The sequence below is a fragment of the Cololabis saira genome, chromosome 16 (genome assembly GCF_033807715.1).
Source record: "Cololabis saira isolate AMF1-May2022 chromosome 16, fColSai1.1, whole genome shotgun sequence".
Lineage (NCBI taxonomy): Eukaryota > Metazoa > Chordata > Actinopteri > Beloniformes > Belonidae > Cololabis > Cololabis saira.
In genome coordinates, this window is record NC_084602.1 from 34243486 (window position 1) to 34387664 (window position 144179).

The 144179-nt window shown below is 41.2% G+C and overlaps 4 protein-coding genes across 7 annotated transcripts; 2 read left to right on the forward strand and 2 right to left on the reverse strand.

Moving 5' to 3' along the window:
• Positions 1-20551: 20551 nt before the first annotated feature.
• wdr43 (WD repeat domain 43) lies at positions 20552-47650 on the reverse strand. The gene is made up of 18 exons (XM_061743386.1): positions 47403-47650; positions 44980-45114; positions 41688-41809; positions 39750-39870; positions 38993-39111; positions 33328-33430; positions 32310-32374; positions 31575-31734; positions 30787-30873; positions 30537-30665; positions 29361-29507; positions 29106-29192; positions 28948-28979; positions 28704-28767; positions 27577-27690; positions 26351-26420; positions 22864-22922; positions 20552-21561 (listed from the first exon to the last, which is right to left on the reverse strand). The coding sequence occupies exons 1-18, from the start codon at positions 47607-47609 to the stop codon at positions 21418-21420; spliced, it is 1965 nt and encodes a 654-aa protein (XP_061599370.1). The 5' UTR covers positions 47610-47650; the 3' UTR covers positions 20552-21417.
• Positions 47651-51228: 3578 nt separating this feature from the next.
• trmt61b (tRNA methyltransferase 61B) lies at positions 51229-58644 on the forward strand. 2 transcript variants are annotated; one of them, XR_009784247.1, is made up of 8 exons: positions 51229-51325; positions 51410-52354; positions 53545-53647; positions 55123-55313; positions 57141-57232; positions 57468-57658; positions 58321-58432; positions 58510-58644. XR_009784247.1 is itself a non-coding variant. In XM_061743450.1 (8 exons), the coding sequence occupies exons 2-8, from the start codon at positions 51491-51493 to the stop codon at positions 58557-58559; spliced, it is 1581 nt and encodes a 526-aa protein (XP_061599434.1). In that variant the 5' UTR covers positions 51229-51325; positions 51410-51490; the 3' UTR covers positions 58560-58644. The 2 variants fall into 2 exon arrangements, 1 of the variants encoding a protein (XP_061599434.1); XM_061743450.1 differs by having other exon boundaries at positions 58343-58432.
• A 422-nt stretch (positions 58645-59066) lies between these two features.
• spdya (speedy/RINGO cell cycle regulator family member A) lies at positions 59067-64123 on the reverse strand. Its single transcript, XM_061743907.1, has 6 exons — positions 63881-64123; positions 63111-63169; positions 62935-63020; positions 62627-62798; positions 61555-61894; positions 59067-59204 (listed from the first exon to the last, which is right to left on the reverse strand). Exons 1-6 carry the CDS (start codon positions 64101-64103, stop codon positions 59143-59145), a joined length of 942 nt encoding a protein of 313 aa, XP_061599891.1. The 5' UTR covers positions 64104-64123; the 3' UTR covers positions 59067-59142.
• A 5577-nt stretch (positions 64124-69700) lies between these two features.
• On the forward strand, positions 69701-83297 carry pcare1 (photoreceptor cilium actin regulator 1). Of its 3 annotated transcripts, none has more exons than XR_009784275.1 (3): positions 69701-73298; positions 78732-79002; positions 83183-83297. XR_009784275.1 is itself a non-coding variant. In XM_061744105.1 (2 exons), the coding sequence occupies exons 1-2, from the start codon at positions 69976-69978 to the stop codon at positions 78853-78855; spliced, it is 3447 nt and encodes a 1148-aa protein (XP_061600089.1). In that variant the 5' UTR covers positions 69701-69975; the 3' UTR covers positions 78856-79626. The 3 variants fall into 3 exon arrangements, 1 of the variants encoding a protein (XP_061600089.1); XR_009784274.1 differs by lacking the exon at positions 83183-83297 and adding an exon at positions 79658-80030; XM_061744105.1 differs by lacking the exon at positions 83183-83297 and having other exon boundaries at positions 78732-79626.
• Positions 83298-144179: the final 60882 nt, after the last annotated feature.

The following is a 144179-nucleotide window of genomic DNA, read 5'->3' on the forward strand; positions in this document are numbered from 1 at the left end:
ATGCTACAGTATGTGCTGTCATGACGGCTTGAGCTTGAACACATGGGAGCCCAGAAACACTGCTGACAGCTTCACAGAAAGTTTTTCTCTAAATGATTCTGTGATATTAATCTATTATGAAAAAAAAAAGGAGATAAAAATGAATCCGACAGGATGGTCTCGAGTGCAAACTTAAAAGTAGTGTTTATCTACAGGGATTTCTATCAGAAAATTCCCACCTGCCAGCGCTCTGTGATGTAAATAATAAGTGGATGTTGAGATGTCAGACTGAGTAAACAATGTCAAGCCTTTCCTATTTACGACTCTTGATTTTGTGCTGACTGAAATTACCTGGGACTTGTAATGAAATATGTAAGATACTTGTCAACATGTCCTCGAGCACTCGATGAGATACATTTCTCATGCAGAAGGCTCTCACTCCTCGCATAATTCTCTGCGGATGGAGTGTGATGCCGGTTAGCTGCAGCCACTTGTCAAGACACTCAAGTACCTAGTTGTTATTCCAGGTTTGTAAAAAGGGCTGACATCCCGATTGGCTGTTGAAGCACATTCAGCGATGCCCTCCACCCTGTCATATCCTGTGGTTTTCTCAGTTCAAATGGAAGGGGGGCTAACAGTGGCTCATAGATATTCCCAGTGGAACTTGGAAAAAAAACCTGAAAATGTAATAAAATTTGCCCTTAACTCAATCGAAAAATGTAATAAAATCCAATAATGTAATAACTTCACCAATAATGTAATAAAATATCCTGACTGATATTGTAATAACATTTTTACCGATAATGTAATACCTTATTACATTAATTGGGAATTTATTACATGGTACTTAAAGTCTGCAATTTAACCCAATAGTAATTCTGGTGTTTCAAATCCAGCGTATATAACATTCTTGGATACTTAAAACATAAAAATGTAGAACTCTGGACTGAAAATGAACATATATATTACATTATTTGTCAAGTATTACATTATCAGTTTTGAAAAAAAAAGACCCACCTATAAATGTAATAAATTTCCAATAATATAATAAGGTATTACATTATCTGTAAAAATGTTATTACAATATCAGTCAGGATATTTTATTACATTATTGGTGAAGTTATTACATTATTGGGTTTTATTACATTTTCAATTGAGTTAAGTGCAAATTTTATTACATTTTCAGGCGTTATTACATTTTCAGGAAATTATTACATTATAGGGTGCTACAATGACCAAATCCAGTGGTGAAAGACGTGCCATTTATTGAGGGACTTTGATCACCTCTGGAGGCTGAAACATCACGTTTTTACATAAATGTACTCATGAAATACAAGCCAGTGAGTTTAAATGTGTTTGTGCCTTCACTGTAAACACGGACAGAAAATGAAGATAATGAAGAAAAACATTGTTTAAAACATATCAAACCACTTTCACTTCCAGAAACTATTGTATTTATTTCTGCCTTAGGCAAAAGCATATTATGAGTATAATAAATACAAATCAATGAGCGTGAATATGCTGTTCTGGAAATAACCGATTTAAATGGACAACTGGGAATATGAAAAGCAAATTAGTTTAAATTTTGATTCACAATTGCATCCAGAGGATCATGAATCATCAAAGTTTTCCTTTCATTAAGCTCTCTGTGTCTTGGCATTTATATCCAGCCCCCATAAACCTTTAGACTCTGAATGCTAATTTAGACAACAGTCCCTAGAAGCTTGGCCTTGAACTCATGACTCTTCACATCAGCTGTTTGAGAGATGGAGGAAAGAAAACATCATAAAATAAACAAAAAGAAGCACGGCAACCACACAGCTGCATTTATTGATTTATGTTTGAATGAATGAAACACTATGATTGGGCAGTGGTGGACATATGGCATACCCACCCCAGAGTTAACATGAGGTTTCCCTTCATCACGTGAGCCCTCTTCTTTAATTTGTAGCATCCATTTGTCTCTTGGAACTCAGTTACAGGTGGTAGTGTTTGTAATATTTCCCCAGAAACCAGAAAATAACACACCCTTTCCCGAAACCAACATGTTATCAATTGTCCCTGATTCCCTAGAAGTTACAATAAATATGCATGAGCATGCATTGTTGTGAACTTTCATTCTCACACCAAAACTAGCATTTTTTTCTTTTTAACTCAATGCAACTGCACCCACAGTTGGGAGTCAATGAAATCCTGTCATGTCGCCGGTAGTAGTGTTTATTCTGAGTACATTGTGAGTTAAACGTGAACTCACAGACACATAGTTACATCAGATAATAGCAATTTTGTCCCAGTTGAAAACCCGATAAGCTGCTAACAACATGCAGGGGCAACATTCGGCTTCAAATCAGCATTTTTTTTTACACGGTTTTGTATACTCCAGTTCATAAGAGTGTAGATATCAATAGATTCAGTCTCTCCTATTCCACTGCATATGGCGTAATTTCAGAGTAAACACCTGCTTTGTGGTAGCAAGCTAGGCTTGGGAAACCAGATCAGGCTATTTCTTTGGAAAAACAAACTTCATTTGTTTGATTGTGTAGTGAAATTGAAGTTGACGGTTTGGGGTTCAAGCATTGAGCCATACATAAACAATAAGCTTCCTTTTTATGAGGATTTTCAAATGTTATATGCAGTACTCGAGTTGTAAAAAAAGATCAGGGGGGATGGTGGATTTTATCATATGGGGACAGATAATTTGTGCTGATTACAAATAATATAATATATTACAAATAATAGCACTGACCAAAACACCTGCAGAAATACTGCAGGAATGACATAGCAGCAGTTAAATGCAGCCTTCTGTAAGCTTTAAATATCCACTGGGCTTACATCAAATACATCAAAACACAACAATAAAAAACAGTTTCTGAACTTATCAATATGCCTCTGTCCTTCACAGGATAAGTAAAATGGATCACTGCAAAAACTCAAAATCTTAACAAGAATATTTGTCTTATTTCTAGTTAAAATGTCTCATTTTAGTAAAAGAAAATCTCATTACACTTAAAACAAGACTCATCACTGGAAAAAACAACAATTTTCACCTGTTTCAAGTAGATTTTCACTTAAAACAAGTAGAAAAATCTGCATGTGGAACAAGACTTTTTTGCTTGTACGGTAATAAGAAGATAAATGTTGTCCCACTGGTAGATTTTTCTACTTATTTCAAGTGAAAATTTACTTGAAACAGGTGAAAATTGTCAAATAAGTTATTTTTCTGGTGTTATTTTTCTGGTGATGACTCTAAATGTTGAAATAGCAGTAAAACCACATTCATTGATGAAATGACATAAGGGATGGAAAGGGGGGGATGATTTTGACCGTTTTTTTTTCAGGGGGGATGCCATCCCCCCCTCATCCCCCCTCAACTCCAGTACTGTATATATGCAAATGTGGCGTTACTGAGAAAGTAACGTTCAACAAACGTTTAAGTGTAACCGGATCACAGCGGCGGTGCAGCTGCTAGGGTACTCTGTTATTGTCTGCAGAACACCTGGATCCTCCAATGCCGCTAACATTCAGTGGAACGTAAATTGTGTCTATCCAATCACTCCATCCAGCAGTTAAACCTAGAATGACAAAGGCTACCGGGGCTATCATAGACACTTTTATGATACTTTCATTCGGTGCTGAAAATAAGTTTACATCCAGCATTAACAGTTGGTGCAGCAGTTTTATGACATCAGCTCAAGGTGAGCAGCTGCTCCCTGCAGTAGAACTAATGTTAATTCTTCACTCCATCATTTTTAATGCCGAGACTCCCATTAGGCTTGAGAGGTAAAACCACACGAAATGTAGCTGCAGGTCTAAATTAGAGGTACACACATATGTTGCACTGGCTTTGATTACTTTTTTTTTTATACGTAGAAAAGAAATGCATGAAGGGATGTTCTCAACAAATAGCCTAAATTGACTGCACTTATGGCACTTTTCCACTAGTACCTACTCGGCTCTACTTATCTCATCTCAGCTCGACTCAACTTGGCCTGGTTTCTTTTCCACTACAATTTATAACCTGGAGCAGAAGTAGGAGGTTGGAGAGAAGCTGCTGTGACGTATTTGATTGTGTGACGGAGAATACAACAACACTAAAGATGTAGAACCTGGAGGAGATGATATATATGTGCTAGTGGGTCTGTGACTTGTGTTCGATATCAAGTTAAAAAATGAGAGTTAGAGAAGCTTCAAGCAGCGACGCTTTTTAACCCTTGTACTGTCTTCGGGTCAAAATGACCTAATTCTCCTTCCTTCTTCCCTTCTTCTTTTCTCCCTTCCTTCCTTCCTTCCTTCCATCCTTCTTTCCTTCCTTCCTTCCGTCCTTCCTTCCATCCTTCTTTTCTCCCTTCTTTCTTTCCTCCCTTCCTTCCTTTCTCCCTCCCTTCCTCCCTTCCTTCCATCCTTCCTTCCTTCCTTCCTTCCTTCCTTCCTTCCTTCCTTCCTTCCTTCCTTCCTTCCTTCCTTCCTTCCTTCCTTCCTTCTTTTCTCCCTTCCGTCTTTTCTCCCTTCTTTCTTTCCTCCCTTCCTTCTTTTCTCCGTTCCTTCCTTCCATCCTTCCTTCCTTCCTTCTTTTCTCCCTCCCTTCCTTCCTTCCTTCCTTCCTTCCTTCCTTCCTTCCTTCCTTCCTTCCTTCCTTCCTTCCTTCCTTCCTTCCTTCCTTCCTTCCTTCCTTCCTTCCTTTCTTCCTTTCTTCCTTCCTTCCGTCCTTCCTTCCATCCTTCTTTTCTCCCTTCCTTTTCCCTTCCTTCCTTCCTTCCACCCTGCTTTTCTCCCTTCCTTCCTTCTTTCTTTCCTTCTTTTCATTCTTCTTTCCTCCCTTCTCCTCTTCCTCCTTCCTTGACCCGAAGACAGCACATGGGTTAAGTTGTTTTGGTTGTTTGTCTCGGCGCTGCTGAAAAGTCAGCTGGAGCCGTGAGCAGCTATGAAGAGACAGAGCTCCTGGTAGATCTGGTCGTTCCTTATCTCCGTCTACATCCCTTTTTAATTCTCTCCTCAGCCACCAGGTTTATGAACATCTGCACCTCAGAGTTGGATCACCAAACAGACTTTTGCTGCCATTGCCTGTCGAATAAACTGAACAAGAAGCCGTCAGAGTCGCTCTTTCACTGATGTCACATCCTGACTCAGACGTCTGACTCCAACCCCCCGACCAATCGGTGGCCTGTAGTGTGACGATGTCAGATACAGCCGACTCAGCCGCTTAAAACCTCGGCAGAGTAGTTACAGAAAAAGTATCTATTCGGCACGTTAGACCCATAGTAGGAAAGAACCAACACGAGTGGAGGGGAGTCGAGCTGAGTCGGTGCTAGTGGAAAAGTGCACTTAGACTTTTCAAGTATGGTCACCCTTCCGAGTGCTTTACAGTACACTTATTAAAACACACATTTGGCACATTTAAATATAAACATCCTTATCATTCACACTCACATCGTGTTGTGGTGTAAAATAAAGACTTTTAGCTACGGACACTTGCACGTATGCAATAGAATTGCATGTCCTGGGTTTTCTGGACAACCTGTTATGTCCTACCCTCCACTCCCACCCCTCTTTCTGTTCCAGACATCTTTAGAAGATTTAAAAGCACCCGACATCTGAAGATCTGTGGTTGATTCTCTCTTTCATTTAATCCCAGACAGATTCAACGTTGTTGAGATCAGAGCTCTATGAGGACCATTACACCCTTTATTCTTTATCATGCTTAAGTCCTTATCTCTTTCTTCTGCTGGAGCCAAATATTTCCGATTTTGACTCATTGCTCCGGGGCATCTGCTGCCATTTTCCTGCACCCCCGTTTCTATGTTTTCATGCATAATTGAGAGTGGATCTTGCTTCTGCAGCAGAGGTGGGGTTGATTTCTGGTTGTTCTGGCCCTGATGGCTGCTGAGCATCATCTGATTGCTATATATATCCTTCCATCTGGTCCCCCTGGCCGACCACTGCATGTACATCCCGTATACCCTTTGCTCCGTGCTTCTTCAGAAGGGCTTGAGCGGCTCATCCTGACACCCCCATCTGCTCGGAAGTCTTTTCCTGGGAGAGACCTTACCGGTGTCTAAAGTGCCTTTTGTCCTTTTGCTGTGTTCAGTCTTGCCGTGGCGTATGACCTACGGCATGAAACCCTCTTCCACAACTTCACCTTCGTGACAGTTTAGCCGTTCCTCTTGTACTCTCACACCAGCCACGAACACAGCTGCTTCTTTTTAATGAACTGTGTTTTCTGACCTCCCTTCCTGTAGCTGCTACACGTCACGTAAGAGAAAATAAGACAACAAAACTTTTTTTCTTCTCCATTCTTAAGTGTTGCTGCATTGTGTAAAAAGTTGGAACTCATGTAGCTGGGAATTATGAATTATGCATCCCCTTCATTATTTATGAGCGCTCATAAATATATTATTCAGTGTGCAGAGAGGCGGGTGTTCATTCACACAATTAAAGCTTCTCTGGAAGGATGACATTTAGTTTATGAACGGTTAACCGCCTTTACTAGTGGGTAACCAGCCGTTACTAATCATTTGGAATAGCACCATTTTCTATTTTCATCTTTTCCTCTTAAGTGCAGTTCAATCAGAAGTCATCTTTTGATGAGTCACATCATCCCTGAAATATCTACACTCTTATGAACTGGTGTCAAATTATATAGCCAAAAGAAAGTTCTGTTGGAAGCTTAAATGACGGGACTGGATAGCTCTTCCGTATCTTTAAGAGACTCTGAGGGCAAAGGACAGAGACAGTGAACCCACTGGCTGGAACGTTTTATTCCAAATGAATCTAATGCGGATTTGCATTTGCAAGATGGAATTATTTATTTTTGCAACGTTTGAATAGGGTCAGTGAAGGGTTAACAAGTAGGTGGACTGTTACTTGAATGGGTTTATGCTGAATCTGTTTATGCTTTTATCTGACTCTTATAAATTTGGTGCATCTGTCGGTTCCACCGACTTTTGTTATTCACTTCCAACACTGGGACAAGAAAAGAGAAATTATAAAAACAGTCACACTGAACAGTGTGCATAAGAGCTTAAATGTCTCACACCCTGCAGCTTTTGCACCAGTTTTCTAACAGAAGTGATTAATTTACTTTCATTCTGAAATATAAAAAAGTGGCCAAACTAACTGAGAACCACATCCAGAATAAGTGTATGAGGCTATCGTTGGCTTCCGGCCATCACAGAAAGCCATCAATAGAAAAAAAAACTCCACACACAAGACACGAAGTACAGTACATACGTCATGTAAAAACAAACAAAAGAAAGATGCTAGAGGGGAAGAATTTATGGCCTCTGATTTGCTGAAAGTTTTCATTTCAATAGATAATATTTTCTCCAAACACTATGAGGCTACCTATGGAGTACCACAAGGCTCAATTTTAGGACCATTGCGTTTTAATGTATACATGTTACCCCTGGGCAATGTCATCAGGAGACACGGCATCTCTTTCCACAGTTATGCTGATGACACACAGCTCTATGTGGCCGATTGACTCACTTTTTAACTGTATTTTAGATATTAAGGCCTGGATGTCACAGAATTGTTCACAGCTAAACCAGGACAAGACTGAAGTACTGATCGTCGGTTCAAAAGCCCAGAGAGAGAAACTGGCCTCTAAACTAAATATATATGGAGTAAACCCGAGCAAAGAGGCAATAAATCTAGGAGTCATATTTGACTCTGATTTTAATTTCGTCACCCGCGATGCACCACCGAGAGGCATCGCAGGTCCTTCCTCCCACTGCCATCAGACTCCATAACCAGGACTGCTCTCAGTAGCTAACGGACAATAACGGACAATAATAATAACATGTGCAATAACTACAGTAGATGTGCAATATCCATGCAATACCTGTCTACCTCACACTCATCCTACCTGCTTTTTTGCTGTTTTTGCTGTTTTTCTTTCCTTTGCATTATTTTTTTATCTTATATTTTTTATCTTTTTATCTCCACCGCAATGTATATATTGTCCATATTTTGTAATTATATATATCTTTTACTTTTTTTACCTTTTTACCCCCATTCCCCGCATGTGTGTGTGTGTGTGTATGTTAAGTGTACTGCTGCTAACACGTGAGTTTCCCCATTGAGGGAGTAATAAAGGACTATCTTATCTTATCTTATCTTATCTTATCTTTTATTTCAAATCACATGTACGTGTTGATTTTAAAGTTCTTTTATTAGTTTATAAAGCGCTACATGGGTTTGCACCAGAGTATATTTCAGAGATGTTTTTATTCTATGAACCAGGAAGGAACTCAGATCCTATGGCTCTTCCTTTCTAGCTGTTCCACAGAGTAGAACTAAAACATTTGGTGATGCTGCTTTTATCCATGATGCTCCAAAACTGTGGAACACCCGGAGGATCTGAGAGGAGCTGGAAATGTGGACATTTTTAAACATAGACTAAAAACTCATCTCTTTGGTCTGGCTTTTATGTAGCATCACATTTTATAGTTTTATTCTTTTATTCTGTTTAACATTTTTTAGAGGTATTTGTTTTATTTATTTATCTATTTCTTGTAATGTTTTTATTATTATTATTACATTTTATTGTTGTGGACTGATTATTTTTTAGCCTTAATTCTTGAACTTTTATCATTATTTCATTTTAATTAACTATATTGTATGTCAGTGTGCATTGGTCTCCCAGTTTTTATTTTTGTTTTTATTACGCTTATTTTTCAGTCAAAATGTCAAAGCACTTCGTATTTCATGCACCTGGATGAAAGTTGCTATACAAATAAAATTTGATTGATTGATTGATTGACTTATCTATTTATGACAAAATAGGCAAACGTTAGAAGCAGGGGCCATGGAAACTCTTCAAATGCGTATATTCATCAATGACAAATGGACTTGACAGAGATGCCTGTACAAATAGTCCTGTGGATATGTAACTTTGTCCACATATAAAATGATGCAACTATTCTAGTAGCACTATGGAAAGCCTCCATAGACCAAGACACTCCTTAAACTGCTTTGATTCATGACTTTTTAGTCCCGAATGAAAGTTTACACTCCTTGTCATCTCATAATATAGCTAGGGTCGTTTTAACACCAGAATATTCCTTTAAAGAAACAAAACTGAAGGAAATGTATAAAGGAGGCAGCTCAGTGCAGGGTATTTCTCTATAGCCGCCGCTACTTTAATTGTAAACCATAAACAATACTAACATCCTCTTCATAGTACAGTGATGGAATCAAATGTCCTTCAAGTTCACTACAATGCTGACCGCTAAAAGAAAAGATCACCGTCCACAGCTGTAATATTCTATAATGACTCTTATAGGACTTTATAACACTGACTGACTCCCTTTATAAGGCAACTATATAATATCTTTTTGGGGATTAATACAGATTTATTGAGGGGAAGTGAATGGAATGAAACTTGACAATTTAATTTAATTTAATTTAATTTAATTTAATTTAAATGAAATGCAGGCAGTTTTAGGTCGTGGGTTGAGCCACTAATACAGTCCATTCTCCATTTGCTCCCTCACCCGCTGCTACTGTACGTCAGGAATCATGAACGCTGATTTCAGTTAACTACTCGTGATTTCCTCCTGTAGATGTGTCTTTTGTGGTAATCTAACGCTTTTATCATGTATAACTGCATCCTATATTGGCTTCATTGTTGTTTCCAGGCGGCTCCATCCATGAGCGAGAGCTCCGGTGTGTCAGTGACACATCACACAACATGAATAATGCTGTGGTTGTAATACATGACCCTGTTAACTGCTCTGTCTGCTCCTGTTTCCATCAATATTACAGTAATGAATAGATTAATAGTATGAAAAGCAATACAATGATACAGAAAGTAGATATATAATCCCAGTATGAATATTTAGAAAAGTGATTACAGCAAATGTAATTAATTTAAAAGGACTTTTTTAATGTTTTAGTGTTTTTTTTTAATGTTTCTTTAATGTCTTTTTAAAATTAATGAAATGCTACTTAGGTGGGAGCACTGGGTGATAAAATGGAGAAAAAATCGTGATAAAAATATAAAAAAAGAAAAAATTAATGTTAAGTTTATTAAGTAATTAAGTCTCTGTTGCGGTATTGACATTAAAAAGTTACCAGAGAATATAAAATAAATGTGGAACTGAAACAACTTGTCCCATTTGGTCAAAACATAAAACAAAATGTTACAATTATTTTCTTAGTGCAATCCAGTTGTCATTCAGATGTTTAGATTCTGATGTATAAATTCTGATGTTTAGATTCTGATGTTCAGATTCTGATGTTCAGATTTTAATGTTCAGATTCTGATTTTAATGTTCAGATTCAGATTTTAATGTTCAGATTCTGATGTCATAAAATTGACATAAACTTGGCTGCACTTGCAGAGAACTTTATGGTTTGGTTCCAAAATGATCAAGAATGGGACCCGAAAAAATGACCAACCCTCCACAGATATGACCCAGAGCAGAGACTTTCTATCTCTGCTACACTTATTATCAAATTCTTCTTATCTTTAATTACAATTACAAGTAGTCAGTGGGATTTTTTTCTGTATAAAGTTGTCTTGGCCATCTTCCTGTCTGATACCAACCCAACAGCCTCCAGTATCAGTCCCCCAAGATAAACTAGTCGCTTGCTTCATGTCAAGAATTTGTTCTTAAATTGCTTGCCTGGGCAAATAAAGGAATCAAAATAAATAAATAAATGTCAAATCTCCTACACAGTTTGACCCTGTAGGTGGTTTGAGCAGCAGTGGTGGGAGACATGCAACTGATGAGGCGCCTGCAACAATTCCTTTTAAATTTTAGAGAAAAAAAAAGAAAAAAAACGTGTTTGGTACACTGTCAAGTTTGAAAAGTGATGGTTTTATTTTAAAATAGAGGCCAGCCAGCAGTTTCCAGTGGTTTTGTCAACTCAACGGTTGACCCCGACCTCCTCCGGCACAAACAGACCTCAATTCATATTCATTTATACTCACTTAAGGCCAATTCATCTTATATGTAGCCTCCTGCCAGGACCATCAAGGACGCCAGTCGCCACACGAGAACAAGATGAAGTCATCCTTCTTTGAAAAGACCAAGCCGAGAGGGACTTCGCCAGACAGTCAGTGTCCCGTATAGGCCTAAATCAAAGTGGTGTTGCGTCCCTCCATTTCCAAGTTAAACTCTGAGATCTTTCACCAGCACTAACAGGACGATTAAATGTGAGAGCAGCTCTGAAACAAATGCAAAACCAAATCTAAATTCTACATATGTTCTGTTTGAGCATTTTAAAACTTAACCTTTGACTCACCTGTGTCTGCATGTTCTCCCCGCGCTTGCTTGGGTTCCCTCCGGTTACTCTGGCTTCCTCCCACAGTCCAAAACAATGAATAGTAGGTAAATTCATGATTCTAAATTGCCTGTAGATGTCAGCGTGAATGTGCATGGTTGTCTGTCTGTGTAAGTGGCCCTGCGATGGACTGGCGACCTGTCCAGGGTGTACATTTCATTAATGTTAGGATTTTATGAAATTGTTTAAAGGTTTGAAGGGTTTTTCTATAAGATTCTCCACTGGTGGTTCCTCTCAACGCAGAAACACATCCTGGTTTGTGTGACTAGATTGTTTAGCTGAGTTCTTCTTTAGATGAAGACAAAGAGAAACAGATGTTTTAGAACAGATAGGTTCCATCCTGTTTTTGTTCAAGTTTTAGTGATCTTAGGTATTTGCTGAGTTGAAATCTCAAGTAAGAAACAATCAGCAGGATATATGGCTGAAAGTGTGACATGTTTAGGTTTCTTTCCCCACAGATGTCTCCACTATGGAAGAGTATTAGGGCCAGGCAGGAGAAAAATAAAAATACGATTTTAGAGGAGGAAGATTTTTTTTTCATTATGCACTTCGAGAAAAAAGTCGAAAAGTCGAGGTTAATGTTGAAGTAGAATTTCGAGAAAAAAGTCGAAATGTTGAGAAACAAGTCGAAATGTGGAGAAAAAAGTCAATATTTCGTGAATAAAGTCGAAATGTTGAGAAAAAAGTCGAAATGTGGAGAAAAAAGTCGAAAAGTCGAGATTAATGTTAAGGAACAATTTCGAGAAAAAAGTCGAAATGTTGAGAAAAAAGTCTAAATTTCGTGAATAAAGTTGAAATGTGGAGAAAAAAGGCGAATTTTCGACTTTATTCACGAAATTTCGACTTTTTTCTTGAAATTGTATTTCGACATTAATCTCGACATTTCGACTTTTTTCTCAAAGTGCACACTAAAAAAAATCCGTACTCCACAGATAAGGTTCAACATCCGCACCGATAATAAGTTTTATGTTTGTTTAACGTTTTATGTAAAGCACTTTATACATTTCATGCATTTTATACATGCATGAAAAGCACTATATACACAAAGTTTGATTTGATTTGATTTGATTTGATTTGATGCCCCTGCCTCTCACCTGTAATGAACTGGGATAGGCTCCAGCAGACCCCATGTCCTTGCAAAGGATACAGCGGGTATGGATGGATGGATGGATGGATGGATGGATGGATGGATGGATGGATGGATGGATGGATGGATGGATGGATGGATGGATGGATGGATGGATGGATGGATGGATGGATGGATGGATGCATGGATGGATGGATGGATGGATGGATGGATGGATGGATGGATGCACCTGTATGTAAGGTCACACAGCTTCCTTCATCATGAAAGTTGTCATCCCAGTTGTGTTTGAACAGTTCATATGAAGTGGATCTGTTCTACTCAAACCACACAAAAGGTTTTATTGTGAGCCAGTTCAGTATTAGACAGCGGCCCAAAGCCCGGCCTTTGTCAAGCTTCAATCCAGCCTCCAAATTCGCTGGTGTTTTCAGCGGTGGTCTGCGTGCTAAGCCTCAGGGCTTCTTTCATAGTGCTTAGCTTGCCGCGGAGAGTAAAGGAAGGCGAGCCCACTTAGGTGAGCTATGCCTTGTACAAAGCAATCTGGCTTGTTGTGGCAGAGCTGTAACTGTGACATGTTGCCCAGATTTCCTTCATCTGCTCTTCATACTTCAATTAAAAGGCTCCTTTTGTTGCTGCCTGAGGATAGGAAACAGTTATTTTCTCCTGCTGTACTTCTCATAAAAGGAGATTCAATTTCAAACAGCCATGGGTTGCAACGCTGACCTTATGCTGCTGTCACAAACTGATTTGTGCAAGATGGCTTTTATATTTGATGGTATATCTTCGCAAGCTGGGTTAAATTTGTTTTATGGGAAAAAATTATTAAAGCACACAAAACGTGTTAGTTTTAAAGTGTCTCCCCACTTAGCTCCTATCAATACATTTGCAGGAAGAGGGCAGGAAGATGTGATGATACATCAGCAAACATAAAACCACCTATTGTGTCGGTTCCCCTCATCCCATCCTAACAACTGTGACTCGTCAAGTCACAAGACTTAAGGAGTCCAGTGGTATCAGACACCCAGAACAAACGAAACAAAAGGCATTACAGACTAATAAAAAATGGATTCACAGTCAGCTATAGGAGACGCGGGCTCAGACCCGACTCAGGGCAAAGCTACAGAGCCATGAGTCGTGATAATAATGCCATTTCAACTCAGATTAACAAAGTCCATGTCAGTTGTTGCAGGACCAGGACACAGATATGTGAAATGGGCTACTAGAACCTGACAAACATGGACTAGAGAAGGTCCTATCTGTACTATATCTATACCAGGGGTCGGCAACCCAAAATGTTGAAAGAGCCATATTGGACCAAAAACACAAAAAACAAATATGTCTGGAGCCGCAAAAAATGAAAAGTCTTGTATAAGCCTTAGAATGAAGACAACACATGCTGCATGTATCTATATTAGTTAGAACTGGGGGAAAAACATTTTTTTTATTATGGACTTCGAGAAAAAAGTGGAAATGTCGAGAAAAAAGTAAAAATTTCGAGAAAAGTCGAAATGTTGAGGAAAAAAGTCGAAATGTCGAGGAAATAGTCAAAATTTCATGAAAAAAGTCTAAATGTAAAGAAAAAAGTTGAAATGTCGAGAAAGAAGTTAAAATTTCAAGAAAAAAGTCAAAATTTCGAGAAAAAAGTCGAAATGTCAAGATTAAAAAGGAAAGGAAATGGGAAGAAAAAAAGAGGAAAAAAGGAAAAAAAAGAAGAAAAAAGAAAAAAAAAGAAGAAAGGAAAAAAAGGTCAAACATTTTTGAAAAAGCTCCAGGAGCTCCACGCCCACTCCCCCGTGCCACCAGTGCCTTCTTCTTCTCCTCCCTCCCTCGGTGAATCACTCCCCCTACAGGCCCCTGCTGTCACTACATCCCTTGCCGTCTGTGAATCGCTCCTCCTACAGGCCCCTACAGTCATTACACCCCCTGCTGTCGGTCGCCCAATTGATACCATTATAACTGTCAGACCCCTCCGTTTCCATGTGACTTTCAAAGAGCCACGCCCCCCTCCCCATAGTGTACTCTCTCCCCTGCCCAAAGCAGCTGCATATACACCACTCACCTGTCTCAAACTCTGTCTTCTCAATATCAGATCACTAACCAATAAGGCCCTTCTCATCTCTGATCTCATCACCGACAAAACTCTGGACATTCTCTGCCTCACAGAAACGTGGCAACAGCCGAATGATTTCACCCAGTTAAATGCAACCACCCCACCTGCCTTTTCCTTTTTTAGTAAACCCCGCGCCACTGGAAGGGGGGGGGGCCTGGCTCTCATCTACCATAAAAACACAAAAGTCACTGCTCTCACTGTCCCCCAACACTCCTCCTTTGAATGCCTAGCCGTAAAACTCTCTGGACCCAAACCCATCATCATTGTCACCATCTACAGACCACCAAAACCCTCCGCTGTTTTCCTTACTGAATTCTCATCACTGTTAACATCTGTATGCACAATGTCCCCTACTGTTATCCTCCATGGCGACTTCAACATTCATATTGATGACCCATCCTGCACCCTGGCAAACGACTTCACATCACTCCTGAACTGCCTTGGTATCACACAACACGTCAACCTACAAACACATAACAAAGGTCACATTCTCGATTTAATCTGCTGCACAGACATAACTCCCGCCAACCTCACTATCATGGACTTCCCCATCTCGGACCACAAAGCCATACTTTATGACATCCATACCCAACTGCACAAAATCAAAGAACAACGGATCATCTCCTTCAGGAACATCAAACACATCAACCCCACAGATCTCTCTACCCTTATCAGCTCCTTCCCCAATCCCCCCTCATCCTCCTCCCCTGCTGACCTGGTAAACCACTACAACAACTGTCTCTCCTCCTCCCTCACTGCCCTGGCTCCACTGAAAACCCGCTCAGTTTCATTTACCCACTCTGCCCCCTGGTTCACCCCGACCTCCACCAGCTCAAAACCACAGGCCGTCGACTGGAGCGACTCTACAAAAAGACCGGACTCACTGTGCACAAACAAATGTACTCTGACCACCTCCACCACTACAAAAATGCACTTAATACTGCCAAATCATCATATTACTCCAACCTCATTAACTCTGCCACAGGAAACAATAGAGTCCTTTTCTCAACTGTCAACCACTTACTTCAGCCTCCAAAAACCCTCCCTCCAGACATCTCCACAGACCAGTGCACCGCCTTCCTGGACTTCTTCAGCTCCAAAATAAACATCATTCACCATCAACTGGCCTCAACACGCACTCCCACAAATGACCCACCCTGGATAACTACCACCAACCAACCTCTCTCCAGCTCTCTCACCAATTTCACTCTGGTATCAGAACACACCATCTCAGAACTCATTCGTAAAGCCAAAACCACCACCTGTCAGCTTGATCCCCTCCCCACCCTGCTTGTCAAAGCATGTCTGCCATCCATTTCCCCCATGATTACTGAAATAATTAACTCTTCCCTCACCACTGGAACTGTTCCCCCAATCCTCAAACTAGCTGCCATCACACCCACCCTAAAAAAACCCGGTGCAGACCCATCCGACCTCAATCATTACAGGCCCATCTCCAACCTTCCCTTCATCTCCAAAACTCTGGAAAGGGTGGTTGCAGCACAACTACAGTCCCACCTCAGTTCAAATAATCTCCACGAACCCTTCCAATCCGGTTTCCGCCCCAATCACAGCACTGAAACAGCCCTGGTTAAAATCACCAACGACCTCCTCCGTGCAGCTGACTCCGGCCTACTCACCATCCTCATCCTCCTGGACCTCAGCGCAGCTTTCGACACCATTTCTCACCCAATACTCCTGGACCGCCTGGCTGGCATTGGGATCACTGGTGTTGCACTCTCCTGGCTTTCATCATACCTCACTGACCGTCAACAGTTTGTCCAACTACGGAACCATAAATCTGGGTGCACGGGTGTCACATTGGGTGTCCCCCAGGGGTCAGTATTGGGTCCACTTCTCTTCACCATCTACCTCCTACCCCTAGGTTCAATTCTCCGTCACCATAGGGTCCATTTTCACACTTACGCCGATGACACTCAGATATATATCTCCTCCAACCCCACCGCTGCCATTCCTCCCACTTCCCTCACCACCTGCCTACACGACATCAATACCTGGATGAGCAATAACTTTTTAAAACTCAACGGCAATAAAACTGAGGCTCTTCTCATCGGCTCCAAATCCACCCTCACCAAGTCACAACCCTCTCCCGCCCTTCCCATAATCATCGACGGCTTTCCGGTACCCTTTTCCCCCCACGTCAAGAGCCTCGGCGTCATTTTGGACAGCACACTTTCATTTGCACCTCACATTTACAACATCACCCGGACTGCATTCTTTCACCTCCGCAACATCTCCAGACTCCGTCCAGCACTGTCCCAATCCAGCACCGAAATTCTGGTCCACTCATTCGTCACATCCCGTATTGATTACTGCAACGCCCTCCTCACTGGCCTCCCAACCAAACTCACCGACAAACTGCAACTCATACAGAACTCGGCCGCCCGGATCATCACCCGCACCAAGTCATCTGATCACATCACCCCCGTCCTCATCCAACTCCACTGGCTCCCAGTCCAATACCGTATCATTTACAAAAACCTCCTCCTCACCCACAAAGCCCTTCACAACCTAGCCCCCACTTACCTCTGTGACCTATTGCAAGATTACACCCCCTCCCGCACCCTCCGCTCAACCTCTGCTGGACTCCTTTACACTCCCACCTCACACCTTAGCACCATGGGTGCCCGAGCTTTCAGCTGCTCGGCACCCAGACTCTGGAACTCCCTCCCCCCACACATAAAACAAATACACTCCATCACCACATTCAAAACACAACTCAAAACCCACCTGTTCAAACTTGCCCATTCACTATAACCGGACATCACGCACTACTTCCCACCAGTTTGTTTGTCTACTGTTATATTATTTGTCTTGTTGCTTGTATGGATGTTTATTGTATTTTTAATTGTATTTCTTGTGTTTTTATTCTGTAAGGTGACCTTGGGTGTCGTGAAAGGCGCCTCCAAATAAAATGAATTATTATTATTAAAGAGCCACATGCGGCTCTAGAACCGCGGGTTGCCGACCCCTGATCTATACTATTGGAAGGCTGCATTGCAACCCTGGTCAGAGAAGAAGCCTGTAGAGGATGTGGGACCTTTTGGATAGTGTGGTTAAAAAATATCTAATACCTCTGTATAAAAATATTTTAAATATCTGAGGAGGACTGAAATAATAACTTGGCAGTATGGCTCCAATTCAAAAATTATTCAGTTATCTTTTGCATACAAAATGGTCAAAAAAAGTACATCTTAAATTTCAGTGCAGGAGTGACACAGAGATAGGTAAAGGTAAAGAGTTATGACATTACTCAGAAACGAGGAAAACAACTTTTAGTTGAAAAGTAAATACCTGTCAGAGTCTAACTACTTTAATGGGGTGCTAAAGGCGCCTGGCGGAGGAAACACGACCCCCAGAAGAGAGCTGTCAGCCCACATGAATGTTTTATTAAACCTCAATCTGCTTTGCCTAAATTTGGAGCAGTAAAATGTAAAGGTTGTAAAATGGTAACATAAAGGTAAACCAAGAAATATGGGTCGATTAAAAGCAAAAGGCCTTGGAAAATAGAAAATGCAAAAACAAATGGGTAGAAAAGCATGAATGCCCAAACAGAAGAGAACATGGTTAGAGCTGCAGCCTCGGACTGTGGATGATGGGATGGAAGCAATATAAACTGACCACCAACATCTCTGCAAATAGGGGATGGTGGAACTTTGTAAAAACATATATGTTACTTTCAGGAAGAAAATAAGCACATTTCCACATAATATCGGGAGGTTTGCCGAGGATGCACCTAAACATTACTATTAAAATTTTTTCTCTTTTTTAGCATTTGAGGGTCGACTTTCTGGAGATTCTTTGCGATCTTTCCCAGGAAAAAGGTGCATCTGGCCACAGAACCATGTAATTTGAATTAAAATGACATTGGAAAGAAAAGAAAAGTCAAGAGATGAAGTCAAGGCTCCATATTACAAGGCTCATCTGATAGCTACTCTACAAAAATGTGGAGCCAGACTGTTGAAGAATATCATTTGTTTTCAGCATATTGGTGCATATCAATGTGCATATTGATTTGGCGAAGGCTTTGCCTCGTACCGCCTCACTGACACAAGCCTCCCATCTATTTTGGAGCAACGGAGCCGTTTGGTGTCCAGCGCCGGAGATCTAACAAGATTACCAATTGAGATGATTTAATTGCCTTTTTCTGAAAATGGAGTGATGCCATAAGTTTCTCTTTACTCAGAGAAAATGCAATTAATTACAAAAGTTTCATAAAACCAAAATTGTTTTTTAAAATCAGAATGTTCAGCTTTGAGAATTTGGTGGTAAGAATATCCTCTAGTCTAAACTCTGAAAATCAGACTTTCACCAAAACCCACTGATGTTCAAATGAACTGACAAGGAAATTTGAAAGTTAAGTGGGAAAAAAAATCAGATTTTTAAAAGAAACTAAATTGGACTTCTGCAGCGTGGCAGGCTTGATTGTGCTGTTGAAGCTGCTGCTGTCAGAGGGCTGGAGGGGGTTTTAAACAACGTTAAGGTGTTAACTTTAACTTAAGAACCATCCAAATAAAAGTTAGGTTGTTTTTTTTCCTTCAGTCGGTTGTGGATTGAGGGTCAGTGAGGGAGCAGATCACCGGGAGGCTGATATGCTGCTTTAGTCCAGGCAGCAAAATACCGTATTTTCTGGACTATAAGCCGCAGCTGCTCTATTTAAAAAAAAAATATTATAAAAAAGATATACAAGCCTCGCCTGCATACAAGCTGCATCCGCTCTAGTTAAAAAAAAAAAATATATATATATGCATGCCGCAGATATTTATGTCGTTATATTAGATATACACATGTACAGAAGGATTTTGAACTGTAAATGATGTACATGTTTGTACCTAAATAGATCCTTTCCTAACAGTGTCTTTTAACACGGCAGCAACTTTGCTGATTAAAACGGGACAGAACCAAGAGAAAATAACCGCTATTTATTTATCTATTTATCTGTTGGAAATCTGCTTCTACCTACTATCTGCTAAAGAAGAAGTAACGTATTCTTTGCATTTATTTTGTCTTAGTTATGATTCTAATTCCGGTTAGAGCGCCCCGAGCGGTGGAAGAAAATTCCACAGAATAGCCGCACCTTTGAATAAGCCGCATGGTTCAAAACCTGTGAAAAAAGTAGCGGTTTATAGTCCAGAAAATACGGTACAATACAATGAAAACTACTGAAGTAAAAAAACCAAACTAAACAACTCATTTGTGCTTTGAATGAAAAAAAAAGCATCAGTTAAAGAGATAGGTGAACAAAACTTTATAGTAGCCGTGTTTTGCAAATATCTTTTTATTTTCCAATGGCCTCTCAGCATGACGGCGTCATTGTAGACCAGTCACTGCAGAGCACAGCACGACTTTCTGCCAACTCTCCTCCAGATGAACACGGCAGCATCACATTCCCACACGGGACGTAGACAATCCAGATTATTCAAACCAATAACTTTTCTGAGGCTTGCTCCAGTCCTCCTCCTCATGGTGTCCACTGTGGATGCTCTAATTAGTGGACAGGACTGCTAACGGGGAGGTCGTCTACAAGCAGCTTCCTATCCACCAGCGAACAACAATTTGGCCTTAGCACTTCCTATTTTTTAGAAACTGCTGTTGCTGGCTGAGCTATCCAGGAATAAAGAGTTCACATGAGCCATTACCTTCCTTATGGCTTTGTAAGTGTAGCAACCCGTGGCTAATGTTGGTAGTGCGCTTGAATCACCACCCCCCCAGATGTCATTTCATGTGTCAAAGTACTCCAAAAAGAAACATAAAATAAGTTAAAAAGGCACTATACAAGTGGTAATCATTAAGGGATTTTAGCACGCGTCATCTTTATTCCTGTAAATTCCCTCATCATATTGGATCAATGCAGAAAGGCTTTCAAGTCATTTAATTTTCCAGTAAGTGGAAAATAAATCTGGGTGTAGTCGATGCTTTAGCCATTCTAGTCATGTTTCTGTAAAAACTGACTATATTCACAACGCAACACTAAATAAGAGACGGCATGTTAAATAACATCCTCCCTTTTACTCCAACACTAACTTGTACCTCTTGTAAAAATGTGTTATGACCCAAAATACAGTAAATTATTTTGGAAGCCCATTTATTCACCTATTAGAGCAAAAGTTCACAGTTTCTTCTCCTCGGTTGCTCCTGTGAACACAGGGTTAAAGGCAGCAAACATAAGTAAAGGCAGGAAAAAACTCCAAGCATTTAAAGGAACGGTTAAAACAAGACGTGCTACAAATCTGAGAACGTAAAAGAAAAAAAAACAAAAACCAAACATTCAGGACTTTACAGGAATTCATTTAATCCCAAGAAGGTCTGGGGGGGTTGGTTGTAGAGGGAAGAGCTCATACAAACACTTCACTGTACATACAGATTTACATAGTCGGAACCTGATGTAAGGTACGGCCTCAGCCTCGGCTCCACCTCCGGTATTCTGTACAACAAACAGCTGAGGGACGGGGGGGGAGTATCTGCGTCCCAGCTCCACTCCGGCAGCGTTTGCACTGCGCGCTCCAGTGATCCAGATGGCCCAGAGTTGAATTAAAACAAACCAATCACAGAGTGGTGTAATGCCTACTGCTAAGCTGGACGAACAATATGCTCTAGTACTATTTTTTGTTAACATTATATAAAATTTGGAATGCAGAAGTCAAGTGTGGGCAAACTAAATATCACTACGTGAGCTTTGCTGTCATTTCCAAAGCAAACTCGTCGGGATTGTGGAACTGGGACGCAGACTGGCGGAGGGCAGAGCCGGAGCGTCGGCCCGCTCGGCGTCAGACCGGGTGGAGTTGTGGCAAGACGAGGCGGCTCCTTCCGGCCGCCTTTAAGTCTCTTGATTCTGTAAAACCTTTATGATAAAATCAAAAGCATGAAAATAAAATGACAGTATATATAACTCTTTCAGGTCCTTTTTATGAGTAACTGATTTTTTTCTTTGTTTTCATTCTTCTTCACTTTCGTTCTCGTGTTCCATGTCCTCCTCTCCGTTTGCTTTGGGTTCTCTTCTACTGTCGGGATCCTCATCGTCGTCATCGTCGTCCGCTTTCTCCCCCGTCTCCTCCATCATCTCCTCCTCTTCCCAGTTCTTGGAAAGAAAACAAATGTCTTATTACTCGGCGCTGAAGTGGACAGCTCAACTGTGAGAAGGCACACTTCTTCTACAGGACGAGTAATGGCGCTTTTCCACTAGTAGCTACTCAGCCCGACTCGCCGCTTTTCCACTAGGGGTCTAACGTGCCGAGTAGATACTTTTCTGTATCTATTCTGCCGAGGTTCTAAGTGGCTGAGTCGGGTTGTATCTGACATCATCACACTACAGGCCACCGATTGGTCGGTGGTTGGAGTCAGACGTTTGAGTCGGGATGTGACATCAGAGAAAGAGCGACTGTCAGCGGCTTCTTGTTCATTTTATTCAACCAGCAACGGCAGCAAAAGTCTGTTTCATGATCCAACTCTGAGGTGCAGATGTTCATAAACCTGGTGGCTGAGGAGAGAATTAAAAAGGAATCTAGACGGGGGTTAAGGAACGACCAGATCTACCAGGAGCTCTGTCACTTCATAGCTGCTCGTGGCTCCAGCGGACTTTAACAGCGCCGAGACAAAAACAAAAAAGCATTGCTTGAAGCTTCTCACTCTCATTTTTTAACTTGATATCAAACACAAGCCACAGACCCAGCAGCACATTTATCATCTCCTCCAGGTTCTACATCTTTAGTGTTTTCTTCCTTTAGATCAGTGATTCCCAACCTGTGGGCCGCGGCCCCCTGGTGGGCCACAAAGGTATTGCAAGTGGGCGACAAATTTCCAAAAAAGTATGATTTTTGTGGGGGGAGTATAATTATATAAAAATATACAGAATAGTGTTTTAAATGTTAAAACTCAGGTATGTTTAAAATGATATTAAAAATGTTTAAATATTATTTTGTTTTGTTTTCCTTCAAGTATTAGACATGTGACAAGCAAATGAGCGATAGGAACTTTTGTTGTTATCGGTCGGACCACTTTCCAGCGGGACTGCATTGCACTTGACTTATTTACGTTTGATGCTGATACCTGAAACTGGAGTATAAAGATGGATAGCTGGCTAGCAACAGGGAGAATTAAAAAGTTCGGAGGTGGGCCGCAAACATTTTTGAGACATAAAAGTGGGCCCTGAGTTGGAAAAGGTTGGGAACCACTGCTTTAGATCACACAATCAAATGTTTCACAGCAGCTTCGCTCCAATCTCCTACTTCTGCTCCAGGTGCTGAATTGTTATGGAAAAGAAACCAGGCCGAGTTGAGTTGAGTAGAGCCGAGTAGGTACTAGTGGAAAAGCGCTGTAAGACTAATCTATTCCTCAGAAGATTCTCAAAGACTGAGACGGTGCCTCTTTTTGTCTAACTTACATCTGAGCCGTCGTCGGGAAGAGCTTCATCATCAGACGCCTCATCTTCGTCAGATGATTCTGAAAAGGGCAAACAAAAGGAAAACCAATCCATCAGCTGCAAATGCAAAACTGTTTCCATTCCATCAGACCAGACGCAGACCCTCCCAGGAACAAATGAAAGAGAGAAAAAAGGGACAAATCTTACATTCCCCACTGCTGTTTACATTTTATACAGAGGTAAAGGCGGTATTTGCATTTCAATGAAGCTGCGCCACTTGATTATGACGGTGTGTGTGCGGTGTGGGAGGGGAGGAATGTCGGTGTGATTAGGTGAGAATATCTCAGGAGGTTTAACTCTGTTACACTGACCAGGCACTTGTAAAAAACACACTGTACAACAAAACATGAGAAGTAATTGGCATGAAAATAAGGGTTTGGAGAATGACAGAGGAAATGTAGTCAAACGGTTGGGGAATTAACCACCTTTCATTCTCCTGGCGGGCGGTTTGGGCCACCAGACCACAACAACATGACACAGGAAACGCATTAACGAGGGGAATGCGAAGCTGCAGATGAGTCGGAGAAAATGGGCCTTTTTTAAATGCATAACACCTTCCAGATGCTCATTAAATGCACGATGCATCTCGCAGGTGTTTCACTGTCTGCTTCCATCACTTTCGTCGCAGAAAATTCAGTCAGACAAAATTTCTTTTGGAGACAATAGTTCTGTTTACTCAGCTCCTTCTCGCACATTTTTTGCATTTAATTTCCATTATGTTCTTAATTATCACCAAAAAAAAAAAGGTAATGCTTAATGGCTTTCCCCTCCTTTGTGAGGCTGATCCACCTCACCAGCCTGTGCTGCTGAAAACAGACTTCACACATGGAAAATAATTCATGCACGGCTAATATTCAAAATACCTGATTCATTGTTTCAGATAAAAACGGAGCGAAAACATACAACATCTAGCAGGAAACGTAAGTGAGATGCTTTACACACGTTCTGTATAAACCAGTAGTGGGACTTGATTAAAAAAATTAATCTAATTCATTAATCTCAAATCAATATTTGACACGAGAAGCAACATTTTTCAATTTAAATGGGTTTTGGTATATGACTGAATCATTGAATTGACACAAATGAGCTTAAACAACAAAATTTTAAGCTCATATGTTTATTTTGATAACTGAGTGTTAACATAATGTGCAATATGAATACCGGTAATAGGAATATGATTGCATTGTCCACAAGGCACAAACCTAAATTCAAGTTAGCTATATTCAAGCTTTTTCAGGATTTTTTGTAAACTATCTATTAAACACATTTGTTTTTGTTTAGTAAAATTAAAAAACAGCACTTTCAAGTACATTCCAGAAAAGTGGAAACTAAACATAGCAAAATAGTTAAAATATCCTGTGCATAAAATAAACAGACCAACAGTTAAACGTAAAGTGCCCTTTCTACTATAAATGACTTTTTTGACTTTGATCGGTTTCCGTTGTTGTTTCTCGTGTTGAATTCTGTGCATCAGCATTACGGGAAACTTATACCTGGAACTCGTGCAATGAGAAACGTTCCGCACTGTTTGGAGTGCAAAAGTAAATTGCGATTAAATGCGTTATTTTTCTTTGTTGCGTTATTTTTCTGTAATTAATGCGATAAAGTCCCAGCCCTAGTATAAAAATTTCTACAGTTAAGGAAAAAGAGGATTAAATTGACTAAAAAGGCATTAAGTTAAACAATATACGTCTTTAAAGATGTACAGGACTGTCTCAGAAAATTAGAATATTGTGATAACGTTCTTTATTTTCTGTAATGCAATTTAAAAAAAACTAAAATGTGTGTCTTTATGCTTAAGAAAACTCAAATATCCTATCTCAAAAAAATTTGAGTATTCTGGGAATCTTAATCTTAAATTGTAAGCCATAATCAGCAATATTAAAATAATAAAAGGCTTGCAATATTTCAGTTGATTTGTAATGAATCCAGAATGTATGACATTTTTGTTTTTGTAATTGCATTACAGAAAATCACAATATTCTAATTTTCTGAGACAGTCCTGTAAGATGACTTTTTGATGTCAATCTTTTGTAGTTTAAAATGAACCGAAGCCAGCTTGCCTGGTCCCCAAGAGGAGTCTCCTGACACACGACTGCCACAAAGGTTTCATTCTACTCACTTTCATGGATACAGAAATCTTCTTTTCTACTTGAGCTTTTATTCTTCCAACAGAATGTAATGTTTTCCTCTGGAATCCCCTGACATTTAGCCGAATACATTTTTTACATAAGCATAATTACGGTACATGATCTTTTAGCTGCAAAACTCTAAATCCCTATGTGGAGCAACATCTCCTTTCACTGAGCAAACCGCCACTCAAAAACTAAAACCAGACAAGCTCCAGCCTTCCTGTCAGATTCCCGTTAGGCCAGTGAAAGGCATCATGCTCACAGGAATCAACATTTCCTCTCCACACTCACCAGCTTCTGTTATTAGCCTTTTTTTTTCCCCCTTTAATTAATCACCTTCCTTTCCTCTTCACATCCTGGACTATTGACGAGGGGATTGGAACTCAGCGCAGGTTAATTATTTCATGAAAAGCCAATTTTCTATGTGGCTCAACAAAGTGTTTTATACACTACAGTAATGAGGAACGAGAAGGAACGGAACAAGGCCTCGTTGCTCCGGTCAAAGAAGAGAATCTGCACAGTGCCGGTCAGGTTGCCAGGCAACAGAAGTCATGTTTGCGTGTGGTGCATTGCCAAGAGCGGCTGCATGACGGACAACGCGGTCTTCATGAAACTTAACCAGCTCAACGCAGCCCTCGCTAACAATCCCCAAATTGTTAAAGGGAAATAGAACACATTTGAGAAGATTTGTGGCTCTTTTATGCAATTTCTGGAGGGGAGGGGGGGATTTTATTGCAGCTTTGTACTACATACTACTGTTGTACTACATATTTTTATATATGCAACTTCTTGTTTATTTCTAATAAGGTCACTGATCACATTTTGGATGGTGGGAGCGTTCTATAAGTACACAATCTGTGTATGTACATGTTGGTCACTCATTATCCTTTTCTTTTCCCTAAACGCCATGATGAGAATCAGTCAGTTACCACAACAGTAAAATATACCACTTAAATCTCTACATTTGGAATATCTTCAAGTGCCTATTTGTAGGTATTAATGTGCTTTGTCCTGTTTTGTACTGTAATTGAAAAAGTCAATAAAAATATTTGTCAAAAATCCCCAAATCCTCAAATTAAGGTTAACTGAGAAGACAGTAAACGCTGGTGAAGATTATGGGAAATGGCCAGAGAACCTGTTGCAAAACAGAGCATGAGCAAATAAAGGCTGTTATTTGAATTCCGTCAGCTTCCCACACTCTGCTCAATCACTCGCGTCGCTGGCCACGGCACGTGAAGACTGAATGTTTATAAATGACATCGGTTCCCAGGTGTGTTGAGAGACTGAATGTGTCTAGAGAAAGAAGCAACACTTACCCTCTTCATACACCAGCTTGGCTGTGTGGTCGACATCTGAAACCGTGTTGCTGCTGTCGCTTGCTGCCACCTGGTGGTGAAATGGACGATATTACAGATTTGATTTCACTTGTTTTTTGTTGGATTTTTTTTTTTTTTTTTTTTTTCTTTTTAAGTACAGATTCAAAAATGGTTCATCCATCTACCCATTTCCCTCATCAGCTTTTTCCTGTTCAGGTTCATGAGGATAAATAATAAAGCTAGATTCAAAAATTAAATTAAGAAAAGCAGCACTTAGCAAGGAAGTCAGTTTTAGTTACTTGGTTTATTCTGAAATTCTTGGTTTATTCTGAAATTCTGAGTGTAAGATGGAATATATTTTTTTTTTGTTTGGTTCTGGCTGGTTTCAACAATTTAAGGGTTGAATTCCATTACATCTCAGACAATTTTTGTTTAGATTTAGTTATGGCTTTAAACCAGAAAAACTTTATTTATCCCCGAGGGGCAATTGGAAGAACAACTAAGCAGCAGACGTTGAAAGTATCGAATAGAATAATAAAATAAAAGCAGATAAATAAGGCATGTCTCGTATGTACAAAGAATATATAAAATATAAAAATATAAAAAAATGTAAAATAAAGTGACTGTAGTGGTATTAATTGTAAGGATTGTATTTTATTGTTTTATGTGTGCAATGTTGGACCCCAGGAAGAATAGTCTTCACTGCAGTGAGGACTAATGGGATCCCTAATAAATAAATACCTAAAGGTTACACCAAGTATCCTTGGGGGAAATGCAAAGTGCCCCCTGGACGGGTCACCAGTCCATCACAAGATCATAAAGACTCATAAAAACAACTAACTAAGCCTCTTCACTGTCACACGGTTTTTTCCCCCTTTCACAAACAGCGAACTGCAAAACTCAGAGAAGCCTTGAAAGTTCTAGCTGCAGTGACGCTTGGGTTCATTTCTGCTGTGAAAGGGAGGAAGCGTGTCAGACCGCAGCTGTGTGGCACACTTTAAAGTGAGTGATAAACTCCTTCTGAATAAGTTTAGAAAAGAACACCCCCCCCCCTTACCGGGCCACTTTTTTGGAAGACATTAAATGAAACATTACCATTAAGATCTCATCTTACAAATTCCTCACAGGAGCGGGACGGTGTTATTACACATTAGCGGGGCGGCCAGGCGTCCCACATCCTGGGGGATGATACGCTTTAAGATACTTGTAGCAATGGTGTCACGTACCTGCGTCGTTAAGAGATACAGCTTTCCGTGCAGTTTAGTCAGCTTGTGGAACATCTTGACTCTGCTCTCGATCATGTGATACAGGACTCCCAACTGGCTGACCAAGTCTGGCAGCTGGAGGACAGACGGCACAGGAATCATGATTAATGACTATGTAATAACACTGAATAATAAACAGTGACTACGTTTACATGCTGTCAAGATTCGGGTTACGGTCAATATTCCGGTTACTGAAACATTCAGAATAATCCGTTTACATGCGTGAGCAAACAGAGTTATCCCTGTATACATGGTAATTAATCATTTGGGATATCTGGATCAAACCAGCGACGCACAGAGACTGTCATGACGCAATTCCCGTCATTTCCGCTTCTTCTTCCCGTATCCAAATCCAAAACAACACAAACAGCAGCACGGCAGATAATCGGACCCGCTGGTACCGTTTTGTTTCTCTGCCCTGTAGTTCGCCCTTTTCAGAGTCTTCCAGCGGAGCTGGATCTGGTCTGGCGTTTGTACAAATCCTGCTTCGCGCAACTTTTTGTAAATCTCGCTATCGCGGTACTTTCTACCATCTACAATTGCCAGAATGTTCATATCTTTCATTACGTTTATGAAGTGATTAGTCTCCTCCTGGTCTTGCGTTTCTCCGTGTTTATAAGAACTTCCTGGACTCAAAAGACCAAGATTCCTTGCAAAAAGAAAATGCGCAAAAATCAAATTCATGTTCCTTTTAACGGGAAAATCCCGTTAGGCGTTTACATGACCAAATATTCGGGTTAGAAAAGGAGTACCGGTAACCCAGGGGTCATATTTGGGTTTTTAAAAACCAGAATATGAGCAAATCCTGGTTATTCAAAGGGGTTATTGGTGTTTACATGGCCGTGCGCAACCGGGTTATTGCTAATATTCTGGTTAGAAAAGGGTTATTGATGCATGTAAATGTAGTCATTGAAACAAAGGTTAATCGAAAGCTGCGCCAACAGTTAGCGACATGGGAAAATCACAGAGCGTCCTTACAACACAGAGTACAGTGAACTATACTGCTCAGTTCTCAGTTGTGTCCCGGCCTCTATATCTTTATTATAAACAAGAGTTTGACATTAGAACTGAGGGCACAGAGCACTCACCGATGCCAGGTATGACGTGTGGTGCATGAGGACGGCCTTCAGCCATCGTACCATCAGAAAAGCCCTGGAGGAACAAACAAGCACACGCTGTCAGGAAACTGCTTTTTTAATTCAATACAAATTCAAAAATACTTTATTAAGGGAAGGGGAATTAATTTTACAATGTAAAATAAAATGTAGTTGTTCAAATAAACTAAACTTCAAAATGAAATCCTTCACAATGGTTTGTGAAGGTTGCACTTACGATGCAGGATGTCCTTGAAGCCTCTTTGTTAGCTACGGGAGAAAAAAGATTAATTAATAAAAACTTCAACCAAGACAACATGGAAAATCTGTGCCGGTCAGTGTAGCTGTGGAAAAAAACAACATTGGAATTTCAAGAAAAGGGGAAAACTAACGAACCTCTTCCACCAAAGGTAGAACAGCAGGGAGGGGTAACCGAGCAACCGTCTTCTTTATTATAAACTCCTTACGAGTCTGTAAAACTTTCTGTAGATCACAAAAGTATGGAAACATAACATAATATTCATTAGATGTTTTTAATGTTTTTTTTTTTCATTTTAATGTAATAAAACTGTTTCACAACTAGGTTTTGACTTGTACAACGTGAACGTTGCCGTCCAGTGGTGCAGCTCAGGCCCTGCAGAGAGAACTTACATTTAGGATGCTGTTGTCTTTGCTCTCCAGCCCCTGAACCAGAAGAACTACGAAGTTGTCCGTCTGTAATGAAGCTGCCACTTTGGTTCCTCCCTCCCCCGAGATCGCAGACAAATCTATTTCACCGAGTCGCTCAGCGATTGACATCTGCAGAAGAACGGAGCCAACATGTTCATCGTCATCATTATGAGTGTTTGTTTTCTTTTCTGTATATTGTTGATACTGATATATTCATTTATAAATGGGTATATTTATATAGGTGTGAGGATGTGTGATGGATATTCATATAACTTTTGTGTGTGTGTATATATTAGGGCTGGGCGGTATGGACTAAAACATTTATCACGATAATTTCTGGCATTTATCCCCATAACGATAAAAATTACGATACAAAAATACCAATTCAACTCCACCTTTCAACGGGAATTTATCATTTTTACCGTGAGATGACAAATTCTTACCGTGGGGAATTTTTTTGACGGTTTATCGTGAACGGTAAAATATCACCCATTCCTAGTGTGTGTATGTATATATATATATATATATACACATATATATATATATATATACATATATATATATATATATATATCTTGTTTTTTGTATAAAAATTAAATTAACTTTGATTATAATGAAAGAGTTTAGGGGGTAGGATTTAATATGTTTTTACTTCTTCCTACTCCTTTTCAAGCATGTTAATTATGATGGCTGCATGTTTTTATTTATATGTCTTTTTTTTTCTTATTTACATTTATTTATTATGGATTGTTTTGTTTTCACTACTGTTTCATGTTCGAAATAAAATTTCAATTAAATTGTTCTGGTTTGAAACTGCCTCGTAGCGATGTGATAATTCACACTATGAACTAAATGTACAGCATTTTTCCAGTGAGGACTGTAGGTTTTGTCCCCTCATTAACCAAACAAAATGCACTTATCTATAGTTATATAGTCTGAGTTCTGAGCAGACAAATACTAATGAGGATGTGTCAGTTTAACAGTGTCCTTCTGATGACAAACGGCCCATTAAAAACCTCTCCTGACTGATTAGGAGCGCTGCACTACTAATGGCTCAACTACTGGAAAAACATTTTCTCAGCAACGTTTTCAGCAGTTGCACTAACAAGCCGTCAGGCCGCGGAGAGGGACGCTGTGATCTGGTGATTATGAACTCACCTCTTTGGCGCCTGTGTCTTTTTTCCTCTTCTCTGATCCCTGCGGGGGTCGACCCTTGGCCGGAGCTTGGTGACCTGGAAGTCCAGGGACCAATACTTTGCTCTTGGCATTGACAACCGGAGTTTTCACCTGCAAGCGACAGCCACAAGAGAAGTGAAGAGCGTTTCTAATAATGCGCATGGATTAGCAAACAGACCACCATCACAGTTCAGCTTTGCAGCCGATGGCAAGGAGGATGGAGCCTTGTTACCTTGGAGACGGTGCTCTCCATGGTTAGGGCCATGCTGGTCTGAACATCTCGAGTTAAGCAAACATGTCTCTCTGCCGTGTTGATCTCCTGTGGAAGTAGAAATGAACCCTGGGTAAATCAGCTTTTAAGGAAATCAGGACAGTGTTGCTACATTTCTATCCAGACAATCTGAACTCCTAGAGAGCTGAATGTGAAATAAAATCTCAGGTGGAGACAAGTATTGGTACAAATGGGTGATGCACATGGATGTTGTAAAAGAAGACCTTTTATGTTAACATATTATGAACATTTTCTTTCTTTCCTTTAACAAGTACTACAACATGCACCTCATTATTATTATTTCTTTGTCACCTATTTATCAGATATCAAGGTAAATTCTCAATGTGCTCAAGAGTAATATGGACCAAGGAGGATATGGACTGAATTCAAATCACACTTGGGACCCGATTGAAGCTCCTGTCACCTTTAAGTAACCCAGAAAACAAGAAATGAACACAGAAAAGAACTGTGTTGTGCCGACCCTGGTGTCCTATCTGTTCGTATGTTCATCAGCATGTACATCTGTTATATTTGTGTTACTGTAAGAACTAAAATACAAAAATAAAGTTAAAAAAAGAAAGAAAAAATCTTAGGTGGAAAAATTGGCACCTTTAGTTTTGAAAAAAATTGGGGAAAAAAAACAAACTCATTCAAAACCCCACAGTTCTAACAGTTATCAGCGGGTCTTAAGTTCGCCACCCCCATAGAAAGGAAGAGGGAAACAGCATGTATTTCATCCCGTGACTCACGGCTCTCTCGATGACGGGGTGGAGGTGGCTGCCGTACGCCAGCAGCACCGACTGAGCCTCGACTCCCAGTGTAGCCGCCAGCAGCGGGATCGGCATCGGGGATTCCTTCGTGTCTGACAGCTGCACCGAACATGATGGTGACAAGGGCTTCTTACAAGGCCTGGATGGACACACAGTTTCAAAAATGATTACTTTTGAAACTCGAGATCATTTAAGCTACTGCGTGCGTAAAGCAGGCGTACATGTTTTCCAGCATCAACCAACTGGCTTCTTATTCTCACTCAGTGTTGTGACGCCTCGTACTGACAAACTGGGCTGTATGTATGCATGTGTAGCTTGTGGTGTGAAATTGAAAATAGTTCAACTTTTAATGGCGCACTAAAGGTGCCAACTAATCAGATCATATATAATATATAATCAAGAATCTGATCTTTTCTGTTGCTACAATTCCAATCCTTACGCCACACTATGATCAGACATTAGGCGTTTGCATACGGCCATTCTGCAACGTCAAAGTGTGCCACCAATTTTACTGCAATAAATACTGCATTACTCAGCATTTCCAGTTACATTTCAGTTGTTACATTAATAGTATTTCCCACGTTTGAAGCTATGATGGATCTGGTTGGTAATGTTGGACATCACTGTGAAATTTAAATTCATCTAGCATTGAAGTTGTACTGTTTTACAGCACTATTTTGTCACATACAAGTATATGCTGATTGAAGAACTTACCCATTTAAGAAGTGCTCGAACAGATGCAGCTGGCTGTCCTTGCACACCACCGCCAGCCTCACTGCCTGCGTATGCAAAATAAATAAATAAATGACATTTGCACATGGAAAACAGGTCACATGAGACTGTTACGGTACAATCCTGGAATGGGAGATTTGAGCAAATATCTAATTCTTTGCCATTTTAAAATAGTAAAAAAGAAAAATATTTTTTTTTTGTAGTTTAAACTTATTTTAAATAATCAGAGCACACTGAATTGACCATTTGTCAAGCCCTGCCGCCGTTGCTAGGTAAGGCAAAACTGTCATCTCTCCCGTCCACTTCCATTTTAAAAACGAGGTTTTACATCACTTTATTTCTAATTATTGTACCAAAGAAAATCAACAGTAGCTAGATGTAAATAAAAAAGGAACAGCTTTTTGACAAAAACAAGATATTTTGATTAGTTTAGCTGATAGCACAGTAGAATGGTTGAACTGCAAGTGTTGCCGTCCACATAGCTTTATCCAAAGCAGACATTTTTCATAATTTATTGTTGGTTTTGGGATAAAAGGTATTCCTGTGCTCCTCTCTGGGTAGCAGGTGTCCCTTTTACAAGTGCCCCAAACACACTGCTTAACCATTTTAAGATAAATAAAACGCTTCCGTGGTTGTAGCTATGGGTTGTAGCCTCATGCCGAGCAGACTGTTTTGGAAGTATGGATCGGGTTTCTGCCAGTTTGGGGATAAAAAATACGTTGCTCCATCACTGCACTGTGTGGAGTGTGTTCTGAAGTTTGAAAATAATAATCCAGTGGTTTAAATTTCAATACAAGGCCAGTAAAAACTAGGCCTTTTCTATTAATGTGAGCGAGAGAGACAGCTGTTTAGTCCAACCAGATATTCTGCCCCGGATGTAGCAACGGAGAATGATTATTCTGGTTGGTCAGTCAGGGACCAATCACACAGCTGACGAAGGGTCAATTCACCAGGTTCATACATACAGTCAAGGAAATGTGAAGAAAGTAACTCCACTCACCTCTTCCTTGCCGTTTGATGCAACAACGTCGATGTGCTGCGGTTCATCCGTCAGCGTGAACGACACCACAGAGTTCTTGTCCTTCCCATCTTCTCGTACTTGCCTACAGGCAGAAACAGTTTAACAAATCTCAACTGAAACAAAGAGCAAACATTCACATCAGATTCATAAATACATCCTATAATCAACAACAATGCTGATCATGTTGGATTAAGGGCCAATCCCAATTCTCCTTCACTTGCCCTTCTTTTCTCCACTCGCACTTCTTTTCTTCCCTAACCCCTAAAAAAGAAGGGGGAGATTTTAGGGCACTTGAAATCTAGGGCACTTGGCCCAGGTGCCTGTCCCATTTCTCCTACTCCCCCTCGTTTTCATCCCTAACTTTGATCAGGAAGCAGAGAGCCAAAAGCTGTTTTAATTTCAGCTGTAGCGCTGTTAATATGGCACTTTATTAAGTTTTAATATTTTTTCAGGCATAAAGGTAACCTTAAGATCCGCAACCGGGGCTCAGTTTATCCAAATAACGCCTGTTAAGAAATTTGACCCGATGTTTTCGGAGATGAGAAGAGCCGCCGCCCCCGGGGAGCAGCCTCAGCTCACAGCCCGAGAAGAGACGTGTCCGCCGGGTCAAGCTGCTGCGTCAGCCCCGGGAGAGACACTCTCTCCCGGGGCGCAGCTCTGTTGAGAATTACGCCGGCTGAAATAAATCATTTAGGAAGATGTTGGTTTAATAGATGAAATCTAACAGTTGTAGCTACGCCTGTTAAGAAATTTGCTCCGAAATTTAGAGATTTCTGTCTGCCGGCTCCGGAGTTTGGGTCCGCGTTAAAATCGACGCAGAGCTACGGCGTAGGGTACGGCGTACGGCGCGAGTCGCCGCGTACATCAACGCAGACCTTACGGCGTAGGTTGCGTAACCTCCGCCGTAGGCTCTGCGTTGGTGTAACGCGGAACCATAAATCCCTTTATTCTGCCGTGATGATCGGCAACTTTATCTGAAAGTGTGTAAATTACCCACATAACAGCTGGATTACTTTGTGGTTTCTGAAGACTATTATATCAGAAACATCCAAAACAAATCTGACGAGTCACAGGATTATTTCTCTTTATTTCTCTGAGACGAATCTGCCTGTTTGCCTTCGGTCGGCGAGTCAAATCGACGCAGAGCCTACGGCAAAAGCATTCTGGGAAATTTTCATACCCCCTCGCTCGCGAAGTCAGCATCTGAAATCCCTCGATGTGAAGGGGCTATTCTCAGCCCCTAGCCCTCGTTATGCCCCCTCCCCCTAGGTGAAAAGAGGAATTGGGACACCACTACCTTCACGGGAACGCGCAAAAGTTAGGGTTAGGGAAGAAAACGAGGGCGAGGGGGAGTATTGGGACGCAGCCTAAATGTGACAAAAGTTGCCGGGCTGCTTCTTTGGCCATGTTTTGCATGTTTAGCGTGAGACTCGTATCTGCTGAACCAGATCAGCCGGCTGTACCGTACCTCACTCATGGTAAACCTTTGATTAAAATCTGTGTCTGCAACTTTGAACAAACGTGCCATCAACGAGAAAAAAACAGATAAACCTAGAGGGGGGCATTCACATCCGAGTTAAAAACAAAGATTTAGGGAGTGCATCTCAAATGTTTCAATGTCTCTTTTTTAAGGGTGGAAATGCTGTGCATTTGTGGGTCGTCTTCAGCTTTACCAGGTTAACGATAAACACCTGAGCCCATCCATTCATCAGCTTATCCATGCTCTGATCACAGGGACAGAGCTGCAGGCTCCCCAGCCACTTCCTCTAGCTCCTCCGGGGGAAACAACGCTTTCTCAGGGAGATATAATCCCTTCAGCGTGTCCGTGGCAGACCCAGGATGCAACTGACTCGACCATTATAAAATGTTTTTCTTATTCAACTTCACAGCTTCTGCATTAGTTTAGCGGTTTTTGGCTCATTGTCACACTTGGTGAAATCCTAACAGGCATTTGTTGATTGTATAGCTCAGAATTCAGCTGGTGTCAATTACATTTTATTTATATAGCGCCTATTACAACAGAAGTAGGATCTTTCCCAGAACCCAGATACCCAGAACATGACCCCCGAGCAATTATTACATAAACAATGGCAGGTAAAAACTCCCCTTATGTCATCTTCTGCTCCATCGATAAACATTAAGCCATCATATCCATACCCCCAAAACAGCCTCAACACTTGACAAATGTTACTTTTTCCTTCTTGTTCTTTTACAGAATAATCTGCATCTCATCCCTCAAGGAAACGCTACTGAACCTTTTCTGGTAAAGTCTAATCAGGGTTTTATCTGCTTGCGAGGATGATGAATGACTTGGACCCTGTGATGTCTGTTTTCTAAAACAGTCTCGTCTTTATGGCAGGGATGCCCAATAATTGAAATTTAAGCCAAAAATCAATAATCGACTGCTCCTGGAAGACAGATACCTATACAATTTATTCAGTTTAAATGATTATATATTATATGATCTTGTATTTACACCGTAGGGGGGGGGAATACAGTGACAAAAAAAAAAAAAAAAAGTATACTTGAGTGGCTCTGAACCAACTATAATAGACAAGAGTATTGGACCTTCAAATTATCTTTTGTCCAAGTGTGACACCATTATACTTCCTAAACAACTTTAGGATAAACTTGGGATGTTTCATAAAACAAAATCTACTGTGACGGAACATTTAACTTTCATCCTTCAAGAAAGGGGTTAATTATGTTTGATTTATGTGCAAATAAGAAAAATCCACATTCAAGTATTTCATAAATAAAAAACATCTTAGTGCGAAGACAGTGTTTATAAAGTTTAAGTCCAATGTATAATAAATGCACTGACACATGTGAACCCAAACTACTAAACAAAAAGAGTTAATCCACAACCAACTCAAAAGCCTGCTGAAGGGAAACACTGATGCGCCGCGGTATTGTTTTAACCTTGCTGCTTATTTATACTCTTAAATGCAGCTTTACCACAATGCTGACTTCTCAGGTGAGACAGACTGGTTGTGTTTAAAGTCTTCTTTCCTCATCTCACAATCCTTTGTTCTGCGAACAGCAGTGGCGTAGTCATCCACTAGTAGCGATACAAGTTTTCCTCTGACATCCAAGCCATTTTGTTGGCAAGGTAACCAATGCATTATACTTGATTTTCCACAACTTTTTTTTGTATACTGCCATCTCTCAAAAAATCAGTTTTGAAAATGTAGGGGGGTTTCCATTACTGGAGGCCCTGAGTAAAACTTAGGAACGGGAATTGCAACAGAGACGATCACCTCTTCTGTCCTTTCAGCCGTGTGTCGCCTTGACAGGCACAGACGAAAACTAAACCCCCCCCGACGACGGCCCCTCTTCGGGGTTTTCACAATCAGCCACAACGCGCTTCCTTACCAGGTGCATCGCAGTCGTGCTGCCCTGGAAGGCACGTTCTGCCCTGCACACTTTCTCTTTTGTTTTCTTAAAAATGATCCCACACTTGAGCTCTGTTGCCAGGTAGCCATGATACCAGAGACTGTCTGGTATCACTTCTGGTAGTCGGGGTCACGGCTGACCCAGATTACCGCTACTGTGTCAAGGACAGAACGACAGTAGAAGGTGCCGCAGCAGTTTTGAGAGAAAAACCAAAAACAACGCACCTATTAAATTGGTCGTCGACGTAATCGCGACTAGTCGACTAGACATAGCAGCGCTAGTTTCATTACAAGCCTGTCCAATTAAGTTGAATTTATATAAAGCAAAAACATTCCATGACATCTCCTGATGTGGTGCAAAACTATATACCATATCCAAGATTTGAAGTGAATTAAAACCACCTGCATGTTATGAAAGAATTTTAAACTATGTCAATTCTTGTGTTTGGAAAACATTGTTAAAATGTTTTGATCCACTTCAGTTGATGATGACAGTATGTCGTTAAAACCAAACGGCTGGAGGTGCTTCAGAAAAGGTAAATAAAAGAAAGAAAATAGTGTTTTGTAACTTCTATTACAATAAATAACTTCTATTATAGACCCTCCAGAAAAACGTGGGCAAAAATCCTTGATTTTGCGGGCTAAAATCCTTGATTTTGCGGGCTAAAATCCTTGATTCTGCGGGCTAAAATCATTGATTATGCGATTAAATGTGCAGGTTTTTTATGTGCTTTTATGCGGTGAAATTGCAGAATATGCTGGAAGTTGCGGAATATGCGGAAAGTTGCAAATTATGCGAAATATGCAGGAAGTTGCTGATTCGGCACTGAGCTCTTCCCTCTTAAATTCAGCGGGTCGTCTGATCTGAGGTCGAAGGAGAAAAAAAAAAGGAGAGCGCGGGTGGAGAGGAGAGGAGAGGGGCGGCCCGGGGGCCGGCCGCCTCTCTCCCTCCAGCCCGCGGCTCGGTGCTCTGGTGATTGCCGGGCGCACCGGCGCGACGAGACAGCTCCGTCACCCCACGCGTCCGCCGCCACTATCCCCCAAGTGGATGGGAGCTCCGCCTCCGCCGGCCCTCGCAGGCGCAGTGGTACGCGGTCAGCGCGGAGACCTGAGTCCCCCGGCAGCCGCGCCCCCCGCGCAAGCAGGCTCTCTTTTTCCTCTCACCCCCGCGGGTGAGAGCTGCTGTTTGGGGGGTGGCGGTTTCTGTGAGGGGTGCGCAGGTTCCCGGGTGGGTCCCGCACGTCGCAACCGGGCGTCCCGACATGTCACTGACAACACTCCCCCCTTTTTCCAAACTTTATGCGAAAATGTCGGCGATGATGCGGTGAAATCAAGCGAGCCCCGCATAATTCGCATATTCAGCGCGGACATATGCAATATTAACCCCAGTAAAAGTGATTTTTCTGCACCACACATTGAAATCCACGGAAGGTCTGTAAATCCACGGACAGCCGTGAAATCCGCGAAAAATTCCGCGACCACGGAATCGCGGATTCCTGGAGGGTCTATCTATTACAATAAATACATTGTGGAGCTTTGATTTGTAAAATAAAAAAAGGATAATATGGGTTCTTCTGGAAAATTGGAACCAGCAAAATGAGGTCACACAAACAAATACATTTGATAATCAGAATCAGCCAAGAAAACTGCAATCGGTGCATTTCTACCAACCGTGCTCGACACAGAAACTACCCTGGACCCCCTCTGTTGGAAACCCACCCTTTAACAGTGTGTTTCTCGTGTACAGACAGCACCAACGACGCAGTTCCCAACAGGTTTGAAAAGGAAAACTCTACACTTCAAATCAATTTGGGAATATTTACCCGTTTCAGTGAAGATTTAAAAAAAAAAAATCCTGAAAACAGACTGCACTGCTCTGTAACGTAGTGGACTCCATTATCCAAAAACACTTTATCCAAGAAAGCAGGCTCAAGATAAAGCTCTGCAATTCCTAAATGAATTATGTCAAACTAAAGCTGGGCTGTAAATCAATATTCATGACATTGCTAAAGCAAATATACGTTACTGAACATCTGACAAGACGTGTAGAGTCCAGATATTCCTGGATTACGTCGGTGTCATCATTTGGCAATTTAATCAGTCTTTTAGGACCTCATTACTTTCAGATTAATATTTACTCTCTTTTTTAGAACTGCTAACATCTGATATTTTCTCAAACATTTTTCACTTATTCGACATTCGTTAATCTCAAATATGAAAGCATCAATTAACAGTTGGGGTCAACTCACCACACGCTGAGCAGTCGGTCGTGTGACGCCCCGGAGAGGAAGTACAGGCCGTTGCTGTCCGGTGGTCTCGTGGTGGCAAATCGCAGGGTTGTCACAGCTGTTGAGTGACCTGTGAATTTCTGCAGAGAAAACTCAACATCAAAGGCTGTTCTTGTATTTATAAAAAAACACAAAAACATACACAAGAACTTTAAATGGTTTATTAACTTCACCATTTCTCACACAACTTATTAGCATTGCAAACTTTTCCAACAGCATAGGAGCGTAGGCAGCTATGGCCTCCAATACAGGACTGTCTCAGAAAATTAGAATATTGTGATTAAGTCCTTTATTTTCTGTAATGCAAAAATGTCATACATTCTGGAATAATTACAAATCAGCTGAAATATTTCAAATCCTTATTATTTTAATATTGCTGATAGTGGCTTACAGCTTAAGAAAACTCAAATATCTTATCTAAAAAAATAGAATATTCTGGGAATCTTAATCTTAAACTGTAAGCCATAATCAGCAATATTAAAATAATAAAAGGCTTGCAATACTTCAGTTGATTTGTAATGAATCCAGAATGTATGACTTTTTTTTTTTTGTAATTGCATTACAGAAAATAAAGAACTTTATCACAATATTCTAATATTCTGAGACAGTCCTGTATACTGAATTGAAACGAACCATCGTGCAGTGATAGAGCAGTGATAAATAAAAATGAGCTGGATTCAAATAACAAATAATTGAAAGAAAAAAAAAAAACACGTACTCTATAAACCTCCTTGGTGTCCAAGTCCCACATCTTGATCGTGTTTCCAGCTGAAAGCAGCAGCTTTCCATCAGGACTCACACACAAACTGGTCACTGCTGCGCGGTCTGCCTTCCACTTACTGCAACGAAACAGAGCCAACATTCAAACCACACATCATGCACCGGGAAATAAAGAAAAAACAAAAAAACATTTTTCATAGCCTTAAATTCCCACTATTTTCTGTCAAAACATTTCCCCTTTCCTGTTTGCAGCTATAAAACTTCCTGCCCAATATCCAGTCAACGGCTTATTACTCCCTTTAGCAAACACTCTTCAAACCGTTCTAATAACCACGCATTTCCTTTATTGCACTTCCAGCGGGGAGTCGTGGCGACATGAGCATCCATGACTATCCGCCGTTACAGAGCACTTGTGTTTGTGTCGAACTGAAGTTATTTTTAGATAAGCACAGAGCAATTCACAAAACCATCAAGTGACAGTTTCTACTTTTCGGCTGCTCATGAAAATTGCTTCGGGAACCATAAAAAAGACAAACGTCGCCAGCAGCGGCAACACTGTGCTTTATTGATCACCTCTGTGCCAATACTAGCCGAAATGAAGGGGGGAGAGGGAAAAAAGGAGGAAAAAGCATTTAAGGAAAGGGCTGAAAACTGAAAGTTATTAAAAACACACAACACGAGTAACTGTGTATGCAAGAATACACAATATTGAGAACAGGGAACTAGGCCCGCGTTGGGGGGGGGGGGGGGGGGAGGGAATGGATTTTCCGATTATAAATCGCTTCTCATTAATTCCTAAAAATCCCTTTGTATGTCTAAAGATCTTTTTTTCTTTTTATTATTACATTTTCGTCCAGTCAACTTTATTCCCAGTAGTCACGTCATTCAATTCATGCATTCATTGCATGTAAGTTATGTTTACATCGTCACTGGCTGAGAATGTATTTTCCATATTAAACTTACCATAAAAGTGCATTTGTATTCAACGATAACAGTTTTGGGTGAACTTTTAATGTCATTTTTTATAATGTCCTAATAGCACCTCTGGCGTCTTGTTTGCTGCCCAGGATGTGGTTGGTAATTCTGACCCACACAATGTTTCTGAAAGCAGTTCTATCAGCATTCTGGGAGGTGATTGGTCCTTACAGCATCATTAGCTGCCAATACTTGCTGTTGAATCTCAATATAATACTAGTATTCATATGCTGCATAACTACGGTCATGTAATTCAGCTCAAACTTTTTTTAATAACACTAACCCAAATCGTGATACTCAATTCTGAATCTTAAAAATCGAAATTGAATCGATTCTTGACATTTGAATTGATCCTCAGCCCTACAAGGAACAGGTGACTGCTTACAAGATACAACTCTATTTGAGAGGTGCTGAACTAAATCCAATTTCAGGAACTGTTTTGTGCATAGTAACTGTTGCTAACTGTCAATCAATCCACAATGTCCTTGCCAGACTAAAGTCAGGTAAATGTGGCTTTTATTCTGACCAACACAAATCCTTCCAGATTATCCTAAATGAGAGCTCTGTGACTGGTCTACTGCAGACAGACATACACCACATAACCCACCTGTGAATGAATTAATTCAATCACCGTCTATTCTTTTTTAGCTCTGATCTACAATCGGCAGCTCTGGACAGTTCTCAAGGTGACATTTATGCAATGACATCAAAATACCAGAGATGTTCAAATACTGATTTCAGAAATACTTGCTGATACGGCTGAAAATAAGGGTATCACTGAGTATTTCAATCTGTGCACCGTACGAATACACTCATATTACCGTAGCTGATTCGGATCAGTGTTGGAATTTTTCAGAAAGCAAAGGTATCAGAATATTGAGAACATGGCATTACGTGGACAGAAGCCACTCCCAAAATCTATAAACTTTACATAATGTTAAAAATCAAAGTTAATCCTAACCTCCGTGTCTTGCCCGTCTGCAGGTCCCACTCTACAATGTATGTGTCATCTGAGCCACTGTATAATAAACTGTCTTCAGGATGCCAGTGGACACAATTCACTCCTCCACTGTGACCTCCATCCTAGGAGAGAAAATAGTTGTTAGTAACAATAAAGCATATTTACATGATGTCAAAAAAGTGAACTTCTACATTCATTCATTCTTAAAATGTCTATTCAGCTACAGTAGACCCGTGTGCAGTTCAGACTTGTATTTCCCAGTTACAACCCAAATAGAGTGACACAAAACTACCAGATTAAACATCCATCCAGTCACTCATTTTCTATACCTGCTTAATTCTGTATGAGGGTTTACTGGAGCATATCGGAGCTCATTACAGGCAGAAAGGAGGGCTAACCCTGGACAGGTCGCCAGTCTGTCGCAGGATCAAAACCAATTACATCAAAACCAATGTCACCATTAACTCCGTCACTGGGCTTGCAAGAATATCACACCAGAGTAGGTGCCATTTCAAGCAGCTCGTTTACAGTCTGAAAGAGGAATATACTCCCATCTCAATTATATGGCCGGTTAAAACATTTGCATCTTTTAATGGATGAATAGCCACTGGTTCTGCCGAATTCACTTAATTCCAGGCAGAAAGTAATACATTTATGCAACTATTTGTCACATTTATCTAGTCGATGATCAACACCATTGGAAGAGCTGGGTGTCGGAGATGCAGCAGGTGTCAGAATCCCTGCTGAACAAATATGGGATTTTTCAGAGTGCACATTATGGTTCCTGGAATATGCTGATTTCTGACATCCTCTGTTCTGAAGATGAGGAGTTGTGGACCTCCCGGTCTTGTTACCACAAATCCCACGTCATCGTGTTTAAATCAGACCTGACGGGTGATTAAGTATACTGTATTTTCCACACTATAAGGCGCACTTAAAATCCTCAATTTTTCTACGAAATCAACAGCATGCCCTATAATCAGGTACACCTTTTGTTTGAATTTTGTCGTGTTTACTGACCTTGAACCAGTTTTATGTGGTACCCTGCGCTCAAAAATCAGTGCGACTTTGGTAGCGACGTAGCCGCTCCACTTTATTGATGTTCAGACCATTCAGCTGAACTCTGTATAATAATCCAGTTATAATCAAATGTAGGCCTGTGCTGAAAAAATTGATTTCCCAATTCCAAATCGATTCTCACATTAATTCCTAAAAATCGATTCATATGTCTAAAGATCGATTTTTTTTCTTTTATTTATTTATGTATTTTTCTTTTTTCATCATTACATTACAACTTTTGGTTATTTTTTTGTTTATCCCCAAAAAAGGAATGTTTTGTTGGACACGAGAATAACTGGTGCCATGTTTTGGCCTTTAAATATGTTTAAAGGTATGAAAACATTAAAGTGTTTGGTTATAATTGCATAAATTGTCTATATTTCATTACTTTATATACTGTCTTGGGGTTACATTTGCAAAAAATGCTAAAAACCAAATGCTCAAAAATTAAAAACCAAAATAGACAGAAAATGGAACAAATAAAAACGGAATGTGGGAAAAAATAAAACCGATTTCATCCGTCTCTGTTTCCTCCCTGGATCTGTTTGGTAATTCTGACCCACATGATGTTTCTAAAAGCAGTTCTATCAGCATTCTGGGAGCTGATTGGTCCTTACAGCATCATTAGCTGCCAATACTTGCTGTTTAATCTCAATATAATACTAGTAGTAATATTTTGCACAACTACAGTCATATAATTCATGCAACAGCTCAAAAAACAGTTTTAATAACACTAACCCAAATCAATATCGGAATCGAATCGAATCAAATCTTGATAATCGATTCTGAATCTTAAGAATCGAATCGATTCTTGACATTTGAATCGATCCCTAGCCCTAATCAAATGTTGGAATACAACATTGTTCCAACCACACTAACTTCAGGCGTCCGCTATAGCTGGCAACGATGAACCAATCAGAGAACAGTAGGTATTACGATATTTTCCTCCTCCACTTTCTATTTGTGGAAAACGAATTATTAAAAATACAAGTTTATTTTTCTGTATTAGTTACAACTGAACAATATTCTGAGAATTGAATAAAGTTTAACTTGACAGATTGTTTTGTTTCGCTTTATATAATCACACAGGACTGTCTCAGAAAATTACAATATTGTGATTAAGTTCTATATTTTCTGTAATGCAATTTAAAAAAACAAAAATGTCATACATTCTGGATTCATTACAAATCAACTGAAATATTGCAAGCCTTTTATTATTTTAATATTGATGATTATGGCTTACAGCTTAAGATTAAGATTCCCAGAATATTCTAATTTTTTGAGATAGGATATTTGAGTTTTCTTAAGCTGTAAGCCATGATCAGCTATATTAAAATAATAAAAGGCTTGCAATATTTCAGTTGATTTGTAATGAATCCAGAATGTATGACATTTTTGTTTTTGTAATTAAATTAGAGAAAATCACAATATTCTAATTTTCTGAGACAGTCCTGTATGTTTTATCATGCGCCTTATAACCCGGTGTGCCTTATGTATCAAAATAGACCAAAATACGACACCTTTAGAGGAGAGTTATGAGCGAGGCCAACGTGACACCAGACCCTGTGCCAGTTAATGTAAAAAGGACAGGCAACGTGCCAAATTGGGGTGATAAACAGAGGTTATCGAGCAATATAAAAAGGTGCAATACTGTGCTTGGTGAATGAGTATTAAAAAAAAAAAACACAGGAGAGGACTGGAAATAGAAAATGAGGTGGTGGGGCCCCACACTGATGTAGCCGTCCCTAAAGTGAACATCAGACGGCCATTTCCAGTCATTGTCTGATCTAGGTGACTCCAACAATAGAACTGCTTCCATCAGAGCCCCAAAAGATCTGTAATTATTTCAGAGAAATACATTAGAGTATTTGAAATCCTTATAAGAGGAAATTATGTTGTGTGAAACGTCTTACTGGTTGAATTGCTATGAGCTTTCAGTGAAGAGCAAGGGTACCGTACAAACATACACGGCTCCTGTTGGTGGTCAGGAATGAAACACAGAGCTCTGTGCTACGATAAATCAAACTTTGAGGGGTTACAATTCCAACAAGGGCCCCAATCTGACTCAGGCTGTCCATCACCCAGAGGAACCTCAACATTAAAGCGTCCATGTTTGGATAGGCTGCAAATGCAATCCAGCCAAAGCAGGAAAAGTTTTTGTTGTGAATACATGTCCCTGTTGGAGAAAGAGGTTGAATATGGTAAACATGTCGTGCTTTAGTGTCCCACTCACGAGGGTGCAGTGCAGGGCTCCCTTGGCTGTACTGTAGATCAGCACACTGCCGGCCGCCGTGCCCATCGCCAACAGGTCAGCCTTCTCCTCCACATGCACCGCCTCCGATTTCCTCTTCTTCCTTTGGGGCCCTTCCTGCAAAGCACATTTTTAAATCATAATAATGAAGTGTTTGAAACACTTGAACATGAATAGTTCAGGGTGATATACACAAATATTACCAAATCAGTTTTACCATAGATTGCACTACTTTGCATTACACTGGCAATCAGTGTGTATTACTAGTTAAGCAGATTTCATCTAGAAATAAAACCACAGGGATGTCAAAACTTTAACCATTTACCCTAACTTCCATGAAAGTCACAGAGGGCCACTTGATGGACTTATCAAGGGTTTTGGGCTAAGTTGCCAGTAAAAGAAGAGAAAATGTTCCCTATGAAGCTCCCAGACCCCTGAGGTTCATCTGGATCTGGTTTGTTGTGGTTCCCAAGAACCAGAACCAGCAAGGTGAGGCAGCGTTCAGTTATTCTGCTCCTCACCGGTGGAACAAACTTCCTGTAGACCTGAGGTCTGCTCCAACTGTCAGCTCCTTTAAATCAGGGTTAAAAACATTACTGTTTACTGAAGCTACTCTAAAATTAAATACATACCTGCTGTACTCTACTGCCCTTACTTTTTAACAACTTGTAATTTTCATTATGATGGATAAGCCCTGAATGCAGGCTTTGTGACATAGAATTGTCAAATTGGTCTGATTCCCCGCACGAATCGGCACAGATTACTTTTGTAATACTGTATTTGACCCGGTCTTTGTACGTTTTGACTGTATAGAAACGTAATTCTCGTCAGTTGTGTGAAATAAGACCTGGAAACAGGCATTGTGACGTAGAATTGTCAAATTGTTTTGATTCACCGCACGAATCGGCACAGATTACTTTTGTAATACTGTATTTGACCCGGTCTTTGTACGTTTTGACCGTATAGAAATGTAATTCTTGCCATTTTAAGAATGAAATGGGTACCTGCTGTACTCTACTGCCCTTACTTTTTAACAGCTTGTGCTTTTTATTATTTTACCTCTTTTATCATCATTTTATTTTATTTATTTGGCATTTAAGCTTACTCTTAAATTAAATACTTTCTGAAAACCGTGAATGAGATGTGTTTCTCGTACGCGGACTGTTTTTGGGGAAAGAGCCTTCAAAGCATTTGCACCCTCGTCCTGGTATAAATTACAGAGTCCTCTTAAATTGGATCATCTCCCAAGTTTGCTAGATTTTAAAGCTAGGATCAAGGTCTATTTGACTACTGAATGCACATGTTATTTTATCAAACATTGAGTGATTATACTGTAGTGATGTGATTGCCAAACTGTTTTAGCTGTTTTTTATGTCTCTTTTGTTGATGTTGTTCAATGTGTAACTGATGTGGACCTATTGTGCTGCCTTCTTGGCCAGGACCCCCTTGCGAAAGAGATTTTAATCTCAATGGGATTATTCCTGGATAAATAAAGGTTAAATTAAAAAAAATAAATTAAAAAAAAGTACCTGCTGTACTCTACTGCCCTTAGGTTTCAGCAACTTGTGTTTTTTATTATTTTACCTTCTTTTCTGATAATTGTATTTCATTTTATTTGTTATTCACTGTTTAATTGCGTCTTGCCGCTTTTAATATTGAATTGTGCTATACAAATAAACTTGCAATCAGTATGTATTACTAGTTAAACAGATTTAATCTAGAAATAAAACCACAGGGATGTCAGAATTTTAACCATTTACCTTAACTTCCATGAAACAGTCACAGGGGGCCACTTGTGGACTCTTATCAAGTTTCAAGCAGAACTCTGACTGTCATGGTGGTACACGTTTCTGAAGCTACTGCTAATAAAATAAGGCAAGGCAAGTTTATTTATACAGCACAATTCAATTCAAAATGCTTTACATCATCATTAAAAGCGGCAAAACATAATTAGACAGTAAATAACAAATAAAATGAAATAAAATGATGAGAAAAGAAGGTAAAATAATAAAAGGCACACGTTGCTGAAAACTAAGGGGAGTATATTAAAAAAATAACACATTTATGTGCAGCTATTCCGGTTTGAAAACAAGTCCAATGACAAAAACGGACTTTTTTCATTTCTGAAACAGGTTTTGGGGCAAGTTGTGAGTAAAAGAAGCCGTAATTCGTGTTTTCGTCCGGCACCATGTGCAGCCACATGTGCGTCCAGCAGCTACTCAGCTAGCTAGCTGCCAGTGCTGCTGCCATGCTCAACTCTGTCACAGGAACAAAGCGCTTTAAATACACACTTTGCGCTGTGTAAAAACATTTAACTGTGAGTAATTTCCCCCTGTTTTAAACGTGCTTTAAACCTGAACCAGGGCGTCCCGGGCAGAGCTAGTTAGGCCCGGCTGTTCCATTACCTTCACACTCCGGCATGGTCCCCAGCAGATGCACGTACAGGTGGCGCTCAGGTGGGCTGAAGGCACGTACTCCTGCTGGAGCGTTTTACTGTCCGTGTTCCAGATGCGGAGTCTGCCGTCCTGGGCGCACAGAGCTAAGTACTGTCGTGATTTGGGTGAAAAAACACATGGTAAGTGCAGCGAAGAGCCGCCGCCGTCCGCCGCCATTTCTGTAGCTTCGGCTGTGGGGTCTGCGTGCGTACACAATCCACGTGCAGCGCTGCCCGCGCATGCGCGCTGCGCCTTCCACCCGAGAAGCAAGGGTGGAGTCGCCTTCAGGGTCCCCGAAATTTGTCGTAAAAACCACACTTCACAAATGGTGCTTGAATTTACATACAGGAGGCTGCTCACAATAGGGATGGGCGGTATGGACAAAAAAATGTATCACGATAATTTCTGGCATTTATCCCGATAACGATAAAAATGACGATAAAAAAATACCAATTCAACTCCACCTTTTTAACTATAAATCTATCACCACATTCAGTCTTTGGAGCTCCCAAAACACTGCTCTAAAAGAATACTAAATGCTACTAAACTACACCAATTAAATTGAATTGATAAAAGATCCCCGTTCCACCATGTTTGTTACAAAAAAAACGTATCAACGGGAATTCATCCTTCTTTCTTTCTTTCTTTCTTTCTTTCTTTCTTTCTTTCTTTCTTTCTTTCTTTCTTTCTTTCTTTCTTTCTTTCTTTCTTTCTTTCTTTCTTTCTTTCTTTCTTTCTTTCAGGCTAATTTCCTCAATTTATCGTTTTTACCGTGAGATGACAAATTCTTAACGTGGGGAATCTTTTTGACGGTGTATCGTGAACGGTAAAATATCGCCCATTCCTTCTACGTGACAACTTTGATATATAATCTATAGATAATGATAAATACATTATGTAGGTTTATTTTTACTACAACACTAACTATAACCGCTCGAGTTGTAAGTTTGGGGTTTTAACAGAAATTGAATTAACGTTAACAAAGATATACAGCAGCTACCTTAAATGGCCAATTTCACCCAAAGCAAAAGAAATTCAGTTTAAAATAATAAACAATATTTATCCTGCCGCTGAAACCCTAAGGAGAAGGTTCAATTTTGACGTAGATCCTTGTATATTTTGTAAAACAGAACACAAAACAATTGAACACTTATTCTTTTCTTGTTCGGTCACAAAGCTTTTTTGGCAAGATGTTTATCAGTGGTTAAAGATTGGGATCAACAACTGTATGTTCAGCAAGTTTCAGGTCATAATTTATATGGATGGTCTGCCAAAGAAGGTATCCAAGATGGTGAACATAATTCTAATTTTGGGTAAATATCATATACATAAAAATAAATGGAAAAACAGCAAACTCCACAGCTCTGTTCTTCAGGACTTTATCACCTGGTGCGAGGGTGCTTGTCTCCAGCTGAACTCAACTAAGACCAAAGAGCTGATTATAACATTCTCCAGCAAGCAGAGACAACTGGCAGAGGCCGTCACTACCATCATCCGGGGGGAGCCGGTGGAGGTGGTGGAGGAGTACAGATACTTGGGCACAATCTTCGATGGCCTCCTGAAGTTTTCCTCTAACATTGAGGAGATCATTAGGAAGTGTCATCAGAGACAATATCTGCTCAGGAAATTGACATCATTTGGTGTGAACAAAGACATTCTCCTGACCTTCTACCACGCATTCATTGAGAGTATCCTAATATTCTCATTCATCTCCTGGTTTCACTCCATCACCCTGCAAGATCGGTCACGCCTACTCAGCATCACGAAAGTCTGCTCTAAAATCATTGGACACCCTGTTAGAGCTTTGTCTGCTTTTTGCGACCAACAAACCTTCCGCTCTGCTCACAGGATCCTGCACGACCCCGCACATGCACTTCACTCAATGTTCGAGTGGCTCCCATCAGGTCGCAGGCTGCGATGTCCACGCTGCAGAACACAGAGGAGGAGGGCCACCTTTGTCCCCAGAGCAGTCAAGCTCTTAAACGACGACCCCTCCCTGTCTCAACGGCGACTGATTTAATCCACATAGCACTTTTAACAGTAAGCACAAAGCACTTTACTGGCAGTAGCTTGGATATTTTTAACTGCACACCCTATGTATGTATGTATGTTGTCTTTTAATGCTGCTCCTTATGCCTTTTAAATTGCCCCTCGGGGACAAATAAAGTGTTTTGAATTGAATTGAATTGAATTGAACCCTCCATAGTATGTTTTAAAAACGAAATAAAAAGTTATATAACATCTATTAAGGTACTTTCAAAAGAAAATCAGTCTATAAATGATTTATGTGAAACCATGTTAGAGTCTCTTGCTCTTTAAGATACAATCTTGCTACGCTTATACATTTTTGTTGAAATGTCAACCCCTGTGATTATTTTATTTTGTGATTATTTAAATTTATTTTATTTATTTTCTTTTTATTTAAATGTAGAAGTTTATCTTGAAAAAAATGTATAGTTACATATTCACTTGTGTGTTGTGAACTTATGTTTCAGTTGCAAACTAATGTTTCCTCAAAGGAATTTTGTAATTTTGAAAATGTTGAATAAAGTTTGTTAAAAAAAAAAAGTTTGGGGTCTTAGTTTAATAACAGTTTTTTCCACAACCCATGAACGCATCACTAACAATTTCTTTTTTCATTTGTGCAAAACTGCAGTGCAGAATAACAGCTATAGTTGTAAACGATTTTTGATGCCATAAAACTTCATTATTGCTTTTGTGATTTTTAAATTGAATTTATTGTTTCAGTTTGTAAATTAACTATGGTGTGTGTGTGTGTGTGTGTGTGTGTGTGTGTGTGTGTGTGTGTGTGTGTGTGTGTGTGTGTGTGTGTGTGTGTGTGTGTGTGTGTGTGTGTGTTTGTGTGTTTCTTTGTTATATTCGCCACAAGTTCAAGCTGACCTGATAAACCTACTCCATGAACTCTTGACTGATTTTATTTATCACCAAGAATATTATTTATCATTTAACTGTCACCTGGTATTTCTGAAGAGAGAAATACCAAAACATTTTGTTTGATGATCACTTTATGAATCTGGTTTAAATCTCTCAAATCGTATCTGACACACCCTGATTAAGAAATAGAAAAATAGAATAGAAAGCCTTTATTATCAATGTACATGTACCTCGGAATTAGGCAGCAGCTCCGTCAAAGTGCACACATGCAAAGACTATGTAAGCAAGGAAGCATAAATGTATATATATGTACACACACTATAAACAAGAGTGAATGGGAGGATAAAAAATGTACATGGATGGGTGGGGGGATATTGCACTTAAATGAATGGAAGAATAATATTGCCCTTGAAGGGATGGGAGTATTGCACATAGATAGTAGAATATTGGGACATTATGGGACATTGTGGGACATTGTGAGACATTGTGATTAATCCCACAGTCCAAATAAAAAAGAGAAAGCTCAAAGATACTGCATTGACTTCCTCCCTTTAGGCATTAGGCTACAACATCATGGCATGTCAGTGATGTGAACCCTTAAAATTAAATTAATTTGTGCTGAACCCAATAGTTTTTGTAAAAATAAAACAACACCTGCCTAAATGCATGTTTTCAGCAAATGATTAACGTTGACTTTCACACATCTGTGTTTGATAATGTTGTATACTTTCAGAAATACTCATGGGCTTTCAGTCAAATTATTGTTTTTGATTGAAATCAACAGGAAACTGCTGAAATTCAGACTTCCTGTGAATCAGACACTAACGTTGCAGCCGCCCCCTGCTGGCGGAGTTTGGTACAGCAGTCGCTCAGTTATGACGCTTGCGCGCATGCGCCTCAGTGGGGGTTTGTCTTCAGCGCACCAAACACTCAGCAGTCACCTTAAAACACGTGTTAGGACGAAAAACCATTTCTGCGTTACTGCAGTACAAACTAAAGTAAGTAAAAACAAATCTATTGAAGTTTATTTATATGTTTCTGTTTTTTGATTGTTTATTGCACATGTCTGTTTATATTTGCAGCTCGACTTAACTGATGGGACCATTATGGGACAGAGCAATCCGACTTAGTTTAAATAATAAAGTATGTTGTAACTTAAAGTAATGGCTGTGTGCGTGTCCTTCAGATTCCTGTCCCTGCACAGACTGCTGTCAGTTTCCTACAAACATAGAGACATACTTGTACAACTCTGTCAGAGAGGGAGGACTGCACGTTTTTCCACTGCTTTTCTGAGGTGTAAGGAGAATGAAGGAGACAGTTCTGATGCTTCCCAAGTGAGCAGCAAGCTGAGACGGAGGAGACCCCTGTCCCCGCTGGAGAGGCTCAGCAGGCTGCTGCCGCAGGAGGATCTGAGCCCAGAGCTGCTGCAGCTGAGGGATCAGAACCAGCAACCTCAGGATGCAGACACCCAGATACCAGCCTCACCCTTCACACCTGCAGCCGCTGATGCAAAAACCCAGATACCAGCCTCCCCCTGCACACCTGCAACCCACGATGCAGACGCCCAGATACCAGCCTCCCCCTGCACATCTGCAACCCATGATGCAGAAACCCAGATACCAGCCTCCCCCTGCACACCTGCAACCCACGATGCAGACGCCCAGATACCAGCCTCGCCCTGCACACCTGCAGCCGCTGCTGCAGGGCCGGAGCTGGAGGAGTCCCCCCACCCAGAGGAAGGGCAGATCTCTCCCACCCTCCCCGGGGAGAGCCTTCTCACCTTCGGGGAGTTGCTCATCGCTGAGTATCGAAAGAACCGGCGTGTGGAGTTCAGGAAGATGTTCCTGCTGGAGAGAGGGAAGCGTCTGCAGAGCAGCTGGGGCATCATCCTGCACGATGACATCCATGAAAAGCCTGCAGGCTGCTTCCTGAAAACCAGCAGGTGGATTCCCCTCTTCATCCGGAGAGCGTCTCTGGAGGATTATGTTCTGTACATGAAGAGGGGGCCGGCCATCTCCTACCCAAAGGTACGGCACGAGTCCCTTATGGTTCCTGGTCCCAGTAACTCTGTGTAACTCACCTTTGGTGTAATTATACCCAGTACTGGAGATGAGGGGGGATGAGGGGGGAGGGAATCCCCCCCTGAAATAAAAATGGTCCAAATCATCCCCCCTGTAAAACTGCCATCCCCCCTTTCCATCCCTTATGTCATTTCATCAATGAATGTGGTTTTACTGCTATTTCAACATTAAGTCATCACCAGAAAAATAACACCAGAAAAATGTGACAATTTTCACCAGTTTCAGGTAAATTTTCACTTGAAATAAGTAGGAAAATCTTCCAGTGGGAAAAGATTTATCTTCTCATTACAAGCAAAAAAATCTCGTTCCACTGGAAGATTTTCCTACTTATTTCAAGTGAAAATCTACTTGAACCAGGTGAAAATTGTTGTTTTTTCCAGTGATGAGTCTTGTTTTAAATGTAATGAGATTTTTTTTTACTAAAATGAGACATTTTAACTAGAAATAGGACAAATATTCTTGTTAAGATTTGGAGTTTTTGCAGTGATCCATTTTACTTATCCTGTGAAGGACAGAGTCATATTGATAAGTTCAGAAAACTGTTTTTCATTGTTGTGTTTTGATGTATTTGATGTAAGCCCAGTGGATATTTAAAGCTTACAGAAGGCTGCATTTAACTGCTGCTATGTCATTCCTGCAGTATTTCTGCAGGTGTTTTTGGTCAGTGCTATTATTTGTAATATATTATATTATTTGTAATCAGCCCAAATGATCTGTATATGATAAAATCCACCATCCCCCCTGATTTTTTTTTTACAACACGAGTACTGATTATACCACCGCCAAGCTAAAGAAGTTGCAGGTAGCATATAATAATGCGTTCAGGATCCTCCTCAAGCTTCCAAGATGAACAAGTGCAAGCACTTTATTTGTTAATTGTTATGTCCCCACCTTCCATGCTCTGCTGAGGAATTTTATGTTTAAATGTATGTGTCGACTGCATGAGTCAGAAAATTGTCTAATAACTCCACTCGCTAAGATCAAACGGAGTGATACAAGGTTCACACATCTGGACTATGGAAACATTGGAACAGATGTTTGCATGTATTTTAATGTGTGCCCTGTAATTTGTATGTATTTTATATGGAACCTTTTGAGTCTGTAATAAAGTATTAATTCATTGATTCTGTGGTCAGGATGCTGCTGCGATGCTGCTGATGATGGACGTGACGGCGGGAGACTGCGTGCTGGAGTCGGGGTCGGGGTCAGGGGCCATGTCTCTGTTCCTGTCCAGAGCAGGTCTGAGCTTTTATTCTAGCAGCTTTTATCCGTATTGTCTTGTTTTTAACGTATTTCTACTTTTTTTTTTTTTTTCCGATGGATTTGATTTATTTTGTACGTGTAAAAAGACAACATTTAAAAGAGAAGATAAGAAAACGAAATAAAAAATACAAAGAATTTCATCCTTTAACACTTAATATCTTAATTTACGTGTGCAAAAAGGAGTAGGAAGAAGTGTAAACTTATTTAATCCTTCCCCCATTCACTAATCGTTTATTAACAAGTATTTATAGTAACTAACTATACTTAATTATACTCACACACATACCTATACATACATACATACATACATACATACAAATAGTTGAATTTTTGTATATATTTGTACACACATGCCTATAAATATTTTTATAAATATACTTATTTACACCATACTATCTCTATATTAACTCCATCTGCTCTATATCTATATATATATACATACACACACATACATATATATATATATATATATATATATATATATATATATATATACACACATGCATAGCTGCCCATTTTCATTCATTCATTTTCATTTATTCTTTATTTCATTCAAAAAATAAAACAATTCAATACAAATACAAATGTTCTTAAATTGTGATGAAAAGGGAGCAGAAAGAAGAAGAATCTTATCTGATCTGCCCCTTTTTCCAAGAAATAACTTCACAAATTTTCACATTGTTTTGTACATTTCTGTACATAAATATAAACAAATCTACCCAATAGTGTTATCTACAGGCCCCTAAAGGCCGCTAAACTACTTTGATTGTAGTGTTTTATTAGTGTTATTATGGATGTTGGCCTATTTTTTGTGAAGCCCCTTGTGACATTCCGTTGTCTGTGAAAGGTGCTATATAAATAAAATGTACTTACCGGTACTGAATTTACTTACTTACACTCATCTCAATGTCTCTGTGCAACTTTACCTTGCTTATGAAAGAAATCAGTTTAGATGCACCGATCATCAGTAATATTTTCATAAATTTTTTATTTTCATTCACATTCTTCAATCATTGAGAGTGTTTCCCTCTCAAGAGCAGACTACTTTATCTTCATTAAAAAAAAAAACACAAACGTGATTTTAATGCTGCATTCAAAACACAGAGCTGCTAGTGATTGGAATCATCTGCAAACACTTAAACATTCATCCCATTCTCCTTCAAAAATACACTCCCAACATTCATCTGTGATCATTGCATATGTTTTTAACTCTTCCAGACCAGCGCTAGCACTTTTTACTCATATTGTTCTAAGTGTTGTGTGTTTTTTATATATTGTGTGTTGTTTCACTGTGATTGTATGTGTTTGACTCTTTGTGCTGCCTCTTGCCAGGTCGTCGTTGTAAATGAGAAACTGTTCTCAATTGACTTACCTGGTTAAATGAAGGTTAAATAAATAAAATGAAAGCTGCAACAGTTCACTTTTGAGCAGCTAGTTTGTGTTTCTCCCAGTGGGCTCCAAGGGCAGCGTCCTGAGCGTGGAGGTCAGGGAGGATCACCACCGCAGAGCTGTGCTGAACTACGAGCGCTGGAGGAAGTCGTGGAGTCTGCGCCGAGGCCAAGACTGGCCCGACAACGTTCAGTTCCACATATCCGACCTCCGGGCTGCATCGTCGCTCCTCAGCGGCCGGGGATTCAATGCAGTCAGTGGACCTCATTCCTATTTCTTACTCCTTAGTGAAGTCGAGTTTCTTTTCCATTTATTTACAAAGCCCTGATTCACAATAAAAATAATCTTCACAGTTGCAGTAAGTTCAATATAAATCCAGTAAAATGCAGAACAAACCAGGACGGCCCAGCTGATAACGATTGTAGTCACACTGTGTGACGGCGGTTTGTAAAACCACAAGCTTTACCGTACTAAGAAGGAACGTTTTGAGATTAACCTGAAAAGCAGGGGCGGGGGATTTCTGCCCCCTGAACCCAATCTGAGAGCCAGTTCCTCATGAGAGGAGCCTGATAATCAGTACTCGAGTTGTTTTCTGAACTTATCAATATGACTCTGTCCTTCACAGAATAAGTAAAATGGATCACTGCAAAAACTCCAAATCTTAACAAGAATATTTGTCTTATTTCTAGTTAAAATGTCTAATTTTAGTTAAAAAAAAATCTCATTACACTTAAAACAAGACTCATCACTGGAAAAAACAACAATTTTCACCCGTTTCAAGTAGATTTTCACTTAAAATAAGTAAAAAAAAATCTGCCACTGGAAGATTTTTTTGCTTTTAATGAGAAGATAAATCTTGTCCCACTGGCAGATTTTTCCTACTTATTTCAAGTGAAAATCTACTTTAAACGGGTGAAAATTGTCAAATAAGTTATTTTTCTGGTGATGACTAAAACCACATTCATTGATGAAATGACATAAGGGATGGAAAGGAGGGATGGCAGTTTTACTGGGGGGATGATTTGGACCGTTTTTATTTCAGGGGGGATGCCATCCCCCCTCAACTCGAGTACTGCTGATAACTGATGGCTTTTGGAAACTCTAGAAACCACAAGTAAACCACAAGCGTGAGTGCAAAGCACTTGTTTGTGAAAACGTGGAGTAAATAAGTCTGGTTCATCACAAGCTTTGCATGTGAGAACTTAATCTCTCCTCTGAATTCAACAGGGAGCTAGTCAAGATAAGCTAAAAGTTAAGATATTCTATCTCATTGCTAGTGTTTTTGATTCGCTGGAGGCTTTTCAGACGATCAATAACAAGCTTCAATGCAAATAGGTGGTTGGATGACTTGAATCTATTCGTCAATAGATTTGATCAGATGCCCCCCCCCTTCTCTGCTCCCACAGCAAGTTATTCCAGCCGTACCTCTGCACGCTCATCAACAACACTACATACAAACCACGCAATACAAAACTACCCACAATGCAATACTCAGTTTGTATGATTGTGTATATATTTATATTGTCAATGGATATCTTTGCTGCTGTAACGTGGACATTCCTCCACAGAGACGGATAAAGGTTTATCTTTTATGTTAGACATACAGGACTGTCTCAGAAAATTAGAATACTGTGATTTTCTGTAATGCAAGTACAAAAACAAAAATGTCATACATTCTGGATTCATTACAAATCAACTGAAATATTGCAAGCCTTTTATTATTTTAATATTACTGATCATGGCTTACAGCTTAAGAAAACTCAAATATCCTATCTCAAAACATTACAATATTCTGGGAATCTTAATCTTAAACTGTAAGCCATAACCAGCAACATTAAAATAATAAAAGGCTTGCAATATTTTAGTTGATTTGTAATGAATCCAGAATGTAAGACGTTTTTTTTTTTTTATTGCATTACAGGAAATAAAGAACTTTATCACAATATTCTAATTTTCTGAGACAGTTCTGTAAGTTTGAATCTGAGCAACAGCATGTTCCACCTGAACGGATGAACGAAGACTCAGTGGGTTAAATGTCATGACACCTGCTCATCGACCAAACTGATCATCTGTGTTCCAGGCAGCTCTGGACATGATAAACCCCCACCTGGCTTTACCCGCCGTGCTGCCGCACCTGCACCCTGGAGCCGTGTGCGTCGTCTACCTCGCCAAGTACGTAACAACTCTTTCATTGCTGTATTTTTAATGACGAGAGTCTCACATGTTTGGAAAAACCTCTGACACCAACATTTTTAAGTAAACCACCTAATTTTACAGATTTAAGTTTTAAAGAGGATGACAAAGCATGAGGAATATTTCAATTAACTTTTCTGGGGAAAAAAAACAAACCAAACACTGTGAAGCGTTAAAAGTGGAATATGTGCTGCTTGGTGTTTCTCCCTGCCAGTGTGACCCAGGTCATCGACCTGCTGGAGGGTCTGCGCTGCTCCTCGCTCCCATTCCTGTGCGAGCGCGTCGTGGAGGTTCCGGTCCGGGACTGGATGGTGGTGCCGGCCCTGCAGAAAGATGGCCGGTACTGGACCAGAAAGGCTGGAACCCTGGATGAGGACCTAACGGAGGACGATGAGGCCGATAAAGGTGTGTAGCACCCTATAATGTAATAATTTCCTGAAAATGTAATAACGCCTGAAAATGTAATAAAATTTGCACTTGACTCAATCAAAAATGTAATAAAATCCAATAATGTAATAACTTCACCAATAATGTAATAAAATATCCTGACTGATATTGTAATAACATTTTTACAGATAATATAATACCTTATTACATTGGGAATTTATTACATTTTCAGGTGGGTGTTTTTTTTTTCTCCAAAACTGATAATGTAATACTTGACAAATAATGTAATATATATGTTCATTTTCAGTCCAGAGTTCTACATTTGGTGTTTTAAGTATCTAAGAATGTTATATACACTGGATTTGAAACACCAGAATGACTATTGGGTTAAATTGCAGACTTTCAGTACCATGTAATAAATTCCCAATAATGTAATAAGGTATTACATTATCGGTAAAAATGTTATGACAATATCAGTCAGGATATTTTATTACATTGGTGAAGTTATTACATTATTGGGTTTTATTACATTTTCGATTGAGTTAAGTGCAAATTTTATTAGATTTTCAGGCGTTATTACATTTTCAGGAAATTATTACATTATAGGGTGCTACAAGGTGCTCGACAGTGAAAAACCCTCACTACTCTTTACGCTGGTATTTTGCGCCTCCATCCCTCAGATTTGAAATGTTTTAATTCCAGAGGAGTTCAGCGGAGATAAAGGCCGTGCTCCAGCCTTCGGGAGCGTCCCCTACATTGCCAGACCTCATCCTGAACAGATGAGCCACACAGGTCGGGTCTGGCACACTTGTAGTTACTCTATGAAGTTGAATGAAATGCTCATTAAATGCTTTTTGTTGTTTTTTCAGCATTCCTGGTGAAGCTGAGGAAGTGTGTGCATCACCTACCGCCTCTGTGAGGAATCTTGAACAGAGTTTTATTTACAAGTCAAATACTGTTGGGTACAATTTAAAATAAATAAATAAATGACTGAGATCAAAACATTCATTTCGGTGTATTTTGGTTTATAAATCCAGATGAAGTTGTGTAAAGCAAAAAAATACAAAGAGACAAACTGAGGTTTGAGTTTGTATTCCAAAATCATGAAGCAGCACTGAATTATCGGACAGATTTGGCAACAACACCTGAAAAAACCAGCACCCACTGAGCTCATATGTAACAGTTAAGGGTGTGTATCCTAAGATCCTCGCTCTCTGAAGAATAGTTTCAACAATTGTGGTAACAGGATGAAAACAATATAAATACATAAATAAGTTACATAAATAATGGAACCATCTTTGCAGCATGTGTCTGTTGCTACATGAACAGCAAACTCTTTGCATATTAATTATAAAAATAACGAATGGTATTAGAAGAAACTATACAAACTGGGAGATTAACACATCTGCTTCAAAAGTAAAGCTTCTCTCCAGGAAGTGAAGTTTTAATGCCCTGAACTGCTCAGCTGGAACGGAGAGGAACGTGCTCGACCTCCAGCGCTTTTACATCTCATTCATCCAGTCCATTAAGGCGTCACACGAGGATTTACCGGAAGATGTATCCCCTAATAAAAAACAAACATGACAAATTATTTCAGTGATGACTACAAACGTTCTAAAAAATTATATACACTGTCATTGTCTCATTGTTTTTGTTAGAAATTAAAATGCCAGAATAAAGCCTATTCCTTACCATAATGTACAAATGTGTCAGATAAATTAAATCTAGCAACTTTTTTGTTTTTCTTCAGCAGGCTTTAGTTATTTTCATTAGTTGGCAACAGTGCTACCAGCTCCTTGAGTGATTTTACTTTTACTTACATTCCCTCTGGACCATAGATCAAAAGTAAAGACCTAATACACTAATTTTATCTTCCATCATGTGATTTTCTTCCACACTGAGACCCGGTCCATAATCAGCTTTGTTTTCTCTGGTGGAAGAGCAGCTGCCGCGGCTGCTACTGGATTACATTAGATCTTTATTAGTTATATAACAACCAAATTAAAAGTTCCATCAGTCAGTGCTAAAAAACTAACAGATAAATACTATAGTACATAAAACACTTTCACACAAGACAAAATAAAAACAAATAACTGATTAAAACCAATAAATAATAAAAAAATGGACTACAAATGTCTACGATTGTAAAATGAAGGGAATTTTTCAAAGTTAGAAACTTTTCATCGGAATGAAGTGAACAACAAAGTTCTGGGTCTCTGGAAAGAGCCTTGAGACAACTTGTGTTGTGATACACGCTATATAAATAAAACTATATTTATATAAATTAAACAATGTAGATGAGCCAAATAAGGAACTTCAATGTCTTTGGGATGGAAGAGAAAAAAGCTAAACAAAACATAATTTTTCATGATCAAATCAATCAGATTTAACAGAAATTAAATTGAGTTTCAATTTTTGAATTTATGGAATCCCGCTCTGAACTCGGACTACAGAGGCCAAACGATTTAAATCAAAGTTCTGTATTACTATATCCAGTTAAGTTGAGTTTGCTGATATTACTAGAGTAATAGTTTCCTTTCTTAAGCAGTTTTCTGTTAGTTTCATTCAGCGTCCTGACTGATGAGCACGTGTCTCTTTCCTTTAGCCTTCTTTATGTTATTTTAAGCCCCTCTGAATAGTCCGATTGTCTTGCTTACAACAGAGAATTGTTTCAATAGTTGCAAAGAAATTTAGATGTACTGCTAGAAAATGTAAATTTTGTTTTGCAGGTACGTCTAGCTACCATTAAATATGCTCAAAAGTCACGGGGAGCCAATCAAATCACTCTATTCTTGGCGTGAGTGTCTCTGGGCGGGCTTAACAAGATGACAACAGAATCTGAATGTAAACAGTGTAGATAGCAGCTGAGGATTTATGGCTGTTTGAATAAACTTTGGCAACGACAGTTGAAAATTCAGACTTTTTCTTTGAAAATGTAACAGTAAATGGTACTCAAATCATTCCTTTGCAAGGTAGATGTATTTGCAGTTTTGCAGCAAATACATGACTGGATGACTGGGTGGAGCGGCACCTATGGGTTGTTTTCAGACCCTACATCTTTCTAGATGTCGGCCTGAACAATCAGGCTATTTCAATAATGTTTTTAGGATCCTTTTTACTACCTAATTTTACAGAAAAACACCTTTATCATTTGATTTAAAACTAATATTTCCAGTTCAACTACTCATACACTTTCTTTTCAAAATTTGCAAGAAAATGTCCACCACTTTGCAACCACAGTGGTGTTTTAAGAGCATTTCCTCAAACATGGATTTGTTTTACATTAGCTAAAAAACTGTTAAAATGGATCAGAAGCCATGCAGATTTTACTTCTGAGGGAAAGTCAGAAAAAATCCTTAATTAGCAATTTAATTCATTTTTAAAATTAAAATTTTCCTTAAAACAACCTTAAATTTGGATTTCTTTTTACATTTCAGGCTTATCCCTTTTCAAACGACTGTGATTTGAGTCTCTGAGGGGAACCAGGTCGTACTAAAGCAAACGTCCAACACTTAAAGGCTGAGTTATGGTTCTGCGTCAATGTGATTGGTTCGCTTGGTAGCAACGCATTTCCGGTTTCCGGTTTGAAGCAGTCGTGAACTTTCAGGGCTCTTTTCTTCGTGTATGTGTGATTTTTTTTGTTTTTTTGCGCAATAGTTGTCCTTATCTCTTTGATTCACTGTGACCGGAAAAAGTCGGATAAACCATTCAGGAAAAGATCGCGAATTAGCGGTCACGGGGGGTACTGCACCACGGAGAAATGGAGTGACGGAGAAGTCCGAAGGGTTCACGACGGCGTCACGGCGACGGCGTGTGCACAACGTCGATTTTACGCAGAACCATAATTCAGGCTTAACAGTTGCATGATGAAAGTACAATGCTCAGACTGTTACAGCAGTACGAGTGACACCTACTGAGAAAGCTTCCAGGGCCGTCCGGGCTTTGACTCTCCGCTGTCCAGCTGAAGTACATGGCGGCCCTAGGAGGGGTTAATTCCAGACTAAAGGCAGAGGGTAATGGGGCGTTACAGGTTTTATCCCGGGTCTTTGCAGATGAGCTCATGGCGGCAGAGAAGGAGACATTACTACGATGTCGGCTGCTGCCACAGTTGCACAGGGAACAAGCTTTCCGGGAGGCCGAGGGTCCGCGAGGACGACAGGCAGGGCCTTGATCCGTGTACCGTCGCTGGGCACCACTGTGGTGATCGAAACGCTGCCTCTGCCAAGCAGCGTGGGACGCCGCAATTGCCATGACCTGCGGGCAAGAATACGGCAGGAGGAATTAACACATTTCCAACACGGTTAAAACACACAGTAGATGGATTTTGGACAGCTCGATGAAATTGGACCCGTGTAGCAAAAAGGCCAACAACATTTTTCTAATTTTTCTAAGAGATCCCATTGATTAGTCTCTGACAGGCCTGGGTATCGATTCAAATGTCAAGAATCAATTTGATTCCGATTAAGATTCAGAATAGATTATCAGGATTTGATTCGATCCGATATTGATTTGGGTTGGTGTTATTTAAAATGTTTTTTGAGCTGTTGCCTGAATTATATGACTGTAAAATAACTAGTGAAATAATAATTTCACAATAATTATTGGGAAATAACTAAGAAATAAATAACTCAAACAGGCCTTTCAATATCCATTTAAAGTGCAAAAAAAAGAAAGAAATTGCAACAGTTCATGCAGTAAACAAATCATTTTAGCTTGTCTAATTTATTCTGTCACCACACACACATATTGCCATGAAGCACCTGGCATTTTTCAGAAGTGTCATGACAAACTGTGTGTCCAACTACTAGGATTAAAGTTCACCGGGCGAAAATGTAATGATGAAAAAAAATTAATAAAAAAAAAAAAAAATCGATCTTTAGACAAACAAATCAATTTTTAGGAATTAATATGAGAATCGATTTAGAAATGGAAAATTGTTTTTTTTCAACACAGGCCTAGTCTCAGAATTGTTGTACTTGTGTGCACCTTCTCACAGCAGCGGCTACTGACTACCGCTCTGTACTGGATGCGAGTCCACAGTCCGTCTCGCTGCTGGAGGAATCGGGGAAACATCCTCAACCAGTTCTTGCCCAGAGCCCACGGAAAAATTTCATACTTGCTCTCCTCTTCTTCCTCCTCCATAGTGTTAGCGAGATACCTTCAGAGGAAAAACAGAGCACAAGTCTTAGTTTTAGGATGTACTGTGGTTTTTATGAACAATAAAAACCAACAGTGGTGGCACTGAAAGTAATAATAATGATAATACAAAAATATATTCTAATATCTGAACTTACAATGCGATAAAGAAGTTCTTTCTGGTGTATTCGGCAATAGTGAACGAGGCCCGTTTGAAGTACACAAATGTCATGGCTAACAGGTACTGGTGAATTCAAGACAAAAGAAGATGTTAGTACAGAGTTATGAAGATGGGAAGAGGACTTTAAAGGCTTGTTGCTCATCACTGCTTTACCTTGTCTGTTACTTTATAGCAAGAGTCCATCATCAGAAAGTCCCGAATCACTTCATCGTCTGAAATGAGACATAAGTTGAGCATCGTTTACCAAAATTCAAATAGACTTTTATTTTATTCAGATTCAGATTCAGATGACTTTATTATTCCCTTTGGGAGGTTCCCTCGGGGAAATTGACATCTCCATCTCACACACACAGCACTGTCATTTTCAAATCAAACCCCCCAAAAGCCAAACACCCATACACAGGACTGTCTCAGAAAATTTGAATATTGTGATAAAGTCCTTTATTTTCTGTAATGCAAAAATGTCATACATTCTGGATTCATTAAAAATCAATTGAAATATTGCAAGCCTTTTATTATTTTAATATTGCTGATCATGGCTTACAGCTTAAGAAAACTCAAATATCCTATCTCAAAAAATTAGAATATTCTGGGAATCTTAATCTTAAACTATAAGCCATAATCAGCAATATTAAAATAATAAAAGGCTTGCAATATTTCAGTTGATTTGTAATGAATCCAGAATGTATGACATTTTTGTTTTTCTAATTGAATTACAGAAAATAAAAGGACTTTATCACAATATTCTAATTTTCTGAGACAGTCCTGTAAAGATAAAACAATTAAAAATAAAGATAAAAATATAAAAAAAGGTAAAAACTAAAATAAAAATAAAAAGTGCAGTGCCATAAAAAGAATTATATGGATAGAAAAAGTGTTGTGTAATATTGCACAATTTATTGCACTAGTAGTTTAAAATTCACCCAAAAGTTGTAAGTAAGTTTCCATCTCCTTCCGCTGGATGACGGTCGCCGGAGGCGTAATTTTGACGAAACACATGGTGTCGTGTTTGTTGGGCTGGATCTTCCACAGCTGGGCCTTGGAGCCTCGACCGTTGGCTCCACCTGGGTAGCGATGTCTCCTGATCTGACGCACACTTTTGCGTTTGACTTGCAGAGATGCAGAAGAAGGAGGCGTCTTCATCATGCTGCAGCTTCTGTCCTCAAGGTTTGTCTTCAGGGATGGAGGACAAGTGAAAACATTAGTCTTCATCTTAATAGAATATGCACAATTTGGTAAATCACAAAATATAGATATTATATATGTATATTCGCAACTGCACAGACTTACCCACCTTCAAATCGCATCTCAAAACTCACCTCTTCAGAAAAGCTTTTAATGCGTGATTTGTTTCTTATCCTTTATCTTATCTTATCTTTTTTTATCCTGTGGTTTTTAATTTTTAATTTTCTTGATCTCGATGTTTTATCTTTGTCTGTGAAGCGTCTTTGAGATCTTTTAAAAGCGCTCTATAAATAAAATTGATTATTATTATTATTATTATTATTATTTTTATTATTATTATACAGGTCTACTGTCCAGAGCCGGATTAAATAAATGGACTACACTAGGCAGACTGTGATTTTTGGGCCCCCCTCCATCGATGTTATTTATGAAATCTTAAACTTACCAAAGTTACTAATAAAACTTAATTCACATTTTACATAGCAAAGTCATAGTCAAGTTGGTTCTTTGTATTCCAAAATACAGGTAAGTCATGTGTTGTATATTAAACAGTCTATCAGACTATTTTTAGATTTTTATTATTTATACGTTATTACAATGCTCTATTAAATGCTATTAAATTATCCTTATCTTATCGATTGTGAGCATTTTGCAGAAAATCTTAATTAAATGTGTTGATTAAATTGAATAGTTAAATAAGAAGTCAAATCTACAAAGGCCAATACAATTTGCAGTAAGACAAAGTGTGCTGTAGTATGTATGTATGTATGTGTATATGTATGTATGTGTATGCGTATGCAGAGTCGTTTGGGAGATTTGCGAGGCCCTGTGTGAAATGGCCAAAGTTTTTGGGTTTTTCGGGTCGGATCGGGTGTCTATATGCGCAATTTTAACTCTCCAATTAGCAAAATACTGGATACCTTCCCCTGCCTCATCATCATCTGGGCTTACCTTGACGTGGGGCCCCACGGCTGCTTGAGACCCGGGTGGGTCGGTGATTTTTGTAACAAATTTATCAAACGTGCCTTTCAGAGAGGCATTAAACTCTTCCATTTTCTTTTGTTTTTTTCTTTTTTCATCCCCTGATGGAAATTTCCTGAATCTGTCTCGTTCTCTCGACATTGTGTGACAGTTTGTTCCAACTCCACCCGTCTGGATCAGACTAGCTTGTGTCTGCGCTTGGTCTGATCAGTTGTATTGAACAACAGACACGCGTCATCATTGCACATATATTTATTGATATGCACAGACTAGTACACATTTAGGTCTGTAATGGAACGTGACTGTTGATATTTATAAGGAAAAAAAAAAAAAAATTGGGGAAAAAAAAAACGGCCCATAGCGCCAGGCCCCTTGGGGCGCCAGGCCCCGTGCGGTCGCACGGTTCGCACATCCCTTGCGGCGGCCCTGTGCGTATGTATGCGTATATATACTGTATATGTATGTATACTAAATATAGTAATAATGCACATATATATATGCCTTAGGTTTTTATCGGCATGTTATCAACCATTAATATGTGTGCAGACAAAAAAAAAAAAAAAAAAAAATAATTATTATTTTTTTTTTTTTTTTTGTCCCTCTGTCTGGGCCCCCCCCCTGTCGGGCCCTAGGCACGTGCCTAGTCTGCCTTTGCGTTAATCCGGCTCTGCTACTGTCTACTGACAGGTATACTGTCTCCGAAAATTAGAATATTGTGATACGGTTCTTTATTTTCTGTAATGCAATTAAAAAAACAAAAATGTCATACATTCTGGATTCATTACAAATCAACTGAAATATAAACCCAGGTGGAGCCAACGGTCGAGGCTCCAAGGCCCAGCTGTGGAAGATCCAGCCCAACAAACACGACACGATGTGTTTTGTCAAAATTACGCCTCCGGCGACCGTCATCCAGCGGAAGGAGATGGAAACTTACTTACAACTTTTGGGTGAATTTTAAACTACTAGTGCAATAACTTGTGCAATATTACACAACACTTTTTCTATCCATATAATTCTTTTTATGGCACTGCACCTTTTATTTTTACCTTTTTTTCTATTTTTATCTTTATTTTTAATTGTTTTATCTTTACAAGACTGTATCAGAAAATTAGAATATTGTGATAAAGTTCTTTATTTTCTGTAATGCAATTAAAAAAACAAAAATGTCATACATTCTGGATTCATTACAAATCAACTGAAATTTTGCAAGCCTTTTGTTATTTTAATATTGCTGATTATGGTTTACAGTTTAAGATTAAGATTCCCAGAATATTCTAATTTTTTGAGATAGGATATTTGAGTTTCAGCAATATTAAAATATAAGGCTTGCAATATTTCAGTTGATTTGTAATGAATCCAGAATGTATGACATTTTTGTTTTTGTAATTGCATTACAGAAAATCACAATATTCTAATTTTCTGAGACAGTCGTGTAAATGTATTTGCATCACTAAATCAGTCACAAAGCCCAATCTAAAACATGAATTGAATGGATTTATCTTCATCTGTTTCATAGTTTAAAAAATATAGTATTTTGTCCTCTCTATTTTCACTTAATGAACATTTAAACTCTTCTTGTTAGATAATTTATCCTTAAATACGACATAAGCGTTCAAGTCTGATTGAAGAAGCTAGGTTTAAAAAATAGTTCACACTTTAATTAAACTTAATACCATCCGCCAGCATCTCTGACATAAGTTCAAAGGGACGGCATCAAAATGCGAATTTTACTTTTTGTTTTTAATTTTGGAAAAGGAGCCCAAACGATGATTTAATTCGTTTGAAAGGGAGAAGTGTTATCGATCACCTACCAGATCGTTAGCCGCTACGGGAGGTGCTACTGCGCATGCGCGGCCCGCGGCCTGCGGGAGCGCGCCTCCTCTCTCTCCTCTGGGCCTCGTTTTTCCTGCAATAATGGTTTACCTGTCCTGGAGGATTCTTTAGTGACTGTAAACAGACTTATTTTTGACCACTTTGACGAAAGTAAAGATGATAAATTATTAATTTAACAAAGAATAAAAACTAAATCAGAATCAGAATTAGGTTTATTTGACCAAGTCAGGTCAAACAAGACGGGGGTGATGAGAAATTACACAGAGTTACTACACCGCATTTACCCTAATACACCAGATACTTGTGTGAAGTGTGGTATACAGAAAGGTAGCTTGTTTCACTGCCCCTGGGAATGTACCCTCATTAAAGACTTTTATTAATTATATTAATTATTATTAATTATATCTCTGTTCATCAAAAAGCAACTTCCTTTGTCCCAAGCTTTGTATTTTCGGTTGTTTCCCTGCAAGCTGTACTTTGAACGATTGCAGGAAGAAGATGGTGGTATTTTGTCTTCTAGAAGCTAAACATAAAATTGCACTGTCATGGAAATCTGTTCACAGTACAAATAGTTGGGTTGAGGGATTACTGCAATGCCTTGCTTTAAATAAACTTATATATGCTGTTAAAGGGAAATATAACAGATTTGAGAAGATTTGGGGCTCTTTTATGCAATTTATTGAGGATTTTATTGCAGCTTTGTAGTCTACTGTTGTATTATATATTTTTTTTTATTCTTATTTTTATATATACAACTTCCTGTTTATTTCTAATAAGGTCACTGATCACATTTTGGATGGTAGGAGTGTTCTAGAAGTACACAATGCGTTTCCATCTGTGTATGTACATGTTGGTCACTGATTATCCTTTTCTTTTCCCTAAACGCCATAATGAGAATCAGTCAGTTACCACAACAGTAAAATATATCACTTAAATATCTGCATTTAGAATGTCTTCAAGTGCCTATTTTTACATATTAATGTGCCTTGTTCTGTTTTGTTCTGTTTTGTGCCTTTGTACTGTAAATGAAAAAGTCAATAAAAATATTGGTTTAGGCTATTTACACCCGGGTGCAAGTACTGATTCATATGCTATTTACACCCTGCTACCAATATCAATGTTTGCTATTGTAGGTTAAATACCCCATGTAATGCCACATGGAATGGCTTCAAACCTACAAGCAGCTCACCAGTGATTGACAGGTATTCACACCACTTTTGATAAACTTCATTTAATGTCTTCGAAATATTTTACAATGACATAAGAGCAAAAATTGTTCATACAAAAGTGTGAGAGCAGACGTTTGCCTGGCTCTATTGTTTGACATGGTTCCAATTTTAGAGTGGTGCACATGCGCATGGGCAAGTGACATTTTTTTCCCCATATTTTCGGTCTATTTCGGTTTTTAATTCTTGAGGATTTGGTTTTTGGCATTTTATTCAAATGTAACCCCAAGACAGTATATAAAGTAATGAAATATAGAAAATGTATGCAATTATAACTGAAAACTTTAATGTTTTCATACCTTTAAACATATTTAAAGGCAAAAACATGGCACCAGTTATACTCGTGTCCAACAAAACATTCCTTTTTTTGGCATAAACAAAAAAATACCAAAAGTTGTAATGTAATAATGAAGAAAAAAAAAAATCGATCAGACATACCAATCGATTTTTAGGAATGGGAATCCACTATGAGAATCAATTTAGAATCGGAAAATCGTTTTTTTTTTCAACACAGGCCTAGTTAAATCTGCCTTATTTTAAGCATGAGAGCTTTTTTTTATTTATTTATTTTTATTTATTTATTTGCACAGTGATAACAATCTTTTTTTTTTTTTATCATACAAGGACAAATAATTTGTGCAGGAGAGGAAAAGAAGCCCGAAGGGCTTATAAAAAATCCTCCCCTCAATACAAAATTACCAAAACAAATCAGTCAATAGCTTGAACCTTTGTTCTCAAGCTTAGCTGTCGTACATAGTTCCCTCAAACCTCTGCCTTCAAACATAAAAGATCTTCACTTTAGTGCTTCACATCAAAAGGTCATGTCTGCACTCAGATAGTCTTGAAGTGTCTCCAGTGTGTAGCTCTGCAGATGCTGACAGCAGTGTTATCCATCAAATCACAGTTTTACAACATCTTCTGAAATTATTTATCTTATTTATTTCTTCTTTGGGATGTTTTTATCCCATTGTGTTGTGATGACAGATTTGTGGCTTGTGAGAGGGAAGATTGCTATAATATTGTGTCTGCTCCAGAGAGGAAAAGGCAGCTCAAGTTCTTTTTAAACCTGCTTTCCTTGTTCAGCTGTTGCTGGATATAAATTACCAAAAATCAGTAAATCCAAAGGCAATTTAGGGCCTTTTTTTGATATAATAGCCAACGAAAACATACCAGTAGTGCTGTTTAACACATGGTTGCATCATAATTATTTTTAAAAAAGCTATAAAAAGTACTGATGGAACAAAACCAACTGTGTTTATATTTTTAATGCAGCCAAAAAAAAGGATAATTTATACTTAGCCAACTGAGAAATTTTCCTTGTGTCTGCCTTGCTATCCAGTGAGATATTGTTTTGCAGTCTATAAAAAGCCACCTGAGGCCGGCCCTCATTACGCAAATGAGCTTATGGTCTTACTAGGTGAGTTTTATTTGCTTTAACGTGACATATGCGCAGGCAGAGCAGTTCGGTGAAAGCCCCACTAATCCTCTCAGCTGCTTGTCCTTTGTATGATACAGAAGAACGCAGGAGGATGTACTATAGAGCATGCTACTGGGAAATAAACAGTCTGTGGATTTATTTTTGCCTTTATTTTGTAAGAAGAAAAAGCAATTTGTGACATGGATCTATCTGTACTTTTTTCTGGCATCTTCCTTGAGGAAAAGGATATTATCAAACTGAACGACATCAGCCATCTGAAAATTACAGATACAGCGGCTGGATAAAGACTTTGCCTGTTTTTTTGTCACTCTTTTACCTCTTTGCTCGGCTGAAGGATTAAAAAACATCAAAAATGGGCTGCTCACCATCCAAAGGTAACAATTTTGGCACTCTGGCCAGCTTGAGGAAAGGGAGAATGCTTCCCCCAGTACCTGTTGAAGGCGCTGGTGTTTCCCAGTTACAAAATGAAGACAGTCGTAATTTAACTGAGTCTACAAATGTGGATACCAAGGAGAAGAAGACAGCTGCACACATCAAAGTAGCACAGAAAGAAGCACAAATGACACCACAGAAAAAGAAACATGTTGTTGAACAAGTGAACATGGAAACAGGGATCAAAGATAAATTGGAGAATAGCATGCCATTACAGCGAAGAGAGAAAATTGTTGACAAGCAGGATTTAGTTGATAAAAAGCCCGTCAAGAAAACGAGGAAAAATCCCAAAAGTGCAAAGGCTCCTAAAAAGAAAGACAAGGACAAAGACAACCTATGTACAGATCAAAAAGTGGATTTTCCAGAGCCTTTAGTAATAGCTCATCAAGCGGCCTACACCTTTTTGAATCCAAGCATACAAAAGTACGATGTTTTACTAGGACTTTTGGAACAAGCCACACAAACTCAGATTTCTGTGCAGCCGATGGTGGCTTTCATGGCTTCACGCTACAAGGAAATGATTCAGGCACTTGAAGACATAGCAGACGAGGGAGAAAAGGTTTTAAAAGAAAATGGAGGACATCTTGCTTGGCCAGTCCAAACCAAACCCCCCACATCTTCTGCTCCTTTGAAGTCCGGCTCAGCTAAAACGGAGCCCCCGCCTGATTTGTTGCAGCAGCTGCTTCAGTATACGACACAAAGAATGAGAAACGTGAGTCGGACCATCGGTGGAATTGGGGATACTGCTTTGGAGGAGGCGGTGGAGTACTTCGCTTCAGTCTCTGAACTTTTAGAGGAGAAACTGAAGGTCAAACATGCGGTGGAGGCTAGATTGATGCAACTCTTAACCCGTATTGAAATGGCATCCCTACGCAAACCTGGACCTGAGGATTCTGCTCTGTTTAGCGAGGACAGTGGTATCGGAGCAGAGAATGAATCCCTTGCTGGTTCTGAGAAACGCTATAGACGGGAAAGCTGTGGGTCGACTGGGACGACTAGAACAAATATCAGTCATACGGAGTACACTTCCATGAACAGTGCAGCGCTGTCAAGGCAAAAGTGCCGGACTCAAATAAGTCCAAGCGTTTCCCTCACCTCACTTAACTCACTTGGTTCTACATGTACCATAATGCCAAATGACCTAAGAGATTCATTGCTGGGATCCGTCTCCTTAGACGAAGGAGATGATGACATTGATGAAGAAGATGTGGATAAGGGTGTTGGAAATATGAAAGTAGTTTTCAGAAAGCAATCCAACGCATCGCCTGTCAACAGTGAAAAACATCCACACCGCCTTCCCCCAAAGCGCATAGAGAATCCTCAAAATGTAGAAATGACTCTCAAAATGAAAAATGCTATAAGTGGTAGGATAAACTTTGTTCCAACACAAAACGTTAGTGCTAAACCAAAGGCCGCGGACAGCCCAAAGGTCACTAGACGCGAGTGGACGGGCGATGAGGTAAAATCTCCCAGGAGACCTCAAACAGCCGCTCCAGTTCGGAGGGCGTTAGTGAAAAAGGCTGCAGTGAATAGAGAGCAACGTTCCCGCTCAGCCGAATCCCTGCGGAGTAAAGGTGAAGATCCTACACGGCTCGAGCTGGAAAGGACCCAGAAGGATTTACACCAAAGGTTACAGAAGATGAATAAAAGTAAGGGGGGAGGAAACTCCAGGACGGGTTCATTTAAACAGAATGAAGGGAAGTCACCAGCTCAATCTCCGGCAATGAATCACAAAATTCCACCATTAGATAAGAGCAGTAATCCCCAGCCGATTAAACATAAAGAGGGCTTTCAAATCTACCACGGTAAAAAACCGACGCAAACTGGGGAATTGGACGAAGATGAACAGAAAGAGAAGAAAACATCCAAGGGTCCTGTGAAAGCCACCCCGCCCCCAAGCCCCCCAGCATCCCCACGGCCGTCTTCCAGGCTCCAAAGAGGCAGAAACTCAGTCAAAAAACTGATTGATACCTTCAGCCAAGGAATAGAGGAACTAGACGGCCCTAAAGTTCTTGGGCCTCTGAAAGGTGTGCGGAGGTGTGGTGTTCCAATCTTGCCTGGTTTAGGAAATGTCGAAGCTGTGCTCAGCTCTGGGATAACCAGCTGCCGGCCTGAGGCGAAAACGTCAGAGAAAGGCGATTATCTAGATCTGGACAGTCTCCCTCCACCTCCACTGGAAGTATTAATGGACACATCCTTTGAAAGTCATCCAAGTGGATCGAATGCAGCGGGAGATGGGGCTACGAAAGTAGGAAGGTCCCCTGTGCTAAAAAGAGCTGCCGTACCACAACGACTGAGGGCCTCGGTTCAGTCTGGTACCGTCCTGCCAAGCAAAAGAGGCCTGCCACAATCTTCCAAGTTTGTTTCTCAGTCCAAACTAGATCAACAGGACACAACTGCCTCACCAAAGGTTAGCCAGTCAGATGTTCAGTCAGGTAAAAGACCAGAAATGGAAACAGATTCCTTAAGCCAAGAGGCCAGAATGATTGCGCACCAGTGGAAATCGTCAGACTGTAATTCGGACAACTCATCTACAAGTCAAGGGCAGTTAAAAGACAAACAATGTGGCAACCTGTCAGTGCCTGGACCAATTACCACAGACTCTACAGTGCCTTATTCTACAGTCATCACTAACCAGCCACCAGCCACCCCACCTGTGTCAAGAGTAAGGATGTTACCTGCAACTCCTTCTACACCAAGCAGCTTTCATCAAAGACTCTGCAGTCCCAACAGTTTAAGAAAACCACCTACGCCACCCTCATCAGCTTCCCCCACTGTTGGTAGAACCCTTCCTACACCGCCAGCTGTTCAGAGGAGACTCCCAAGCTCGCCACTTACAAAGCAAAAGGATTTAATCTCTAAATCTCCCTCTCCACATTCCTTCAAAGCCCCATCTCCACCAGCATCACCAAAAGTACAAAGGTGGTCCAGGGAGAACAGCGGTGAAGACTCACCTAGCTCTCGGATGTTCAGTAACGCACGTTCAGTCTTCTGCCCTATGTCTGCATCGATGTTCGAGGCCCAGCCTTGTTCACCAGCTCAAGCATGGGCTTCTACCAGAGTCACTATTGTCTCTAGCAGCTCGGGAAGTCGGGGGAGGATTTCTGCATCTATCCAAGGACCTCGGCCCTTCGTCCGACGTACCCAGTCCGACCGAAGGCGAAGCCTGTGTCTGCCACCAAGACCTCAAGGCTGCTCAGTGGCTGAGACATGTGGGAGTGAACCTGCAATATATTCAAAAGGGTGAGACTTTACCTCCTTTTTAAAAGTGTATCCTACATCCTTGTGTATAACTATCTTTTGGAAATGTTTATTTTATGGGTGCATTAATTACGGCCCGAGCACCTAGGATGCAAGAAACTACGGAAGAGTATTAGGGCCAGGCAGGAGAAAAATAAAAATAATATTTTAGAGGAGGAAGATTTTTTTTTCATTATGCACTTCAAGAAAAAAGTCGAAATGTCGAGAAAAAAGTCGAAATGTTGAGAAAAAAGTCGAAAAGTCGAGATTAATGTTGAAGTACAATTTCAAGAAAAAAGTCGAAATGTTGAGACAGAAGTAAAAATTTCGTAAATAAAGTTGAAATGTTGAGAAAAAAGGCAAAATTTAATTCTTGAAATTGATTCTTGAAATTGTGTTTCAACATTATTGTCAACATTTCAACTTTTTTCTCGAAATTGTATTTCAACATTAATCTCGACATTTCAACTTTTTTCTCAACATTTCGACTTTTTTCTCGAAGTGCACAATAAAAAAAAAATCTTCCCTTCTCAAATATTTTTTCTCCTGCATGGCCCTAATACTCTTCTACCTTATTGTTTTCAAAAGTGTATTATTATTATTATTATTATCATCCGAAATGAATCCCCTTTTTGGGGCCTTAATATAATATCAGTTACATAGAGTTACTTGTTTTATGGGCATGGGTGTAGAAAATTGGGCTCGATAACCACCTGATTCATGTTTCTCGATGAGCCCCACAATATACTTTTGTATTTGGTCATTTCGTGGGATCTTACTTTAACAAACACCTACCAGAGTTTTGGTCAGATTAATGCAAAACACATCCAGACACATGGCAGACGCTAAATTGTGAAACTCAAAACTTTTTAAACGAACTTACTGCAGTGATGCGGTGACATTTGATGTACCTTTCAGAAAATCGTAGTTCAAAGAGAAATGGTCTGTAGCTCAGCCATACATTGTTCAATCGGGTCCAAAATTGATGTGTATGATTATAGACATGAGTGCACATAGCTGGCACACATAGCTGGCACTCAAAGGCAAGTCTACCGCTTCAGAGGTTTTCCTGTTCTAACACACCTGATTTCAATTAAGGGTCATCAACAGCATGTCATCAAGGTCTGCACATGTCAGTTAATGACACAGCCATGTGAAAGAATACGCGTTCGTTTGTCTGGAGAACCAAGAAAGACTAGTGGAATAAATTCACAGGTTAATACAACTTTTAATCATGTCAAGCACAAGGTTTTTTCCGGCCGGAGGAGACTTCTCTCAGACCACTTAGGTACAAGAGAAAATCACGCGGTCTTCATCGATCCCATCTGTTTTATACTGAAAAAAGGGGGATGTTCTTTGCAAATGATTTTCATTGGTGGAGGGAACGGGAAAAAACCCTGAAACGTGTCACTTCTATCTTCCTTTACTGTCTCCCATCTGAGGTGTCAAACAGACCGCAGACCAGACCCCCCAATGTTAAACATCTGTTTCTCTCCATTTGTCTTATCTTCAACAAATTGTATGTGTATTGCTAATTAATTTAATTGGAAGAGCCAGCTTCAAGGAAAGTCACCTTAAGGTGTCGCCCTTTCCCCAGTCTCTTCTCCAACAATATGTGTATTGTATTTTAACTTCATTAGTAGAGCCAGATGAAGGGGAAATCACCTTAAGGTGTCACCTTTCCCCCGTTTCCTCTTCAACAATGTGTATTTGTATTTAACTTCTAATCTAATCTCTGTCTACTCTTTGCTCTTAATCAGAATGAGATTAGCCTACTTTGAAGAGAGAGCCCAGACAGTTTTGGGCTTCAATAATTTCATAAAATCCTAACACATGTTTATCAGGCAGTACTCGAGTTGTAAAAAAAAATCAGGGGGGATGGTGGATTTTATTATATGGGGACAAATCATTTGTGCTGAATACAAATAATATAATATATTACAAATAATAGCACTGACCAAAACAGCTGCAGAAATACTGCAGGAATGACATACCAGCAGTTAAATGCAGCCTTCTGTAAGCTTTAAATATCCACTGGGCTTACATCAAATACATCAAAACACAACAATAAAAAACAGTTTCTGAACTTATCAATATGACTCTGTCCTTCACAGGATAAGTAAAATGAATCACTGCGAAAGAATATCTTAAGAATATTTGTCTTATTTCTAGTTAAAATGTCTAATTTTAGTAAAAAAATCTCATTACTCTTAAAACAAGACTCATCACTGGAAAAAACAACAATTTTCACCTGTTTCAAGTGGATTTTCACTTAAAATAAGTTGAAAATCTGCCAGTGGAATGAGATTTCTTTTGCTGGTAATGAGAAGATAAATCTTGTCCCACTGGCAGATTTTCCTACTTATTTCAAGTGAAAATTTACTTGAAAGTTATTTTTCTGGTGTTATTTTTCTGGTGATGACTCTAAATGTTGAAATAGCAGTAAAACCACATTCATTGATGAAATGACATAAGGGATGGAAAGGGGGGATGGCAGTTTTACAGGGGGGATGATTTGGACCGTTTTTATTTCAGGAGGGATGCCATCCCCCCTCATCCCCCCTCAACTCCAGAACGGCTATCAGGGTGTGTTGAAGCAGGGAAACATCCAACAGTGAAAACTAACTTTTCTACCAGAGGGCGTTGCCGTGAAAGTGCGGCAAAGTTTGATGTCTTGCCATGAACTGAAAAGTTGTACTAACTTGCACTTGCAATGTCCAATCTGACAAAATTCACATGTTTGATGAGACTTCCACCCTGAACAAGTGGATTTGACAACCTTGGATGAACTTTAAGCTTCTGGTTAAAGGAACACGATTTTTGTGTTGTTATGTTCTGTGTGTGTTTCACCAGATTAGCCTGAGATTCTCACAAAATGGATAGAATGTCATAGATGGATGTCTAATGCATCTTGCACTGTGAATAAGGATGTGGAAGGTTTTGCAGACACCTAGGACCAAATCAGATTCTCTGCATGTGATCAGAGAATTAAAGCTTGCAGTGTTAACTCTAACTTATTTCTGCAAAAAACTTACAGGAATGAGGGTTGGGGAAGCTGGTAATCACCGATTTTTTAATAGAAAGCCTAAAATAGGTTTTGATGATTATAGAGAACAATTATCATCAACATCCACCTGTAAATTGTTATTAATTTGTCACACAATCTATTCTGTTCAATTACGCTTTTATGACAAGAGTGTGGTTAAATTATACCAGATGATGCTGAAATGAGCAATTGCACCAAGACTTAAAACATGTTACAAAATTTGAAGATAAATTATATATGTACACTGTTCCCCATAAAGTTACAATGACACATTTTTTAGGTTTTGTCATGAAATAATTTCTGAAAAAATTAAAAGTAAAAGAGGCATAAAAAAAGCATCTATGTATGGAGAGAGAGAAAGAGAGAGAGAGAGAGAGAGAGAGAGAGAGAGAGAGAGAGAGAGAGAGAGAGAGAGAGAGAGAGAGAGAAATGTTACATTTTGTATTTATTCACCTTAACAACACTAATTAAAGCGACACTACGTAACTTTTCCACCTTAATATCATATTTCCAGAGTCATTGTGATGGTACATCAACTTCCAACAGGTTTAATGACACCTCTGTCATGGTCTGAGGGAGTCTGTATCACCTTCACTGGCACTATGTAACTTTGAGGAGCATGGTAGGAACCCTGCCACACTAAAAAACTACAAATTTTACGGCTTTGACTGCTTTATGGCACATACGTCACTTCCCCCTCCTTCCCGATTCGTAGTCGAGACGAAAATGGGCGGGGCTTGGAGCGCAGCTCCACAGAAGCTGGTAACCCGTGCTGCGTTCTGGCTGCAGCAGCTCCACATAACAGACCAGGGAAAAGATCCTAATGGTTTAACTTTTCAACGGTTTCCTGCTCGGAGGCAGAACCACGCAGGCCAAGTATCTGATATAACAAAGTAAAAGAGTCGTCGGCTCGCTGGATCGCGGCTGTAACGACCAAACACACAGTAAAGCCTGAATTATGGTTCTGCGTTAAATCGACGCAGAACTACGGCGTAGGGTACGTGGCGACGCGCAACGTACGGTGCGTGTCGCCGCGTACCCTACGCCGTAGGTTCTGCGTCGATTTAACGCAGGACCATAAACAGCCTTAAACCACAAACACTCACACATACCGGGTCGGATCAAAACACGGGTTTTATTCCCACTTCTCCAGCTAAACGCAGTTGCTGGCCAGCTCTCTGCGGTGCAATTAACCCCAATCTTCAGATAAAACTAGTTTGTTGAGGAAAAAATATTAACTCTTATTTGTAGCTGCAGAAGAAAAAAATAATCTCACGAGGAAAACAAAAATATTGCTCACGCCTCGGAGTCTCTTCAGCATAATATAGCAGTCAAAAAAAAAGAAAAGAGAAGTAAGAGGGATACAAAACATGTACTGTATGTTGTACTATTATACAAATTTATTGAAACACATGGGTCTTCAGTAGGGGTTTCATATGAATCCAGACCGTTAATAATCATTATTTTCTCCATATACCGCTCCCTGGCTTCCTTGTTTAAGGTATCCCGGTAAATTCCAGTTCCTTTCCAGCAGTTTAACATCTTTTTTTTTGCGTTCCGTCTGTTCACTTGGTGAAACAGAAAAGCATCCCGTCTTCTATCAAAACAAATGCACGCGACGGGACAGGAGTTTTCCGGCAGTACGCGCTGGTGCTCATGGGAAACGTAGTGTTCTTTCTGGTAAAACACTACCGCTTTTGTCCAAAAGATGCCGCCAAACTCAGAAAAGCTGAAAGTTACGTTGTGCTGCTTTAAATTGGCTTCTGGATTTTCATAGTAGAGAGTGAAAATGATCATTAACAGAGAGTCACTGGCAGCTTTAGTAATTAGTAACTAATTTAGAAAAATGTCTTCTTTATTAAATAATAAATGGATTTCATAACCATTTCCAAGACATAAAAGTCAGTACACCAATTTCCTGGATCTAAGGCAGTCTGAAAATGAAGCAGCAAGCTTGAGTCAGAAACTGCTGCAGCATAACTACAGTTATTAGATAATACCCACCAAAGTATAGGTGAAAAGTATGCATGAGTGTGTCCACCTGGTAAAAACTGTAGTAATGTTTAGCAAATGTAGGTATTTTGAGTATAATATTTTGCATCAGACTGATAACACATCAGAACATGATCTTAAATGCTTAAAACCATGTTGAATAACATGCTTTTAAGTGTACTGTCAGAATGGAAGTGAAGATAATGAGTTGAACGACATGGTTGTCAAATGATCAGCGGCGTCATGACACTATTGACTTGAGTTGTTACTATTTTACGGAGCAGACCTGATCACTTCAGCAGCTAATTCAGAGGAGCTCCATTACTGATAACTCCCAGTAAACCCAACTGTTACACTTCCCTCTTTCTAAAGACTGTCTCTTGTATTTATTCCTCCAGGCTGGATGATGAGCCGACCAGGGACGATGAATTATGGGGTAGCCGATCAGACCTCAGCTCTACACCACGTTCTGCATCACACCCAGACCTGTGTGTCGTCGGACAAGCTTTGCACAGGGACTGAAGGGACCGACACAGGCCCGCGGGATTATGGATTACCAAACCTTACTGAGGATTTAAGTCGATACTGTTTACTCCACTGGGAAGAGAGGAGGAGCTCCTTCCAGTTCCTCTGCTGTGGTAACACACCTGCACAAGCTTTATGCTGAATGTAAGGTGTTCTGATTTATACTGGACTTCATTTGTGTCAGTTTGATCTTTGGTTTCATGTTTACGAGGTACAGGAATCAAATGAAAACAATAAATATTCATTTTGGAGCTTATTTGACACTAGTTCATTTGGGAAATCCGTGTGTATTACACAACTATCAGTTCATACATTTCAGAAATTACATAATCTAAATTATAAGAAATCGATTGGCAGCTAAAGTGTCTTTTTTATTTAGAAAAGCAAAAGTTGGTAGAAATCTTTAATATTTGGGGACGCCTGCAAAAGGGGGCCTGAGCAGTTACTGGCAAAATCTCCTATTACTGAGTAAAATGAAAAAAGAACCATGTCCAGTTTCCACACCCACGTCATTTTGCGTGAGGCCAGGGGCTCCTGCACAGGGATTATTGATTATTGATGTATTTATTTTGTTTTGATAACATATCTTTTTCTGCATGTTGTAATTTACTGCAAGCTGTTCAAAGTTTTCCCACCAATTGTTACTGTCCTGTTTGGCATTTTTCTTATTTGTTTATTAATTAAAAAAGAGAAAAAAAAAGCACATACAGTCATTTTATGTAATCACTGTGCCTTTCTTTGATATTGCTGGACTTGAATGAAAGACTAATGGCTCCTTATACTTGCATCTGTCTCTCAGTCATGTCACATCTGACTCCTGCCCAGTTATCTCCAGGTCTCCCTTCCCGCACTGCTGGTCTGGAACACGCAGAGGTGTCAAAAGTATTCACATTCATTACTCAGGTAGAAGTATAGATACTAGAGTTTAGAAATACTCCTGTAGAAGTTGAAGTATCAACTCGAGTTTTTTACTCAAGTAAAAGTATAAAAGTACTGGTTTCAAAACTACTTAAAGTATAAAAGTAAAAGTAATGTAAGGGGGGAAAAAGCCATTAAGGACAAAAGCCATTGAAAATGAATGCATCTAAGTATAATGCAAATATATTAAAGAAGCATATATGTGTACTATTGAGCATTAACATGTGTTTCAGAGAGCAGCAGATATGATGACTAGTTGCCTATAAGTATTGTAATGGTGCAAAAAGTCAAACTTCAGAGGCATGTTATCATTTATCCTAACCTTTATTGGAATGTACAAGTTTAGTTGCAGGAATCTGAGGGAACGGATGTAAGAACAAAACTGGACAAGAACATCTGAAACAACCACAACCAAATTCACTCTATCCGGATGGAGCAATTTAACTGGATAGTTTTTATTAAAGTCCAAAAATGAAATAGAGTAACAAGGCTGTTTTTAAAATGTAAGGAGTAAAAAGTACAGATAATTGCGTGAAAATGTAAGGAGTAAAAGTAAAAAGTCGTCTGAAAAATAATTACTCCAGTGAAGTATAGATAACCAAAATTTCTACTTAAGTAAGGTAACGAAGTATTTGTACTTTGTTACTTGACACCTCCGGGAACACGGGGGCACATCTGGCATTTATACAATTAAAAAAGGACACGTTAATCCACCACATATTGAACTCCACTGACTACCAACAATTGCACTGTTTTGCAGTGGTGCAACAAACAACCAAACGTTATCGGAACATACAGGACCATCTCAGAAAATTAGAATATTGTGATAAAGTTCTTTATTTTTTGTAATGCAATTAAAAAAAAACAAAAATATACATACATACATTCTGGATTCATTACAAATCAACTGAAATATTGCAAGCCTTTTATTATTTTAATATTGCTGATTATGACTTACAGTTTAAGATTAAGATTCCCAGAATATTCAAATTTTTTGAGATAGGATATTTGAGTTTTCTTAAGCTGTAAGCCATGATCAGCAATATTAAAATAACAAAAGGCTTTCAATAATTCAGTTGTATGACAATGTATGAAATTTTTTTTTTGTAATTGCATTACAGAAAATCACAATATTCTAATTTTCTGAGAAAATTTATCTCAGATGCTGCATGAACGCTGCCCTGGAGGGGTTTTGGTAAAATAGTTGGCCTTTATTCACAAACTTAAACCTATTACTTCTCTTTTGCATTTCGTCATTGCTCATGCTTATTTTTAGATGGTCTAGTAATTAAAAGAACACTAAACCATATTTCTTGAAGATGAGAATATTAAGACTCAAAGGTTTAATCAAAACAGCCCAGAAGTCACGGTCAGCCAAGGGTGTTTAGTAACCAAAGGGGGTGAAAGCTACTGATTTACAGACTACAATACCCCAGTTATGCTGAGACAGTCCTGTATGCAATTTATCATCTTTTTTATTTAACACTGCCTTTAAAAGTCACATTGCTGGAGGGAAAAGTAAGTGAACTTCAGTGAAGGCTAACTGAACTCCGTGAACTGCACATCTGGAGTGCAATTAATGAAATTAGGTGTAATTTAAAGCTACTCTGACTTTGGGGTTGGTGGTTGTGGGAGAATTGAAGCAAAAGATGTTAGATGAGGTTACAGGACAATGACACTATACACACTACCCACGGCTTCAAGGAAAAGAAAGCAACCCCTCTCTGTGAGAGACCCAGAACACGACTCGATAAGCATGTTATGGAATAACCTCAAGAGGAGACACCCAACATATCTGTCCAAACTGAGGTCGTTGTATAAAGAAAGAATTGTCAAAAATTCATCCTTAAAGTTGTGCAGGCTACTAACAGCCCTTGCCTTGAGTCATATTTCTCTTAAAACGTAAATAAAGTACATTTTAAAAGCCAAAAACAATGATATTACATGAGCATTACATGGAATGTTGAATGACATAATTTATCAAAATAGGATAAACTTTGTATTGATTTATTTTCTACAAACATGCAGCAAACATGAGGAACACATGAGCAAAGAGAGGGTTTGTGAAGTCATAACTGCAGTTACGTCTGTTCGCCACCAGAGGGAGCTCTCCCCCCACAATCCGTCTAGTCAAATGGAAACGGAGAATGCAAATGAAAAGCATCTTGGATAAAATGACAACATATCAGTAAATATTCTTATGTAACAAACACTGAATTGAATGCATCTTTAGTCAAATTTCCTGGAGAGGGAGACAAGATTGGCACAGAGGAATACGGTAAATCTGATCAATCAGGTCCTCTTCTGAAAGACATGAAATGAATGTACAGAGGCGAAGCAAGCTTTAAGAGAAAAGTACACGTTAATGAGGGAATGTTGGTGTATATTCAGTTTATTAATAAAAAGATGGGTTACACTCTTTCAGTATTAACCGTGTGTCTGTCTGTGCACGTTCCTTCAGGAAGCTGTTAGCCCAATAATGTTGGCTCAGTCTTGTGTGCAATATTATGCTTCTATTTGAAATATTGTAACAATACTGCATACATCTCCAGTGATGACAAAACCAATGCTAAAAGTAGTCCAACAAAATACTAATCTGAGATTTTTGTTGCCCAGGTTGTATCAATGTATTGGAAGAAACCCTTTTCTCTCTATAACACACACCGTATATTATAAAATATAATGCTTCTAAGAATTGGTGCATCTTTTTGGCTTCTTTTACCTCAAATACTCATAAAATGTATCAAACTGATTTGGCTTTCGAACATGAATTTTCTCAAACATACTATGTGAGTAACACAATCTATAAGATAGACTTATAGCTCTGTTAGTCCACATTTCTGCTCTGTGGTCACACATTTCAAACATGATTTAAGTAGCAATGCTATAAGTTAAGATGTTTGGACAGATTTGTTCAGAATAAATATGAACTAAAATCCTTTGCCTACGAAATAACTGTTTTTACAGGTTTGGCAACTAGCCTTGACGACCACATTTAAATGCTGTGAACATACGCATGCAGCTCTAAGTAGAATGTATAAGCAGACTGACGTTCATAAATGTTTGAATAATCATTAATGATTTTGTAATAATCTTATCTACTTTTTAAGTTTTACAGCATTCGTTTTTTTGGAGAAAAACGAATGTCATGTTCTGTTTCAGCTACGACTTGGAAAACAGAACAGCCACATTGAGTGTAAATATACATATATACATACACACATATATATATATATATATATATATATATATATATATATATATTTATGTAGATACACATACACCATTACAGCACTGTTAGGCTATGTTCACACTGCAGTCCTTAATGCTCAATTCCGATTTTTTCCCATATCCGATTTTTTTGTGTGGCTGTTCACATTATCTTTTAAAATGTGTCCTATATCAGACTGGAGTGTGAACGCATCGCGGCCCTGAACTGACCCGCATGCACAGAGGAACAATAACAAAGACGTCACACGCAGCACGCCGTCATACGGCGGTAAGCATGGAGGCAACAGAAGTGAGCGTACATGGGTATATTTTGTATTATGTATATATTATATTATTGTATATATTTGGTAAATATTATGTTTGTCTTGACCTTTTCCGATCGCTTCCGAGTGACTCCCGCCCCCGCCAGCGCAGTATTATGACAACAGTCGCTCTCAAGTTACGTCAAAGTCGCATTAATTCCGACCTGGCTGTTCACACTGAGGTCGCATTGCAAAACATCAGACCTGTATCCGATTTAGAACCAGATATGGAAGCGACCTGAATCTGATTTGAAAAGATCAGATTCCATGTGACTTGTACTGTTCACACTGTCATAAACAAATCAGATCTGAGTCACATATGAGCAAAAAATCGGATTTGGGTCACTTGGGAACTGCAGTGTGAACGTAGTCTTAGTTCAACGTTATTTACTAGTCAGAACTCAAAACATGAAGAGCTGCTTTTTGCAAACTACTGCGCATTCAAATGGCACTTTCACACTAGTACCTACTCCGCCCGACTCGACTCGCTTTCCCCTTGTTTATTTTCGATACCCAGTAGGCGGTTTTGGATTGAAGCTGCTGTGATGTATTTGATTGTGTGATCTAAACGAAGAAGACAACAACACTAGAGATGTAGAACCTGGAGGAGATGATAGATGTGCTGCTGGGTCTGTGGCTTGTGTTCGATATCAAGTTAGAAAATGAGAGTGGGAGAAGCTTCAAGCGACTTTTGCACTGCCATTGCCTGTCGAATAAAATGAACAAGAAGCCGCCGTCAGAGTCCCTCTTTTGCTGATTTCCGCCTCCTGACTCAGACGTCTGACTCCAACCCCCCGACCAATCGGTGGCCTGTAGTGTGATGATGTCAGATGCAGCCCGACTCAGCCGCTTAAAACTTCGGCAGAGTAGTTACAGAAAAAGTATCTACTCTGCACTTTAGACCCCTAGTGGGAAAGAACCAAACGGAGGCGAGTCGAGTCGAGTCGGGCTGAGTAGGTACTAGTGGAAAAGCACCAAAAGTGGTGGTAGAAAATCTTTTGTGAGACTTGTACATGTGCTTCCCATATACGTCCTGTTGAAGCTGCTGTGCAGGAAAGGTGCTGTCGCTTCTGCATGCAGGGAGTCATGACAACTTTTCAAGCTCTTCCAAAAAGATCCTCGTCTAGTTCCTCTTGCTCGTCCTGCGGGTAGATTTTAGCTCACTCCAAGGCATTGTAGGTCAATATGTCAATAATGTTGTGGAAGAGGGGCCAGTGTGCGGTTCTCCTCTTGCCTGTTCATTTGTCGAGGTTGTCCACTCCTCCATTGCAGTCATAGATAATGGCTTGTGCAATGTGCTCATAACGATTACATTTCTGGTTTATTTTGCATATGAGAGACAACTGTGGTGTCATGGAAGTAAAACTATCTATCTATGACGTGTGCGTATCCCGGTGCTTGCAGGGTTGCATCAGGAAGGGCATCTGGCATAAAAAATAATGTGCAGACTACACTTATCCGCTGTAGCAACCCCTCCATTTAGAGCGTAGAAGCCAAAATGATAGATGGAAGTATTTAGACATATATTGAACTATGGATTATGGATATTGTCTGTTATACTGAGTCACATTTCATTTATAATCAAATTTGTCATCTGAAAGAACAGCATACGGACTAAAACTTTAGACGTAATATTCCTCAACATTCTGCATGAGAGCAAGATGCGAAAACAATGGTTTTAAACATTCCTTATGGCCTACGTCGGTTAAGAGACTATTCACCAGCACAAAGTCCATCTCAGGAGTGGGAACATATGGGACAAGCTCAATCCAAACCAAAAATCAGAGGACTGTAGTTACAAGCTTTAGCGGATCTGTCATATGATGTTACATAAATGATTACAGATAACTGAGGTAAGTCAGGCATGTAGTTCAGATGCTGCATGAACGCTGCCCTGGAGGTGTTTTGGTAAAATAGTTGGCCTTTATTTACAAACTTAAACCTATTACTTCTTTTTGCATTTCGTCATTGCTCATGCTTATTTTTAGATGGTCTAGTAACTAAAAGAACAATAAACCATATTTCTTGAAGATGAGAATATTAAGACTCAAAGGTATAATCAAAACAGCCCAGAAGTCACGGTCAGCCAAGAGTGTTTAGTAACCAAAGGGGTGAAATCTACTGATTTATAGACTACAATACCCCAGTTATGCTGAGATGTATGAATTGTGTAATCTTAACTGATGACGTACATAAAAATCTGCATATGTACAGTTGTTAAATCTAGCTATAACCAGTACTGGAGTTGAGGGGGTATGAGGGGGGATGGCATCCCTCCTGAAATAAAGACGGTCCAAATCACCCCCCCTGTAAAACTGCTATCCCCCCTTTCCATCCCTTATGTCATTTCATCAATGAATGTGGTTTTACTGCTATTTCAACATTTAGAGTCATCACCAGAAAAATAACACCAGAAAAATAACTTATTTGACCATTTTCACCTGTTTCAAATTTTCACTTGAAATAAGTAGAAAAATCTGTCAGTGGGACAAGATTTATCTTCTTATTACAAGCAAAAAAATCTTGTTCCACTGGCAGATTTTTCTACTTATTTCAAGTGAAAATCTACTTGAAACAGGTGAAAATTGTTGTTTTTTTCCAATGATGAGTCTTGTTTTAAGTGTAATGAGATTGTTTTACTAACTAGAAATAAGACAAATATTCTTCTTAGGATTTTGAGTTTTTGCAGTGATCCATTTTACTTATCCTGTGAAGGACAGAGGCATATTGATAAATTCAGAAAACTGTTTTTTATTGTTGTGTTTTGATGTATTTGATGTAAGCCCAGTGGATATTTAAAGTTTACAGAAGGCTGCATTTAACTGCTGCTATGTCATTCCTGCAGTATTTCTGCAGGTGTTTTGGTCACTACTATTATTTGTAATATATTATATTATTTGTAATCAGCACAAATGATCTGTCCCCATATGATAAAATCCACCATCCCCCCTGATTTTTTTTACAACTCGAGTACTGGCTATGAAGAACAAGAACACTTTTAGTACTAGGCCCTATATATGGCGTATGGTTCATTATTACTGTAACATTGGGGTAAATGCCATGATTTGTACCACTTTCACACATGTTGTGTTACTTGGTTCACTTATCAAACATTAACAAAAAGAATGTTAGTGTTGTTTATAATCTGATGCCTTGGAATAAGCGAGTACCATCCGTGACTGTTAGTTTGAGAGGAAGGGAAGCAACCTACTGTGAGAGTCGCACAGCTATTTTACCCCTCATTGGTAAGATATTGACCGTATCCTCACCTTTCGGCAAAATTAAAACTGTTTTCTAGCACACAGTCAGAGGACATTTTTTACCTTAAGAAATGCTGTCATACGTGTCTTACTATAGTCATGTAATAATGACTGGAGCTTTGTACAAAGTATAATTTACATATACCAGAAATTCTTATTCCGTTAAAACCATTATTCTGAGAGCAAGAGAAGAAACCTGCTGTTAGAATAACAATTCTTTACTTCATGGCGAATATCACGATTTGCTTTCAGAACAATGGAAAGGGTTTTCTTTCAGGATACTGTCAAGAATGTATTAAAAAATAAATAAATGCACAGATAGGACAAAAGCATTTTTTTGCAAACCCTGCTACGTTGCCCATGCTAATTTATGCAAGGAGGAAATGGTTTTAGGTTGTTTACTTTAGATGTTTGTTTACTGGCTCCAAAAGTGAGTCAGTCAGTCTTTACTGCAGCATAAATAAACATATTTACAACCTGGTTTAAAAGACTAACAAGCAAAAACAAAAATAACAACCCAGCTTTAGTCACCTGAGTTAGATTTGACAAACAATATAAGACAACTGATTGTTGTATCACTCGAAATTATGTATAATTAGTGGTTTGGAATTAGCACAGCTAATGGATAGCTGCCTTTACTTCAGCTACTTATTTGTTTGGCACTGACTTCTGTGCTGTGAATAAAGAGCTGAGAGATCATAGTCATTCATATTTTACAAAGAATATGTTAAATTGTGCGGTTGGCCTGGAGGTTGGCCAAGGAACAAGCAGCTTGTGCTAACACACCTCTGCTAGTGATCATTTTAGCTCTGGCAGCTTCCATTATAGATGTTTCAATGGCAACGCTTGAATCAGAATGTTTGGACAGATTTGAGCAGGATATTGTTTTTTGTTTTTTTACCTTGTCTGCACACATATTAATTATATTAATTTATACCATGACGGTAGAAACCAAAAGTATATATATGTGCATTAATATATATACGCACACATATGCGTACACATACATAAATATGCACCTGCAACAAAAAAACACAAACAAAGCACGAAACCGGCACGGAGCCAACCAAAACAATAACAGCAATCGACCTAACTTGAGATCTGATCGTCGCAGTCTGAGCTAAGCTATCGCTACCGCTACCTAAACCCAAAAACTAGAGAGCCAGCATGCAGGTGAACAAGCCAGTGTGTATGTCTATGTGTGTGTGTGTGTATGTATATGATCATGCATGTGTGTGTGTGTGTGTGTGTGTGTGTGTGTGTGTGTGTGTGTGTGTGTGTGTGTGTGTGTGTGTGTGTGTGTGTGTGTGTGTGTGTATATGATCATGCGTGTGTGTGTGTGTGTGTGTGTGTGTATATGCATGTGACTAAGTGACTATGTGTGTGTGTGTGTGTGTGTGTGTGTGTGTGTGTGTGTGTGTGTGTGTGTGTGTGTGTGTGTAATAAACCAAACAAAGTTCCACCTGAAGTGCCCGGACCGGGTGGCCCGGCCACCCGGTCCGGGCCGGACACGCGGCCAGGAGGCCCCCACCCTTCAGGCCAATGACCGCCACCCGGCAGGGGGCCAGCCCGCCCGGAGAGACAGAGCCGCCCCGGCCGCCGACGCGGGCAGGCGCACCCGTCCCCCACGAAAGTGGCCCTCCAAGACCAGAGGGGCGCCCCGCCGCAGAAGCAGGATATTGTTTTTTAAATATGGGTACTTGATAGAAAAACCTACGACGGAGTATTAGGGCCAAACTAAGACAAAAAAAAATGGAAATTACGAAAATAAAGTTGTAGAATTACCAGAATAAAGGCATAATGTTGTGAAAATAATGTTGTAATATTACGAGAATAAAGTTGTAATATATAATATAATATATAAATATAACCTCAGAAGATGCTCTTCCTGTTAGAGTTCTCATAAATTACGACTTTATTCTCGTAATATTACGACTTTATTCTCGTAATATTACGACTTCATTCTCGTAATATTACGACTTTATTCTCGTAATATTACGACTTTATTCACATAATATTACAACTTTATTCTATTACGACTTTATTCTCGTAATGTTACGAATTTATTCTCTTAATATTACGACTTTATTCTCGTAATGTGGCGACTTTATTCTCGTAATATTACTACTTTATTCTATTACGACTTTATTTTTCGCAACATTATGACTTTATTCACGTAATTTTACGACTTTATTCTCATTATATTATGACTTTATTTGACTTTACTCGTAATTTTAAAAAAAACAGTCATTTTATTTAGAAATATCTTTTTATTTGCCCAAATTAACTGACTGAGTGTCTGCTCAGCACTGTAACTCCCTCTCTATTGACCCTCCGTGTTAAAACGACATGTGACAGCTGTCAGATGACGCTTCTGAAGAAAACTGCAGCTGACTCTTTCATCTCTTTCATCAACTTATCCGATAAAAGGAAAAGAAAACATATATAGGCCAATCCTGCTCGAGAGCCAACTCCTCAAGCTGTCTGCTACCACCTGAGGAAATGCTTCATATGATAATCGCTCATCATGCCAACCAGTCACAACATCCTGGAGTCAACACAAGGATGACAGGACAGCTTCCGTCTCTGACTTCTATGGTAAATCTTAGGTTTCCTGAGCCTGTCAGATACTCGCTGAGACTAGCAGCACTAATACAGTTATAGTAGTGTGGTAACACAATGTAGGGGTTATAATTTCAATTAGAAAACTGTCACAACAAAAATGTAATCTCCTAAATTAAAACATTAGTTTCAGAATAAAACAAAAACACACACAGACACAAACAAAAAGACACAACAGTTGGCTATTCATAAAGACTTTACAAACGGCCAACTCAATATCAAGAAAACAAAACTACAAGAAAAACGAGGTCTACTATCAGCTTTGCCAACATTAGGCCTACTTAAAAATGTAGGATCCTCTTGAATTAAATTAGACACGTACAAAACTGTTAAAAACTGCGAAAAAATTTAAGAACATTTCTTAAGTAGGCTTCTCTCTCATCAGTGGAAATGTGGGCTGATGTTTAAAATGTAGCGCCATGTTTCTACAGCTTCCTTGTGTGACAATGTCATTATAAATAGGGACAGTTTCATCCATCACTTTTGATTAAACCATAATTATGTGAGGTGATTTAAGATGACATAAGATTATTTATGCTTTATTGATTAAGTAATTCATGCTTGTTGAACCAGGATTGTGTTTGGACTCTAGGAGCAGAGCTGAGCTGCAGCCTCACTGTAAATGTAAGATCCTGTTGTGCCTCCACATGGAGTTGGTTAAAACATTTCAGGTGACAAAGTCCAGACAGGATGTTGGTCAGGGATCATAAACATCATAAATGGACATCGCTTGGGCTGTTTGTAAATTATGATGTTGATGTAAATATAACATATTTAAATCTGTGATATTAACAATTAAAAATGAAGTTTGTTGCTTTACATGAATACATCTAGTTTTGAACTTAATCTGCATTTGTTCAAAAAACAAGACATTGTGCATTTTTTCCTTAACAAGCAGTATTTATGTAATCCCAGGCAATCTTTTCATTTACACACAAACAACAAGCAATGATCTTGTTGAATTTACTTTTCCTTTAACAATTTTAATCTATTGGGCAGATTGACCAACGTTTAGATGAAACATGCTTTAGTTGTTTAAGTAGAACACCACAGTAAAAAATATCTTGCTTGATCTTGTTACGGCCCTGTGGCCTCTGTCTGTTTGTGTGTGTGTGTGTGGTTGCTCTGCTCTGCCTCTTCCCAGGTCCTGCTCCCTGCCTTCCCACTCATTGATCACACCTGCAGCCAAGCAGCCATGATTGGGCGTGGCCAGCTACAAATACCTGGGGGGAGCTGCAGTTCGGCCTCTGTGTGGGCCTTTGTGTGTGACGAAGCCGTGTGTGTGGCAGGTTTTCTCCAGGCTGCGGTGGTTGGAGTCTGGCAGATCAGCTTATCGGCTCTCCTAGTGGGGGGGAGCCCGCTTTATGTTGTTTTTTCTTAATAAATGCGCCTCGGCTCTTTTGAAACATTGGTCTCCTCCTATTTTATCCTTCGGTTCCCACCTGTGTTACTCTCCTCATTACCTTTTGCCCATGGGGACGTAACAATCTACTTTAAAAAAATTAAGGCGACTTTTTCCCATGAGATTTTTATGTAGATCAAGAAAGATTTAGTCTTTGTATAAACTACTCAATTTTTAGTATGTACAAAATTCCTTTGCAAGTAAAGTCAACTTAATTTTTTATTTATTTATTTATTTTTTTTCTTTTATTTTTTTTCTTTTTAAAGTCAACTTAATTTTGATAAATAAAGTAAACTTAACACAATTAAGTTGACCGTACTTGCAAAATGTATTATTCACATACATAAAATTAAGTAGTTTATACAAAGACTAGTCTTTCTTGATCTACATAATAATCTCATGCAAAAAGTTGACTACTTTTTTATTTAAATAGATCAAGCACAATATTTGTATCAGTGTATACACAGACAAGAGGCTCCAGTCTGTGTGAAGTGTGGAGGAGAGGATAATATTACAATACAATTATATTTTGCATAATCTAAGGTTGTGCTTGTAAAATGGAAGTCGAGATTATCCAGTAAAAGGGGATGAGGACTCTATTGTGCATTTTAGATTTCCTGAAGCAAAATGCTTCAGGAAAAGCGATCAAATGTGCCTCCTACATCCAGTCGGATGGATTTGCATCTCCTTTGCAGCCTGGAAGTTCACTGAGGAGGCAGCAATGCCTAAAATGAAGCCTTGGAGAAATGAACTCGGGTGAAATGCTGTTCCCTGTAGCTGAAACTGATCAAGCAAGGGTGACTAGTCCCCCGCCCAGCAGACGTCTCTGAACCGACCGGCTTACATCTCCGCCATGGCAGCCACCCCGTTTGGCATCTGCACAGTGGTGACACCCGTCTCATCCCTGCTCCATATTGCAGACGGAAGAAACTCTGAGCCCGTTATCACTACCTCCACTTTCTTAAAGAAGACTGCAACATTTTTTTAAATATTTTTCCCCCTGTTGCAGGCTCTTGCTTGGGTAATGATTGTGGCTGCATTTCTGACCAGGACTCAGTCACTTTGATAGAATTCACAACAGCAAGTTCTTAGTGTTAAGCCAAAGTGTATCAGCCAGATACTCAGCCAGTGTGCTGAAAATATCACTCTATTTCTCTGGTAACTGACAGCTACATCTCGCTCGCTCTTGTCCTGAATCTCATCCCTTTAGAGTGCCTGCTGAGGGTGCTGAAGGGCAAATTCTGTCCTTGTACTTGTTGTCATTCTACTTCTCATATGGGTCTTCACCTGTGCCGAGAAAACATCCACAATACAACATGCATGTTTTCTATTTCTATTTCTATTCTATCTACTCTTGACATTTCTACACTGTAAGAAAAAAAACGTTGTTTTTACAGAAAAAAACTGGCAGCTGTGGTTGCCAGAATAATACTGTAAAAGATACAGCAGATTGTAAAACACATTACAGAACAACCTGTAAATTTGACATTTTCAAACTGTAATCCTTTACAAAATAACATCATACAATTTACGTACAAAACTGGTCAATTCAACATCCATTTTCAGCCAAATTAGCATGACTATATCTTCATTAAAGCTAATTTCTCCTACAATTTACGTGCAGCCATTGCTTATTTTACATCTAATCCCATTAAATTTCACTGGAAAACATCAAAATAGAGGCATTATTAATCGGTAAAAGCCTCATTATAAGACTAATAAGAAGTAATTTGACTGAATTTTTCCGCTTATTTTATTAAAGATTGTGTGTTGTGTAATATATTTTGAAGTATTAATAGCAGTGTTTTGTTGTGAAATAAACATCTACATACTATCATAGAATTCTTTGAGTAATATCTTCATTAAATGAGTTATTACCAGTTACAGACAAACTCTGACACAATGTCAACAAAGATTTTCATCTGTAACATTTACGGTCCTTCACCGTTGCTATTTTACAGTTTTTTACGGTAATTTCTACGGGCTTTTCTTACAGTATAGAAAGTATTGAGCGGGAGGGATATGTTTTTTACGTAATGAATATCTGTAAAGTTATTATATATATATATATTATATATCTGTATAAATGATTTGCCGGTCTAGTCAAGAGAATGGTCTTCAGGTGTTCAAATGTTGTGGCAGCGTCCTTTAGTGGGCTGGATATGGATGGTGCTTTAACCCTGTGATCCACCCAGCCCCAGTTTCCCCTATAGCTTGAGTGAGAAACCAGTTTCTTTACACTCCAAGTACTATTACAACAGATGCACTTCAAGATTACACAAGAGGGTGTCCATATGTCTCTGGGTCCAGCAGTATCATCATTGTGTATTTGTCTTCTTTTCCAATAACATCTGCTGCTTTTTGTTGGTCCTATATGTGCCCCATCTGGAGAACAGGACGAATGACTATTTGTCACATCTGGTGTTATTTACAGCTACACAGCTTAAAAAAAAAAAAGTTCAGATTAAAAAATACCCTGATGATGTCGCGGCTGACGGCGACTGAACTGTGATTTTAACTGTTTTTTATTGAAAATGCTGTGGACAGTGAACTGTGTGCAGGAGAGCAATTCAACTGGGACTTGGCTGACAATTGCGCAGGGGTGGGTGTGTCTTCCCTTGTTGTGCTCTCTTCACAGGTGAAGCAAATCTTGCAATCAAGGCTCTCAGGTGGAGACAGCGGTGATAAAAAGGGGAAACAGATGCGGCGCAGCTGTTGAACGCACGGCAGAGAGACCGACAGCGCTGGAGGCTGAACGCAGAGGGAGATTCCTGCTTGCCTTCCTGGACGTTGAGAGGGACCCCCGCTTGATCACCTCATTTGTTGGGAACATCGCTCTCTATTTTCTCACATAGAGGAACGGTCTACCCTGGAGCTTGAACACGAGTGAGTGTAACTTATTATAACTCAGTCCACTGATTGCACTCTTTTCCTGCCTTCCAGCCTGGTTTGACTCGCCGACGCTGTTCCTCTCCTGAGAGTCTGCCGGACCACGCCCCCTCACCTGCCGGACTGATCCCACGTCTGTTTTTCCTGGTGCGGGACGCCAGAGCTCCCCCAGCGCACACAGTCAGGCGCGCAGAGACTGTAGGCCCTGGGCGGGCCAGTACAGACTGTTGGCTCATTGTATGGCCACAGGTTTTTACCACTGACTTTTATCATAGTTTTACTTATTGTCAGGGCCGTTCCTGACCCATTTGGCGCCCTAGGCAAAATATTTGCTGGCGCCCCCCCACCCCGTTCCTGTCCCGTCCCATCCACTAACACCACACACACACACACACACACACACACACACACACACACACACACACACAAACGGAATAGCAATTTCTTGGATGTATTAAATAATTAAATATATAATATGTAATAAATAAGTAATACAACAACTCAGAGCAGCAATTAAATAAAGAAACAAGTGCAAACACAAACAAAATTTCAAATAGTAAAATAGGTCAAGCAAAAGGTATTGCACACAAATAACAACTACTACCAATAATAACTATATACAAAATACCCTGTAAAAACCTCAATTTAGCCCACAACATCTTACAATAACAATTTTAACAACAATAACAACAGCATTATAGCCATTGACCGGCTAACATGTTAGCATCGCTCCCGTTTTCCCAACAATTATCTAGATTTTCAGCAGACAATCAGAAGTAAGTTTAACAATAAAACGTGAGGATTACTTAAATGCACATGATTGTCAAGGTCAGGGGTGGATCAGGGTCCCAGCCTAAGGGGGCGAAGCATTCTAGATGGGTCCTTGTGGCCTAAACATCTCCGTTAAATCATAATAGCTAAAGAAATGCCACAGATCAGCTCTCTGACACACAACCACAGCACGCAGGGGACATGGTCAGAACTATTCAAATGAGGTTTCAGCACCATGGATTTACCAGTCATTATGTCAAACCTAACTATAACCCTGATGCAGATTTTAAAATATAAGTATCAAACTGGAGATAAAAATCTAATGACATCCAGTGATGTCTATGGAAGCTCATTTCAGCCAGTAAAATAAAAAAATAAGATGAAATCTTAGCCTTAAAAATAAAAATATCATAATTTTGTCATAATTTTGACATAAAAAGTCATAATTTCAACTTTTTATCTCATAATTATGACTTTCTATCTCATAATTTCGGCTTTCTATCTCATAATTTCGGCTTTCTATCTCATAATTTCAACTTTTTATCTCATAATTTCGGCTTTCTATCTCATAATTCTGACTTTCTATCTCATAATTCTGACTTTCTATCTCATAATTTCGACTTTATATCTCATAATTTCGACTTTATATCTCATAATTATGACTTTATATCTCATAATTATGACTTTCTATCTCATAATTATGACTTTATATCTCATAATTATGACTTTCTATCTCATAATTATGACTTATCGTGGGGATATTTTTACTTTTAAGGTTTTAAGTTTTAAGGTTAAAGTTTTCATCTTAGCCATAGATGTCGGATTGGCTGAGTAGATCAATTCAGACACGTGTGTTCAACCTACACTACAGTTTACAATGTGCGACGACATGTATTTAACACAATCAGACACGGTGGTCAGCGTCATGACAATGTTATCAGAAATAATTAATATTATGACAGCTTACCAATGATGGTTTCATCCAGGGGTGGGCAGAAAACCCCAACAAAACATATTTCCATCCACATCAAAACATATTTCCTGCTTTAAGGCTCCTTCTGATGCGACAACTGGCTAAAGGCTGATTTATGGTTCTGCGTTACAACGACGCAGAGCTACGGCGTAGTGGGTGGGGGAGGGGGCGCCGCACGCGAGTGAGTTGAGGTTAGGGACCGCAGCAAAATTAATTGTGGCTGCCAGAGAGGCAGAAGGACGCAGCCAGGCAGAAATTAAAATTAGAAAAACGATTCCCTTATTATTTAAAGACTTTTGGCTATATATGTACTGTTGTTGTTTTTTAGTGTATTAATTTCAAATTTTTCAAAAAAAAGATTTAAAAAAAAAAAAAAAAAAAAAAAAAAAAAAAAAAAAAAACAGCTGGTTGCATGGCGCCCCCTGGCATGCTGGCGCCCCTAGCATTTGCCTAACCTGCCCTATGGGCGGAACGGCCCTGCTTATTGTCCTTTTTATTATATTGTCTCGGCTGAGCATTTTTAATTCCTATTCTTATTTGTTTTAGGGGCCACTGACTGGCATCATTATCTGGGGGATACAGGATTTGATTGTAGGGAGGGGGGTTGAAGGAGTTTGGGCCACTATAGATGTTTCACGAGACCTGCTTTTAATGGTGTTTGCATGTGTTTTGGAAACTTATTGTTTGGTTACCATTGGCTAATGCCGTGACCCTTATTTGATTCTGATATTGGTTTCTTGCAGTGGTGTATCTAGGTCTCAGTCTAATTCTGGTGGCCAAGCTATTTAATTTGAGCTCCCTCCTCCCGTTGTTGTTTTTAATATTATTAGTGGCAGATCTTAACCCCCAGATTTATTTTACCCCAGTGAGCCGAAAATATATTACTTGTTGTTCACTATTGAATAAAGTGTCGTAACCTTCCACCTGCTTCTGTGGTCTATTGGGGATCGAAAAGAACCTACCGATCTTGACATAATTTGGCGTTGTTGGCAGGATCCCCAATAGACCACGCATACGATACAATGAGTTACGAACGTCCTGAGGCAGGCACAAGCCAGCAGGGAGATTTTCACCCCCAAAATGATCCCAACCCCCAGTTGGCGTATGCAGCCATGTTGCCATGGTTCATGGGTGCTTCATGGGTTTCCAAGTTCTGTGGGGAAGGTGGGGTGGAGATGTATGACAAATGGCGGGCTCAGGTGGAAGCATTCCTGCGGGCACAAAATTTAAATGTGCAACAGCGAGTAGATTTTATTTTAACTACTTTGGATGGCAAAGCACGCAAACAGATCATGTTAATGCCATCAGAAGATAGAGACACCGATCAGAAAATCCTGGATGTTCTGACAAAAAAGTATGGGAGCAACCATTCTCCGGACCAATTGAGGGCAGATTTTTTTGACTGTAAGCAACTGCTGGGGGAGGGCATAGAGGACTTTATTCTGCGTCTTCGTGAGGCCTTCAACAGGTGGCAGAGCAGTGATCCGGTTAATGTGGGCCCTGCAAATAGTGTCTTACGTGCACAGTTTTCCAGAGGGTTGAGGGATGGCCCAGCAAAACGTGAGCTGCAACGAGAGCTCAGACGTGCATCCCCAGCTATGTCATTTGAGGCGGCCTGTGATGAGGCATTGGCCCTGGAGCGGGAGTATGCTAGAGGTGAGGATGCCATGGCTTGCCAGGCCCAGGCTGTCCCACCACCGCTGAAGTCTATACCCTCAGCCCTGGATATTGAGCAGCTCAAGGAGTCCTTTAGGACTGAGATGCGACAGGAGATTAAGGAGCAAGTCACATTGCTGGGTAAAACGATCGCAGAGGAATTACGAAGCCAGATGTCTGCCTTTTCTAACCCCCAAGTAGCATCCTCTAGACCCCAATTGAGTAACCGGAGGCGTGCAACTAACCGCAGCAATCAAACCTTCCAGTGGGATGAACAGGGTCGTCCTGTATGTAAGGATTGTGGGGAAGTTGGTCACATTCAACGTTTCTGCCCTAGGAAACAAGTACCCTCCCAGGGTTTTCAGCTTCACCGGCCACTGTAGGGCAAGTGACCGGGACCAAGGCGGGCCTAGATCCCTCTGAAAAGCCTTCATTCGTAGGTCGCTGCCCAGAAGTAAGTGTCAACATCCGTGGCAAGGATATTCCCTGTATCTTAGATACTGGTTCCCAGGTGACACTCTTTAGCCACTCCCTGTTCCATCGCCACTTTGGGGCCGACCTAATCAAGGACCCTGATGATCTCTCATGGCTGGCCCTAAAAGCTGCCAATGGGTTGAAGATTCCTTATGTGGGCTATGCAGTGGTGGATATGGCTGTGGGAGGGATTGCGCTACCTGAACAGGGCGTGATTGTTGTGCAAGATGACTGTGTGGACACCGAACGTGGGCTGTTGGGCATGAATGTGATATCTCAGTGCTGGGAAATCCTTTTTCAGTGTGGCCACCCGGGGCAGCGAGCTTTCCGCTCATCTCTCTCACCTTTTGCTGGTCGGGCGTGGGAGAAGGCTTTTGCTGCGTGTAGACAGCTTCAGGCTCTGTCCCCATTGTTCCCAGTGCAGGGCACAGCTAAGCTCCACAGACAAGCTCCAGCTGTCATTCCCCCAGAGACGGAAATGATGGTGTGGGCCCATGTTCCCCAAACTATGTGTTCACCAGACACTTTGGTACTGGTGGAAGACTTATCTGGAGATTCAGAAGGAGACAGAGAATGGCGAGTGGCAAGGACGATTTCTCAAGTACGGGGTGGCAAGGTTCCGGTGAGGCTGTGTAATCCCCATCCTTTCCAAATTGAGCTGCCTCAACGAAAGGCCCTGGCTGCAGTTTCCCAGATTGAACCCGAGGAAGTGCAGGCCCCAGCACGGTTGGAATTGCAGCCCACAGGTCCCCAAGAGGTGGAAGTTAGTGTGTGCCGGGTGGAAGCAGCTGCAGTGCATCATACCCCTGGAGCCACAGCCAGCTGGAACCCTGAGGTTAAGCACCCTGCCTTGGAGTTACAAGGGGATGGACTGAGCCCAGAAGAAGAGCATAAGTTGACTGCCTTTTTAGAAAAATGGACAAGCGTGTTTGCAGCCCACGACGAGGATTTTGGTTGCACCGGTGTTGTGCGCCACCAGATTCCCACCGGGACAGCGCCCCCAAGCCGAGAACGATATAGGCCAGTTCCACCAAAACTGCACGCTGAACTCAGGGTGCTACTGCAGGGGATGCTCGATAGCGGGGTCATCACGGAAAGCTCAAGCCCATGGGCTGCACCTATAGTTTTAGTGCGGAAGAAGGACGGCACTTTGAGGTTCTGCGTGGACTACCGGAAGCTCAACGCATTTACTCACAAGGATGCCTTCCCCTTACCCCGCATCGAGGAATCATTGACCAGTTTGAAGAAGGCCGCCTGGTACTCGACTCTGGACCTTGCTTCAGGCTACTGGCAGGTTGAGGTAGCCCCAGAAGATCAAGAGAAAACTGCATTTGCCACAGCGCTGGGGCTCTACCAGTTCACGCGGATGCCTTTTGGTCTCTGTAATGCCCCAGCAACATTTCAACGTTTGATGCAGCGCTGTTTGGGCTCTTATGTACATGACTACCTTCTGATCTACTTAGATGATGTGATTGTTTACTCCCCGGACTTTCAGTCTCATCTAGACCACCTGGAGGCAGTATTCCAACGGTTCTCGGACCATGGGTTGAAACTTCAGCCCCGTAAATGTCGCCTCTTTCAGCGGGAAGTTAAGTACTTGGGCCATGTGGTCAGTTGTGGGGGAGTGGCTACCGATCCAGAGAAAACTCAAGCTGTGAGGAATTGGCCAGTACCCACCACTACAAAGGAAGTTCGCTCTTTCCTGGGATTTGTGGGGTATTATCGAAGATTTGTCCCTTCTTTTTCCCGTCTGGCTGCTCCACTGACCAAGTTGCTTCAGGGCATTGCTGGTCGGGATTCCAGTCCTGTGACTTGGACAGCAGATTGCCAAGATGCTTTTGAAAAAATGAAAGCAGCTCTCCTCTCAGCCCCTATTCTGGCCTATGCCGATTTTACACTGCCTTTTAAGCTGTACACAGATGCCAGTTTAGAAGGTCTTGGGGCAGTCCTTTCCCAGGTACAAGAGGGACAGGAAAGGGTCATTGCCTATTCTAGTCGTAGCCTGGTTGGAGCAGAACGCAATGACCAGAACTACAGCTCTTTCAAGCTAGAGCTCTTGGCTCTGAAGTGGGCGGTGACCGATAAGTTTAAGGACTACCTATGGGGCGCCCAATTCACTGTGTTTACCGATAACAATCCACTAGTACACCTGGACACTGCCCGTCTTGGGGCTGTGGAGCAAAGGTGGGCGGCCCAACTTTCCAATTACTCCTTTGACCTTAAATATCGTCCAGGGTCAAGTAACCAGAATGCAGATTTGTTGTCCAGGCTCCCCCAGACTACCAAGGCTACCGTCCAGGCAGACGGACTGCACGTCAGCGTACCCAGTGCATCAGCCCCAGTGGTAGACCCCCCGGTGTCTGTCAACCTGTGGAGAGAGCGACAGCAGCAGGACGTGGACCTGTCCCAGTTGCGAGGATGGCTCGAAACAGGCAAGGCTCCATCCAGCGAATTGAGACGCACCTCCTCCCCATGGCTAAGCCATTTGTTGCAGGAATGGGAGCGATTGATGGAGCAGGACGGGATCCTCTACCGGCTTGTGGAAGAGCCAGATACAAGGACACCCACCCAACAGCTGATTGTCCCCCCAAAGTATACCCAGGGGCTCTGGGCAGAATACCACCAAGCGGCAGGACATATGAGTGGGGAGAAGGTGCTGTCGATCCTTCGGAGGCGCTTCTTCTGGCCCAGAATGAGCAAAGAAGTGCAGATTTGGACCAAGGAATGCCGAACTTGTCAAGTGAGTAAGGCTGGACCACATGCCCGTGCACCACTACAGTCTATAAAGACCAGCTACCCCTGGGAGGTAGTGGGGCTAGATTATTTGTCCCTAGGCCGCCCTGGTGACACTTACCCCTATATACTGGTGATGACAGATCTCTTTTCCCGCTATGCCCTGGCAGTTCCTACTAAGGATCAGACTGCAGCCACAACGGTTAAGGCTCTGTGGACATCCCTAATTCAGCCCTTCGGGTGCCCTGAAAGGCTTTTATCGGATCAGGGAGGTGCTTTTGAGTCAGCTCTAATGCAGCAGCTTTGTGAGATGTATGGATGCACCAAAGCACGGACCACACCATATCATCCTCAGGGGAATGGAGCTTGTGAACGCTTTAATCAAACCCTGCTTGGCCTGTTGAGCTCCTTGGACTCCCAGAATCATCCCCGGTGGCACACCAAGTTGCCTGAGCTGCTCCAGGCTTACAACAACTCCACACACGCCAGTACCGGATTGGCTCCCCATTATGTGCTGTTTGGCCGACATGCCAGGTTGCCAGTTGATGTGGTTCACCAGGTGTCCCCACCTCAATCGAAGTACACCTTGGATGGGTGGGTTGAAAGCCATCACCATGCCCTTCGTGAGGCATTTACCAAAGTGAAGGCGCAGGCCAAACGTCGTCAGGCCTGGGATCAGGCTCGATACAACCGGACTGCTCATGCCATACCCTTGCTGTCAGGGGAAAGGGTTCTGATAAGGAACTTCCGTCGACGGGCCCAAGGGAAGTTATCTCCCCGATGGGGCCCTCAACGGTTTGTCATACTGGCGCAACCCAATCCCGAACAGCCAGTGTACGTTGTCCGACCAGAGGCCAAGGAAGGACCTGTCCGTACAATTCATCGCAACAATTTGCGTTTGTGTATCTTTGATCCGGCAACTACTGCTTTCCCAGTGGATGACAGGGACTCTAGCCAAGAACGTCCCCCATTGGAAGACCTTCTGACAAAGGTACTCCCCCCAGTGGCTAGACTGGCTGGCCCTACTCTGACGACTTCAGGTGGGGCGCCCACAAACTTGAGTATGGCACCCCACTTCGTGCAATTGAACTTGAACTCTCAACTTCCAGCTACCCACTCTGATCAGGTCCCTGAACATTCTGATCTGGTGCCCAATGCTCCCTGCTCTGATTCAGACAGTGTCCTAAACTATAGTGCTTCTGATACCCCATCCACCTCTCAAGATGCAGATCAAGGCCGAACTAGGCCAGCTCGTGACGCAGGCCCTGTCTCTCCTGAGCCCGACCATACATCGTTGTCTTTATGTAATGACGATGTCCCTGAACAGCATGTATTAGGTGGGGTATCCTCTAGTAGTACCCGCCCAGGGCCCGAAGAAGGCCCCAGTAACTCTGCTGCAGGTGTGGGCGAGAGCAACACCCACCTAAGACGTTCCCACCGGATTAACTTTGGCATGCGCCCTCTTCGCTTCCGACAATTGTAGCGGCCGGGACGGCCGCTGGAAAAAGCAGGGGGGAAATGTCGCGGCTGACGGCGACTGAACTGTGATTTTAACTGTTTTTTATTGAAAATGCTGTGGACAGTGAACTGTGTGCAGGAGAGCAATTCAACTGGGACTTGGCTGACAATTGCGCAGGGGTGGGTGTGTCTTCCCTTGTTGTGCTCTCTTCACAGGTGAAGCAAATCTTGCAATCAAGGCTCTCAGGTGGAGACAGCGGTGATAAAAAGGGGAAACAGATGCGGCGCAGCTGTTGAACGCACGGCAGAGAGACCGACAGCGCTGGAGGCTGAACGCAGAGGGAGATTCCTGCTTGCCTTCCTGGACGTTGAGAGGGACCCCCGCTTGATCACCTCATTTGTTGGGAACATCGCTCTCTATTTTCTCACATAGAGGAACGGTCTACCCTGGAGCTTGAACACGAGTGAGTGTAACTTATTATAACTCAGTCCACTGATTGCACTCTTTTCCTGCCTTCCAGCCTGGTTTGACTCGCCGACGCTGTTCCTCTCCTGAGAGTCTGCCGGACCACGCCCCCTCACCTGCCGGACTGATCCCACGTCTGTTTTTCCTGGTGCGGGACGCCAGAGCTCCCCCAGCGCACACAGTCAGGCGCGCAGAGACTGTAGGCCCTGGGCGGGCCAGTACAGACTGTTGGCTCATTGTATGGCCACAGGTTTTTACCACTGACTTTTATCATAGTTTTACTTATTGTCCTTTTTATTATATTGTCTCGGCTGAGCATTTTTAATTCCTATTCTTATTTGTTTTAGGGGCCACTGACTGGCATCATTATCTGGGGGATACAGGATTTGATTGTAGGGAGGGGGGTTGAAGGAGTTTGGGCCACTATAGATGTTTCACGAGACCTGCTTTTAATGGTGTTTGCATGTGTTTTGGAAACTTATTGTTTGGTTACCATTGGCTAATGCCGTGACCCTTATTTGATTCTGATATTGGTTTCTTGCAGTGGTGTATCTAGGTCTCAGTCTAATTCTGGTGGCCAAGCTATTTAATTTGAGCTCCCTCCTCCCGTTGTTGTTTTTAATATTATTAGTGGCAGATCTTAACCCCCAGATTTATTTTACCCCAGTGAGCCGAAAATATATTACTTGTTGTTCACTATTGAATAAAGTGTCGTAACCTTCCACCTGCTTCTGTGGTCTATTGGGGATCGAAAAGAACCTACCGATCTTGACAATGATCTCTTATAATGTATAAAACTCAGCATTCTTCTGAATATAATTAAGGTTGGTGCATTTTTACCGAAGAATATATTGTTAATCTTCTCCATGAGGTTTGAGAGCTTCAGCACAGAAAGAGTAGAGCAAAGTTGGAGAAGAACCTCCAGGGAGAAAAGTTGGTAAAAAGAATAAATCCTGGCAGAGAACATCCAGACCAAAAAAATACATAAAAGATTGAAGAGATGAAACTAGTGCATGAGACGAGTAAAACCAATCTAATTGACACTGAAGAAAAGAAAAAAACCTCCACAAACATTCAAGAACTAGAGACAAGGGGAACATAAAACAACTGGAAGAGCATTTGAAAAGATCTGCAAAAAAGAAAAAAAAAAGAAGTTGACAACAGTGGAAGACACAAAGTTCACTATTTTAGAGGAGGATAAGCAAGATCAGGAAGAGGTTGGGGGAAGCAGTAAATGAGCAAAAAAGACCAATAGAAGAGCTAAAAACTCAGGGGACAAGGACTAAAAATAGTGCGCATGAATAGTGAAGGGAAGGAAATCACTGAAGCCCAAAGAACTCACGAATGAAAAGAAAAATTGGAGATGGCTCCTGGCTTTGGTTGCATCCTACATGCCGTCCCAGTCTTTTAATAATAATAATAATACATTTTATTTTTAAAGGCACCTTTCTAGGCACTCAAGGTTGGCGTACACAACATGTTAAAAAATAGAACCCGCAGAATACATTTAAAGCAGCACAATGTAACTTTTCCACCTTAATATCATATTTCCAGAGTCATTGTGATGGTGCATCAACTTCCAACAGGTTTAATGAACCTCTGTCATGGTCTGAGGGGTCTGTATCTCCTTCACTGGCACTATGTAACTTCGAGGTGGATGGTAGGAACCCTTCCACATTACTGGTAAAGAACTACCGCTTTTGTCCAAAGGAGCCGCCAAACTCAACAAAAGCTGAAAGTTACATTGTGCTCCTTTAGAAAAACATCAAAAAGCATTTAAAAACAGCAGAGGTAAGAACATTAGAAGAAATGAACATTAAATGAGATAGGCAGTCTTGAACAGATGAGTTTTGAGTTGAGATTTGAAATGAGTGAATGAGTCAATGTTCCTGAGTTGGGGTGGTAAAGAGTTCCAGAGACGGGGAGCAGAGCGGCTGAATGCTCTGCTCCCCATGGTGGTGAGACGGGTGGAGGGGACAGGAAGAGGATCTTAGGGCTCGGGAGGGAGTGGAGGAGATCAGACAGATATGGGGGGGCGAGGTTGTGGATGGCCTTGAATGTGAATGTGTGCCCGCATCATAACTCGGACCTTGAATTGAGTGCTGAACTGAACTGGGAGCCAGTGGAGCTGTTGGAGGACAGGAGTGATGTTGATGGATGGAGGGGGTCCGAGTTATGATGCGGGCAGCTGAATTCTGGACCAGTTGGAGTTTATGGAGGGATTTGTGAGGGAGGCCGAAGAGGAGAGAGTTGCAATAGTCCAAGCGGGAAGTGACAAGGCTGTGAACAAGGATGGCGGCAGTGTGGGGGGTAAGGGAGGGGCGGAGGTGGTTGATGTTACGTAGATGGAAATAGGCAGACCGGGTAATGTTATTAATGTGGGATTGGAAAGATAGTGTGCTGTCCAGGATGACACCCAGGCTCTTAGCTTGGGGGGAGGGTGAAACAGTGGAGTTGTCGATGGTAAGAGGAAAGCTGTCGGTTTTGGATAAAGTGGATTTGGTGCCGATGAGGAGAACCTCTGTTTTATTACTGTTTAATTTAAGGAAGTTTTGGGTGAACCAGGTTTTTATTTAAGAAATGCAGTCAGTACGGGAGGTGGGCGGGAGAGACATATCTGTTGGGGCTAGGTGTTGAAGAACCCTCAAAACAGGAAAACCGTCAGCAGTTGCAAAGAAAAAATCGTCCCGACACATATGAACCCACAGCAGTTTCAGTAAGTGTATTTACAGGATTGCTCATCAATGGTGGTAACAGCAGTTGGCGTTTACAGCATCTCCTATCAAACCTGTCTAGTCTGATCAATATTTATTTTTGTGATCAAATGTTTTTATTAATATTTCTTTTGTTTTTTATTATAAACGGTGGCAAATCCACAATGATGTCAAACAAACATTATACACATATTTTCATCCCCTATACCAAAATAAAATATGTTGTTGTTTTGCATTATGGATTGGGGCTGTAAATATTTCCAGATAGATATCAAGAAAAGTAAAATACCAATGGGAGATGTTAATGTGTGGTGGTTTCCATTTTACTGCAATTATCTTTTTTGCTGCTGTTAGGCCAGCAAGCAAAATTCGTTTTTGGACAAAGTGAAGCATTAATTGTGGATAAATTATTTTAAATAAGTGGTTTACTGGAATATTCTGTACTGTTATCGAGGATAATGCAGTTGCAACAGGTTGGCATTCCCAGACCAGATGCATGAAGGTTCCTGGTTTATTCTGAGAGCATAATGTACATAAAAAGCTAACCAGGATCTTCATATGGTAAAGCTTGCAAGGTGTTAAATAAGTTCTGTGTACAAAGTAATAATGAATAAGCTGATGATGATCTGATCTGATCAATATTTAAGAACTATCTCCAGGAAAAGTATTTGCATAGTACATACATTGTGACAAACTACTGTACATTAAGTAAATAACAGAAAAGTAAACAAATAACTAGAGTAAACAACCTAATCAATACCCCCATTCATTCCTACCCTTATCTCCTCTAACTCTGGATTATTATTAATTAATAATAATTGATTAATTTATTCATCTAACCAGGTGATTATTAGTCAATCCACAGCAGCTTGGGTGCTTAGGTTTCCCTCATTGCATCCATGAAACCAGTAAGAGCTCAGAGAGAGAGAGATTTTTCCAAATCTATATCACAAAACCAAACCTTCCAAGGAAAAATAATAAAAAATGTCACAGTATATGAATGTTTTTCACCTTCGCGAGGGGGCTGTTGTATATGACACCCTCACAATATCTTTCATCCTAATCTCTCCCCCTGCTCTCTTTCTTATACCGTCCTCAACCGCTGTTTTCTCTACCACCATGAAGAAGTCATCCATCTCCTGGAAACTCTCCCGTCTTTATCCCCACCATGACGGGTCTTTACTGCAACACCTCTTTATCCATTCCTCTTCTGGCACCTCTCCACTTCTTCCCCTCTGTTTTTAATTCCAACCATGACAAGCATTGAAAACATGACCTATATTTTTTTGTTCATGAGTATTTTCTATGCTTTAACTTTTTTAGATTATGTTTTTATTATATTTGAGGCCTCTTCCTAGAAAAAATAAATGACAGCTGTGTTGTGAATGATGATTGGTAATTATAAAACAAGAGAGTTATAAAATATGGCTCTGTTTTACTTTCAATTTCATAAAATATTTTTTTGTCGATAAAATAACTTATTTAACCATTCTTTTTGTCCCAGTTGACCTCTTTCTCTAACCGCTCCATTTTTTAATTCACATGCAATTTTATCACTTAAGGTTTAATAATTTAATCTTTGTCGCTTTTATGCCAAGTGTCTCTACTCCCTATTAAATACTTTTTCATTTGGAATAATTTATTTGGGGAATTATTCACTTCATTATTTCTGCCAAGATGAATCACTATTTAATTTTTATACTGAAACTGTCCCAGATTAATCATGAAGTGAACTTTAATACTGGTAAATTGAACATTTCCTTTACATACAACTGCAGTAAGAATGGATTTTCTGTTGTAATCGTTTGTTAAATTTGGCAATTATTGAAAGATCTCAGATCCAAATGTACTTTTTTTTTTAAGCAAATGTCAGTTTATAAGCAGAGTTGATTTTTAAAGGAATTGTTGGAAGAAAATCTGAATTTAAACATGTTTGAGCATGTCTAAAAATCATATTATTTTATGTTCAGTTAACACCTGCTTTGACCACACAGCATTGGTTATCTTTGGTAGAACTTTATTTTAAGAAAATCGTAAGGAAACATTACATTATGTAAAAGCAGCATTAGCGGTGCTGTGGTGGTGCAAAGTCCAGGGGTAACATTTTTACGTCAGTAAAAAAAAAAAAAGAAGAAGAAAAGAAAAAAGTCATGCCATTTACCTGCACAGCTGCCAGATCTGTTTAAAGGTGCATTTTTATTTTCATGATTATATTAATCACATAGAACTGAGCTAGTCTACACTCATTCTTCAGTGATCCCCAAGATAGCTGCCTTTATTGTAAAAGTGAGCCAACATATGGCTTTCCTAAACCCTCTCCATCTTGCTAAACTGGATTCAGATTACATTCATTTCACAAAATTAAGAGACCAAGGCAAATAAATGAAGTCCATTGTGTCTTTCTTTGTTATCCTGTTTATACAGCCCTCTGTGGCTGGCGTATATCACCTGAACTCTATGGTCCAGCTGGGCAGAGGGAAACATGACCTGCCAGCTGCCACAGATGCTCCTAAACTCACCCTGTGTTTCCCATTTTTCAGTTAGTTTACTTCTCCTTACTTTCACTTTCACTCTTAGTTTCCAGTTTTCTCTGCCATGGAGATCTCTGTTTCTTACCTGAGGTGTGGAGTATCTCTGTACTGCTGCAGTGAAGTACACCAGCTGATTGGTCTCGGTAATGGTGCCGGTAGGTATTTGTTAGCCTTGGTAAGGGCTCACATTGCCTTAAGCCAGTCACTACATATATATAGTACGACGGAGTATTAGGGCCAAACTAAGACAAAAGAAGAGAATAAAGTCATAATGTTTGCGAGAATAAAGTCATAATGTTTGCGAGAATAAAGTCGTAATATTACGAGAATAAAGTCGTAATATTACGAGAATAAAGTCGTAATATTACGAGAATAAAGTCGTAATGTTACGAGAATAAAGTCATAATATTACGAGAATAAAGTTGTAATTTATGAGAACTCTAACAGGAAGAGCACATACGTCTTTTGTGGAAGAGGAGCTGTCTGGTATAGTATAGTATACTATAGTATAGTATAGTATAGTATACTATAGTATAGTAGTGGTCGACTGCAAGGCTATCAGTGGTCACATCTGCTGCCATTCAAAGAGGTTTTGTTGTTTCTCAGGAAACAATGAAGATGATCATAAAGATTTTCCTCTTCCGCAAAAGACGCAATTTCCTCCAAGTCTGTGTGGTTCCTTCTTCGAAAGAGACGTAGTCGTTTGCACAATCGTTTTATAGTCCTTATATTGATGATAATTCGATGCTGATGTGCCAAAAGATTAAGTATTTCCTTGTTTGTAAAACCGATACCAAAATATAACTTCACAAGATGCTCAATATTCCTCATTTTAACACAGGGAGAAGACTGCTCTTCCTGTTAGAGTTCTCATAAATTATGACTTTATTCTCATAATATTACGACTTTATTCTCATAATATTACAACTTTATTCTCATAATATTACAACTTTATTCTCATAATATCACAACTTTATTCTCATAACATTACAACTTTATTCTCGTAATATTACGACTTTATTCTCATAAATTACGACTTTATTCTCGTAATATTACGACTTTATTCTCGCAACATTATGACTTTATTGTCGTAATTTTATGACTTTATTCTCGTAATTTTACGACTTTATTCTCATAATATTACAACTTTATTCTCATAATATTACAACTTTATTCTCATAACATTACAACTTTATTCTCGTAATATTACGACTTTATTCTCATAAATTACGACTTTATTCTCGTAATATTACGACTTTATTCTCGCAACATTATGACTTTATTGTCGTAATTTTATGACTTTATTCTCGTAATTTTACAACTTTATTCTCATAATATTATGACTTTATTCTCGTAATTTCCATTTTTTTTTTCTTAGTTTGGCCCTAATACTCCGTCGTAATCTAGATACCAGTGGCGGCTGGTGCTAAAATGTTTTGGGGGGGCAATTTACCTTGGCATACATAGCGGTGTAACAGTACATAGAAGTCACACTTAGGTACATCTTGGTACAATGGGGAAAAAAAGAAAAGGTAGAAATAATATAATATACAAAATCAAATATTTCAAAAGCACGTATTATTTAATTATTATTATTTAATTAATTATTTAATTTTATTATTTAATTTAAAAAAAACAAAAATCTGGTTTGTGTAGTTCAGTTTGACTTTCTAAAAAAGACAGGGAATGAATTGTCCAATCACATTAGATAAAAAACAAAAACATACAAGTACGTCACGATGCTGATTCGTTGGTGATAACGGAGTTTCTGGGACGCACACGACTGCGTCCCTTTAGGAATCTAATTCAAACCAATTAAACGAGATCCTCAGGTCACGTGCTTATCAAATGTTAGAGAGTTTATACTGGATTCTGTTTGACGCGTGCCCCTTACTTTTGGAAGTAAATAAAATAAAAAAAAATTTTGAAACCAAATAAATATTTAAACATTTAATTACTATGGACAGTCCCACAGACTGAAATAGCACCTTCTTTTAATAATTATATGCATGTTACAGCATGTTTTTTCTTGTATTTTTCTTTTATTCTTCTCTTGATTTGATGGGGCAGCGCCCTCTACTGACCAGCCGCCACTGATAGATACCCAGAAGTAAGCCAGGGTGAACCCCTGCCTCTCGCCTGTAATGAGCTGGGATCGGCTTCAGCAGACCCCCACGACCCTGCAAAGGATAAAGCGGGTATAGAAAATGGATGGATGGATGGAAGTAAGCTAGTTGTCAGAACAACTGAAAAGTGCAATGAAGAAACAACTGCCTAAGTATCACAAAGTGCCTGAGAAAACTGTCAAACAAAAGACACAGCTTTGTCCAGCCAACTGTGAAATTACACATCCAAAGTTGAAGCAAGGAGAATCAATAAGATGTTCTCCACTGAACCATCTAAGGTGTACGCTCAATGACAGGGTAATAATATGAGTATCAAGCCGTCCAAGACTGAGACTGGGGAATACTGGAGAGATGCAAATATTGTGCTTGATGTACTTAACAAAAATAAGTCAACTTTTTGCATGAGATTATTATGTAAATCAAGAAAGACTAGTTTTTGTATAAACTACTTACATTTTTGTATGTAAATAGTACATTTTGCAAGTACAGTAATTGTGTTAAGTTTACTTTATTTATCAAAATTAAGTTGACTTTGCTTGCAAATGAATTTTGTACATACTAAAAATTAAGTAGTTTATACAAAGACTAGTCTTTCTTGATCTACATAAAAATCTCATGCGAAAAAGTTGCCTTAATTTTTTAAAAGTAGATCAAGCAAGATATTTTTTAATGTTCTACTTAAACAAATAAAGCATGTTTCATCTAAACGTTGGTCAATCTGCCCAATAGATTAAAATTGTCAAAGGAAAAGTAAATACAAGAACATTGCTTGTTGTTTGTATGTAAATGAGAAGATTGCCTGGGATTACATAAATACTGCTTGTTAAGGAAAAAATGCACAATGTCTTGTGTTTTGAACAAATGCAGATTAAGTTCAAAACTAGATGTATTCATGTAAAGGAACAAACTTCTTTATTCTCTATTTTTTTCAGTGTATATGGGAAAAGGAGCCAATACATAACACCAATGCCCCATGGTTAGTGTATCTAAGAGCTGGCCACAGCAATCTCCCAGAGAAAAGCCCAGCCACTATCACAATGGCAGATATCCAAGAAAGAGTCTCAGGTATGAGAGCTGGACAGCAGCAGCACAAGACATGGTCTGCTGAGAGCATTTGGGCTCTCAGTAGCTGGATAAGCTGCCAAGTGAATGTCTCGGGCACCAAAAAATTAGTGCAGAAGATGTGGGGGAGGAACCATCATGGACAGAGAAGCCCTTGCACAGCATGTACCATTGGCAGATTGAAGAAGTGTCTGACATCGAGAAATCCCATAGACATATATACGTATCCGCCCCATGGAGCTGCTGCGATACGTCAACGTCGCCGCCATATTGGATGTGGCAAGACTGCACTGTAAACTAATACAAGTAAATTGACTTATTTTCATAAAGCGTCTTTCTACAAAGAAATTTACGTTTTAATTCTCATTTATTCATTCACACACGCACTGATATACTTGGGAAACAGTTAGGGACCAAATATAATATATTTAATTTTCTCAGATGGCAAAAATAAGAACTTTATTGATGAATTAATGTTATATCAGCTATAGAGAACAAGGTAGTGCCGAAAAACAAAAAATACCCCCCCCCCCCTCACAAAAATAAGAAAAATAGAGAAACATATTTTCTCTTCAACAAAGCATATTTTACATAAACATATTTTTCAAGTAACAAAATAACATATCTAAACCTTTTTAAAGATTTTTTTATTTTATTGTCTGAAAAATGGTTCAAATATGTTAAATAAAAATTTGTTTTGTTGATGAGAAAATACGTTTCTCTATTTTTCTTATTTTTGTGAGGGGGGATATATATTGTTTTTCGGCACTACCTACCTTGTTCTCTATAGCTGATATAACATGAATTACTCCTATGTGGGATCAATAAAATTCTTATTTTTGCTATCTGAAAAAATTAAATACATTATATTTGGTGCCTAACTGTTTCCCAAGTATATTAGTGCGTGTGTGAATGAATAAATGAGATGTAAAACGTACATTTCTTTGTAGAAAGGCGCTTTATGAAAATAAGTCCATTTACTTGTATTAGTTTACAGCGCAGTCTTGCCACATCCAATATGGCGGCGACGTTGACGTATCACAGCAGCTCCATGGGGCGGTACGTATATATGTCTATGGAGAAATCCTACCAGTCACTGGTAGCTATAGCTAATGCTGTTGCTAATGCTAATGGGGATCCTAAATAAAACAAACAAACACACTGGAAAAGGCTGGACTGAAGGACATTTGATTTGATTTGACAGCACAGAGGCCTAATCATGGCAGCACAAGGGTCAGGGTCTATCACACCAGACAAGACCCCAGCAGCAGACTGTGGAAAGATGCTCCAGAAATAATTCAGCAATTTGTGCACACAGATATAGTTGATGTGCATGCAATAAATACTATCATTATTTCCCAGGTTTTGTCATCATTTTGATGCTATATTTCTGAACACGGTTCAAAGCACTCTTGAGACTTTTGAGGCTGGTTGTGTGGATGGATAAATTGAAAGTTTCACTCTCAGTACGATGTAGTGCAAATGCAAACATAAAGGTCTAAAGCTTTAAATTCCAATTACACCTTTGTTTATTAAAAAAATTGACACGATTAGTCACATTTAGTCAACAATTTAAGTTGCTTCTTTGAAAGCTTATCGTAGAGCTCAGCAAATTGGGATACGGTATGTAATGTTTAACCTCAATATCACAAGGTATTAATTCAACATGGATTTCTGATCAAGAGGCTTGATTTTTGGGACAAGTTAAAATCCCTGCGTGATCAACTTTGTTGGCAAAAAATAAAATAAAAAAAATCAACATTCTACTGTCATTAAAACTGGTAGGTAAATGTAAACTGATTTTTAATAAAGCAGATGAATTTTCAATCAACATTTATTCAACTTTGATCAAGCACTTTTAATCTGTTTACAGCTTGAGACATCAATATTCAGGACTTTTTCGCCGAATGATGTTTCAATTATTTTTTTGTGATTTAATCTAGGATATGATCTCCAAAAATCATTGAAGGATTTTAGTATTCTGAAACTCATATTACATAAAGCGATGAGGGGCAAACGTTCACTACGAGAAGAAAAAGTACTTTTGCATATGCTGAACACTTCACAAAAGATGAAGTGTGCTCATATCCTGATTCCAGGCAGTAATACTAGAACCCACATCCAATCCCTCCCAGGTTTGGTAAAAGTGGGGAAAATGTAAATCACACCAGCAGAAAGCAGAAATAATTGTTTTGAAGGAAGAAGTATGAAGTTGATGTTAACATGGAGACATCTATTACATGGGCTCACCTGCCCTCTCTTCCATGAATTCAGACTGAATATTTTAGCCTTCGGCATTAGAACATTTTATATCAACTTTTTAAATTGTATTTATTTCTAAACTGTGTAATATCTTTACACTCAGAAATAAGATGTCAAGATACACAAGTTAATTTACAAAATGAATAATTGCTTGTATAAAATGATTAGGCAGCTGTGGGAAAAAACTAATCTAATCTTAAATGTTTTCGTGAAGAGCATCACTGCACAAGCACATGCAACAAATCACAGCCAGGCATTTAATGAGATTGCCTAAAACAACTCAGGGACACCATGGTAGATTAAATTAAGTGTTAAAACCTGTAATTACAGCCTGTCAGGAGTTTCAAGTTTCAAGCTTCATTGTCAGATATGCTACAGCACAAATAAAATTACAGTCCTGTCGGACCCACGGTACAAAATACAAGTAATAAAATATAATAAAAATAAACAGTCCACAATTAAAATGACATAAGGTTAACTTGATTATTTACAGAGTATTTAAATGACAAAATAAAATAGGAAATAAATACATTTTAAATAACCTTATAAAACAGGTGAGGTAGTGCAAATAAGAGAAAGTGAAATGTGCAGTCCCTGAGTTCTTGGGGGGGCTGTACAGTCCTAATCTGTAGTAGGGGACAGAGTGACAGTACACAACAGAACACAACACTTAGGCCATATTTACACATAGCCGGGTATTTACAGAAACGGATATTTCCCCCTCTGCGTTTTGAAAAATACCATAATTTACACGAACCTGCATACAAACGCTGTTAAGGTGCTATGAGCAGCCAGACCTACAGGGGGCAGTGTAACGAGAAGCATAGAGTCATGCTAGCCAATCGGGAAAAAAAACCTCTTTCGTTTGGAGTGACAGAAGTGGAGATACTTTTAAGTGTGACTTTAGAATATAAAACAGGTAAAATACAAGAAAATATTGACGGTGGCCAAACAAATTGTAAACAGAGGTTGCACACATGACGCTGGTGACATTTCTGTCGCATAATGTGACGTTCTGAAGCCTAAAGGCTGGATTATGGTTCTGCGTTAAATCGACGCTGAGTGTGCGCCGCAGGTTGCGCCGCAATGAGCACCCCACGGCGCACGCCACGCCGTGCCTGACGCGCACATCCCAAAAATTGTAACTACGCATCAAGAGGTCGCGGAGAGGGCTGTGATTGGTTTGCTTGGTAGCAACGCATTTCTGGTTCCGGTTCGTGAAGCAGTCGTGAACTTTCAGCGCTCTTTTCTTCGTGTGTGTGTGACTTTTTTTTTTTTTTGCACAATAGTTGTCCTTATCTCTTTGATTCACTGTGACCGGAAAAGTCGTATAAACCATTCAGGAAAAGAACGCATCCCCCTAGCGCTCGCCGGGGGTATTGCACAGCGGTGAAATGGAATGATGGAGAAGTCCGAAGGGTTCACGACGGTGTCACGGCAGCGGTGCTCTGCATTGGTGTAGCGCAGAACCACAATCCAGGCTTAAATGTCTGTTTCCCTCTGTTTACAAGCAAACGGGAAGACGGAGTTTGTGCAAATCTCCACTTTTCCCGGAGTGACTTTGAGCTTCGTTTTCGTGTAAATGAACGGCCAAAACACATGAAAACGCCACAGTTTTTTCTACGCGTAAACGGGGCCTTATTCACAGTCCCAGCAGTTGCGCAAAGTAGGCGTATATAGTCCAGTTTATTTTCCAGCGAGTGTACGTTGGCCAGTGTGATGGTAGGGGTAGCCAGGCGGTGAGGGCTAGCCGCTAGCCTAGCCTGGACACCTCCACACTTTTCCTCGCTTCTGCTTCCTCATACAGTACATCTCCTAGGGCTCTTCCACTTCCACTCTGGGCTGGTTGCCGTATTGGGGGGTCGTGAATGGGCAGGCCGCAGTCGGGTAGCTCTTCTGCATCCGTCTGATCTTATTAGCAAAAAGCCAGTCTACTTTTGAAATCAATTAAGTCAGTTGTTTGGTTTGGAAAAACAAAACAAAAAAACACTCAGGACTAAACAGAGTGAAGCTCAAGTATTCCTAAAATTTGCAGATATATAACATACATGCACCGCAGGAATTCTCATGATCTCAAATTCTCATATAATCTCAAGAGACATCTTCTTGCTACTTGCACACAGCACTCTTTCCTTTGTAACAGCAGATCAGCTCTCGTTGTTATGTTATCTCTATGCCTCCAGGATGATATGCTTTCATCTTTTAACAATGATGCACACACACTCAGATGTTAATTTTTGCTGATTGCTTGCTTGGGAACATTCAGACGGGTTACCGCAAGTGTTGATATTTATGGAAATGACTTATTTATTAGATTACTTTCCTGCAAGCGTCAGTTATCAGAGTAAGAAGCAGAGACAATTATGTAGCTTTGTGATTTTACACAAATTACTATCAGTGAAGGGAAAATTGTTTGGAGGAGGAACACTGATAGCAGTTTGAAAAATGTTATTTTACTCTCAGACTAAATGTACATTTGATATTTTTGCTGATTTCATGTATTATCAAAGAAGTTTGTTGATTATGACTAAATTAGCAGCCAGTTGTTTCATTTGTGTTACATAAAAGCTGATGGCCATCAACATAACTATGCTCTTATCAATATTTTCCAGGCCTTCCTTGGATCACTGTTGGTATGTTTATTTATATCAACCTTATTGTTCTATCACAGCATGTGGATATTGAGTGGGTGTTATGCCTCAGAGACACTGCAGATGGCTTTGTAATTGTAACACTCCTCCCCATGTTTTGGTGATAGGAGAGGGGTAAGTAATTAGTGTGTTATGTCCACCAAACACAACATTTCATCCATACAGTAATTATTTCTGCATTAACAGGCCATTTAATGTGCTACCAGAAGTGCGTGCCTTGTTGATATTTACTAGACTTAGCAGGTCCTGCCTACAGTAATCAGGATCTGTAGTCACAGCTCAGAAGTCAAGGCTGTGCTCAGTACTGAGTAGCTAAAGTAAGGAGAGAGGCATTAACCACAGTCAATCAAAAGACTATATCTTTACTTACATTTACATTTATATTTACTTACACTAAATCTGTGCGTTTACATGGGAAGTTTAATTCCTCTTTAATTCAGAATTAAAATTAAATCCGATTTAAAATTAAAAATTACCATGTAAACCCCTAATTCCGAATGAAAATGGCCATTCCGAATTAAACTTAATTCCAAAGTAAGTGGCTGGTTTATTCCAATTTTAAATCCGAATAAAATAATTCCGCAATCATTTACTCATTCCGCTTTAAATTAATTCCGGTCTTTCTGCGCATGCTGTTCCCTTGCCCGTCTGTCGCCATGGCGCTTATATTCCGCGCTGGGCTTGTTTTCGAAACAAAGTTTCAAGATGGCAGCACGCAGTAAACGGTGGTCAAGAGAAGAGACAATTTATTTAATAAATAGCTTGGAGGACCTGGAAATAATTAAAATAACACATGGCAGGAAACATTGGGTATCATTTCCGGTGTGAGAGGACGCTGGCGTGTACGTCGCCGCTTCTCTGCCGGTCTACTTTCTATTTTAACGTCTATTTTAACGCTGTTTTTACCGGACATAGTTTCCACAATCCTGGCACAACAACTTGCAGATTGTGCATTTCGGTCTTCTTATTGTGCTACTCACGCTATTCTCCGGAGATCGAGGATTCTCTCATCTTCACAGGTTTCAGATTGGATTTCCTCCCTCCCTGCCACTCGGATTACACCCATAGGGACTGCCTGTGCCCTCTCTAACATCCCGGTCATTGCACCGCTGGCTGCCGTTATCTGTGGCTGGGCTCTCTGCTCCCGGCTAGCTGGCTAGCTATCTCCATCGATATGGTGCTCAAATGCTCCTCTTGTGTTCTGCGGGAGCTTTCAAGCTCCGCGGCTCTCATCTGTCTCGATGCCATCCGATCACTTGGTCTCCTAAAGCGCCCCCGCTATATACATAGAGCATCCCGGCACAAGTTTATTCCCACTACCATCAATGCCGTCCCGGTGTTGACATCCGCGGCGCACTACTGTGTTGTGGGGCGACGTCATCACCACAACAAGCGCATTTTGAGTGTATTACATTTACACTTACTGGCTCTGCACAACAACAGTGTGTCCTCATCTACCGCCCACCCAAGGCCTCCACCACCTTCATTGCTGAGCTTACAGAGCTACTGACCTCTGTCTGCTCCAAGGCTTCATCCACCCTACTGCTGGGTGACTTCAACATCCATGTTGACTCCTCCAGCTGCAGCTTTGCTGCAGAGTTCCTGTCAGTTCTGGACTGCTTTAACTTCACCCAGCATGTACAAGGCCCCACCCATGTCAAAGGTCACACGCTGGACCTAGTGTGTTCCACTGGCGCACCTCCCTCCCATCTGCAGGGTCTGGATCTGGCAGTATCTGACCATCATGCTGTCCTGTTCGACATCCCGGTCTCCTCACCTGTACTGCATACCAGACGGACCATCTCCTTCAGGAGCATCAAGTCGGTGAGTCCACCAGCTCTGTCTGACCTACTTGAGGTCCACTTGGCCCGGTTCCCACCTGACACTTCGGTGGATGACCTGGTCAACCACTACAACGCGGCTCTATCCAGCAGCCTGGACTCTCTGGCCCTCCTCAAACACTGTTCTGTCTCCTATGCCCGGCCTGCCCCCTGGTTCCCCTCTGACCTCCACATCTTGAAGACCACCTGTCGCCAGTCGGACCAGCTGCACAAAAGAACTGGCCTGGCTGTCCACTGGCTTTTGAAGAGCATGTGAGGTCGTATAAGGATGAACTTGCCAGAACCAAGGTGAGGTATTACTCCACCCTCATTGGCTCTCAACAGAATCACCCCAGGACACTGTTCTCCGTCATCAATCAGGACACCTGCTCCGGCCCCCTATTGCCCCCCCTACCACTGATGACCCGGATCGCTGCTCCAAGTTTTTGGAGTTCTTCGGTGCTAAGGTGGACACCATTCACTAGCAACTCCTCACACCTGACCCTCCCACCCCCGGCGGATCCGGGCCACTAATGCCACTTTTCCACTAGTCTCGCCTCAGCCCAGCGCGGCTCGATGTGGCTCCACCTGTGTGTTTTTGCACAGCCAGGGGAGAAGTGGGGGGGGTTGGGGTGAAGCCGCTGTGACGTACTCGATTGCGCAACACCTTTGTTTGTGTCGGCGCAGATGAGAAATCAGCTGGAGCCGCGAGCGGCTGTGAAAAAAACAGCCCGTCTACATCCCTTTTTTAATTTTCTCGACAGCCACCAGGTTTATGAACATCTGCACCTCAGAGTTGGATCACCAAACAGAAGTTTGTGCTGTATAATAAATTCGCCGCGAGTCGCCTCGCGCTGACTCCCGCTTCCTGATTCAAACGTTTGACGGCCCCGCCCTCCGACCAATCAGAGGCGTGGAGGGTGGTGACGGCCCCGCCCCCCGACCAATCACTGGCGCGGAGGGTGGTGACGTCGGAAGTCCCTGCTCAGCCCTGATAGAACCTCGCCAGAATGGTTACAGAAAAATGTATTGGCTTGGAACGGCTCTACCCGTCTCAGCCCTAGTGCAAAAGGGCAAAACGGGGCCGTGACGGGTAGAACCGAGGTGAAGCGAGACTAGTGCAAAAGGGCCATAAGTGGTGCGCTCCTGGAGCTTCCCCGCCCCCCCACTGCTTTCTCTCTCTTCTTTCTCCCCTGTCATCACTGCACTGGTTACCAAACTGGTCACCAAAGCCAAAGCCTCCTCCTGCACTCTGGACCCCATGCCAACTGCTCTGGTTAAAGCCTGCCTTCCCACCCTCTGTCCTGTCATCACTGACATAATCAACTCCTCCATAGTCTCTGGTACAGTGCCCCCCAGTCTTAAAATCGCCTCCATTACTCCCATTCTGAAGAAGCCTGGTCTGGACCCTGAAGACCTCAACAACTTCTGGCCAATCTCCAACCTTCCTTTCCTCAGTAAGATCCTGGAAATAGCAGTGGCGGCCCAGCTCCATCAGCATCTGTCCAACCATGAGCTCTATGAACCCCTCCAGTCAGCTTACAGAACCCACCACAGTACTGAGACCGCCATGATCAAAATCACAAACGATCTCCTCACTGCTGCAGACTTGAATAAAATCAGCATCCTTATCCTCCTTGACCTCTCCGCTGCCTTCGACACCATCTCCCACTCCGTCCTCCTCGAACGCCTGTCTGTTCTCCTGGGTATCTCTGGCTCTGCACTATCATGGTTCCAATCCTACCTCACCAACAGAACAGAACTCAGTTTGTTACCATCCTTGGCTCCTCCTCCCACCCTGTCCCAGTCAACCATGGTGTCCCTCAAGGCTCTGTGCTCAGTCCAACTCTCTTCACCACCTACCTGCTCCCCCTCAGCCAGATCATACGCCATCATGGTCTCAGTTTCCACTGCTATGCTGATGAAACCCAGCTCTATCTCAGCACCTCACCATCCTTCCAGCTCCCCCCACAGTCTCTGGTTCACTCCCTCTCTGCCATAAAATCCTGGATGATAACCAACTTCCTCAAACTTAACAGTGGTAAGACAGAGCTCATGTTGTGGCCCCCAAGCCACTGCTCCGGAAGGTTGGAGATCTTCTCATCCGGGTGGACGGCTGCACCATCACACCATCCTCCGAGGTCCATAACCTGGGCGTCATCTTCGACTCCACCCTCTCCTTCCAGTCACACATCAAATCTGTTACCAAATCTGCCTTCTACCACCTCAGAAACATTGCACGTCTCCGTCCCTCACTCTCTGACTCTGTGGCAGAAACACTCATCCACGTTTTTATCACCTCCCGACTGGACTATTGTAATGGAGTCCTGTCTGGGGTTCCAAGTAAAACACTGGACAGGCTCCAGTATGTGTAGAACTCAGCTGCCAGGGTTCTGACCCACACCAAGCCCTGGCAGCACATCACCCCCACCCTCATCACCCCCACCCTCATCCAGCTCCACTGGCTACCTGTTAAGTTCCGCATACAGTACAAACTCCTGCTGCTCACCTACAAATCCCTTCACACTTTGGCCCCCCAGTAGGCCTACCTGTCTGACCTCCTTCATCACCACACTTCCTCCCGGAACCTGCGGTCTTCAGACACTGGTCTGCTGTCCATCCCCCGGACCAGACTGAAGACCTTTGGGGACAGATCCTTCAGTGTTGCTGACCCCACCCTCTGGAACTCTCTCCCTGCCGTAATCCGTGACTGCCCTTCTCTGGACATTTTCAAAGCACAACTCAAAACCCACCTTTTCACCCTGGCCTTTCCCCACTAAGCTGTAATAAATATAATTTTTTTAAATGTAATGGTTTGCATTAATGGCTCAACAGCGCCCCTAGAAAACTTCCTACTTTCTGCCATAACTTTTGAATGGTTTGACATAGAGAGTCGTGGGTGGTGTCATCTGACTCGTTTGAGTACTTTACTTTCATTGGCATGAATTAGCCCTGCCCCTTCTTCTGATTGGTCGATATCTGATAGTTCCTACTTTCTGCCATAACTTTTGAATGGTTTGACATAGAGAGTCGTTGGTGGTGTCATCTGACTCGTTTGAGTACTTTACTTTCATTGGCATGAATTAGCCCCGCCCCTTCTTCTGATTGGTCGATATCTGATAGTTACTACTTCCTGCCATAACTTTTGAATGGTTTGACAGAGAGTCGTAGCTGGTGTCATCCGCTAAATGTCCAGGCCTGAAGACATCTACATGCAAGTCATACAAGCACTTCCAGTGCAGCACGCCTGAAGGTGCACAAGGGTGCGAGGGCCCATTAGTCGCTGCTTGCAGCTTTAATTTTACTTGATGTGGCAGTGGCACATACAAATCTACATCTTGTGCAGTTTGCTATGAATGTGAAACTTTAAGACCAAATCCATTTTTTGAACCAGAAATATTTTGTTTTTTTCTCTGCAAGATGGACAGTTTAACAGATATATAACATACATGCAGATCTCAGATAATGCTGGCATTCATACCATAGGAGAGAACTCAGTTGAAAGAGTATCATCCTTCAAATACTTGGGTTTTTGGGTGGATGAGAGGCTCTCTTTTAGATTGCATATTAAGAACCTAATGAAAAAACTAAAAAGTAAGGCTGGGTTTTTATTATCGAAATAGGGCCTGCCTTAATTTAGCAGTTAGGAAAACACTTATACAGGCTACGTTCTTAAGTGTTCTAGACTATGGGGATATTATTTACATGCATGCTGCCTCCTCTACACTTCGCTCCCTAAACTCTGTGTATTACAATGCTTTACGTTTTACATCCACCTCATTGTCCCATAAACATCACCGTGTACTTTATGATTTGGTCTCCTGGCCTTCATTAAGCCTAAGGAGAAAGCAGCATGGGTATGTTTTTATGTACAAAGCCATACTCGGTAAACTTCCTTCATATCTGTGTAATCTCCTATTACTCTCCAACAGCTGTTATAATTTTCATCCACTAGATGCTGCTCTACCAGGTACCAAGGATTTGCACAGAACTTGGTAGAGCAGCTTTCTTCTATTTTGTGCCCTGGTCATGGAAACAATCTTCAGAACACATTACAGCTTAATGATTTGGTCTCCCTCGGAGAGTTCAAAGCTCTGATAAAAAAACTGTAACTGAAGAGTGCAATTGCTATTTCTAAACTGGATTTTGTTGTATGTGTCTGTTCTTTGTCCGTCTTTTTTTAAATAATTTTTTGTAACTCTGTAATGGTGTGCTATCTTCGCCAGGTCTCCCTCGAAAACGAGATTTTAAACTCAAGGGACTTCCTGGTTAAATAAAGGTTAAACGACATTGATCAGCTTTCAGAGCCAGCACCCATTGGTCAATCAAAGATCAGCAATTTTTCCTTATTTCCTGGTTTATGTCAGACAAGCAAGCCAAATGTAACCCCATGTATCTCTGTAGCGGTGTGAGGGGAAATAATAGCAATCATTGGTTCAAACCACTGTAATATGTATAGGAAGTCCTTTTTGTTGTCCTATAAATGGAAGGATTTTTATTCATCATAGCTAACCTTTAGTGTGCTTTAACATTTGATCATTGCGGTAACTTGCTTTTGCTTTGCCATCTCAACTTCTGTCAAGCTTCTACAAAGCTCACAGAATTAGTTCTGATAAAAGATACAGCCTGATTCTTTTACATGGACCTCCAGGATGGAGGAGACAGAATATACTATGTTATGTCCTATTTCACACTCTCATAAGAGAGTTGATTGTGCCACATGGTTGTCATCCTCTGCATTCTTACTCATTTACATGTTATGTCAGATGTACAGTTTCTTAATCCTTCAAGCCAAAACATCAACCCTCATTAAATCTTACGGGAAGCAGTTCACATAGATGATGTGCCCACTGTGCTCTGATGCGTTATGTGTAGGCACTCTGGCAGCCTTGGTAGACACACAACGTCAAGTAAGGCAAGGCTGTGCACACAGTTGCTATGTAAACATACACCGTGTTTGACTGTTGCAGGAAAATGTGTTATTTTAGGCTGCTGCAAACAAATGAAAATTAATTAAGATTTTGAGTTATGTTTGTGCGCGTGCAGTTTTCATAGGAAAAGCTAAGTATCTTTTGTATTTCACACATTATTTGCATATAGACAGTACAATCAGAGATCTGCAGTGGCATGACAGTTTGAGTTTTTAGATTGCTTGAGTTTCTAAGTCATGACTGGATGAAAAATGATGATTACATGGGACAGATTCAATCACCTGGCTATGTGATAATGAGCAGTGATGGAAAAAAAACACCTGGAGACTAGAAAGTGAAGCCGGTGTTACTGTTATTAAGAGCAAAATGGAAAAAAAAACAACCCACTTTTAAGGATATATTTTTTGCATAAAGATGCCCTGACATCCTTTAAGACAAATGATGTGGTTTATGTCAGCAAAGCTAAGGTATTAGTTCAAAGTGTGCCTATGCATGTTTAGGCTTTAATCCCTGCATGAAGGCTGGGGTCCCCACACAGCGCTGACATGCGCTGCATCTTAATAATACTATTAACATTCATGTCTGGAAAATGCTGCACTAACAACACTGGAGAGGGAGAGAGCGCTTGATGAGGGGAATTCAGCTCCAACTCAGTTCTACTTTCTTGGTTTTCTCATTAGAGTGTGTAGTTACTCTTACAAATGGAGCGAATTTGCTTTGTCATTATGGAGGAACAGCTTTATCTATTTTGTAATACTGAGAAGTACTGTCTTACATAAAAGGAGTTGTAACAATTGTGTACACCAGATGGCAGTCTTGGCATAGGCCCATCCGACCATTCTTTTTGTTTTTCTGTATTAAAAAGGCAGATTTGAATCTGACATGAAGGATATGAAGATGGTCATGCAGCAGGAGTAACGCAAAGAAATGTTATCCTTAAACCCTGATTACTGACATATAATACTTTCCCTTATTTGTCAACCTCATAGTATTAATGAACAGAAATATGCATATCATCTGCAGAGGTTAATTACTCTGTCCAACGGCATCACAACAGCCTTCAGTCAGGAATGTGTATGGAGTCTGGGATTGCAGTTGGGCAAGAAATGCAGACATGGGTGGCATTCCTGACTCTGTGTTGCAGGAGCCTCTGTGAAAGGTCAGGTTAAGCAGCTACGGCACTGTTCCACTCACCAAATGTCACAATGTCCCAGAGGTTGATGTGACTGATTGGGGACCTTATCTGGTGGCACAACACCAGTACCGATGGGCGACTGTGCAAGAGGTCACTGATTGTGGAGAGACGGAGATGAGCCTCAAGTATGTAGCACACTATCATTAGGTTGGATTGGATGTTGGTTTCTTTAAGTGTATCTGCTGTTTTGAATTTCAATTCACTGCCTATGGCTGTAATACTGCCATGGTACTGGTGGGCTAAGGCCGGAGAACTTGAAACACTGAGGCTATTTCAAGCAATGAGTCACTTGCAGGTACAGTCCAGCCCATGCTGGGCCACTAATTAACTGAATGTTCAAAGGATAGCTGGGAAGAAAAGATGTGTTCATCTATGGAAGATAGGAGGACGGAGGAAACTTTATATAAAGCTGCTGCTGCAGAGTGTTGTGTTGTAATGCAGCAGCCGTCTGGCTCACTTTGACAGTCAGTACAAAGAAAGTTTAATGTGTTATTCAGCTATCTTTGGACTTAACCTCCAACATCGTAAAGCTGCCTCACTTTCAACCAGGACATATCACCATGGTAACCAACAGCACAGTTAGCCCTCTGGAGAAGGCTGACTTCAGAGGATAAGAGGAACACCACTCCACAGTCAGACTGCTGACAAATCATATAACTGGAAATACAACTTTATTAGAAAGTTACAACTGCACCTCAGACTAATACAAGGAGTCTTTGTAACGGCATCTTAAGTATAAAATAATAATGAATAAAAATACAATTTTCTTTCAGCTAAGCCACCAGCAAGGTCTAATTTCCTTTCACCTTGCCTATTCAACACATTACTTATGTAGCCTATAATGTGTATATCCTTATTCTAGTGAAGTATGTGCAAATTATTATTAGAGTTGGTGGGGATGGGGGTAGAAGGGTTGGATTGATTTTGTTTTTTACCGTTAAGCACTTTGTGCTGCATTTCATTGTACAAAAAGTGCTATATAAATAAAGTTTGATTTGATTTGCTGGAGCCTATCACAGCTCATTACAGACAAAGGGCAGGAATACACCCTGGACAGGCAGCTAGTCCCTCGCAGGGCAACATACATACAAACAACCACTCACATGCATAGCATAGATTACAAGGCAGACAACTGTGACGTGGCTGCTGCTGTTGTAGCAAGATTCCGTCAACTTGGAAAATAAACACTTACTGTAATGTTAATTTTTCAACAGATATTAACTGGACCTGGTGTATTTCCGATAATTTAGAACGACAAAATAACTAACCATGACATTGCTGTCAGACTACACCACCTCTTTCGTTAATCACACAATCTTATTTGCAAATAATCAATAAAGTTTGGTGTGTGATGATGTTATATAGATGTTGATAACACATTGTATTTGATCACTGTCTGGAACCAGAAGTGACCACATTTGGGTAAAGGGAGTCAAGCTGTAGCATAATATTTGAAATATGTGTAGCGCCCTGCTATAAATTATATGTGTTTTAAGTTTACAAATATTCATTATATTTTGTAATATTGCTGGCTAAATTAGTTATATGGTGAAATCAGTTGAATTAATACTGAGAAATAATAAGTGCACTTCACTTGGGTATGGTACTAAAATATCCTATGTTTTCCATGGTCTGTGAACGTCTCATGATGTTTCGGTTGTTTATTTGAGTCGCCAGGTATCAGTCTGTTAGCCAATCCGTGCCTGTCAAAGATGGGTGTAGGCTACCTACCGGATTTGGAGGGGGTCGGGGCTAAAAAAGCGAGAGAGGAGACGAGACTAATGCCGCTTTTACACTAGTACCTACTCAGCGCGACTCATCTCGCCTCCACTCGCCTCGTCCTCGTTTGTTTTTAAACACCCAGATGAGAAGTGGGCGGGTTGGAGCGAAGCTGCTGTGACGTATTTGATTGTGTAATCTAAACGAAGAAGACAACAACACTAAAGATGTAGAACCTGGAGGAGATGATATATGTGCTGCTGGGTCCGTGACTTGTGTTCAATATCAAATAAAAAAATGAGAGAGAGAAGCTTCAAGCGGCAATGCCTTTTTAAAAATTTTGTTTGTGTCTGCGCTGCTGAGAAATCAGCTGGGAGCTGTGAGTGACCGAGCGCCTGATAGATCTGGTCGTTCCTTATCGCCGTCTAGATCCCTTTTTAATTCTCTCCTCAGCCACCAGGTTTATGAACATCTGCACCTCAGAGTTGGATCACCAAACAGACTTCTGCGCTGCCATTGCCTGTCGGATAAAATGAGGAAGCCGCGAGCCGCTTGCAAAACCCCGGGTATTTATTTTATGTTTTATTTTGATGAAGTCAAGGATCACCAGGTTAAAGTAAAGGGTGAATGCCTGTTTTTTCTTTTAGTGTAATAAAACACTTCTTCCCGTTGAAACGTATTTGCAGTCATAAATGTTTATTTGAAGGGGCTGTAGTGTGTTAAAGGTACATGCATGGGAGTATTATGGTTTATAATAACAATGTAGCTATAAAATAACCTAACCAAGCTTCTCTGCATCCTAGTCAGAGTCATACACTCTAGGTTTAAGTAAACCCAGTTAAAGGGTAATATTTTTTCGTGGACTCCCTCCAATTCAGCTCCCATGCTCGAGGTGTCATCAGGTATAAGGGATTTTGCCATGACTAAGCTGTAATAAAATAGAGTTGGTTGGGAGGGTTACATATGATTGAATTTTTTTTTTTCCAGAGCTCTAGCTAACAAGAGCACATTGGCTTCTTGGAAAAGAAAAGGATATTTATTACTGAATGGGAGCCTATTGGAGCAAAAGTTGTTGGGGAATGAGTACCAACAACTGTTACTGGTAAGCCAATTTAAAGAAATGAGACTCTCTAGCGCCGGGGGTACTGCAGCCAACAGCGAAGCCGGCACGGGAGAACGGGGAGAACGCGCATGCAGCGTCATGTGACGTCACATCCGCCGCCCAGCGCGGGAAATTTGGGCCCGAATTGCAGCACATTTTGCAGCACACAGCCTGTTCAAGGCAACGGAGAGATACACTAGAGGGCTCATTCTTTTGGGTTTGGAACGCTTCATCTGACATTACTAGAAAACTTAAAACGTATACAAATTTTTTTCATAAATCCTGCCTCAATCCGGCCTCAAGCTCCTTTAAGTTATTTCCACATCCAACAGGAGTTGGATTTGTACGCCATTTACGCCAAATAACGTATATGTGATTGTGTGTACGCAGCTGTGTTCATGAGCTTTTCTGGCTCCAATCTTTGGGTTGTGTGTGTGTGGGTGGGTGGGTGTGGACGCCATCCAATAACAGCTTGAGGGTAAAAGCACTAATATCATAAGTGTTCATTTACAGGGCTTTCTCTTCCTTCTGGTTTACTCTCCGCTTATCTATTTGAGCCACCTTTAAATTCCATCAAAGACTTGTATATAACATCCTGCAGGACACCAGTTTACTACAGGGGTTGTGAATAGGTGTGGTCATTACTTATACTGCTGTGACAAAATTATGTGTTTTTTTGTTATTTTTGCATAAATATTAAATATTTGTTGTCTGTTTTCAGAGAAAAATGGTTATGCTGTGAACTCGAAGACATTTGCCACAAACAATGAGAACTGAGCAGGTCCGGACTCCTTGTACACTGTTTTTAAGCAAGGAGACTGTCATATCATGGCTGTATGAGAGTTCTGTCATCGTACCTTCTTAAACAGACAGACAAACTGGTTGTAGTGTTCTAGGCTGTTTCTACTGCTGAAGCTCAACAACTTGTCCCTGGACGTAGCTAAGCGCATGTACAGGACCACTACTATCGTGGTTGTATATTACTGTTGCTGGACCTCTGGATGTCCATGCCAACCAGGCTTGAGATTGTAGGATTCATGTGGGAGCTAAACAGCCAGTCCCAGCAGAGCCGGCATAAGCGAACTAAACGGCTGCCTAGGGCCCCGTGACCACTAGGGGGCCCCCAAGAGTTAAAAAAATTAAATAAAAAATAAAATTATTTTTTAATGTGTGAGCGATGATTCATACATTATCAAAGGTATGTTATTGTACAAAAACACAATAATTAATATTAGTTATAGTTTTAGTAGTACTTTGTTGTTGCACTTAATTGTTGTTGTTCCACTTCAAATTGTTGTTGCATATTGCTGTTGCAGTTTATTTAAAACTAAAAATAAAGTAGATAACGTGTTTACAGTAAATGGTTTATAAATGATAGATTTGATTATTTTGTTTCTTTTAGTAGGCCTACACTGTAGATGACACTCAGTATCACACTTAGTACTATATCACTTTAAATATTAAGTGTAAATCAACCCCAGGCCGCTCTTGTAGCTGAATTCGCTCCCATTTCAGATTAAAAACCATAGATGGGTAAAAACATGGCAGGCTGACAATAGGATGATGGAAACAACACTGCTGCAACTGTGCAGCTCTTTGAGTTTATCTGTTGCTTCTCTGTGTGGCCAGTAGGGGCAGTTGCTGACTTTGCAAAATATTAATTGAAAGATTTTTCTACAAGTTTGTTAATCTGTTGTCTGCTTCCAATCAGTGTGGATTACAATCTAACTACAACAGGTCAGGTACAGTAGCTCAGGTGATAGGGCGGGTCATCCAATGATCTGAAGGTTGGCGGTTCGAATCCCGCTCTGTCCCAGTTTTGCTGTCGTAGTGTCCTTGGGCAAGACACCTTGCCCCGTGTGAATGTGTATGAATGTTTGGTGGTGGTCGGAGGGCTTCCGTCAGTCTGCAGGGCAGCTGTGGCTACAAACATAGCTTACCACCACCGGTGAGAATGTGTATGAATGAATAATGGTCTAAGTGTAGCACTTTGAGATTCATTGAATGTAAAGTGCATTACAAGTTAAATTCATTATTACAACAAAAAAATCTTACATCTAGTTTTACAAGTGTATTTGTAATGACAGGGAAGAACATGAAATACGTTTATAGTGGGTGTGTGAATGATCAATAATACAATAATCAGTATTATTGGCAGTAATAGAGGGCCCCAAAATCACATTTTGCTTAGGGCCCCATGGAGGCTTGGGCCAGGCCTGCCAACCAGCACTACTGCTTGTGTGCAATTGGTTGATGAATATTGTTGACAATATGTCATCTATCTGTGTTAGTTGACGCCAAGAGATTCCACTCAAAATGAGTTTAATGTCCTGGATATGACTTCATTCTCTTCTCTGAAATCCTGATCAACAGCACTCAGACCTTCACACCTGTCGTCAGGCAGCCTCCATTGGGCTGAGCGATGCCACTTTCTGTTTTCCAACCGAGGCCCAAAATCTTCCTCCACAATGACTGCGTCAACATGCAGACATGAGGAGCAGGAGGCAGAGACTTGCTCAGCTCATTTGGATGCAGCTACTGGACGTGCTGGGAATTCTGTTGCTCATCCCTGTTCCCCAGCAAGACATTTTATTGGTAATTCTGTAATCAGCAGATTCTGTTGTAGTTCTGAAATGCATGTCGAGCTAATCCCTGGATTTAAACGTGCAACAGAACCGGAACTGCCGTTAACGCTATGTGCGTGCTCCACAATTCCTGATCTAGGCCCAGTGTGACATACTTACTCGAGGTCATTAATTCTATTCCCTTCATGTGTATGCATGCAGGGACAAATTAATAAGTCAAATTAAATGGCCAATTCCAGTTATAGGTTGACTAAAGTGTGCATGTGCTCCCACCTGAGAGTAAATACAGCACAAAACACACAATATATAATAGCCTATCTAAATAGATGATAAATGTAGGACAATTGTGTATCCTCAAATAGATGTTTACACATTGGTCTTTGAGAATTACGTGTCACAGTTTTGGTATTTAGTTCCCGTTTTATTTTGGTTTTAAGTTATGTCTTGACTTTCCTTGTTCCTATCTGCACTGATCGTTTGCACCCGTGTCTCGTCAAGCCTTCTGTGTCTTTTTTCATGTCCTCTTGAGATATCTGAGCTTTTTTCTGTTGATTCTGTGATTTTTGTAGCATTTTTCTATGCTGATTTGGAAGCTGTTCCATTGGAAATTAAGGCACTTCACATTTATTTTGATGAAAATCCGGGACAATAGAAAGTTATTTAGATGTGGAAGCAGCAGATTAGCTTTCCAAAAGACTAACTAATAATCAGAAAAAGACCTCAAATGCAGATGAGGTCTAGAATGATTAACACAAGAATAACAGGGCAAAAAGAACAAGGTTTTGTGTATTTTTATCTCCCTTAATCATCATGTGGAGTGTGAGCTCAAATGCAAAGCGCGAGCGCACCCACAGCTAACGTTAGCAGCAAGATGTTAGCAGCAACACTCTTCCCCAAACTAAACAGCCCGCGCATGCGCAGGTCTGCGACAGAGAAGATGGCGAATTTTGTTGCCAAGTGGATGTAAATGGCTAGGACTGCTCAAGTCTGTTAAAAAAAATAAACACATAACTTTATAGAGCGACTTTCTTTTCGTCATATAGTATCAATGTTTTGATCTGCCACAATAATGTAATGAATTTAAAGGAAAAGCCCTCAAATTGAGGGCTTTTCTCTGCAATTTTTAGGTGAGATTAAAAAAAGAGATTAAGTAATTACAGATCTTAATTTTTTTTTAATCGCTTGACAGCACTAGCAATGACACCATCAAAGCCCTCCAAACGGACTTCAGCTGGAAGATCAGTGATCAAAAGTAAAACTTGCGGTAAGACGTTCCTTTTGTGACTTTCAAACATTTGATGAAGGAAGATAAGATGTTTAGTTCACTTCAGTCAAAATCTAACACTGTCTCACTTGTGTGCCAGAAACCTTAGTCATCTTGAATGAAGTGAAGATGGAGAACCAAAGGTTGGCTCTTGGCCTGCAGGCGTATAAGATAATGCACAGGAAGCGGAAAGTAGAGACCATGGATATTCGGAAGCAGATGCTGTATATCTACGTCTGTCTACGGCAGAAGAATCTTTTGATAACCAAAATGCTGTGTAGCAGCTTTTGGACATGTTACTGCTCATGTTTCAAACTTGCGGCCAGTAGTCTTGTCGGGTCATGGTTCTGATAAGACGGACGACATGTAGAACTGTTACACATCTACACACCTGGACAAGTCGAGTACAGGAACATGAATGAATAGATTAATTCCAGGTTAAACGAAACTGCACCTTCTAAATATAGGCTACTACTTAAGAGCAGAAGACTGCAACAGTCTGTAATAGTTTGGATGTCGAAAATAACCTATGTAACGTGTATTTTATTGTGGCTACAGCTGCTCCACTGCATCCTGCAGACTGGAGTCTGGTGTCCAACTCTGTGTTTCTGTATTTCTGTGTTATTTTACACAAGTTTCAAAAATAACACTTTTTTTTAACCAAACTCACAAATTAAAATTGAGTTGCTAAAGAATAAAAATGTTGGGCAGTATAAAACATTTCTGTTATCCGTTTGCCTCAGGGACTAAAAGAAGAGCGGGATACTTTACTTGACGAACTTATAGAGGAATGTGCTGTTTATGGAAGGTCAGAATTAACTGCATTCGCCTGGCCTGCACTTTGAGCTACTTTTTGATTATTTTTCCCCTTCAGCAGCAGTGAAGGACATCTTTATTTCTGTCATTTTTCGCCGTTTTAGTGATGACTTTCTGGCCATGGAATGCTTTGGGTCTCAGCAAGATCCCCTCATTAAACTTGCCAGTTGGAAACAGTAAGGATGTAGTCGGTGTCCTGATCAGACAGTCTAAATTTGAAGACTTGATTGCAAAGGGTGTGATGATTATCTGCTGTAAGATGCTGATGTATTTCTCTTTCACAGATGCTAAGAAAAGCCAAGAAAAGAAAAAACACTCGTGCAAGCCGAAAGGTGCAACGAGAGAGAGAAACCTGCTTGGACTTTGGTCCAAAAACATGTGGTTCTGGAGCTTCATGTACCCGCAATCGTCTGTAGAAATATCAAAATGCCTTTGATCCACAAGCTGGGCACCAAACAAAAACTTCTGAGAATGAATTCAAGTCCTGTGCCAAGGTTTCATTAGGCCTGGATTATTATTTCCCTATTCTTAAATGTATCACACCAGCAGTGATAAACGCCAGCAGAAGTGGGTCGAACGAAGAAGCGGCACAAGAAGCACACAACTTTCACCACTTCATTGAGTGAGGACCTTTATCGACCTGCAGGTTGTTAATGTGCAGTTTTGTAACCTACTTGTGTTTTGCATTTGATTTAATGCTTTGCTGCATTTGCATGTGTATTTAATTACGGTATTGTGTTTTTAATGTCCTTGTTTGAATAAATATATGAATATCGTGTTACAGCTTCCTCTCCTCCTAGTAATCTGGTTTACTCTTCAGTTGACTTCTAGGGCCCCGTTTACACGTAGCAAAAACGGTGGTGTTTTCATGCATTTTGGCCGTTCGTTTACACAAAAACGAAGCTCAAAGTCACCAAAAACCATTATTTCTGAAAACTTCAGCCAAAGTGGAGATTTGCAAAAACTGTCTTCACGTTTGCTTGTAAACAGAGGGAAACGGACATTTAGGCTTCAGAACGTCACATCATGCAACAGAAACGTCCAGTGTCATGTGTGCGACTTGTGCTTACAATTTGTTTGGCCACTGTAGTTACTCGTGTCATTTGTTGATGTTTTTTTCCAGGATTCCGATTGGCTAGCATGACTTTATGCTTCTCGTTACACTGCCCCCTGTAGGTTTGGCATGCTAATAGCACCTTAACAGCGTATTTATGCGGGTTCGTGTAAGTGAAGAGATTTTAAAAACGATCAGATGTAAATGGTACTTTTCAAAACGTAGAGGGGGAAAATATCAGTTTTTGTAAATAGTAAATGGCTATGTGTAAACGTGACCTTAGTTTCTGGGACGTACACGACTGCGTCCCTTTACGAATCGAATTCAAACCAATTTAAAGAGATCCTCAGGTCAAGTGCTTATCAAATGTTCGAGAGCTTACACTGAATTCTATAAATAAAAAACATTTTGGAACCAAATAAATATTTAAACTTTTGCTTAATTTAATTACTATTGACAGCCACCCACAGACTGAAATAACATGTCTTAATAATTATTTGCATCTTACATGTTTATTTTATTTTTCCATCTCTTGATTGGGGCGACGCCGCAACGCCCTCTACTGACCAGCCGCCACTGATATTTACACAAACAACCCATGATTTCCCCCATGAAGAGCCGCCTGTGGTACAGTCCCAATCGCTCTAATTTCTGGCAGCTGCATCCTGGAGTCTCCAACATCCCCTCAGCCGTGGCTCGCCGCACCAATAAAACAAACAAAAGTTGAATATACATAGTAAACCAAATGTGCACACTACAAATTGAATTTGTGCATTTCAACATAATATAAATAAAGCCTCACCGAACAGCACGTGGACATGCCTGCACAGTAAATCAGAGTAGGTAGAGTATGTTGTGATGAAGGAGAAAGCCGTCCGTACTATATATTGACAATCTTCATTAACATGCAAGTTGACAGGAAAGCTGCTAGGAGTCACTTGCTTTGTGCATCAGGTTCTATTCTGGGTCTGTTATGTTGTGTTAAACACAATATAACAATTTCTGTACTGTGCACAGCGTTTTGCATTTCACTTTGCATTGCAAAAAATATATTTGTGGATTTGTCATGAACTGTTGGGACTGATCTTTGGTTTAATATAAATTTAGATACTAATCCTGCTCTGTATTGACCCTGGTTTTTGGGGCAGTCCAATTCAAAATGGTGTGAGCACACAAGGTTTTTCCCCACTACATATGCAATGATGCATCTTTTTGGCAGTCCATGGCAGCAAATTCAACATTTTCCCTCGTCTGTACAGCCAGCTAATTATCTCTGCCTTGGAAGACTGTTGGTTATTATAAACCTGTTACAGCCTCATAAAAAACAAAGAAACACTGAGGCTCAATGAGACCACAACATATGTATAGGACGCCACACAAAGATTTCAAGTTTGAAAACAAAAGTTTATTTAATTATTGTTTTCAAATACTGGGGAGAAAAACAAGGAAAAAGGTGAACCCAAACGTAATGAACCAAAAGGAGATGGAGATCCTGTCCAAAAAGAACAAAAGAGGGGTAAGCACAGGGCCAGCCACACAATGGGCCGTCGGACCAAGCACTTTCCCCACTAAATAAGAAAACCCAGGTAAACCTATAACCAAACAAAAACCGATAACAGGACTACCGGCAATCTCCAACTCAAACTAAAATAACAAACTTGTCAGGGTTTGACACTCCCCCCTCCCAGTTTGTGACTTTCAGTTTCTGTCTTGCCCCGCCTGTGTCCCATCTGCCCTGATTGCGTCTGCACCTGTGTCTCGTCATGTCTCGTTATCCCCTCCGTATATCTTGTCTTGTCATTCCTTGGTTCCCGGTCGGTCCGTGCTGGTTCTTCCTCCATGTCTCCTCGTCGTTTTTTCCTGTTCCTGGTTTTTTTGTTAATCCTGCTCTGCAGCGCTTTGTTTTTGCCTTTTTGTAATTAAACCCTTTTTGATTTGAACTCCTGGCTCCTGCTCTCCTGCTTTTGGGTCCTCAACAACCATACCATAACAGAACGGACAGACCACGATGGACCCAGCGGGAGAGCGCCTCACGCTAAGGGAGTTTTTGCGCCGGGCCGAGGAGGGGGAGTATGGGGACCCACTTTTGGGAACATGTCAGGCTCGGGGTGGGCCCAGGAGCCTGCAGGCTCAGGGGAGGCAACGGCGACGGCGTCAGCGCCAGCCCCAGCTTGTTCCTGCTCCGGGCGGTGGTCCTGGATGCATCGCCCCCTGTTCCTGCTCCGGCGGTGGTCCTGGACGCATCGCCCCCTGTTCCTGCTCCGGCGGTGGTCCTGGACGCTTCGCCCCCTGTTCCTGCTCCGGCGGTGGTCCTGGACGCCTCAGCGCCGAGGACCCGGGTTCCCCCTCAGCCAGCGCCGAGGACCCGGGTTCCCCCTCAGCCAGCGCCGAGGACCCGGGTTCCCCCCGAGCTAGCTCCGAGGACCCTGTCTGCCCCTGTTCTGGCTCCCCGCATCCTGTCTGCCCCTGTTCCGGCTCCAGCTCCTGCTCCTGTCCCTGTTCCAGTGGTGGTCCCGGACGCACCTGTCCCTGTTCCAGTGGTGGGCCCGGACGCACCTGTCCCTGTTCCAGTGGTGGTCCCGGACGCACCTCCCCATTTCCCAGTAGTGGTCCGGGACGCACCTGTCCCTGTTCCAGTGGTGGTCCCGGACGCACCTCCCCATGTCCCAGTGGTGGTCCCAGACGCATCTCCCCATGTTCCTGTGGTGGTCCCGGACGCATCTCCCCATGTTCCTGTGGTGGTCCCGGACGCACCTCCCCATGTTCTAGTGGTGGTCCCGGACGCATCAGCCCCTGCTCCGGTGATGGTCCCGGACCCCCCCCAGCCAGCTCCGAGGACCCGTGTCCCCCCCCAGCCAGCTCCGAGGACCCGTGTCCCCCCCCAGCCAGCTCCGAGGACCCGTGTCCCCCCACAGCCCGCCCTGGATGTGGACTGTGGGGACATCTGGGATCTTTCCCTTGAGGGGGGGGCCAGCGCCCCGGACCCGGGTACCCCCGCAGCCGGCGCCTCGGACCCGGGTACCTCTGCAGCCACGTCAAGTTCCAGAGCCCCGTCAAGTTCCAGAGCCCCGTCAAGTCCCAGAGCCCAGCCAAGTCCCAGAGCCCAGCCAAGTCCCCGAGCCCAGCCAAGTCCCCGAGCCCAGCCAAGAATCCCTGTCACGCCCCCGCCAAGACCCAGGCCCAGGGGATGCCCCCCGAGCTCTCTCGCCGGCCTGCCCGGCCTCGAGGACGGCCCCCGGAACGCTTTCGCTGGTCTGCTCGGTCCCGAGGGCGGCCCCCGGAGCTTTGGCCGTGTGTGGCCTGGGCCCTCCTCCAGGCCCCCTCCGCCCACCCTGGGTTGGGACTGTTGGGACTTCTGGGATCTGTCCCTTGAGGGGGGGGTACTGTCAGGTTTTGACACTGCCCCCCAGTTTGTGACTTTCAGTTTCTGTTTTGCCCCGCCTGTGTCCCATCTGCCCTGATTGTGTCTGCACCTGTGTCTCGTCATGTCTCGTTATCCCCTCAGTATATCTTGTCTTGTCATTCCTTGGTTCCCGGTCGGTCCGTACTGTTCCCTCCTCCATGTGCTCCAAGTTTTTGATCCCTGTTCCTTGTGTTTTTGATCCTGCTCTGCAGCGCTTTGTTTTTACCTTTTGTTGGAATAAATCCTTTGTTTTTTGAGAACTCCTGCCTCTGGCCTCCCTCTCTCTCTCTCTCCTGCATTTGGGTCCTAGCAAACCAAACCAAAACAAAACTAAAATTAAAGCTGGAAGCAGCGATGAACGGGCCCTCGCACTCATGGCCACCGTCCCCCATAAGCATATCAGACATGACACCACCCACGACTCTGTCAAATCAGTCAAAAGTTATAGCAGAAAGAAAAGGGACAACCAATCAGAAGAAAGGGGCGGGGCTAATTTTCACCAATTATGGTCAAGGGCTTAATACCTAGTCCGATGACACCACCCATGACTCTTTATGTCAAACCATTCAAAAGTTATGGCAGAGAAAAGTTTTCTAGGGGGCGCTGTTGAGCCGTTAGGCCACGCCCATTAATGCAAATGCATGGTTGACCATCCTGCATGGTTGAGCCTCTTTTGCTTTTGTGCAGCCGAGCGGAGCAGAAGTGCTGAAAACTTTCCTATCGAGGACAGAGTGATAACAGAGGGTTTACTGAGCTGTGACGTCATACAAGCATTGAGCATCCCACTCGACGGCGGTCAGGTTTTTGTATGGGGCGAATCCAAGGACCAGTCCAGCGATTCCAGTGTTCCACTGGATGGTGAGCTACCATAAGCTAGATAAGCGACAAACAGGCTACCGCAGTCGCTGTGTGACGTCCAGGGCTTAATTTGTGCCGGAACAAGATCCGGTACCTATTTGATTGGATCCGGAACCTCCTTTTATCCACACGGCTTAGAGTATTCCTGCACCGTGCCGGATCTCCGGCGTACAGAGTTTTTTTCTTGGCGTGCGAGTTTGACTGCTTTAAAAAAAAAAAAAAAAAACACATTTGAGAAAAAAAAAAGTTTGAGTCAACTGAGTTTGTCTACCAATGGAATGAGAGGAAAGCAGCTCTGGCTCAACCAAACTAACACTAGCCAATCCGAAGTAGAGCTGGGCGGGTCTTTGATGGCAGCAGGGCGCAGAGCGGTGTTTCAACCTGCCGGAATACGAATCACCGACTTCAAGATGGAGAAAAAAATTAATGAATGTCGGTTTATAAGAATCTTTTTGCCCAGAAGAAAAAAAGAGCGACAAAAAAATACCCATAACCATGTTCTTCTCTCGAAAAAACACACCTGCACCGCAGGCTTTAGAAGAAAAAGACGCTACAGCGCGAGTCGGGATGCAGCGGCATCAGAAGAACAGTGGAATACGTGCGAGGCGAGGCAATTTGAAGCCTTGTATAATATTGTAAAAAAAAAAAAAGAAAAAAAAAAAGGGGTTGCTACAATGCGGATATCACTTATCACGGGTTCTTTTTGGAACGTAAACCCCCACAAATACAAGGGATTTCTGTATATGAATACTCATGGCATACATACCTGTAAAGTTTTGGATTTAAAAATAAGGGACATTTTCCAACCAGCCCAACCGAGGTCCAGTATTACATTTTAAGACAGGTTTACAGAATATTTAAAATATCTACCTGTCAATCACTTACAAACTACAATTATGTGCTCTTTATGTACCTTTGTTGACACTGAAATGCTGTGGACATTCTTATGTATGTAGTTCCTATAATAGAGTCTAAAGGAAAACAAAGGCGCGTATATATATAATAATAATAATAATAATAATAATAATAATAATACATTATTATATATTATATATATATATATATATATATATATATATATATATATATATATATATATATATATATTTTTTTTTTTTTTTTTTTTTTCTTTCTTTAACTGTAATGTCATTTGTTGGAGTTTGGAGTTTTTTGGAGTATTTGTCTGAAAGTTGCCACAGACACGAGAATTCAAAAAAAGGACGATAAGACTCAGAAAATGTAGTTTCTTCCATTTCCTTCCATCCAGTTATTTCAGTATATTAACATACCCAATTATATTTTCTTCTCCTATATGTTCATTCAGCTATAATATAATAGTCTATAAACAATGAAACAGTCACTGGTGCAATTTCACAAATACTTATGCTTAGTGTAATTTATTTTGGGAGGTTGCTTTAATAAAAGCTGTTAAACTTGTGCTCTTTGTTGGTGTCCTTCCTTATGTTGAGGTTTCCATTTCAGGCCATATCATTTAAATGTTATTTGTGTGGAGACCGCAACACAACTATTAGAAAAAACTGATTTTGGATTTGGAATAATCTGATTGAAATTTTCAATGTTGCAATCAGTGCTTTGAAAGTCCTTTCATATCTCCAGTTGTGCCAGTTAGTATTTACCACCTTTTCATACCGGTCATTCAAGAAAATCGCTTTCAGTTGTGGAGCAGTTAGCCACGTTAGGGCATTACATCATTACCTTGAAGTTATGTTATACAAAAAAAAAAAAAAAAAAAAACATTGATATTGTAGCGATCAGGATGTATCAGAAGGATGAGGAAGCGTAAACCAGTTTAACAGATTTATTATCTGTCACAGAAATGGGTTACTGATGGCCGTAACCACGCCAAAACAATAAAAACCCCGCTGAGTTTACTCAATCAGCTGTTCAACTCCGCTCAACAGCTGTTCAACTGACGCGCCTCCTAACGGGCGCCGCTCAGCCGCTCTACGCATGCGCACACTCACACTCACAACTCCCGTGCTTACCCCGCCCCTACCTGTTCTCTACCCACAGGCTTAACATTAAACAGAACATCTGAACATGACAACATTACTAACATAACTGAACATTACTGCAGGGTCGCTACATTACCCCCCCCTTACTAAGTCCCTCGCCCCGAGGGGTGGCATAAAAAGTCTCTGAGGTGGCCCGGGGCTCTTCTCATTCTCTGAGGCCGCCTTGGGGTGAACTCACGCGGCTGCACCTGCAGTCTGGGAACATCCTGCCTAAGAGCAGGGGGTGAGTTTGTGGGTGGGGGAGAGTGTGGGGAATCAGAGGGGGACACAGTCACTGAATCCGGGGGTGTGACTGCCTGGTTTCTCTGAGAAGGTGTAGGGGAGTTGAGGCGCTGACGTGGGCGTGCATCACCTCTGTATGGGGCCAGCCTGTCTCTGTGGAGGACCACCCGTCTCCCTCTAGGTGGCAGCTGGACCCTGTAGACCACCTCTCCCAGCTTCTCCAATACCTCACAGGGGCCCACCCAGTGACAGTCCAACTTAGGGCACCGGCCCTTCTTTCTTCTTGGACTATACACCCACACCAAGTCCCTGACCTTGAAGTCCCCCCCTCGAGCTCTTGTATCGTAATTTCTTTTCTGTCTCATGCCAGCCTTCTGTAACTGGTCACGGGCAAAAGCATGTGCTGACTCCATCCGATCTTGGAGCCTCCTGGCGTATTCCGGTCCCGGTGGGACTGTCGGTGTGTCTGGGGGTCTGCCAAGAGCCATTTCTGCTGGTGTCCTTAGCTCTCGCCCCAACATGAGCAGGGCTGGTGTGCATGAGGTGGAATCCTGCACAGCCGATCTGTAGGCCCATAGGACGAGAGGGAGGTGCATGTCCCAATCACGCTGATGCTCCGCGGTGAGGATAGCGAGTTGTTTTGCCAGAGTCCTGTTGAAACGCTCGACCAGTCCATCACTCTGCGGATGGAGAGGAGTAGTCCGTGTCTTTTGCATGCCCAGTCGGTCACACATAGCAGTGAACACTCTAGATTCGAAGTTTCTACCTTGGTCACTGTGGATGACCTCAGCCGCTCCGAATCTGGCAAACATGCCCTCCACCAGAGCATCTGCCACGGTCACTGCCTCCTGGTCGGGTATAGCATATGCCTCTGGCCATTTTGTAAAATAGTCCATAGCGGCCAGGACATAACGGTTCCCCTTTTCTGTACGTGGGAACGGGCCCATTATGTCCACTGCCACCCTCTCCATCGGGGCCCCCACTGCCAGCTGTTGAAGTTGGGCACGTGACTGATCAGTGGGACCTTTGTGCGCTGTACAAAGGTCACAGCGACGGCAAAAGTCCTCAACATCCCTCCTGAGCTGGCCCCAGTAGAAACTCTGGCGGAGTCGACGCAGGGTTTTGGAGATGCCAAAGTGTCCTGCTCCCGTGGTTCCATGAGAGGCTCTAAGCACTGATTCCCTCAGAGCTCTGGGGACCACCAACTGCCACCTCTCCTCCCCTGTAGCAGTCTCTTTCCAGGCTCTCTGAAGCACTCCATCCATCAGCCGGAGAGCCTCAAACTTTGAAAACAGTCCTTTGGTGGCAGGCGAGCACCCAGCGACCTCATTCCACAGTGGCTTTTGTCCTGACTCCACCCACCTCAGCACCGGGTGTAGATCAGCATCCGGTTCCTGCTGCGCTCTCCAGTCAGTTGGGTCAATAACCTGCGTCTCTCTGCAGACCGGCCCGGCCCCATGGTGTGTGTGATCTTGCTCCTCCCCTGCCCGGAGCTCTTTCTCCTGATCCTCTCTCTTTTCGCAGTACCGGCAGCCGCTGGGAGCACAGGGACGCCGGGACATGGCGTCAGCATTGGTATGGCGAGCCCCAGCCCTGTGCTCCACTGTGAAGACGTATGGCGCCAGCTCCTCCAACCAGCGTGCAATCTGCCCCTCAGGCTCCTTGAAAGACATCAACCACTGGAGGGCTGCGTGGTCAGTCCGCACCGTGAAGGGCAGGCCGCACAAGTAATACCTGAAGTGGCTGATTGCTCTCACGATTGCAAGCAACTCTCTGCGTGTCACACAATAGCGCCGTTCCGCCTTGTTGAAGGTTTTGCTGAAGTACGCCACCACTTTCTCTCCCTCTGACCCCACCTGACTCAACACTGCCCCCATCCAAACATCACTGGCATCTGTGTCCAGGACAAACGGTAGGTTGAGGTCTGGGGGGGTGAGGATGGGAGACTCCGTCAAGGCCTTCTTCAAAGAGCTGAAGGCCAGCTCGCACTCAAGAGTCCAGGCAAAATCACAGTCTTTCCGTTGCAGGCAGAACAGGGGTGCGGCTATACAGGAGAAGCCGCGCACGAACCGCCTGTAATAAGACGCAAGTCCAAGGAAACTCTTCAGCTCCCGTAGATTAGTGGGGGCTGGCCAGTCCTTTACTGCCCGCACCTTGTCCTCCAAGGTGCTGATGCCTTCTCCTCCGACTCTGTGTCCCAAGAACTCCAACTCTCTCCTCATGAAGCAGCACTTGTCGGGGTGGAGCTTCAGCCCCGCTGCTGCTATCCTCTGTAGAACCTGTCGCAGAGCTCCTAAGGCCGCTTGGAAGGAGCTCCCGTGGACCAGGATATCGTCCAGGTAGACCAGGCACTTCTGTCGGGGGACGTCGGCCAGCACTTTTTCCATTAGCCGTTCAAACGTGGCCGGGGCGTTGCACAGGCCGAAGCAGAGAACTCGAAACTGCCACAGCCCCCGTCCAGTGCAAAAAGCTGTCTTTGGTCTAGCTTCAGGACTGAGGGGCACCTGCCAATACCCGCTGCGCAGGTCTAGGGAGGAGAACCAGGACGAGCCGGACACTAAGTCCAGACACTCGTCGATGCGGGGCAGCGGGTATGAGTCTTTCTTGGTCACACTATTCAGCGGTCTGTAGTCCACGCAGAATCTCATCTTTGGACTCCTTTTCTTATTTACCATCACAACCCCCGAGGCCCAGGGGCTGTCAGAGGGTTCAATGATGCCGGTTGACAACATCTCATCAATAGCACTGTCTGCTGCTGTCTGATGGGCCAGGGGGAGGCGGCGGGGGCGTGTTTTGATGGGCCGTGCATCGCCTGTGTCAATTTCGTGCTGCACCAAGTGTGTCAGGCCCACCTCCTCTTCCGTCAAAGCAAAAATGTCCTTAAACTCCCACAATACCTGCCACAGCTCCTCCTGCTGCTCAGATTCCAAGCTATCACAGCTGCGTTTCCACACCTCCCTCACTGCTGCCAGTCTGTCCACTCCCAGACTCCCAGCTGTGGGTTGTTGAGTGGGGGTGAGGCTGGGGGCGGGGCTGGGGGTAGCATTGGTGTTGGGGGGCATTGCTGCAGGAGGGGGGATTTGGAGCGGGGGGTGTGTTTCAGCCACTCTCGAGGTTGGTGGGTGTGGTGACGTGGCTAGCGTGGGGTGCACCATTTCAACTGTGGGACCCCCTGGAAAGGCCAGTGTGTTCTTCCCCAGATCTAGCACACAGCGAGCAGCCCTCAGGAAGTCCAGTCCTAATATACAGGGATCCTGTACTTCTGCAACCCACACCCTAAAAGACACTGACAGCCCCCCCACCCGTATAGCCACAACCCCTTTCCCAAGCATGGGGGCTAACCCACCAGTCACTGTTCGCAGCTTCACAAGAGTGGGTGTCAACTGTGTCCCTGCTGGAACCACGTCCGGTCTCATTAATGTAGCTGTGGAGCCGGTGTCGACAAGGGCCGTACATGGAGCCCCTGCCAGGGTGACTGGAACATGGCAGAAATCCCCCATGTGAGTCCAACCAACGACCCTCACAGACTCAGCGATGTCATCTGCTTCTGGGGGGAGTGGAGCCCCACTCCCCCGTCCGTGCGGCTGGGCTCCGTCCAATGAAATCAAGGCAGGGTGGGACACCGGGGTGGGGGTCTGTGTCGTCCCATTTACACAGACCCGGGGGCGTTTCCCTGAATATCAGCACGCCTGGGGCACCTCACGCTTATATGGCCAGCCTGGCCACACAGCCAACACACAAGGGGGCCCCGGCGAGGGCGGGTGCCGCTCTGTGGTGATTGTAGAGACACAGCACGGATCAGTTCAGTCAACTCGGCCGCCCATGCTGGTTTCTCTTGTCCTGGGTCTCCCTGCATCGCCGTCCTCACAACAGGGTTGCTCTCCGGGTGGCCGCCCTCTGCTGCTCCTCCAACGACCTCTCTCTCCAACGCCAGCTCCAGTGCTTCCTGCAGAGAGCTGGGGTGTGCCAGTTGAGTCTGGATGTCTCTTGGGGTTATGGCTCGGATGAACTGGTCCCTGGCCAGCTCGCTCTGCACCTCAGGAGACATGTGGGCGTATGCTCTCCGTGCCAGGGTTTCAATGTCATTAGCCAATATGCGGAGCGGCTCCCCTGGCTGTCTCTGTCTGCTTGACAGCTCTGAACGCAGCACACCAGGCTGGCTGCACTGACCAAACCGCCGCTTCAGAGCCCCAACCAAGGCCCCATAGTCCGTCCTCTCGGATGGGCTGAGTAGGAGCAAACAGGATAAGGCTTCTTCTGTAAGGCACAGAGCTAGCTGGAGTGCCTTTTTGTCCTCAGACCAGCCCACAGCCTGAGCCAACAGTTCAAATTGAGCCTGGAAGGCTTCCCAGTCCGCTTTACCATTGTATTTTGGTGTTTTCACCTGGAACTGGTTATAATGGGCGCCACCATCCTTGGTTACATCCGGCACCACGTCACTTTCGGCAGGAGCTCCCCTGCTGGAGCGCCGCCCCGCGCTGGGCGAGTCGAAACCGGCAGCAGCAGCCAGCTCTATGGCTGTCTGTCTAAGGCGAGACAAACGTTCTGGGGCATTGTCATAATCACGCCATACACCGTCCATCCCCTCCTGTTTGACCTTCTGGCGAGCTCCGGATCGTTCCTGACGTGCTGCCATTACGTTTAACTGGCGAGGAAGAGCTGACGTTGGCAGAGCAGGGTGGAGGAAAATCCGTTGTTTAACTTCTGACACCAAATGTAGCGATCGGGGATGTATCAGAAGGATGAGGAAGCGTAAACCAGTTTAACAGATTTATTATCTGTCACAGAAATGGGTTACTGATGGCCGTAACCACGCCAAAACAATAAAAACCCCGCTGAGTTTACTCAATCAGCTGTTCAACTCCGCTCAACAGCTGTTCAACTGACGCGCCTCCTAACGGGCGCCGCTCAGCCGCTCTACGCATGCGCACACTCACACTCACAACTCCCGTGCTTACCCCGCCCCTACCTGTTCTCTACCCACAGGCTTAACATTAAACAGAACATCTGAACATGACAACATTACTAACATAACTGAACATTACTGCAGGGTCGCTACAATATATATGCAGATAAGGTAGAGAAAAAAACTATTCCCTTTTTTTTTAGGAGGCTGGTGTGTGAAGTTTGTAAAAGTTAGCAAGTAAAGAGAACCTGATGTTTTGACAAATGTAACAAATCTTGTCAAATGTTAACATTTGTGAAATAAGAGAATTTAACAAATTGTGCTTCCTGCATTTTCATGCAGTTTACATTCAGTTATCTGCACCCCTTTCAAAACACCATACGTTTTTTTTATTTATCTCAGGTATAGGAATATGTACGCATCTCTCAGTCCTGCACCCTCACTCACCCAGTTCTGACTGTCACTGCATCAGCTGCTGTCGTGTTGCAGTGTTCATGTTGATGCATCCAAGACGGGAACGTTGGGGTCAGGTAACCTAGCCATGTTCTCCTCGGTCAGGTGACGCTGCAGTTGCACTTGGGCGACTTCAACTCGTTCTGCTTGACCTCCAAGGTAATCAAAGCTGTCCGGTCCATCTCAGTCAATACCATAGTCTGCTTTGACCTGACAAAAATAAAAGATCCAATTTTTAAGATCAATCAAAATTTCATGAGCTTTGTTGAGACCTATACAAAAGCTATGGCATCTTCAAAATTTACTAAAACATTTCAATTAGTTTTAAATTAAAGCTATGAAACCCCTTATAAAGATTAAGTTACGTAATCTAGCCATATCATGTTAGGCTTTTTAAGTGTATAATTTAAATAATGGTTCCTGATATGATATACCATTTTAACATACCTGATCGGG

Bases quoted from the DNA above. Each gene is read 5' to 3' on its own strand.
- wdr43 (XM_061743386.1), bottom strand. From the start codon at position 47,609: ATGGCGGCGGACGGCGGCGGCTCTTCGCTGCACTTACCATGTGTTTTT. The intron at 29,193-29,360 runs GTAAGTTCTCTC...TGTGATCTACAG, and splicing joins AAGACAACAGCATCCTAAAT to AAAGTTTTACAGACTCGTAA. The intron at 28,980-29,105 runs GTTCGTTAGTTT...TTTCTCCCGTAG, and splicing joins TTCTACCTTTGGTGGAAGAG to CTAACAAAGAGGCTTCAAGG.
- spdya (XM_061743907.1), bottom strand. From the start codon at position 64,103: ATGATGAAGACGCCTCCTTCTTCTGCATCTCTGCAAGTCAAACGCAAA. The intron at 63,021-63,110 runs GTAAAGCAGTGA...TGAATTCACCAG, and splicing joins GCTATAAAGTAACAGACAAG to TACCTGTTAGCCATGACATT. The intron at 62,799-62,934 runs GTAAGTTCAGAT...TTTCCTCTGAAG, and splicing joins AAGAACTTCTTTATCGCATT to GTATCTCGCTAACACTATGG.
- trmt61b (XM_061743450.1), top strand. From the start codon at position 51,491: ATGGCTGTGTGCGTGTCCTTCAGATTCCTGTCCCTGCACAGACTGCTG. The intron at 52,355-53,544 runs GTACGGCACGAG...TTCTGTGGTCAG, and splicing joins CGGCCATCTCCTACCCAAAG to GATGCTGCTGCGATGCTGCT. The intron at 53,648-55,122 runs GTCTGAGCTTTT...TGTTTCTCCCAG, and splicing joins TCTGTTCCTGTCCAGAGCAG to TGGGCTCCAAGGGCAGCGTC.
- pcare1 (XM_061744105.1), top strand. From the start codon at position 69,976: ATGGGCTGCTCACCATCCAAAGGTAACAATTTTGGCACTCTGGCCAGC. The intron at 73,299-78,731 runs GTGAGACTTTAC...TTATTCCTCCAG, and splicing joins CCTGCAATATATTCAAAAGG to GCTGGATGATGAGCCGACCA.